Below are 144,179 nucleotides of genomic sequence, written 5' to 3'. Positions count from 1 at the left end.
ATGTTCATGTCTGGGGAGTTTGGTGGCCAGCGCAAGCGTTTAAACTCAGGAGAGTGTTCCTGGAGCCACTCTGTAGCAATTCTGGACGTGTGGGGTCTCGCATTGTCCTGGTTGAATTGTCCAAGTCCGTCGCAATGCGCAATGGAGATGTCATGAGACACGATGCTTACGTGCGAGTCACTTGTCAGAGTCGTATCTAGACGTATCAGGGGTCGCATATCACTCCAATTGCACACGCCCCAGACCATTGCAGAACCTCCACCAGCTTGAACAGAGTTACAGAGTTCCCTGCTGACATGCAGGATCCATGGATTCATGAGGTGGTCTCCGTACTCGTACGCATCCACCCGCTCGATACAATTTGAAACGAGACTCGTCCGACCAGGCAACATGTTTCCAGTCATCAGCAGTTCACTGTCGATGTTGACGGGCCCAGGCGAGGCGTGAAGTTTTTTGTCGTGCAGTCATCAAGCGTACACGAGTGGGCCTTCGGCTCCGAAAGCCCATGTCGATGATGTTTCGTTGAATGGTTCGTATGGCGGCACTTGTTCATGGTCCAGCATTGAAAACTGCAGCAATTTGCGGAAGGGTTGCACTTCTGTCCTGCTGAACGATTCTCTTCAGTCATCGTTGGTCCCGTTGTTACAGGAACTTTTTCCGGCCGCAGCGATAACGGATATTTGATGTTTCAGCGGATACCTGATATTCACGGTACAACCGTGAAATTGTCGTACGGGAAAATCATCGCTACTTCGCAGATGCTCTGTCCCATCGCTCGTGCGCCGACTATAACACCACACTCAAACTCTGTTAAATCTTGTAGCAGCAGTAACCGATCTAACAACTGCGCCAGACACTTTTCATCTTACATATGCGATCGCAGGGCCGTATTGTGCCTGTTTACATATCTCTCTACTTGAATACGCATGTCTATACCAATTTCTTTGGCGCTTCAGTGTAGAAAGAAAAAGAGACATTGCTGCTCACGCTAGGCGTCAGCTAGTATTTTATAAATACGTTTTATAATATCTTCGACGGCGTCCTGGGATGATTTTATCTGGTCCTAGCTTTTCTGGCGCAGGAAACGGTGCAAGTAGAAAGTGGCTCTGTGGTTGTGTAGTGTATATCGATGACAGTACTTAAGTTCAGGGCACAGTGTAACAAAAGGAACTGTACAAGGTGAGGTGGTTGATAGATGAGTACCGTGCGAGCATATTGCGCTATTAAAGTCAACGTTCGAAAACGCTTCTTTCGTATGCTAGCATTTCTGAAATGTGGAAGACGAAGTTGGCAGCTTGGACCACATAAGCTGGGTGAGGAGCAAAGGAGACAACGTACATTACTGTCAGTAAACATCAGTTTAATTCACTTACAGTAGGTGCTCAACTTGACGGCCAGTAATTAAAGAATTTGTGGAGATACGCCTAGCGCAAAATCTTATAAATCGCGATGGCGGTTTTCAACTTGACAAGGCGTGGGACTCGGTGATCTCTCTAATTTCCTCTGAGAGAAGACAGTTTACTCATGATGACACGTCTGGCGACATCTGACGTCTGTTTTTAGCGATGCGGGCGCGCTTTCCGACAGAAGGCGGACATGTAGTTTACACCTTTAAGCATGCACCTGCGCGCCACAGATAGAACAGTAGCTCCAGAGGGCGCGGATTTCGATAGAAGGCGCTCCTGTGACGGAGCCAATGCGCATGCGTTTTCGCGCCAATTTTTTGCGATAAAGTTGACTCCGGGAGCTTGCAGTCTCCAGTGACGGACACTCACCTGAAGATGGCTGGACGATTGCCAGCCGAAATATCGTGGCAAGTAGTCAACATGATCCGGCTGCAACCCCGAAACCTCATCGAAAATCCAATTGTGTATTAGGAGGTTAAATATTTTTGGGAATACTGCGTTACATTGTGGTTTATTTAGTACCAAAATCTGGAGTTGTGTTACGGACCTGTTTTAACATTACCTGAGCACATTACCCAAGTATTACAGACTTAATATATAAAATCAATTTGCAATTACGGAATTCTGAAAGAACTTCCAATACTACATAGTAAATGAAGACAACTAAGTGAAACATCAGTTGCCTAAATAAATGAAAAATAGACTTGTCTTTAATCAAACTGACCCACATATATCCTTGATATACCATTTTATAGTTTTAATTAAATATACAAAGTTACTCTACATCACACTGAGTGTAAATGTTGATTCACACAATTCACAAAATAAAAATGTGGGTTAATAAGCTAGCCAAAAATTCCTACAGTGTAGTGTATCGAAGTTACTAACCGTGGCGCACAACTACGATCACTTTCCACAAAAGCTCTGCCGTATGCACAGAAAAGGCACTGAGCACAGTAGGGCAGAACAAATGTGCATCAGTTGTCAAACTCGAATATGGCGGCCAATAGCGAATGACAACCAATGTTTTCGTTAGTCAACCCCTTCAATTCGACGTTCGACATGCCATTTCAGCTTTATGAAAAATTTGCAAGTTTAAATTCGATAGAGTTTGTGTATCACCAAATGATGTTTTGCCGAACCCTTGGAAAGATTCCCAGTGTATCATAGGTGACTGCAACTGCTACTTGTATTTCTACCACGAGATTTTGTGATGACTTCACAGGTGTCTCGTATACTAGGGTTTTCATGTACCTCCAGAAATGAAAATCCAATGGTGTCTGTGTTTGTTTAGCTACTGTCCCATTTCGGAGGTTCTAGCTCATCAGTACTCTTAGAATGCCCGCAGCTCTCACTCTTTCCTTTACTCCTTGCCGAGCTGGTGTGTTCCAAACTGCCTATAGCTTCCTCTGCATCTTAAAGACGCCAGCATAAAACGAAGCGTTTTCGAACATACTTTTATTAGCCAAATATGCTCATATGGCGCCCATCCAGCAACCACCACACCTTCTAACACACTTCTTGATACATCCTGAATATTTATTAAACAATTTCAACAGTTACAACTGCAGGCAAACTAATCAGCACTCAACTTACCAAAATGCAAGAACTTAACTTGTAACACAAAAATGCACGAAAAAATAATCTGTCCCTTTAAATGTCAACAACCTTACAATGACAGCGAAAAAAGTTGGAGGAGAAGTTACATACAGCTTATGTCACCTATACCAGGTGGCCCACCCACGCCTTTCTCCGTCAACGTTAATTAATCCCGGATACCACAGACGCCGAATGGTTTGCCTAAACAGAACAGTAATGGGGCTCCACATTAACAGAGAGGAGAGCTTGCTAAACGTAAAGCCAGCACTTGGTCCTACAGCTTGTCGCTAGAAAACTTGCTTGCTGTAGTAGGCAAGTGGGTTCGTTTCCTGGTCTCCAGAAAGGCGTCTGTGTAGAAAAATGATTGTCCCTGACCGAAACAATATGCACAAGGGCCGAAGCACATTAATTATCTGTTTCAAGACATATGAACGCATTACAGCTAATTTCTTAATAACGCACAATGCACCAATTCGTGCTTCACAAATGGCAGTATTACATAAATGCTATCATATCTTTGACTGCAATAAGAACAATGAATATAATGAATATCATGAATGATGTTACTTTAAACCTATGTTATAGACTGACAAATCTTTGGAATCGCATTATTCATTCAAATGCATATCCGTATTTTTGGATGTACTGATGTAAACACGTCTCGGTATTAGCATTCTGTAGATACTTTTAACAAATCTGAATTTTCCGGTTCCGTTTCGTAAACCCTGGCTTCGATATAAACTCATAAGAAAAAATCCAAGGGCGTTAAATCAGGCGATCTCGCTGACCATCGAATGCAACGATCACGACCAATCCACAGTTTGGGGTACGCGCTGTTGAGATATTCCGTAACCGGTGCTTAGGGTAGCCACGCGGTCTAGTGCGTCCTGTCACGGTTAGCGGAGCTCCCCCCCCCCCCCCCCCCCCCGTCGGAGGTTCTAGTTTTAACGGACCTCTTCCTTCCTGAAGTTCCACAGTCCATAAGTTAGATCGTATTCAAGTCCTACTCCTTTGTCCACATGGTAAATTTAGGATCTACGGAGGTTCAAATTCAGACAGAGGTCGTTAACAAATACGAACAGCGTTGGTACTTAGCTTTTACGATGATGCCTTCGTTGTTGTCTTCATAGTGTATATTGGCTTCGTTGAGTCTAGGAGTGATTCTGCTGAGAGGCTCCCGTGGTTTTCTTTATGTTAGGAAGAGACTAATTGGTTTGTATGATAACATGTGGTATTTTGCCTCTTAGAGAAAAAGAATTATTTTAGTTTATGCACATCACTACTTCATGAATCTTCTCACATTTAAAATCACTTCTACACAAATATAAAATGAAGTTTATTGTCTTTCACCAAATTTACAATCAAGCGTCTTCCGCCATATCTATATCACAACCTTCCCCAACCGACGCTAGTGATAAAAGACCCCGAACCTCGTGTTCCAAAGATCCATCTCGTACCGGCAAGACCAAAGATGACAGTCTCTTCGAGTTGTTAAACTCGAAGCCAAAGACAGTATTTACACAAAATATTATAAGTAAAGAAATTACAGAAATAAATAATTTTACGTTTCTCACAATTACCAATTTGTTTCGGGTGATTAATTTAAATACGGAGGAATCCACAGAAAAGGCTAGCTAAAGTTTTCTATATGCATCAAGGTTACGCCAAATGGTATATTCAATGTGCTTTGGAAACTGTTATATGCGACTCAATAGTCATAAGTTGTAGACGCCATTGCCACGTAAACAAGGTTAAAGTGTATAAAGATAGATATACGGAATCTGACAGTCTTCAAATCGGACATTGGAGTATCGGTTACTTACAAACTATTTACTGTATCGAGTATTACTACACTAGCTTATGGTTCAAGGTGACGTTCTGTTATAGTGTCCTCCTTCCGTCATGGGTGTGTGTTGTCCTTATCGTAAGTTAATTTAAGTTAGATTAAGTAGTGTGTAAGCTTAGGGACCGATGACCTCAGCAGTTTGGTCCCATAAGATCTTACCACAAATTTCCAAATTTATTCCATAACCCCTTTACAATAATGGGCCTGTGCAACATCATGGTGAAACCAATGGCTCATAGCTAAATGAAGTGTGATGTCTTCTAGGAGATGCCCCAGATTCAACTCATTCTGTAGGAATTGCGAATACAGCCGACCAGTTACGCTGGCAACGAAATAAACTGATCCAATGACGTGGTCTCCTATAATGCCGTACCATACGTTAACACTCCAGTGAGCTTGCATGTGATGTGGTCTCAACTAGGGAGAATTTGCAGGAATCCAGTAATATACAGTAGATTGTGTCTACTGACAGTGGCGTCATTGGCGATAAAGCATTTACCTCCCCATAAAATCTGCCTGATGAAATCTGGATTGTAGGCTAATTTATTTACGAGATGTCTGCAGAATGACATTCCATTTTGGAAATGGCTGTTGGTATAGTGCAGCTTAAAGGGATGCCATGTTAGTTCCTCCTGAATCCTTTGTACCGGAGACCTCGCTGCAGCTATTCTTTGTCCTAATTACGATGAGAAATGGGTATTACTAGGTGAAATCTAATGACTTTGTAACGTATTACTATGTTTACGACGTGTCTCAGCGAGCCATAGACGTTATCTCGCATTTCTATCTGCTTCTCTCACACAAATAATGATAAAAATTCAGATATTCAGGGTCGCCACCAGCCCAAGCCCTTCCTAACCATTTAGAAAAAAAACGGAGCTGGAAAATTATTAGTTTAATTACTTTAATAATTTAATTACAAGTACGCAAATTTCTTTAAGCAGCCAGATAAATAGCACTCCATGTCGTGCATGAAGCAACTTAATTAATTCAGGAATGGAAATCAGAGTAAAGGGGTAAGATCGACACCAAAAAATTTATCTTTCACGTAAATTATTTCTTGTAACTAAGTATTTGGTTGCACATCCTAACTACACATTACTGGTGCCTGACTCGAAATATTTAAGTAAGAATTGCGTGAGGATTAATCAGAGCACAATTTAACTACAGCAAGAAGAAACACAGAAGACGGGGTTGGGAGACAATTATACTATCATCTCCTTTGCATCAATACCATAAAAATATCTAAGTGAGATTTGCATTACGATTCTACGCATGCTCTATTCTGGACAGAGGTTTAACCAATACACAAGGCTGTGCGATAATTATTTAACATACTAACAGCGTCTGCTGCTTGCAAACGGCCGAACTAGAGCACGTGGTGCTCTAAAGTTCTTAAATATTTCACCAGTCAAACATAGCGAAGTCCTAACTCAACCTGATTCCTATCACATGAAACCCCCCTTAAGAGCTACGATCCGTACTCACCAAGCGTTCACCGAAGAGTGCCCCTTTCTCTTTCCAGATTACCTAGCTCCTCGTGCAGCGGAAGCTACCAGAGGGGTAGCCCTTCGTCACCAACCTCACACACAAAAACAGCCTTCGACACAGCCCTCGACTAAGATGGGTAGACCTCTCTGTTCAGGTATTGGAAACCTAAGTTGGTCATCCTGTGCTCTCCTTTGATCGAGAAACAACATCGTCTGCTCCCAGCAGACGATGACAAATTCAACGATTCCCACAAAACAAAACCGAAACCCCACATGAAAACACACGTATAATAATCAATAGGCCTAATTTGAGTGCTCAGTCTTTCTGGGAGAGTTCATGAATTGAGCTAAAATCAGGTAGTAAAGTGAATAAGTTGTACCTAACAGCGTCTTATGAAACGACTTCACAGAGACGTTTCAACTTCCATAATATTAGTAATAATGGCCACATTATTATTATTATTATTATTATTATTATTATTATTGTCTTTCCTGTCTCAGACGTTATGTCTGGTTAAAAATGGAAAGTGACGCGGACCTTGATCAAGCGTGACTTCCTTTTAACTGTACAGTATATGTTACATTGCATTTAGGAACTTTCAGGTAATTGAACGTGTATCAATAATTACAGATTTCTGAAGTGGTATGTATACGCTTGGCTGTAGCTGTATTGCGTTGATGTACTGGTGGATATTGTGTGGTATGACTCCTGTAGTTGATAGTATAATTGGTATGATGTCAACTTTATCCTGATGCCACATGTCTTTGACTTCCTCAGCCAGTTCGATGTATTTTTCAGTTTTTTCTCCTGTTTTCTTCTATATATTTGTTGTATTGGGTATGGATATTTCGATTAGTTGTGTTAATTTCTTCTTTTTATTGGTGAGTATGATGTCAAGTTTGTTATGTGGTGTTGTTTTATCTGTTATAATGGTTCTGTTCCAGTATAATTTGTATTCATCATTCTCCAGTACATTTTGTGGTGCATACTTGTATGTGGGAACATGTTGTTTTATTAGTTTATGTTGTATGGCAAGTTGTTGATGTACTATTTCTGCTACATTGTCATGTCTTCTGGGGTATTCTGTATTTGCTAGTATTGCACATCCGCTTGTGATGTGATCTACTATTTCTATTTGTTGTTTTCAAAGTCTGAATTGGGATCTTTAATAATATGCTTGCTGTAATACCTGGTGTTTATTGTTTGATCCTGTATTGCAATCATGAATCCTTCCGTCTCACTGTATGTATTGCCTTTTCTTAGCCATGTGTTGGATGCATCTTGATCGATGTGTGGCTGTGGTAGATGATACGGGTGCTTGCCATGTAGTGTTTTCTTTTTCCAATTTACTTTCTTCGCATCTGTTGTTGTTATATGACCTAATGGGTTGTAGAAGTGGTTATGAAATTGCAGTGTGTACCCGATGTATTTATATGAGTGATTGCTTTGTGTATTTTGCTAGTTTCTGCTCGTTCTATAAAGAATTTTCTTATATTGTCTACCTGTCCATAATGTAGGTTTTTTATGTCGATAAATCCCCTTCCTCCTTCCTTTCTGCTTAATGTGAATCTTTCTGTTGCTGAATGTATGTGATGTATTCTATATTTGTGGCATTGTGATCGTGTAAGTGTATTGAGTGCTTCTAGGTCTGTGTTACTCCATTTCACTACTCCAAATGAGTTGGTCAATATTGGTATAGCATAAGTATTTGTAGCTTTTGACTTGTTTCTTGCTGTCAATTCTGTTTTCATTTTTTTGGTAGTCTTTGTCTATATTCTTCTTTTAGTTCTTCTTTAATATTTGTATTTTCTATTCCTATTTTTTGCCTGTATCCTAGATATTTATAGGCATCTGTTTTTTCCATCGCTTCTATGCAGTCTCTGTGGTTACCCAATATGTAATCTTCTTGTTTAGTGTGTTTTCCCTTGACTATGCTATTTTTCTTACATTTGTCTGTTCCAGAAGCCATATTTATATCATCGCTGAATACTTCTGTTATCTTTAGTAATTGAGTTGTTGATTTGTTGCTGCCAGTAGTTTTAGATCATCCATGTATAGCAAATGTGTGATTTTGTGTTGGTATGTTCCAGTAATATTGTATCCATAATTTGTATTATTTAGCATTTTGGATAGTGGGTTCACAGCAAGGCAGAAGCACAAGGGACTTAATGAGTCTCCTTGGTATATTCCACGCTTAATCTGTATTGGCTGTGATGTTATATTATTTGAATTTGTTTGGATATTAAGTATGGTTTTCCAGTTTTTCATTACTATGTTTAGGAACTATATCAATTTAGGATCTACTTTGTATATTTCCAATATTTGTAGTAATCATGAGTGGGGTACACTTGTAATGCCGGAAATGCATATCCTCCTGTTTCCATCTATTGCACTCCAAATTTTTTTCCTTATTTTGTTACCTGAAGATATAACATTTCTGTGTCTTTGTATATTGTAATTGTTTTACTATTTGTATATATATGCATTTATGTCGATGTATAATTGGTTTGTTTTGTGAATATTATTTTTATTTATACGCTGGGTCTGGCCTAGGGAAAACTATGCTGTCGAACGAATACATCGATAGGTCGTGTGGAGAACCAAAGTGTTTAGGATCTTTGGTAGTGTTAACTCTGCCGCGTGGAGCGCGGGCAGGGAGGGAGTCTGGCTGGAGTAGCGAGTGGAGCAGGTGTGTTGTGTGACTCTCCCGCGAGTTGCCGCGCTTTCGGGGTTTGGCAGCATGTAATTGCGCTCGACTTGCTATGATAGTTTCTGACACGGTGTCGCAAACGCGAAGCATTAGCTGGCGCACATCAAGAGCCCGTTTCGCCTGGTGACCGTGTCGAGAAGGAAGCGCGCCAATATCCAGCTTCTGCAACAGCGACGGCCGACAATGAGTGACTATCGCCACCTCCTCGATCGACGGCTTCAAACCTTCAATCAACCAACAAGGAAGACTGGAAGCACGTAAAGTTTTAGAACTGTATGGCAGACCTCAGCTTTTAAAACCAAATCACAAAATTACAGCAACGTAGCATGAACCTTTGTTGCTCATTGTCCCAATTGCATTACCAAGCAGGGTCCCTTCCTTTTCCGAAATGGATCCGAGTGTCGTTGAAATTCAAACGCCAGCATTAAAGCAATATTATTCTATTTCACTGCTTTAATTTCAAAGTTCAGTTAAAGTACTCATAGCTGGCTACAATATTTAGATTACACAAGCACAAATGATGAGTGCGAGTTTTGTTACCATATTTTAGTTACCTGTGACTACAGCTCAGCTTGGTACGTACTAAATTTTACTACTGTTAATTGTTCAGAATCATTTAATTCAAGTTCAAAACTAAATCTCTTATTTCTAAATTGCGTAGATTCAAGTAGCTTTTGAAATGATTGTTGAGGTAGTCCAAAACTAACCGTATTTTACTGAATTTCAATGTGCTTCAGAAAGAAAGCTCACTATTAACTTCAGTCACTAAATTAACTTTCGATTTTCCGATTTTATTAATTCTTTTGCTAAATTAAGTCAGAGCGTAGCGAAATTTATTACTTCTGACAAACTTTCAGTTTTCACACTACACATGTCAACCTTCAGTTGCCACACTTCTAGTGCTAATTATATGTGTAATAACTTTTATTTTTCAGTTACTATAGTAATTGTCCTTAGGACTGGCGACCGTAATTTCCCCCAAATCTCAAATATCTAATTACCGCTAGTTAATTGTTAACGTAACGGCCGCACATTTACTTTCTTTATTAACTTTACCCCTTTTCAAAATTAATTTCCACCAGTTTCATTTGCATTTTTCCTTTCATCAAGATGTAACCCTTTCCTCCCTCTTTACCGACAAATTGACTTCGGTGACGATTGCTTTTCCCAAATTTCCATTAGGTACACGCAGTTTAATTTTTCACTGTCATTAAGGTCGATAAGTGAAGGGGAGGTTACACACTATCAAAAGCTTTTTGGTAATCAATGTATGTGTAGTGTAGTGACCTTTGTTTAGTTTTAGCTTGATATGTCACCTCTGGATCTATTGTCAGTTGCTCTTTACATCCTCGTGTTCCTTTGCAGCAGTCTTTTTGTTCTTCATTTATAATTTTGTTCTGTGTTGTATGTGTCATTAATTTCTGTGTAATGACTGAAGTTAATATTTTGTATATTATTGGTAGGCATGTTATGGGGCGATATTTTGCTGGGTTTGCTGTGTCTGCTTGATCTTTAGGTTTCAGATAAGTTATTCCATGTGTAAGTGTATCAGGGAATGTGTATGGGTCTGCAATGTAACTGTTAAATAATTTAGTTAGATGTGAATGTGTTGAGGTGAACTTCTTTAGCCAGAAATTTGCTATTTTATCTTTTCCAGGGGCTTTCCAATTGTGAGTAGAATTAATTTCTCGGGTGACTTCATGTTGCAAAATTATCACTTCGGGCATTTGTGGTATCATCTTGTATGTGTCTGTTTCTGCTTGTATCCACCATGCATGCCTGTTATGTTGTACTGGGTTTGACCTAATGTTGCTCCAGAAGTGTTCCATGTCTGTTATGTTTGGTGAGTTGTCTATTTTAATGTGTGTGTTATGTATTGTCTGGTAAAATTTCTTTTGGTTTGTGTTGAATGTTTGGTTTTGTTTCCTTCTATTTTCACTTTTTTTGTATCTTCTAAGTCGTTTGGCCAATGCTTGTAATTTCTGCTTCTTTTCATCTAATTGGTCTATCGCTTCTTGTTGTGAGATTTTACCTAACCTTTTTCGTTTTTTTTTTTCTGATATTTCATTTCTTATAAATTGTGTTAGCTGTCCGATGTCTTTTCTCAGTTTTTCTATTCTGATCTGTAGCCTGTGTTGCCATGCTGGTTTTGTGGGTTTCTTTTGTGTGTTGGTTTGTTCTGATCTCTGCCTAGTGTGTATATTTAGTGTAGTGAGTGCTCCTATATAAACCAGTAGTTGTAACTCTTCCATAATTGTATTTTCATTTATTTTGTTGTGTATGATTGTGTTGATAGTTGTTATTGTTGTTTCGACTTGTGGGTTATTTGGTGGTCTATGCAAGAATGGTCTAATGCCTGTATTTGTGTCTTTGTATTCTATATATGTTAGTTGAAATTTTTCTTCTGTATCTAACATGTGTGTCACTTCATGTTCTATTTGTGCTTGTTCTGGTGGCCGTCTTAAGATTTCGTTTTCCTCTGACTGTTTAATTGATGCGTGGTGTTCTTTGTTTGTTTGCTCTGGGATGTTTGAGTCCATTACTGCATTTTCTCCTTCTTCTGATTGCACATTATTTTGTTCCAGTATTTGTTGTACTTGTTGTTTGATGTTTCCTAATTCTGACTGGGGTATCCTGTTATTTTTTATTACTACACGGATCTGATCAGCTATTCGTTGTTCTGTTAAAAATTTTAATTCTGGGTAACTGATAATAAATTTTGTGTATAGTTGTGATCTGTATCTAGTTGTGTTGGTTCCTAGGTTTGTTGCTTGGTAATAACAGAACATGAGGTGTCGATTAACTTCATCTGACCGTCTCATCCTCTGTCTTTGTTTTGCTTCTAGGGTGGTTGCAGGAAGCATATCCTGCAAAACACCTCTATTTGGAGTTGAATCATTTTCCAGTTGGCTAGCAGTGTCGTTACCATTGTGGGCGGGCATAGGGTTCAAGCGTCGTCCCCGACCATGACGGCGCTTGTCCGAGGCTTCTTCTGTCCTGTCCTGAACCAACTAATCACGCTAAAAGGGGGTTAGCCCTATTAGTGGTTTGTTCTTTTCGTCGCCTTTTGCGACTGGCAGAACATACCGGAGGCCTATTCTTTTCCCGGGCCTCCACGGGAATTATTATTATTATTATAGGTAGAAATAATATTGCAACCTAAATTCAATAGCACGACAACTCTTTCGTTTATACTACATTCTACATGCACGGTATTTTCATTTAAGCTAAGCTTAGTGTGCGTGGGATGTGCTCCAAAATACTCAATAGCGTTCCCGGCAACATCGAGTACGTCGCGGATTGGTCTTTCTACGACACGTTGTATCTGGAAAGCTCCCTCGGTTCTTAAACGCTATCAGTACGTCTAAAAACATGTGCAGAAGGAAGACGTCGCATTGGAAAACGTTGTGAATGCAGCTTTCGGGCTTCAGCTGCGTTTCCGTGCGTCTTACAATAGATCAATATCACATCGATGTAATCTTTGCTGGAGTACTTGCAGTTGTTGCCCATTTCACTGCAATACCTGACTCGAACTACAAGCAGACGGCCACGCGACCTTATCAAGGCGGATCCAAGAGGAAAACGCACGCAGATGGCGCCACAGCTACTTGCAGGTTCGCTTGTACGTGCACTGTGCACTTCACCTTGGTCAACATTGACGAGGCAACCCTTCTTGCAGGAACATAAACTGGAAAAACAAAACCACAGTGGACGGCTTGTGTGGGTCACCTGGTATATGTGCAAAATCCTCGCCCTTTAATTAGTAAGACAATGCATCTCATGTGCATTATATGTGCCATATGCTGATTTCCGGGTAGCAACCATACTTTGTCCTACACCTATTTTTAAATGTGCTTTGTCAAGTAGAAGAGAGATTATTTTTAAACTTCATGTTTCTAATTTAGTTCTTATGTTTTTCATTGTGGTTTCTGAAGATATGGCCGTTAAGTACAAATTTTGTGATCAGATTTCGTAATGGAGTCGCAATATTTACGCTGTGAAAAGAAGTGTACGACGAAATAGTTATATCGAGCGATGGAAGAACGATAGTCCACCACAAAAAAAGAGTGAGAAGGATATAAAATGTAGACTGGCAGTGGCAAGGAAAGCGTTTCTGAAGAAGAGAAATTTGTTTAACATCGAGTATAGATTTAAGTGTCAGGAAATCGTTTCTGAAAGTATTTATACGGAGTGTAGCCATGTATGGAAGTGAAACGTGGACGATAAATAGTTTAGACAAGAAGAGAATAGAAGCTTTTGAAATGTGGTGCTATAGAAGAATGCTGAAGGTTAAATGGGTATATCACATAAACAATGAGGAGATACTGAATAGAATTGGGGAGAAGAGAAATTCGTGGCACAACTTGCCTAGAAGAAGGGGTCGGTTGGTGGGACATATTCTGAGGCATCAAGGGATCACCACCAATTTAGTGTTGGAGGGTAGTGTGGAGGGTAACAATCGATCTTTTTTTTTAGATGTCTACCTTTTTCTCCCTACTTCAGTTTCGTTATAGGTTTTTAAGTAGTTTAAAGTTCTTATTCTCTCTATTATTTAATGAGCGTTTTATCAATGTGATTGCGTATTATTGTTAACTAATTGTTATTTATGGTTTGGTTTAGCGAATCCTTTTCACTGTTTGCTCCTTTTATTTGAGTCATTTTAATTATGTTTGCGGTGGTTATGAAGTCTATATTGCTTACTGTTCTCCTTAAGTTAAAGTATACTTCTCCACCTGAAATCGCCAAAGATAATTTATCGCTCTACAGAAATCGATCGCTACAGACAAGTGCTATGCTGTGTCATATGTATGGAATGTAGCGTCCAAATTTAGTTCGTAAATTGTTTAGGTCTTCAGAGAAATATTCTCGACAAATCCCAAAACCATGTAAAACTTCAGGTTCGTTCCTTCCCCCCCCCCTCCCGGCCAAACGACTTGAGTATTTATAATCACTGATTATTTCTTTTGAAATGATGAAGGGTTATGAACTCTACACACCTGATACTCTTGTTGTGCTTTTATATGTATTTATTTTCTTCAATACCATAAGACATAGATTACTGCCTTAATGGCTCCTCCCAGTCCGACATAGAACATGTCGCTTCCAATGTCCAATATGGAATAATTATCTCTTTGCCGTAGCTTAATACAGTCTGTATATCTTTGTTATCGAGTCCGCACGGAGATGCTTAAATTCCACAGAGTATTTAACTCTCGAGCAGGTATTTTACATTTATTGTCGTATTAATAGTCCGTCGCACTTTATTTATAGGTTTTTGCATCTCAAAACGCTGCAGTAGTTAATGGAAGCTTTTTATAATGTAGAAGTACTTATTGTAAAGCGTCTAACGCCTTATTTGAAAACCACGCAGCTTTTCCTCCCGTGAAACCAGTTGAAACGCTCCACTGTTTCGTGTAATCACTATAGTTTTGATACCATTTTCTATGTTTGGTGTGTCATTTGTTTTAGTAAGTGTTACCAACTCTCTTGGTGTTTTCCTTTCGCTTGTTTTTTGTCTGCTTGTGTGTTAATGTAAATGTGTTTGTGTGTGTGTGTGTGTGTGTGTGTGTGTGTATCGAAATTTTTTCCATTCCATTTAGGCGCTACTCAAGAGAGTAATGGATATGTGATCATCTGGTGATCTATTTGTCTACTGTATAATCATTTAGTCTAAACAATGAGCGCTTAGTCATTTTCACTCACTCATTTACCGGTAGTATCTTTTTTCCCTATGTTTTTTGATAGTTTTCTTGTGAAGTTTCTAGGTGCCTTACTACCATTACATGTTCCTCTCTTGTAATTCGCTTGTGATTCATTTCTCTTAAATGTTCTGTAAAACTTGAGCAGCTCGTCCGATACTTCCAGCCTCTGAATGTTCTTTGTATAGTACCTGGTGTCAGATGTTCTGCCTGTTTGTCCTGTATACCTCCCATTACATTCGTTCTGTAGTAGATTTTATTTTGACAGGAAGATTCGGGTGTAAGGTCCCGGGGACGGCGACACCATTAGAATACTGAGCACATCTTTTTCACCTCTTTGTTTGTCGCTAGTAACAACAGCCCTTTAGTTATGACTTCATTCATTCATCCGTTTCGGACACAACACATGGCCAGAACGCTAGATGAAAGGGCTGCGTACGCAGTATCGTGTCACGTGACTTCAGTCTTAACATTGGTGCTCAGGATTGTTAAGACCGGAATAATATGACACCATACTGTGTATTAAGTCTTTTCATCTAAAGTTGTGATGATGGGCCGCGCTCGAAAAAAACACAAATAAAGTATTAACAAGTGGACTGTTGTTATTAGCGGACGAAAAAGATGAAAAAATACGTTCTGAGTATTAACACAATGACCGCAGCGCTCCTGCGTGACTTTCTGTCGCAGCTGAAAATAAAAGTCATTAGAATTTAGGTCAAGTTTAACTGAGCGAGGATATCGGCTGTTTCTTCTCCAGAGGTACCATCCAGGCTCGCAGCTTAACGGTTTAGGGATATCACAGGAGACGTTACTTTGGCTGGATGGCGTTTGAGCCACCGCCCTCTGAAAGAGCTCCATTTTCTCTTCGACTGGAATTAAATTTTAGTGTAACTCGCAAACGTGGCGATAAGAACACGTCTGACGATCTCATGAAGAACATGAAAATGGTTGCCCTTATAGAGAAGTAGTATGGATTTCATTGTGTTCAACACAATTTGCTTCAAAGACATTGCGTCTTTTTTTAAGCGACAGGGGGAAGGCGTGGTATTGCATTTCAGGTCCGGCGTCCATAGGCGGCGCTACCATTGTTAGTATTGCCCACATGATGAAGATCACGCCACAGCAAAAATCGAGTCATGGAATGCTTGTAGCTCTATTCTACTTTTCATTGCTAATGTTTGTTAGTATGTAGTGTTCATATGTTACAAAACAACTGCTACTGAACGCTTAAATTATTGAGTAAACAGATTTGACGTGGCTTTGGAACAATATCGAACCACGATCTAATCTAAGCCAACTGCCTTGCCGCAGTGGTAACACCGGTTCCCGTCAGATCATCAGAGTTAAGCGGTTAAGCGCTGTTGGCAAGTGGGGTGCACTCAGCCCCTGTGAGGCAAACTGAGGAGCTACTTGATTGAGAAGTAGCCGCTCCGGTCTCGGAAACTGTCATACGACTGGGAGAGCGGTGTGCTGACCACATGCCCTTCCATATCCGCATCCACTGACGCCTATGGTCTGAGGATGACACGGCGGCCGGTCGGTACCGTTGGGCCTTCATGGCCTGTTCTGAAGGAGTTAAGATCTAATCTAAATACCTTATTTACGGATTTTACGTGGCTATAGAGCAATATGTATCCACGAACTAACCTAATTGTTACTCTTGTAAATACATACATACGTAATGAAAGTAGTTAGTAATGTAGTTGTTAGTTTTTGTATATATTCTTTAATATCAAGATGTGTCAGTATTGCATGTTTACACTGTTTGTATTAGTACTGTGTGTCACGTATATTAGATTATAAGAAATTACAACTATTAATCTTTATAACAATGTGTCCAGAGTTTCCTCGTGTTTTATGCACAACACACATTAAATGTATTCGCACTTGCCAATAATGACAAGCATCAGCTGTAGAATGGAATGGCGACTTTGAAAATTTGTGCCGGGCCGGGCACGACTTCCATATGTTGTTAACCATGCATCTACGACCTGGACTCGTACATCCATTAATTCCCGTACGGGTCAGACGTATTTGAAAGTCGCTTGCCCGGTATCAGCAGAGAAATACCATAATGCAGTGCCTGTGTTATTCTGATCACGGTGCAAAGTTCCTTTGGACATGCATGAATGCACAATCAGAATAACACAGGCACTGCAATATGGTATGCATCCACAACTATCCTAATTACTTCAACTATTATTATGGACTTCGGCATTGCAGACCTTTTTCAGGCAACTCCAGTACTTTTCATCAGAGGTTACTGAAAATTAAAACACCACGTAACAACCCTCGTCTCTTCTACTTTCTGGGCAAGCTCTAACGTTCGGACACGGGGATTAGCGAACTTCTTCTATACCATTCATGGACTCAGAGTTCACTTGGCCCCGAATTTCACCAGTCGCAGCTTAGAGGACACCACTAGAGGTCAGTAATACGAGACATGTTTTTTAACTAAGGTCCATTTTGTTGTACAAGGTGCACTCAAGTTCTAAGGCCTCCGATTTTTTTTCTAATTAACTACTCACCCGAAATCGATGAAACTGGCGTTACTTCTCGACGTAATCGCCGTGAAGACGCACACATTTTTCACAACGCTGACGCCATGATTCCATGGCAGTGGCGAAGGCTTCTTTAGGAGTCTGTTTTGACCACTGGAAAATCGCTGAGGCAATAGCAGCACAGCTGGTGAATGTGCGGCCATGGAGAGTGTCTTTCATTGTTGGAAAAACCCAAAAGTCGCTAGGAGCCAGGTCAGGTGAGTAGGGAGCATGAGGAATCACTTCAAAGTTGTTATCACGACGAAACTGTTGCGTAACGTTAGCTCGATGTGCGAGTGCGTTGTCTTGGTGAAACAGCACACGCGCAGCCCTTCCCGGACGTTTTTGTTGCAGTGCAGGAAGGAATTTCTTCTCCAAAACATTTTCGTAGGATGCACCTGTTACCGTAGTGCCCTTTGGAACGCAATGGGTAAGGATTACGCCCTCGGTGTCCCAGAACATGGACACCATCATTTTTTCAGCACTGGCGGTTACCCGAAATTTTTTTGGTGGCGGTAAATCTGTGTGCTTCCATTGAGCTGACTGGCGCTTTGTTTCTGGATTGAAAAATGGCATCCACGTCTCATCCATTGTCACAACCGACGAAAAGAAAGTCCCATTCATGCTGTTGTTGCGCGTCAACATTGCTTGGCAACATGCGACACGGGCAGCCGTGTGGTCGTCCGTCAGCATTCGTGGCACCCACCTGGATGACACTTTTCGCATTTTCAGGTCGTCATGCAGGATTGTGTGCATAGAACCCACAGAAATGCCAACTCTGGAGGCGATCTGTTCAACAGTCATTCGGCGATCCCACAAAACAATTCTCTCCACTTTCTCGATCGTGTCCTCAGACCGGCTTGTGCGAGCCCGAGGTTGTTTCGGTTTGTTGCTACACGATGTTCTGCCTTCATTAAACTGTCGCACCCATGAACGCACTTTCGACACATCCATAACTCCATCAACACATGTCTCAACTGTCGATGAATTTCAATTGGTTTCACACCACGCAAATTCAGAAAACGAATGATTGCACGCTGTTCAAGTAAGGAAAACGTCGCCATTTTAAGTATTTAAAACAGTTCTCATTCTCGCCGCTGGCGGTAAAATTCCATCTGCCGTACGGTGCTGCCATCTCTGGGACGTATTGACAATGAACGCGGCCTCATTTTACAACAATGCGCATGTTTCTATCTCTTTCCAGTCCAGAGAAAAAAAATCGGAGGCCTTAGAACTTGAATGCACCTCGTAGACACTAGTAGTTTGCGTGCATACCGCAACGAACGCTTGCGTCGTGTACCGGCATGCCTTGGGAACAACTGTGCTCAGTTTCAGCTCTGTAGCTAACCTGTACGGTTCTGTTCTGTGCTTTCAAAATGTTTAAGACTATCAACTCGCCCGCCGCGTGTGAGGTTCGCCCAGTGATACGGTTTTTGTCAGCAAGGAACCTGTCTGCTGCGAAATTTATCGACAGATTTGCGGAGTGTACGATGACACTGTTATGAGTGAAAGGAAAGTGCGTAAGTGGGTACGAGAATTCAAAGATGGCCGTGACAATGTCCGTGATGAAGACTGCTCCGGTTGCCCTTCTTTGATTACAGACGATTTGGTGGCTTCAGTTGAAGCGAGGATTCGTGAGAACAGGCGCTTCACAATAACAGGTCCCTCAAACGAATTTCCTGACGTATCGAGATCAGTGCTTAACAACATTGTTTCTGAACACCTAAAGTTTAGGAAACTGTGCTCCTGTTGGGTCCTGAAACTCCTAGCAGAGAACCACAAAAACCAAAGATTTGAGTGTGTGATGAAGTTCTTGACTCATTATCACGATGAATGTGACGGCTTCTTGAGTTAGATCGAAACTGGAGACGAAACATGGGTTTCGCATATCACTCCCGAAACGAAGCAACAGAGCATGGAATGGAGAAACACACACACACACGCCCGTAAAAGTGAAGGCCAAACAGACTCTGTCACAGCGCAAAATCATGGCGTCGGTGCTTTAGGATGGGCATGGTGTTTTTGTTGGTCGACTTCATGCAACGAGGAACCACAATCAATGCAGAAGCATACTGTCAAACCCTGAGAAAGCTACGGAGAGCGATTCAAAATAAAAGACGCGACATGATGACAAAGGAAATTGTCCTTCATGACAATGCAAGATCTCACACTGCAGGTCAGACCCGCGATTTATTGGACAGTTTTGGCTGGGAAGTTTTAGACCACCCACCCTACAGTCATGATCTTGCGCCAAGCGATTACCATCTGCTCCTCCACCTCAAAGAACAGCTCAGTGGCAACCGTGACAATGATGACGACGACGTGAAAGCGGCACTGAACTCTTGGTTATCGAAGCAAGCGGCAGCTCTTTATGAAGAGGGTATTTTAAAATTGGTTTAGATGCATGATACGTGTTTGAACAAACTTGGCAACTATGTCAAAAAAAAGGAAGTATGTGATTTCTGAAAATAAATTTACTTATCTGAAATAACCTTTCGTTGTGTACCTACACTACTGGCCCTTAAAATTGCCACACCACGAAGATGACGTGCTACAGACGCGAAATTTAACCGACAGGAAGAAGGTGCTGTGATATGCAAAAGATTAGCTTTTCAGAGCATTCACACAAGGTTGGCGCCGGAGGCGACACCTACAACGTGCTGACATGAGGAAGGTTTCCAAATGATTTCTCATAAACAGACAGCAGTTGACCGGCGTTGCCTGGTTAAACGTGGTTGGAATCATCGTGCAAGGAGGAGAAATGCGTACCATCACGTTTCCGACTTTGATAAAGGTCGGATTGTAGCCTATCGCGATTGCGGTTTATCGTATCGCGACATTGCTGCTCGCCTTGGTCGAGATCTAATGACTGTTAACAGAATATGGAATCGGTGGGTTCAGGAGGGTAATACGGAACGCCGTGCTGGATCCCAACGGCCTCGTATCACTAGCAGTCGAGACGAGAGGCATCTTATCCGCATGGCTGTAACAGATCGTGCAGCCACGTCTCGATCCCTGAGTCAACAGATGGGGACGTTTCCAAGACAACAACCACCTGCACGAACAGTTCGATGACGTTTGCAGCAGCATGGACTATCAGCTCTGAGACCATGGCTGCGGTTACCCTTGACGCTGCATCACAGACAGGAGCGCCTGAGATGGTGTACTCAACGACGAACCTGGGTGCACGAATGGCAAAACGTCATTTTTTCGGATGAATCCAGGTTCTGTTTACAGTATCATGATGGTGGCATCCGTGTTTGGCGACATCGCGGTGAAAGCACATTGGAAGCTTGTATTCGTCATCGCCTTACTGGTGTATCACCCAGCGTGATGGTATGGGTTGCCATTGGTTACACCTCTCGGTCACCTCTTGTTCGCACTGACGGCACTTTGAACAGGGGACGTTACATTTCACATGTGTTACGACCCGTGGCTCTACCCTTCATTCGATCCCTGCGAAACCCTACATTTCATCAGGATAATTCACGACCGCATGTTGCAGGTCCTGTAGGGGCCTTTGTGGATATAGAAAATGTTCGACTGCTGCTCTGGCCAGCACATTCTCCAGATCTCTCACCAACTGAAAACGTCTGGTCGAGCAACTGGCTCGTTACAATACGCCAGCCACTACTCTTGATGAACTGTGGTATCGTGTTGAAGCTGCATGGGCAGCTGTACCTGTACCCGCCATCCAAGCTCTGTTAATTCCCAGGCGTATCAAGGCCGTTATTACGGCCAGAGGTGGTTGTTCTGGGTAGTGATTTCTCAGGATCTATGCACCCAAATTGCGTGAAAATGTAATCACATGTCAGTTCTAGTATAATGTATTTGTCCAGTGAATACCCGTTTATCATCTGCATTTCTCCTTGGTCTAGCAATTTTAAGGCCAGTAGTGTATGTTCAAACGGACATTACTTAAAAATTATGCCTCGTAGGTCTCCTTCCACTTAGGTGTGGACGTTGCCGCTGATCTGCTGATTCGTTTTCCCACCATCCCCGCACGGTTTACACGCAACTGGCGCTGCAGCAGCAGTACCACTTGACGCGAAGCCGTCCACTCCGATGCAGAGCGCAGACGTGTGACGTGCTCGAGCGGCAGACATTCCACGACAGCCGGGAATGGGTGTGGCGAGGCGTCGCTATCAGGAGTGGTGGTGGACCCGTACCCACGGCGCCTCTCCAGACGAAATCTGGCGCGGCGAAGTGGACGGAGGCGCCGCACAAAAACAACAGTCGTGCTCCACCCAGCACACACACACACACACACACACACACACACAGAAGTGGATGGAAACTCTCGACATGTAGGTCTCGTTGCTGTAGACGAGACAACTCTCTGGTAAGATAAGGACTCTCCTCCAGCGAGTTTTCTGTACGGTAAAAGCCACTCATTAAGAATTTATCCGAGGATTTCAGCAGGCGAAGCAAGACGCAGACGGACACGTCGCACCCCTAGTTAAATGATGCAAAACTTCGGAACCCTGTTGGTGCTTGGACTGACAACTCATCCTCGTCGTCATGTATACGTGCAGTAGGGGACACAATTCACGAGACCCTTCACTTTTTTCTTAATGCTGAACTGCAAAAGTTTATGCGATTTTGGCATATGATGACGTGGTTGGAGACCGTGGCTGTTATTTGAAGACAAACTTTGATGGTGTCGAGACAACAACCAGCCAAAAATTTACTTTAAGTTCTTTTATTCAAAGTTACCGTTACCAGTTTCGAGTCATTACAATTGTCGGCCGGAGTGGCCGAGCGGTTCTAGGCGCTACAGTGTGGAGCCGCGCTACCGCTACGGTCGCAGGTTCGAATCCTGCCTCGGGCATGGATGTGTGTGGTGTCCTTAGGTTAGTTAGGTTTAATTAGTTCTAAGTTCTAGGCGACTGATGACCTCAGAAGTTAAGTCCCGTAGTGCTCAGAGCCAATTGAACCATTTGAACCAATGATTGCGATTCATCGTCAGACGGGTTTCATGCTTTCATTACAACATTCGCTGCAATTTTTGCTGATTAGTTATCCTAAAATATAAATAATACATAATTATAAGCACGTCACAAAGATGAATGAGTTACAGATTTGCAGTGGGATGTGACTCACGTGAAATGTCGGTTTGGGGTACTTGCTTTCATAGTTTTCGCCCAGCAGACAACGTTTGTAGTTTTCGCTGCATTCACATCATTGCACACATAAACTTGCATAATTGAGCGCTTCAGATTTATCACTGCTCAATTATGCAAGTTTATGTGTGCAATGATGTGAATGCGGCGAAAACCACAAACGTTGCATAATTGAAAGCTTCAAATTTATCACTGCGCCGTTATGCAAGTTTATGTGTGCAATGATGGGAATGCGACGAAAACTACAAACGTTGTCTGGTGGACGAAAACTATGAAAACAAGTGCTCCAAACCGACATTTCACGTGAGTCACATCCCAATGCAAATCTGTAACTCACCCATCTTTGTCACGTGTTTATAATTACGTATTATTTATATTTCAGGATAACTAATTAGTAAAAAATGCAGCTCATGTTGTAATGAAAGCCGTGTGATGATGAATCGTAATGATTCGAAACCGGTGAAGGTAGTTTTCGAATAAAGGAACTTAAATTTGTGGCTGGTTGCTGTCTCAACATTTGTCCGCAAAGCTTTATTGTCTGTTGCACAGCGTAACCGCCAAAGAAACACAGTGCTACCAACCTACTGTTTAACAAGTAGGTTCCGTTTCTGCTAGTGAAAAACGTGTAACGAAAATCGTCAACTATGGGCGTCACAGCCAATAGTAACAACAGCATTCGTGATGCACGCTTTGACATGTCGCAGAGCTCGTAAACGGGGTCACTAACCAATTCCCAATTTTATATCTCCCGCAGTATATTGAGCTCATCGCTCTGACACATGCTTTTTTGCATCACTGCCGTCGTAATTTCGGTGATGGAGACAACAATAAGACTTAAACATGCAATTATTCTATGTGTGCAACAGCAACTTAATCTATACGTAGTTCAAATTTAAAAAAAAATTATGGTAAAAGCCTCTAAAAACTTGTAGCTGTACATCATTATTTACTGTCGCATCTTCAGGTTAAATCTAGCACAACATACATACGAATCAGAGGCCGTTAAGTGAAAAATGCCTACTATGAAGGCAACAGAAAAATACTCACTTGGCTAGATTACATTAAGCCATGAAACCAATACGACATACCAACGTCCTCTAAGACACATACCCTGGCATCAGCAAATGCAATCGATGTTAAAAGATGCATCAATGATCTTAGACAATCACGGATCATCACTGAGGGACGTAGAAATTTGGCCCTAAACATCGGGCGGATAAGCGGAAGAACACGAAACCGTGGCATCAGGGTTCGGTAAATATAGTACGGTAGCAACTTATCAGTGTTTAACTGCTGATAGTCTGGTAGTACTTAGAAAAACAGGTGTCTCAGCTACGATGAGGAAATAATAGCATCGTGTGCAGACGCTAGCCGCTAGTATGTCATAGCGGGAACTGACACGAGCAACGGGCCGTATCTGCGGCATGAGATTTAACCTGAAGATGACATTCATTATCACGAAACCGATTGTATCCTGATTCTACAATAAAGGTCGATTTGCAGCAACAAGCGGATTCTACATTTTTCAGATTTTACCACTTTTTTTTAAAAAAAAAAAAAAGACTTGACGCAGTGCCATACGGTACAAGAGAGGCTTTGTGAGCGCAGTGAGGCGAACTCTTGAAACTTCGAGACTATACGTTGCAATTAGAGTAGGGCAACGTATTACTTCCTCTTTCATACATCTCGCGAAATAATCATACCAGAACTGCGGAATGTTTCGCATCATTAGCTACGTTAGGTAGGAACATACCACCTAGTGGTAATACACGAAAATTTGTGCTGGACCAGGGTTCGAACCCAGATTTCCTAATTGTCGCGAGTAGTCGCCTTAACAACTTTGGCTGTCCGAGCGCGCTACCTGGACCGACCCAAACTTCCATTGAGTCATATTGCCTACCATACTGAAACCCTGTGGTGTGAGTCCAAGGAAAGTTGCTAGCGATGAAATTTTCGAAATTTGTGATAAGGTCTTATGGGACCAAACTGCTGAGGTCATCCGTCCCTAAGCTTATGCACTACATAATGCAGCTTCAACTAACTTACACTAAGGACAACACAAACACCCATGCCCGAGGTAGGACTCGAAACTCCGACGGGGGTAGCCGCGCGAACCGTGACAAGGCGCACCAGACCGTTCGGCTACCCCGCGCGGCTGCTGCTAGCGATGGGGTTGTACATAGTACGAGGTATCGAAGTATCCACAGAATGTATTAGCAGTTGCGAATGCGGACAACAGTCAGCTGTATAATGGAATGACGACAATGAAAATTTGTGCTGGACCGGTACTCGTACCCGGATTTCCAGCTTATCGCAAGCGGTCGCCTTACCATTAGACTTTCCCGGCACGAATAACAGCCAGAGCAAAACTTCCATAACTCATGAACCATGTGTCTACAACCCGCACTCGTACATTCGTTATGTATATTCCCATACAGGGGAGACATTTTAAATGAAAGTCGCATGCTCGGTGTTGGCAGGTAATTACAACATAGCAGAGGCTGTGTTGTTCAGAACTACAATGCTTCGTAGTGCACGGATAGCCTAATGCTAAAGCGACCTCTCGCGATAAGTGGGAAAGCCGGATTCACGATCCGACACAAATTTTCATTGTCGTCGTCCAGTATAAAGGTGGTGGTAGTCCATATTCGCAATTGCGAATACATTTCACGTATTTCATGACAGCTGCAGCCGCCGCAGCACCTGTTCCTTATGACGTGCATGCATATCCGAGGAACATTACGTAGTACTTCTGAACAACGCAGGCGCAGCTATGTCGTACAATCTTTCTGTTCTGTTCTACCTGTGTAGTCGAAGCGTTGTCAATTCAGCTTCTGTTGCTATTTTGGATATCGAAACGGATTATCTCAAGGACGCACAGTGTGTTTAGCTCTGACTTGCTGTTATTCAAGTTAAGTAAACGAAGTTCATCAAACACTACGTGTTTGTCTCTCTATTTTGCTCTCTGTCTGAGAAACCACCAGCTCCTTGGGAATCCATTGCTGACGTGATCAATCCGAGAGCACTCGTCTCACACACGAGAGAAATGTTTCAAGCTACCTCCATTATCTTCAGCACTCTTTTGGACGTTTTGCACTTGCGGCTCTGGTTTATAATGGTTAAACAACGTTCATGAGATTCAAAACTGCAAAATACAATTCGTAATTGCGAGACGTATACTAGAAATTCAAGTAAGAAAATGACAGCTGCTAAATACACTCATAGTACACCCCCCCCTCCCCCCCCGGCGTGTTGTGTAACTGCCCAGTGTGCAGTCTGTTCATCGAAGTTGTTTTGCACGGAAAATCACACTACAACATGAAACAACTGTATGCTTACCTAGGCGAGAACACAAAAGCGTCAAAAATGTGCTGCACCAGTTGCCGGTGGCCGCTGTGCAGCGAACAAACACTTGAGTGTATGCTGTTCTTATCTACACTCATGCTCATAAATTAAGGATAATTGCAGAATGTGGTGTCACACAACGTGGCACTGCACAAAACTGGTGCTAACAGCATAGGCACGTGGGGAACACACACGACACAGATCTGTACGTCCACGGTATTGCTGATAAGTTGAGGAAACCGTTCCGAAACACATGTCCTACAAAACGCCTCTGTTTTCTGCGCATGTACCCCGACATCAATATGGGACATGATCACCATGTACACGTTCACAGGCCACACAACGGGTTGGCATATATCTGGATCAGGTGGTCGAGGAGCTGCCGGGGTATAGCCTCCCATTCTTGCGCCAGTGCCTGTCGGTGCTCCTGAAGTGTCGTAGAGGTTTGAAGACGTGCAGCGATACGTCGACCGAGAGTATCCCAGACCTGCTCGATGGGTTTTGGGTCTGGAGAACAGGCAGGCCACTCGATTTGCCTGATTTCTGTTTCAAGGTACTCCTCCACTATGGCAGCTCGGTGAGGCCGTGCGTTATCATCCATCAGGAGGAAGATGAGACCCACTGCACCCCTGAAAAGGCTGACATACTGGTCCAAAATGACGTCCCGATACACCTGACATGTTACAGTTCCTCTGTCAAAGACATGCAGGGGTGTACGTGCACCAATCATAAGCCCACCCCACACCATCAAACCAAGACCTCCATACATGTCCCTTTCAAGGACATTAAGGGGTTGGTATTTGGTTGTTGGTTCACGTCAGATGAAAACCCGGCGAGAATCACTGTACAGATTACACCTGGACTCGTCTGTGAACATAACCTGGGACCACTGTTCCATTGACCATGTACTGTGTTCTTGACACCAGGCTTCACGGGCTCACCTGTGACCAGAGGTCAGTGGAATGCACCGTGCAGGTCTCCGGGCGAATAAACCATGTCTCTTCAGTCGTCTTAGACTGTGTGTCTGGAGACGACTGTTCCAGTGGCTGCGGTAAGGTCCCGAGCAAGGCTACCTGCAGTACTCCGTGGCCGTCTGCAGGCATTGATGGTGAGATATCGGTCTTCTTGTGGTGATGTACACTGTGGACGTCCCGTACTGTAGCGCCTGGACACGTTTCCTGTCTGCTGGAATCGTTGCCACAATCCTGAGATCACACTTTGTGGCACACGGAGGGCCCGTGCTACGACCAGCTGTGTTTGACCAGCCTCCAGTGGCCCTAGTACTCTAGCCCTCATAACGTCACCAATATGTGTTCTTTGAGCCATTTTCAACATACAGTCACCATCAGCACGTCTGAAAACGTCTGCACACTTACTCTCTGCCCCGTACTCTGACATGCACCAACACACCTCTGCGTATGTGGACTGCTGCCAGCGCTACCGTGAGAAGACCGCAGGTCAAATGCACCCCATGGTCATACCCCGAGGTGATTTAAACCCGAAAACCGCCCACCAGAGCTTTGTTTCACCATGTATCAGCATTATCCTTGATTTATGAGGATGAGTGTAGATGCTGCTACGAACTCTTTCGCACAAGGATTTGCTACTACTGCTGGGTTAGAAAGTGAAGCAAATTGTCTTTGAGGTTCTATCAGACTAATACCTTTAGCAAGTAGCCGAAATGCGCTTAAAAACGTAAAGGGCTGTGTGGACTCAGACTCGCGTCTTCTGGTGTATCACGTGCGACATTTACCACAACAAAACTCTGCGCGTTTCCCCTACAATTTTGAATGTGAGTAGAAATTCTCGTCTGTCACAGAGGTGACACTGGGAATTTCTCCCTTCCACCGGTGAGGAATACAGTACAGTCGGATGGAGCCGGTTCGAGGATGTGATGGTCACAGTTCGGGGGGCGTCTCGTGGGAGAGGTATCGCGTGGTGTTCGGTCCAGCCTGACAATTCCTTCGCTGTTCTTTTTGAGTAAGTGTCGCGGTTAGCATTTGCGCTGCTTTTGCTCGGAGCAGCTCACGATTTGCTTGTTTATTTCACGACGTGAGTTTCCTTTTGTAATGGACTTCTTGTACTGGGATCGTGAGTCTATCTTCTCCAGTATTATTGCATCTGCGAGCTGCCCAGACTGAAAAGTCGTTGGCTTATTGAGTAGGAATCTTCCACAGAGCACTCACGTGCCTACAGCATTTACTCAGTGCAGTCAATATAGACTAGAATTTAGTCTCATGACTGGGTAATTCCACGCTGTTTGTAATTCCACGCGCAGTAATTTCATTATCTTTGACACGGTGAACTGTCACTATAGTTTCCTTTGATCAGAGAATCATATTATTCTAGAATCAGTAAATTAAAGATTAACGAATATTATCGTTTTCTCTGTCCTGAAACCATTTGACGAGGACACCGTATTCCTTAAATGTATATCATCATACGGCTCTATTTGCCTGAATTGTGCACTCACTGTGTTGTCGTTCCAGTGTAAAACAGTTGCCATTATCTGGAATATGTTTTGATTAAGCAAGAAAGATAATTGTTTCACTCGATTTTTTTTTGGAATTTTTGGGGGTTAATTTATAAGTAACTGAACTTCACCTTCATCTGTACTGAGCAGCGTATGTGGACACCATTCCAAGTGTCGTTCTGTGGTGTTGTAAACCTACAAGGTGTCGAATAGCTGGTAGAATTAATAGTGTTTTGAGTCCGCAGCTACGGCAGACCGCTTGCACTCGCTACTGCCGAACACCAGACGGCTCACACGAACTTTGAGGCACTACACACACAAAAACCATAAAATTACAGCACTTCCGCATCCTACAGCGTTTCTATATAGTACAGATGGCCATACATAAAATGCTGCCTTTTGTTGTGTTGTCAAGTGTACATTGTTGCCACGGTAGCTTATACATCAAAAGTTATAAAGAATTTATGCCGTTTTTACCAGAATTCTTGTGGTTATAAACTCGTTGGCACGGCCATCTCAAATAACAGATTGTGTGAAACTTCCTGGCAGATTAAAACTGTGTGCCCGACCGAGACTCGAACTCGGGACCTTTGCCTTTCGCGGGCAAGCGCTCTACCATCTGAGCTACCGAAGCACGACTCACGCCCGCTACTCACAGCTTTACTTCTGCCAGTATCTCGTCTCCTACCTTCCAAACTTCACAGAAGCTCTCCTGCGAACCTTGCAGAACTAGCACTCCTGAAAGAAAGGATATAGCGGAGACATGGCTTAGCCACAGCCTGGGGGATGTTTCCAGAATGAGATTTTCACTCCGCAGCGGAGTGTGCGCTGATATGAAACTTCCTGGCAGGTCCCGAGTTCGAGTCTCGGTCGGGCACACAGTTTTAATCTGCCAGGAAGTTTCATACCAGCGCACACTACGCTGCAGAGTGAAAATCTCATTCTGGAAACAGATTGTGTGTTGTCACCTCTGCTCTTGCAGCTCTGGAATCCATTAAACGGCCAAAACGCAGTAAGTAGAATCGATTGTTTTTCCAGGTGACTCGTTGAGTAGTATTAATCTGGCGACCGTATTTTTTTCGATTCTTTCAACAGGCACAAGCAGTCGATGTAATGAATGGGCCACGGGATATTAATTGATTTTCCACGTATTGCGACAGAGGGTAGTAAGTATCTCAGAAGAAATTCAGGTGCAAATTTCTTTTCCAGACGTATGGAATTCAACGACACATTTTCGTTTAAAATCACACTAGCATGTGAGACGTCATTTTTGAACGCTACCCAATTGCTGCTATCTGTCACATGGCAATGAAACCAACTCGATATTATTGCGAAGTTTCCAAACTTGTTACTGTACCAACATTATCTGGCTCGTACGCTCAAAGTCGACACAACAAAGCAGGGGGTTCAAGAAAGGTAAAACGTCGGAAGTCAGTTGCACAAGAAAACCTTTATGAGGTTAACTTCACAACCGGTTTCAACCTTGCAAACTGTCATCTTCAGAAGTTAAACACGTTGAAATCATTGGTAAGCCAACGTCAAAGTAAGAATCGGACGGTGGTGTCCTACAAATGATGGCAAAAAAATACAAATTTAAAGAAAGTCTGTTAGAAAGAAATGTACAAATATTGAACAGCAGAAGCAAAATACATTTGTCAAAGAACTGTAAAATAGTTAAACTTGAAAGCCGCAACATACCTTTTTACTAAATCAATAAAATAGAGCGACATCACCAAAAATATGTAATATGCATGATCGGGAGCAAAAAATGACCCTTCAAATCGCAGGTCGTACATAATATACGCGACAAACGTCAACCAACATACCTGTGACATGAAAGGCATTGAACAAGCCTATACACAACGCTGTTTGCCACTATTTCTCTTCGAAGAGGAGGTGGTGCAATCCGTGCAAGATGGTAGAGCCATCCGGCTGTAGTTGACTTCAAGCAGCTTCTTAATATTCTGCATGTGTCGTTGAGGACAATGTCCACCTGTTTGGCAGGTGTTGACTTATAAAAAACAGCAAACCCTAGCCTTGGAGAATTTCAACTTGAGCATGTGGCAATCAAGATTTCTCGCAAAGAAATCATGAATTTTATTGTACTCAGGGGTGCAAACTTGGATTCAGACCACTACGTTTCTAAAATTAAGTTCAAAGTCATCCCAAACAGGAAACGCAGCATGAAACAAATTAACGGTCGGAAGTACAGTACGGAAAAGATATTAACATCAGGTGAATTCACAAAAGCAACAGAAAACATTCAGACGCAAAGCTGGGAGAATATCAAAGAAAACCTCATTACTGCAGCCGAACTGATAGCACCTAACATAGAAAGTAAAAAACATGCCTGGTGGTCGTTGGAATGTGATGCCCTCATTGAAACAAGAAAACAGGCATGGCAAAACTGGCAATCACAGAAAACAGAAGAAAGCAGAATGAATTTCATTACAATTAGAAAACTGGTAGATAAAAATATAAAAAGGATTAACAATACACATGAAAACAAAACTCTCCTCCAAATTGATGAAGAATTTGATAAAAACAACACAAGAAGCTTTACAGAACTTTCAAACAAAGGTTTTCAAGATACAAAGCACCCATCCTCCAATTTCTAGATGTAAATTGGACAATCGCTCACAATAACACGGAAAATTGCAAAATACTTGGACCCACGAATCGGGGAATACCAGGGAGGTTTTAGAACGGGTAGATCATGTTCGGAGCAAATACTAAACCTCAAAAACACCATGGCATACCAAAAGTCAAGGGCGAAGACATACGTAATCTCCTTCATTGATTTCAAAAAAGCATATGATTCGATTGATAGAGAATCTCTGTTATCAGTCCTGGAAGAAATGGGTTTGGATAAGAAAACAACTAATATTATAAAAGCGACCCTTACAAATACATTTTCGAAAGTTAAATTTATGGGCAAATTATCGGAACCCTTTGAAATAAAAACGGAAGTGCGATAGGGGGATGAGATCTCACCGTTGCTGTTCAGTTGTGCGCTTGAGAAAGTAGTCAGAGAATGGAACAAAAATATTAAGAGTAGTATAAGAATGGGTTGCAAAAAGAAGAACCTTAAAGTAAATTGCATTGCTTTTGCAGATGATATGGCCTTGTTTGCTGAAACAATGGAAGAAGCACGGGAGCAAGTCCTTGAACTAAAGATACAAGCAGCTAAAATAGGTCTTCACATCTCCTTTGAAAAAACTAAGATATTGACAAACATCAAGCATTCAGTAAATATCTCAAGGTCAAGAACTAAAGATTGAAATAGTAAAAGAATTCAAATATCTCGGAGAATGGATTATTTTGCATGCTGGGGAAAGCAAAGCAATGGAATCCAGAAAAAATAAACTTGAATTGGCCTTCCAACTAACAAAAAATACATAATGGTACAACAAAAAATTCCTTTCATGGGGGTCCAAAATTACACATTACAAGACAGAGATTAAGCCAGAAGAACTGTATGCAGCAGAAACACTAAACATGAATTTCAAAGGCCAAATGGAGAAACTTGAGCTAAAGAAAAGAAAAATTTTAAGAAAAATCATAGGACCAAAATATCAAGAGAATAAGATTACATACACCAAAAATGAAACTCCTTACAAGAAAACTGAAAAACTTTGAAATACTATACGAAAAAGGAGGATACATTTTTATGGTAATCTTCTCAGAATGAATTCCAACAGATTAACTAAACAAATCTTTGACTTTTTCTGTAACCGCAAAACGAAACTCAACTGGTTTAAAGAAACTGAGAAAGACCTAGTAGAATTAAAGATTTCAGAAAATTCACTCATTGATCGAACAGCTAAATTAATTATTGAAGATGAAAACATAAGGTTCCAATACAAATCTACACAAAACTCCAAACCCTACATCTCGGTAGAAGAGAGGAAAAGAAGATCAGAAAGAATGAAGAAATACTGGGCCCTAAGAAAAGAACAACGTGCAAGGAAATTATTCATCCAGCGTACCCCAAAGAGAAAGAAGGAAGAAACAGCACAGGAATACTCTGCAGTGGAGTAGCATAATGCCGCTGCAGAACTTCGGATGGTTTCAGCCTGACTGCCCCACTGTGATCCGGCCAGTTTCCTCAGTAGGTCGTTCCTGGCGGAGACTTTTCATCTGAAATCCATGTAGACTGTTTTGAACGTTAGAGATCTGTCAAGTGATATTCCTAGGTATTTTAGAATGTCACAGTGTTCCAATCTATCCCTGGGTCATTCTATCTTTAACCCGTGGTTGGTTTCCCTATTTCTCAGATGCAAAGCACGCACTTGTGCCTTTGATGGTTTTGGTTTAAACTGGTTTGTTCTGTAGTATTTTGACAGCTCTTCAAAGAGCACTCTTTAGGTTCATTTCTATTGAATCGAAGTTTGTGCTTTGGGTTACCAGCGTAAGATCATCAGCAGAGAAGAAACTCCTGCAGTTGGGGACTATGGGTTAGTCGTTAGTATGTATGTTGAACAAAACTGGAGTCAACACACTTCCCTGGGGAAGGACATTTTCCTGTAGCCCCCATCGGCTACACTATCCTTGGAGGCCAATGAAGAATCTCCGGTTCTGCAGAAGATTGGTGATGAGTCTGGTGAGGCTGAAATCTTTGGTTAGGTTGTAGTCATTGTTTAATAGTAACTGGTGGTTGAGGGTAATATGCTGCTGTCAACTCCATGAATACCACTCCTGTCACCTTACAGGCTTCAAAACCATCTTGTATGAACTGTGTATGTGGAAGGAGCCTCCCCAAACATTGCGACTGAGCAAAGCGATCAGCCGTATACCCTGGGCGTCAAGAAACGACGGCTGATCCTTTCCAACCAGAAACATTACAAATTAAAAATATGTAGTAGTTCGTGGCTATACTAAGGAAACATCGTCAGAAAGTAAAAAAAAAAAAAATCTATGTTACATAAAAGCCATTTGGACATATTGGATAGAAACATAAAATAAAATTTCTTCAAAATCTGTGAGCAAGCCAGCTTCGAATGTATAACTGGATACAACAAGAGTTGCACAAGAAGTAGATTACTATAAATCACTAACAGGGAAGATATGCGATCAAAAAACAATCGACGGTTGAGGTGGCCGAGCGGTTCTAGGCCCTACAGCCTGGAACCGCGTGACCGCTACGGTCGCAGGTTCGTATCCTGCCTCGGGCATGGATGTGTGTGGTGTCCTTAGGTTAGTTAGGTTTAAGTAGTTCTAAGTTCTAGGGGACTGATGACCTCAGAAGTTAAGTCCCATAGTGCCCAGAGCCATTTGAGCCAAAAAGCAATCTGTTTTTGAGTGTAAGTTGATCATTCAGCAAATCTTTAGACTTGAGAGAGGAGGGGGGACGTTTATAAATTTGAACTTTTTCGAAGATTCAATTTGCACTCTTTGCTGACTACATGCAAAATTTCGTTACCGGGTAAAAATTGCAGGCGAAAGCGTATTTTTCGATTTTAAGATGTTCTGCCAAAGTTGACCTATACAGGGTGTTACAAAAAGGTACGGCCAAACTTTCAGGAAACATTCCTCACACACAAATAAAGAAAAGATGTTATGTGGACATGTGTCCGGAAACGCTTAATCTCCATGTTAGAGCTCATTTTAGTTTCGTCAGTATGTACTGTACTTCCTCTATTCACCGCCAGTTGGCCCAATTGAAGGAATGTAATGTTGACTTCGGTGCTTGTGTTGACATGCGACTCACTGCTCTACAGTACTAGCATCAAGCACATCAGTACGTAGCATGGACAGGTTAGTGTTCATCACGAGCGTGGTTTTGCAGTCAGTGCAATGTTTACAAATGCGGAGTTGGCAGACACCCATTTGATGTATGGATTAGCACGGGGGCAATAGCGGTGGCGCGGTGCGTTTGTATCGAGACAGATTTCCAGAACGAAGGTGTCCCGACAGGAAGACGTTCGAAGCAATTGATCGGCGTCTTAGGGAGCACGGGACATTCCAGCCTATGACTCGCGACTGGGGAAGACCTAGAACGACGATGACACCTGCAATGGACGAGGCAATTCTTCGTGCAGTTGACGATAACCCTAATGTCAACGTCAGAGACGTTGCTGCTGTACAAGGTAACGTTGACCACGTCACTGTATGGAGAGTGCTACTGGAGAACCAGTTGTTTCCGTACCATGTACAGCGTGCGCAGGCACTATCAGCAGCTGATTGGCCTCCACGGGTATACTTCTGTGAATGGTTCATCCAACAATGTGTCAATCCTCATTACAGTGTAAATGTTCTCTTTACGGATGAGGCTTCATTCCAACGTGATCAAATTGTAAATTTTCACACTCAACATGTGTGGGCTGACGAGAATCCGCACGCAATTGTGCAATCACGTCATCAACACAGATTTTCTGTGAACGTTTGGGCAGGCATTGTTGGTGATGTCTTGATTGGGCCCCATGTTCTTCCACCTACGCTCAATGGAGCACGTTATCATGATTTCATACGGGATACTCTAAGTGTGCTGCTAGAACATGTGCCTTTATAAATACGACACAACATGTGGTTCATGCACGATGGGGCTCCTGCACATTTCAGTCGAAGTGTTCGTACGCTTCTCAACAACAGATTCGGTGACCGATGGATTGGTAGAGGCGGACCAATTCCATGGCCTCCACGCTATCCTGACCTCAACCCTCTTGACTTTCATTTATGGGGGCATTTGAAAGCTCTTGTCTACGCAACCCCGGTACCAAATGCATCAGCGCATCAGGGATTCCATGCGACGGGGGGTGGATGCATGTATCCTCGCTAACGGAAGACATTTTGAACATTTCCTTTAAAACAAAGTGTTTGAAGTCACGGTTGCTGTGTGTTTCCATTCCATGATTACTGTGATTTGAAGAGGAGTAATAAAATGAGCTCCAACATGGAAAGTTAGCGTTTCCGGACACATGTCCACATAACATATTTTCTTTCTTTGTGTGTGACGAATGTTTCCTGAAAGTTTGGCCGTACCTTTTTGTAACACCCTGTATAAAATAGACGGTACTAGTTTCGGAATGAGTCTCGCATCGAGACCTGCACCCCATTGTGTGTGACAATACAAAGGGTAGCCCGCCATTGGCTGACCGCGACCAGTCTCGGCAAGTGCGGGCGAGCGAACAGCCTCGCCGTGACACGCAGCCAGCACAAGTGGGACGTCGGCAGCTATTGTTCTACGGGCGACGTACATCCTTGGCATCGCAACCTGCTGCTCTGCGTCGGAAGACCAGTGTAACAGCGAACGCTTTTCCACGCAACTACGCGACCAAGGCCGTCCTTTCCGCAGTTCCGATTTGGGACAATGCCGCTGGCGACGTGATTTAAGGCGCCGGCTGCACGCATTAGCCTTTAACTCCCGCCGCCAAATTCGGACGTGTTCTCTTTCTCGGAGGCGCACTGCCGACTTTCACAAAATCTGCATCTGTTGCCGCCTCTAGATGATTTGCTTACCGCCTGTAAGTAACACTTTTCCTATTGTGACACTACTACACAGTTGTCATCACTGTAGGTTGTTCTAAAAGTCTCTCCGCAGTGACGTATGATTGTTCGCTGCGCGTGCCGTATGCGCTGTGAATATACCGAAATGAAACTCGGTGAAATACAACTTATTAATTTACTGAATATTCATTTTTACTTACAAACTTACACATTAAATTTTGAAAGTGTCCCCCTTGTTGTTGAATACACAATTCAGTTCGTCTAATCATGTTTCCAAATACAAGCTGTAATATTTCTTCTGTAACAGAAGCAGTGAAAGGTGGATATTGCCGTTTTCAATTCATCGATGGATTTTGGACGGTTTTTATAGACAGTTGCTTTCGCTGTACCCCAGAAGAAAAAAAGGTTCAAATGGCTCTGAGCACTATGGGACTTAAATTCTGAGGTCATCAGTCCCCTAGAACGTAGAGCTACTTAAACCTAACTAACCTAAGGACATCACAAACATCCATAGCCGAGGCAGGATTCGAACCTGCGACCGTAGCTGTCGCGTGGATCCAGACTGATGCGCCTAGAATTGCTCGGCCACTCCGGCCGGCCCAGAAGAAAAGTCAGGTTGTGTTAGGCCAGGTGATTGTGGAGGCCAAAGTCCCTGTGAAATTATGCGATCACCAAAAACAACAGCAAGCAGTGACATTGAAACGCGACATGTATGCGCGGTTGCACCATCTTGTTGAAAATAATCGTTCAGTATTTCACTTAACACAAGTTCTCTTATGAATGGGCACAAAATATCACTGCAGTATCGTTGTGCGTTTATTGTTTCGCTGAAAAATATGGGACCCACAATCCGACGTCTAGAAATTGCAATCCAAACTCATATTTTCACAGAATGAAGTGTTTCCTCATGAATACACAATGGATTTACAGTACTCCACATACGAGAATTTTGCGAGTTCATGTACCCGAATGAATGCAACCACGCCTCATCGGTGAAAAACGTTTCATTAAGAATATCCCTTCCATTTTGTTGAACGAAATTTTTGAACCATTGACAATAAAGCAGTCTCTTGCCATGATCAGTATTTTTCAGTCCTTGCACGACTGTAACTTTGTATGGGAAAAGTTCTAATTCTTTCCTTACAGCTGTGTGGGCCACTAAGGCACTAACATCGATTTCCTGGGCGAGCTTTCTTACTGACTTGTTCGAAATCATGGACATTTTATCGGAAATATCGAGTAGTTTATCCTCAGACAAAACGCTAGGACGACCACTTTTCGCTGCATCTGTCACTGAACCCGTACTTCGAAATATGTTAGTCAAATCTCGCACAGTATCGCGATGTGGGAGTGTTGTCTCCGGGAAAACTGAATTAAATGTTTGATGAACTGAAACTGTGTATTTACCGCCAGCTTTGAACATTTGTTCGACTAAAAACACACGTTCTTCAATGGTTAGCATTTTAACAGCGACAAAACGAAACAAACGAACAAAGGAACTAAAGTTAATCGTTCACGTCAACACGTAACGACACACACCAACGATACTACTGGCGCAGGCTGAGATAAACATAGCAGTCGAATGTTGAAAGAGTCCACTTGAACGGAAGTAACCCACGCAGGCGAACAATCATACGGCACGCGTAGCTAACAATCATACGGCACTGCGGAGAGACTTTTTGAACACGCCGTATAATAACAATGGCTAAACACCAGCAGTCACAATCAGACGATGTTGTGTTGTTGTTGTGGTCTTCAGTCCTGAGACTGGTTTGATGCAGCTCTCCACGCTACTCTATCCTGTGCAAGCTTCTTCATCTCCCAATACCTACTGCAGCCTACATCCTTCTGAATATGCTTAGTGTATTCATCTCTTGGTCTCCCTCTATGATTTTTACCCTCCACGCTGCCCTCCAATACTAAATTGGTGATCCCTCGATGTCTCAGAACATGTCCTACCAACCGATCCCTTCTTCTCGTCAAGTTGTGCCACAAGCTCCTCTTCTCCCCAATTCTATTCAATACTTCCTCATTAGTTATGTGATCTACCCATCTAATCTTCAGCATTCTTCTGTAGCACCACATTTCGAAAGCTTCTATTCTCTTCTTGTCTAAACTATTTATCGTCCACGTTCCACTTCCATACATGGCTATACTCCATACAAGTACTTTCAGAAACGACTTCCTGACATTTAAGTCTATACTCGATGTTACCAAATTTTTCTTCTTCAGAAACGCTTTCCTTGCCATCGCCAGTCTACATTTTTCATCCTCTCTACTTCGTCCATCATCAGTTATTTTGCTCCCCAAATAGCAAAACTCCTTTACTACTTTAAGTGTCTCATTTCCTAATCTAATTCCCTCAGCATCACCCGACTTAATTCGGCTACATTCCATTATCCTCGTTTTGCTTTTGTTGATGTTCATCTTATACCCTCCTTTCAAGACACTGCCCATTCCGTTCAACTGCTCTTCCAAGCCCTTTGCTGTCTCTGACAGAATTACAATGTCATCGGCGAACCTCAAAGTTTTTATTTCTTCTCCATGGATTTTAATACCTACTCCGAACTTTTCTTTGGTTTCCTTTACTGCTTGCTCAATATACAGATTGAATAGCATCGGGGATAGGCTACAATCCTGTCTCACTCCCTTCCCAATGACTCTTCCCTTTCATGTCCCTCGACTCTAATAACTGCCATCTGGTTCCTGTACAAATTGTAAATAGCATTTCGCTCCCTGTATTTTACCCCTGCCACCTTCAGAATTTGAAAGAGAGTATTCCATTCAATATTGTCAAAAGCATTCTCTAAGTCTACAAATGCTAGAAACGTAGGTTTGCCTTTCCTTAATCTTTCTTCTAAGATAAGTCGTAGGGTCAGTATTGCCTCACGTGTTCCAACATATCTACGGAATCCAAACTGATCTTCCCCGAAGTCGGCTTCTATCAGTTTTTCTATTCGTCTCTAAAGAATTCGCGTTAGTACTTTACAGCTGTGACTTATTAAACTGATAGTTCGGTAATTTTCACATCTGTCAACACTTGCTTTCTTTGGGATTGGAATTATTATATTCTTCTTGAAGTCTGAGGGTATTTCGTCTGTCTCGTACATCTTGCTGACCAGATGGTAGAGTTTTGTCAGGACTGGCTCTCCCAAGGCCGTCAGTAGTTCTAATGGAATGTTTTCTACTCCGGGGCGCCTTGTTTCGACTCAGGTCTTTCAGTGCTCTGTCAAACTCTTCACGCAGTATCATATCTCCCATTTCATCCTCATCTACATCTTCTTCCATTTCCATAATATTGTCCTCAAGTTCATCGCCCTTGTATAGACCCTCTATATACTCTTTCCACCTTTCTGCTTTCCCTTCTTTGCTTATAACTGGGTTTCCATCAAAGCTCTTGATTTTCATGCAAGTGGTTCTCCTTTCTCCAAAGGTCTCTTTAATTTTCCTGTAGGCGGTATCTATCTTACCCCCAGTGAGATAAGCCTCTACATCCTTACATTTGTCTTCTAGCCGTGCCTGCTTAACCATCTTGAACTTCCTGTCGATCTTATTTTTGAGACGTTTGTATTCCTTTTTGCCTGCTTCATTTACTGCATTTTTATATTTTCACCTTTCATCAATTAAACTCAATACTTCTTCTGTTACCCAAGAGTTTCTACTAGTCCTCGTCTTTTTACCTACTTGATCCTCTGCTGCCTTCATTATTTCATCCCTCAAAGCTGCCCACTCTTCTTCTACTGTCTTTCCTTCCCCCATTCCTGTCAATTGTTCCCTTATGCTCTCCCTGAAACTCTGGACAACCTCTAGTTCTTTCAGTTTATCCAGGTCCCATCTCCTTAAATTCCCACCTTTTTGCAATTTCTTCAGTTTTAATCTACAGTTCATAACCAATAGATTGTGGTCAGAGTCCACATCTGCCCCTGGATATGTCTTACAATTTAAAACCTGGTTCCTAAATCTCTGTCTTACTATTATATAATCTACCTAATACCTTTTAGTATCTCCAGTGTTCTTCCATGTATACAACCTTCTTTCATGATTGTTGAACCAAGTGTTACCTATGATTAAGTTATGCTCTGAACAAAATTCTACCAGGCGGCTTCCTCTTTCATTTCATAGCCCCAATCCATATTCACCTACTGTGTTTCCTTCTCTCCGTTTTCCTATATACGAATTTCAGTCACCCATGACTTAAATTTTCGTCTCCCTTCACTACCTGAATAATTTCTTTTATCTCATCATACATTTCACCAATTTCTTCGTCATCTGCAGAGATAGTTGGCATATAAACTTGTTCTACGTAGTAGGCGTGTAGGCGTGGGCTTCGTGTCTATCTTGGCCACAATATTGCGTTCACTATGCTGTTTGTAATAGCTTACCCGTACTCCTATTTTTTTATTCATTATTAAACCTACTCCTGCATTACCCCTATTTGATTTTGTATGTAAAACCCTGTATTCACCTGACCAAATGTCTCGTTCCTCCTGCCCCCGAACTTCACAAATTCCCACTATATCTAACTTCAACCTATCCATTTCCCTTTTTAAATTTTCTAACCTACCTGCCCGATTAAGGGATCCGACATTCCACACTCCGATCCGTAGAACGCCAGTTTTCTTTCTCCTGATAACGACATCCTCGTGAGTAGTCCCCGCCCGGAGATCCGAATGGGAAACTATTTTATCTGCGGAATATTTTACCCAAGAGGACACCATCATCATTTAACCATACAGTAAAGCTGCATGCCCTCGGGAAAAATTACGGCTGTAGTTTCCCCTTGCTTTCAGCCGTTCGCAGTACCAGGCAAGGCCATTTTGGTTAGTGTTACAAGGCCAGATCAGTCAATCATCCAGACTGTTGCCCCTGCAACTAGTGAAAAGGCTGCTGCCCCTCTTCAGTAACCACACGTTTGTCTGGCCTCTCAACAGATACCCCTCCGTTATGGTTGCACCTACGGTACGGCTATCTGTATCGCTGAGGCACGCAGGCCTCCCCACCAACGGCAAGGTCCATGGTTCATGAGGGGGTCTCCTCCTATTAACACAGAATGAAGTGGTTCCTCATGAATAGACAATGGATTTGCAGTACTCCAGATATTAGAATTTTGCGAGTTTATGTACCCGAATAAATGAAACCACGCCTCATCAGTGAAAAACGTTTCATTAAGAATATCCCTTCGATTTTGTTGAACGAAATTTTTGAACCTTTGACAATAATGCAGTCTCGTAGCATGATCAGTATTTTTCAGTTCTTGCACGATTCTCACTTTGTATAGAAAAAGTTCCAATTTTTTCGTTACAGCTGTGTGGGCCGATCCTACACTAACATCGATTGCCTGGGCGAGTTTTCTTACTGACTTGTTCGGACTCATGGACATTTTATCGGAAATATCGAGTAGTTTATCCTCAGACAAAACGCTAGGACGACCACTTTTCGCTGCATCTGTCACTGAACCCGTACTTCGAAATTTGTTAGTCAAATCTCGCTCAATATCGCGATGTGGGAGTGTTGTCTCCGGGAAAACTGAATTAAATGTTTGACGAACTAAAACTGTGTATTTACCGCCAGCTTTGAAAACTTGTTCGACTAAAAACACACGACCTTGAATGGTTAGCATTTTAACAGCGACGAAACGAAACAAACGTACAAAGGAACTAAACTTAATCGTTCACGTCAACACGTAACGACACGCACAAACGATACTACTGACGCTGACTGAGATAAACGAAACAGTGGAATGTCGGGAGAGTCCACTTGAAGGGAAGTAACCCAGGCAGGCGAACAACCATAAGGCACGCGCGGCTAACAATCATATGGCAGTGCGGAGAGACTTTTTGAGCACCCCATATAATAATTAATGGGTTAAACACTAGCAGTCGCAGTCAGACGATACCAAAAGCAAAAAACTCTTAGTAAACATGGGCTCTAAAACGCAAACCTTAAGAGTTATGAGCACTTCTTTATTTTCGACTCTGTGAAATAAATCTCTTCTACTGAACAAGCGCCCATAGCTCTTAAGGGTTGCACTTAAGAGTCCATGTTTACTAGACTTTTTTACTTCTTTTGGTCCATACTACCACCTCGCAAAATATAAATATAAAAGAGCTTGCATTAGAAGAGATTTGTTTCAGAGTACCGAAGATGAAGAAGTGCTCACACATAGCCCTACCACATGAATGTTACCACCGCCTATGTTCGGAACAATGTGCAGTAATCACTCACATACGGCAGATGGCAACACTTGCAGTGGAGGGTATATAAACCGTGTCGAGGGCAGGCGGAAAGCAGTTCGTACAGTGGTTGTCGTCATGATTGGGTTTCGGGCCAAGGGTGGAAGCATTTCCGAAGCGGTTAAGTTTGTAAACTGTGCGCGTGCCGTCGTGGTTGCAGTACACCGTGCAAGGCAAAATGGCATAAGGGCCACTGTGGTGCACCACGGGCCATAGATAAGAACGGCGTACGACGGCTGCGGAGATGTGTAAGTGTGAATGAAACGCCTGAGCTAGCAGGACAGAGCGATTCGGTTGTGGAAAGGGGCCAAAATGAGTTCCTGTCAGTTGCACTCAACATACAAACGTTATTTCTCCACACACAATATTACACAAGGATTCGAAACACTCAAAGTTTTAATCGAAATACCATTTACCATGAAAGATCTTAATCATGGAATGAACTCAATGAAAAACGAGAAAGCAGCGGGAGCCGACGATATATGCGTGGAACAGATCAAACAGCTCGGACCTAGTGCCAAGCAATGGATCCTGCAGCTCTTTAATCATTGCTTAAAAACGTGTAAGATCCCACAGATGTGGAGGAAATCAAAGGTAGTGGCGCTACTAAAACCTGGGAAAGACGCTGGCCATCGAAGAACTACCGCCCAATAGCACTCCTGTGCCATCTGTACAAACTGTACGAACGAATAATCCTAAACCGCATAGCAAATATCGCAGACCAAAAGCTCATTCCCCAACAGGCTGACTTCAGACCCGGGAAATCATGCACCAGTCAAATCCTAGCACTCACAGAACACATAGAGGAAGGGTTTGAAAACAAACAAATAACAGGTGTAGCATTGGTGGACTTAAGTTCTGCATAGGACACCGTCAACCACAGAAAGCTCATGGAAAAACTGTACTGTACATTTAACGATCATCAATTCACAAAAATCATTGAATCTCTGCTGCAAAACAGACAGTTCTATGTAATGCTGAACGGGAAAAAAAGCCGATGGCGTCGACAAAAGAACGGTTTTGCCCAGGGCAGTGTGCTGCCCCCCCTACTATTTAACCTATACGCCAGTGATCAACCAACACCGGAACGTACTACCCATTTCTTGTATGCCGATGATCTGGCCATTACAGCGCAAGGAAATAGCTTTTAGGAAGTAGAAGGGAAATTAGAAAGCTCGCTACACGAAATACTGAATACTGTAAAGAGAACTCCTTCAAACCAAATCCATCTAAGACACAGGTTAGCGCTTTCCACCTCCGCACAAAACAGGCAAACAGGAAGCTGAACGTCACTTGGAATGGCAACAAACTGGACCATACGGACAAACCAACATACCTTGGTGTCATGCTGGATAGATCACTGACGTACAGATATCACTGTGAAAAAACCTGCCAAAAAGTTGCTGCCAGGAACAATATTTTAAGAAAACCGGCGAATAGTAAATGGGGAGCTAGTCCGACTGTATTACGAACAACTTCTCAAGCACTTTGCTTCTCCATGGCAGAATATGCATGCCCTGTATGGTCTCGATCCACACATGCCAAAAAAGTCACTACAGTCTTTAATGAAACATGCAGGCTAACAACAGGATGCATGAAACCCACTCCACTTGGGAAAATATACAAAGCAGCTGGATTCTCATCTCCTGAACCCCGAAGAATTGCGCACGAACATACAGAAAAATTTAAACAGATTTTCGACGAGCGCCACCCGCTGCATGGTTCTTCATGTGGACGTAGCAGACTTAAATCCCGCAAGAGATTTCTCACTAGTGAATTGAACGAGCCTCCGTAGGACTACCCTGCCTCACGAGAAATACCCAGCGGCAGTACATCAAGCTGGAAGATTTGGAGAACACTGAACCGCATAAGAACAGGCGTAGCACCAGTTAAAGCAAACCTAGTCAAATGGGGCTTCAAGGACGAAGGAGACAACAAATGCGACTGTTGTGAAGTTCGGGATACGGAACACCTTCTAGTGTTCCATCTGCCCCACAAGGTGCACCCTTGACGAACTATGACTTGAGAAGAGAGAAACATTGGACTTGGCCCGACATTGGGTTGAAAGGCTTTGAAACAAATCTCCGGACACGAAAAAGTAAAGTAAAGTTAATCGACCTCCTTTGATTAACTTTAGATCGGCTGAAGGCCACACTCAAAATCCAAGACGCAAGGCCTAAATAAGAAATTGACATACAAGGTTCGTCTGGAGGTGTTACCCAAAAATATTTTCTGAATCTTCAATCTCATCGGCTGAAGGCCTTAGCAATTTAATTTTCATGGAACTTGGATGGAGGTCGCATATTAAGTAATAAGAAGAGTTTCAGTCCAAAGGCAGAAGGCCTTATCTTAAAACATTAAATGCAAAATTAGCGTGAAGACCCATACAAAGGCATCACAATCTTATGTCTTAAGGACAGACAAGAACATTAATTTAAGAGATATTAAAACTCGGCTGAAGGCCACTCATCAACACAATAATTTAACGGCTTAAGGGCTTAAAATATTTGATGTAAAATTCGGATAAAAACCTCCATATAAGGAATAACAATCTTATACCTGAACGGCAAGCGAGGAATGTGTAAAAACTCGGCTGAAGGCCACAGATCAGCCAAATAACTAAAACTCAACAGGGAAGTTAGAATAGACACGGAACGGCGCTCAGACGTTTACAAGGGTCGGCCTGGAATTGTGACACTAACGCCGGTTTAGGTGATACAGGCAGCCTGACCAACAATCTCTTAACCGGAAGGCAACCCAACCGACAGACAGCCGACAAACCAACTAACTACCTGATTTCGGTCACCAGACCAACGGCACTACAACCAAATTGTCAGCGAGGTGAAGAGACCAGTAACACTCGTCTTCAAATATTGGTGTGTTAATAAGCCAAGGCACAATAACTATTGACATACATGAACATCGCAGCGATTGTGGAACTACACGCCGTGGCGGACAGCACCAACACGGTAAGAAAACACTCACTCGCTGCTCTGTCGCAACCGACCAACTGTGTACTGGAGTATGCATACAGCATTACAGCATTTAAAACATTGCTCAGTCGAACTGACACAGGGTACACAGTGTTGCACGAAACACTGCCACAAGACACTCGAACACTCGTAAAACGAATCACTGATGAACGACTAGAACAAATCACTGGCGGACACACACACAAACCCGAAGGACGGTCGGTGACAAACACACGACGTCTGACCAGACGACCGATCAACAACCAACCAAATTCGTTGCCACTCAAACTATGTGTGTCAGCTATAGTCGGGCGAGTCTTCACTATCCGGAGCTCACTGCAGCTCCAACCCGCCTCAAACCGATATCCGTCCGAAACTGGTAGACGTGGCGATCCGGGCACACTGGCTCGGACCCAATCATGCAGAGGTAACTCTTACCCATTGGCCACGACGTCTCCGCACAAGAATGAATCGAGCCACGTCCAGAAAGATGACCCAGTGACGAGGCCCAGAAACGGTCAAAGGACCAAACACACGTCGACCAAAGAGGTGACCAACTGAGCGACCGACCGACAGTCGATACCGCTGCCATATCCGTCCATCGGACAGTTCATCCTGTGTCGCGAGCGGTCGGCGAGTACTGGCTGTCAGCGCTTCCCTAGCGCTCCGTCCCCGACTGCTGCTACGTCCTGACTGCATTACTACCGCATTCGAACTTCAACCCCTCCAGGTCCGACCTCGCACCCGACTGCCAGACACACGACGACCCGGAAATACTATCGGTCGTCCAGAGATAGTACGACAGTGCACTTATCTTTGCGCGCTGCTGCTGCCGCTCACGGGCAGTCAAGACAGCAATTCAGTGACACCAGTAATTGAAATTAAAATGACGAGGCGGCCGTCCGGCAAAAACAAGATGTTAAATAAAGATGGTACGAACATGAGCCACGCACGCCTCAGTGAATACACGTGCAACTGTTCAGCAACTTGACCTCCCAGATGAACCAAGGGGCTACCAACAGCGCTTCCTCAACGACCGTTCAACGATCGTTGCTGCGTCTGGGCCTTGGCAGTAGGCGCCTGGTTCACTCAACCATGTTGATTGCTGTTCACAAACGACGAAGGCTGGAATTTGCACGCCACTACTGCGACTGGACGTCCACTGAGTGGTGACAGATAGCCTTTTCGTAAGAGTCACGTTTTATACTCCATCGAACAGATGGCCGTTGGCCTGTTAGGCGTCAGACGTCTGAACGGAAACACACTGCGTCAATCGTCGGAAGGGTCCAGGCCAGAGGAGGGAGCGTTATGGTTTGGTGAATATTTTCGTGACATTCCCTGGCTGATGTCGTGATTCTGGAAGAAACAGTGGATCAACACAAGTATATATCTATCCTTGGGGATCATGTCCACTTCTTCTTCTTCTTCTTCTTCTTCTTCTTGCGTTATGGCCTCTGTAGGACCACAGGTAGCCCCTTCGTGGACTGCATTTTCCTCTTCTTCTCCCAGAACCTCTTCATTCTTTCTCTTCTTCTTCCCCGCTCTTCTTCCGAGATCTTCAATGTCCTTTTCCCCTGTCGGCTCCGCTGGTGACACTCTAATCTTTTCCTGTATTCTTCTCTGTCGTTGATATCCGGCATATTGGTCGGTGTATATTTGTTCCTCAAATTTTCCTTTCCTTCGCCCTGATCCCCAATTCCAACCATTCCTTCCGAAGTTCAACAACCCACTTGTTTCCTGTCTTTCGCCTTGTCCTTTCTGTTGTTTCCCACGCTCTCTTCGTCATTATGTCCATACTCATCCTAGCTACATGTCCAGCAAACCTTGCCCTTTTGGGTCTGATTTCCCCGGATATTGTTCTCATGTTCCGGTACAATTCTTCCCTAGATCTTCGCATCCACCTCTTTTTGACCTAGTATTTTTCACAGTATTTTTATGTCTTCTTTCTCTAGTTGTTATGCCCCATTTCTTCCTAGTGTCATCATCTTAGCAGTATATAATACTGCATTCCTCACCGTTGCCTTGTAGTGGCATGTCTTTGCCTCTGAGGATATATTCATTTTATTGTATATCTCCCTCGTCATGCAGAAGGCTGACCTCATTTTCTTTATCCTCTCTGTTATTCCCTCCTTCCTCCTGTTCCTTTCTGTTATAAAATCTCCCAGGTATTTAAACTTGCCCACCATTTGCACAATGCCTTCTGGTGTTTCCCAGTCTGCAGTGGTATTTAATGTCTTTGTCTTGTGATAGGCGATCCTTAATCCCACCTTTCTGGCTACCTTACTTAAGTTGTCGAGTTGTGTCTTTGCGTCTTCTTCCGTTTCACTTACTATTGCTATGTCGTCTGCAAAGGCTAGGCAGTCCACTTGAGCCCTGTTGTCCCTTTTGTCCCCCACATGGGTCTTTGGTATTCCCATTTTCTTATTTATTGCTCTCCAGTGCCTGATCTCTTCGCCCAGTGATGTACTGAACAAAATTGGTGACAATCCATCTCCCTGTTTAACACCAGTCTTGATCTCAAGTTCTTCACACAGTGCTCCTCTGAATCTCACCCTTGCTTTTGTGTCTGTCAGAATTTCTTTTATGAGCTCTTGTGTAGTTCTATCAAGTCCTCTGGTCTTCAGGATCCTAACAAGAGTCTGCCTGTCGATGGACTCATATGCCTCTGTGAAGTCCACGAAGGTTATTACTGTCTTTTTGTTTTCTAAGGCCCTATGTTCTATCAGTTGCTTCAGGATAAATGTCTGTTCTATACAACCTCTTCCCTTCCTGAATCCCGCTTGGTAGTCTGCGAGGTGCCGGGGCTAGCAGTGTATTTAACACTAAATTCTTCTCTAATCTTCATATGGAAATGATGCGCTAAGCCCCCCCCTTTTCTAACTCTTACTTTTGCTGTTGTTCATGGATTAAGAAGAAACGCGAACTGACTGTAATCGACCCTGCAAGTGGAGTAGAAAAGAGTTTTGCACCTGAAATAATTTAATTGGATAGGAATTAAGGAAAGTTTCATTAACGTAGTGAGAAATGAAAGGGTTGCTCTACCGATTAACAGAATGAAAGTTCTGTCCAAAACAACAATTTGATTTATTATGACTAAACTCAAAATAATAAACAAAACACACAAAAGATTTACAATACATCAAATTGGATACTCAAACAAAGGCTGTGAAGGTGAAGTTCTCCATAAACTAGATTGTGACATTTATGACCAAGTGGTATGTGGAGCCAATTCCTTGCAACTTAAATCTTAAGAGAAACACCCAGCCAACCCAACATTAATTGCTGCTACAGTAGTGAGAACTCCGACAATGAACATCCAAGACAGAAAAAAGTTAGAAAAGACGAACAGGCGCGCACTGCTAAGCTCTGATTATCACCTAGCAAAATTGCCTGCTTTGCCGGTGCTGCGGACATACATTACCAAGCTGTCTTCTTAACTGCAAGGACACGATCTGGCATACCGGAGGCGATGGCTGGTTGCTTCGATGTCCCGTCGTGGTGATGATAATGTCGTGAGTATAGCCCGAAACAAATTCTCCGGGTCTGGTTGTTCCAGACTAAAGACTTCCTAGCAACACCAATACGCCTCTGAGGGAGACGAAGAAGGCCCGCCATACAATCACTGACGGCACAGTGATTGATTTTAACAAGCGAAGTAACACAGTAACTCCGATACAGTCAACTTTAGCCAAAACTGCTCAAGACAGACAACATAGGCCGCTTGTGCGCAGAACGCTCAATTGCCAACTGTACTCGGAAAGTTACGTTGAAGTCGAAACTTCAGCAACTTCGTCAAACAGTTACAATCAAATAAAAGTACATTAGACAGCCAACGGTAGGCAGGCTGTCCAGAGCAGCGAGAGCTCAGTCTTGTAACCTACTCCGACCGAAAGGCGAGAGCCAACTCTCTCAAGAGCACCTGTACAAACCGAACACAGAACATTCCCGCCCCCACGACAGTGGCAGTGGTTAAACGTTCCAATCAGCAACTCGAAAACCGACAGAATATTCCACTCTATTGCTGAAGCACTACTATTCCACCAATGGAGATTCTTGGCGCCAATTTCTGCGCCGATTTTGCTACGTCACGGAGCTATGCCCTGAGCAAGCCAATCACAGTTACGATTTCGCAGAAAACGCGGGAATTTGCCCGCCAAGACTGCCTGGGAACACAAGTCCTTCCCACGCCTCGCTGGTAGGCCACCAGAAACGGTTTTCACTAAGTTTCTGCGAAGTAACGGGATCTCTAGCCCAGCCGCCCCTTCCGGCCCATCTGGGCGTGTCGCTCCCGCTCTCATGACAATGTCGGCATCTGGAAAGCATCCACTCGACTCCCTCACACCCGTTGGCTTAAACGCTCAAGATCAGCAGAACCCGCCTGTCACCGGACCACCTAGGTGACGAGAGACGCTGCATGGGAAGTCCGTGTATGAAGGAATAGCAACTTTTCACCACATGCAATTAGAGAGGAAAATCGAATTACTCAGAGTAAGATAGAAATATGAGAGGGGGCTCATGCCACCTCTCAAGTCACCAACTGTACTATCTACCTGTTCGTCTACTCTCTTGAGCAATAGTTTTGACAGCTCCTTGTATCTGACCTCTAGTAGCGATATTCCTCTGTAGTCCACTTCTACATGCAGTTTTTTTTCCTGCAACACAATGGAACCTACCACTACGACAATTCAATGTGTAACACAGTTCACAGGGCACTTGCGTCGTTCGAAGAGCACCAAGACCCTGTGAGACCACCTCAATCGGGCTGTTGGCCCCATTTATCCTCAACCAAGAACCCTAACACAGCTGGCCACGGTGCTGCAGTGAAGGTGACTCTGCAGCCCTGTTGGTACCTCCCAGAACCTCGCTGGCTCTCCTCCTGCACGTCTCGCAGTGGTCCAACCTGCCAAAAGTGGTTGTTCAGCGTTTTGACTGGTGTTCACATTAATGTGACTGGGCAGTGTAGGATTTCATAGAATTAATGAACAATGCTTTCAACTGACCAACATAAATTTAATTCTATAAGTACACTCATGCTCATAAACACAACGTGGCACTACACAAAACTGGCGCTAATAGCATAGGCACATAGGGAACACACACGAAACAGATCTGTAAGTCCACAGTATTGGTGCTAAGTTGAGAAAACCATCCCGAAGCACATGTGCTACAAAACGCCACTGTTTCCTCCGCATGCACCCCGGCATCAGTATGGGATATGATAACCATGCACACGTACACAGGCCGCACAACGGGGTTGGCATATTCTGGATCAGGTGGTCGGGCAGCTGATGGTGTATAGCCTCCCATTCTCGCGCCGGTGCCTGTCGGAGCTGCTGAAGTGTCCTAGGGGTTTGAAGACGTGCAGCGACATGTCGACCGAGAGCACCCCAGATGCGCTCGATGGGTTTTAGGTATGGAGAACAAGCAGGCCACTCAGTTCGCCTGATATCTTCTGTTTCAAGGTACTCCTCCACGATGGCATCTCGGTGGGGCCTTGCGTTATCATCCATCAGGAGGAAGGTGAGACCCACTGCACCCCTGGAAAGGCCTGACCTGATGCAGTTCCTCTGTCAAAAACATGCAGGGGTGTACGTGCACCAATCATAATCCCACCCTACACCATCAAACCACAACCTCCATACAGGTCCGTTTCAAGGACATTAAGAGGTTGTTATCTGGTTCCTGGTTCACACCAGATGAAAATCCGGCGAGAGTCACTGTTCAGACTATACCTTGACTCGTGCGTGAACATAACCTGGGACCACTGTTCCAGTGACCATTTACTGTGTCCTTGACATCAGGCTTTACGGGCTCTCCTGTGACGAGTGGTCAGTGGAATGCACCTCGCAGGTCTCCAGGCGAATAAACCACATCTGTTCAGTCGCTTGTAGATTGTGTGTCCCAGTGGGTGCGGTAGGGCCCCAAGCAAGGCTACCTGCAGTACTCTGGGCACTGATGGTGAGATTTCAGTCTCCTTGTGGTATTGTACACTTTGGACATCCCATACTGTAGCGCCTGGACACGTTTACTAACGCTGCTGGAATAGTTGCCATAACCTTGAGATCACACTTTGTGACACACAGAGGGCCTGTGCTACGACCTGCTGTATTTGACCAGCCTACAGTCGCCCTAGTATTCTACTCCTCATTGTTGTTGTTGTTGTTGTTGTTGTGGTCTCCAGTCTTGAGACTGGTTTGATGCAGCTCTCCATGCTAATCTATCCTGTGCAAGCTCCTTTATCTCCCAGTACCTACTACAACCTACATCGTTCTGAATCTGCTTAGTGTACTCATCTCTTGGTCTCCCTCTACGATTTTTATCCTCCACACTGCCCTACAATGCTAAATTTGTGATCCCTTGATGCGTCGGGACATGTCCTACCAACCGATCCCTTCTTCTAGTCAAGTTGTGCCACAAATTTCTCTTCTCCCCAATCCTATTCAATACCTCCTCATTAGTTACGTGATCTACACACCTAATCTTCAACATTCTTCTGTAGCACCACATTTCAAAAGCTTCTATTCTCTTCTTGTCCAAACTATTTATTGTCCATGTTTCACTTCCATACATGGCTACACTCCATACAAATACTTTCAGAAACGACTTCCTGACACTTAAATCTATACTCGATGTTAACAAATTTCTCTTCTTCAGAAACGCTTTCCTTGCCATTTCCAGTCTACATTTTATATCCTCTCTACTTCGACCATCATCAGTTATTTTGCTCCCCAAATAGCAAAATTCCTTTACTACTTCAAGTGTCTCATTTTCTAATCTAATTCCCTCTGCATCACCCGACTTAATTCGACTACATTCCATTATCCTCGTTTTGCTTTTGTTGATGTTCATTTTATATCCTCCTTTCAAGACACTGTCCATTCCGTTCAACTGCTCTTTCAAGTAATTTGCAGTCTCTGACAGAATTACAATGTCATCGGCGAACCTCAAAGTTTTTATTTCTTCTCCGTGGATTTTAATACCTACTCCGAATTTTTCTTTTGTTTCCTTTGCTGCTTGCTCAATATACAGATTGAATAACATCGGGGAGAGGCTACAACCCTGTCTCACTCCCTTCTCAACCACTGCTTCCCTTTCATGCCCCTCGACTCTTATAACTGCCATCTGGTTTCTGTACAAATTGTATATAGCCTTTCGCTCCCTGTATTTTACTCCTGCCACCTTTAGAATTTGAAAGAGAGTATTCCAGCCAACATTGTCAAAAGCTTTCTTTAAGTCTACAAATGCTCGAAACGTAGGTTTGCCTTTCCTTAATCTTTCTTCTAAGATAAGTCGTAAGGTCAGTGTTGCCTCACGTGTTCCAACATTTCTACGGAATCCAAACTGATCTTCCCCGAAGTCGGCTTCTACCAGTTTTTCCATTCGTCTGTAGATAATTCGCGTTAGTATTTTGCAGCTGTGACTTATTAAACTAATAGTTCGGTAATTTTCACATCGGTCAACACCTGCTTTCTTTGGGATTGGAATTATTATATTCTTCTTGATGTCTGAGGGAATTTCACCTGTCTCGTACATCTTGCTCTCCAGATGGTAGAGTTTTGTCAGGACTGGCTCTCCCAAGGCCCTCAGTAGTTCTAATGGAATGTTGTCTACTCCCGGGGCCTTGTTTCGACTCAGGTCTTTCAGTGATCTGTCAAACGCATCACGCAGTATCATATCTCCTATTTCATCTTCATCAACATCCTCTTCCATTTCCATAATACTGTCCTCTAGTACATCGCCCTTGTGTAGACCCTGTATATACTTCTTCCACCTTTCTGCTTTCCCCTCTTTGCTTAGAACTGGGTTTCCATCTGAGCGCTTGGTATTCATACAAGTGGTTCTCCTTTCTCCAAAGGTCTCTTTAATTTTCCTGTATGCTGTATCTATCTTACCCCTAGTGAGATAAGCCTCTACATCCTTACATTTGTCCTCTAGCCATGCCTGCTTAGCCATTTTGCACTTCCTGTCGATCTCATTTTTGAGAGGTTCGTATTCCTTTTTGCCTGCTTCATTTACTGCATTTTTATATTTTCTCCTTTCATCAATTAAATTCAATATATCTTCTGTTACCCAAGGATGTCTACTAGCCCTCTTCTTTTTACCTACTTGATCCTCTGCTGCCTTCACTACTTCATTCCTCAGAGCTACCCATTCGTCTTGTACTGTATTTCTTTCCCCCATTCCTGTCAATTGTTCCCTTACGCTCTCCCTGAAACTCTGGACAACCTCCGGTTCTTTCAGTTTATCCAGGTCCCATCTCCTTAAATTCCCACCTTTTTGCAGTTTCTTCAGTTTCAATCTGCAGTTCATAACCAATGGATTGTGGTCAGAGTCCACATCTGCCCCTGGATATGTCTTACAATTTAAAACCTGGTTCCTAAATCCCTGTCTTACTATTATATTATCTATCTGATACCTTTTAGTATCTCCAGTGTTCTTCCATGTATACAACCTTCTTTCATGATTGTTGAACCAAGTGTTACCTATGATTAAGTTATGCTCTGAACAAAATTCTACCAGGCGGCTTCCTCTTTCATTTCTTAGCCCCAATCCATATTCACCTACTATGATTCCTTCTCTCCCTTTTCCTACTGTTGAATTCCAGTCACCCATGACTATTAAATTTTCGTCTCCCTTCACTACCTGAATAATTTCTTTTATCTCATCATACATTTCTTCAATTTCTTCGTCATCTGCAGAGCTAGTTGGCATATAATCTTGTACAACTGTAGTAGGCATGGGCTTCGTGTCTATCCTGGCCACTATAATACGTTCACTATGCTGTTCGTAGTAGCTAACCCGCACTCCTATTTTTTTATTCATTATTAAACCTACTCCTGCATTACCTCTATTTGATTTTGTATTTATAACCCTGTATTCACCTGACCAGAAGTCTTGTTCCTCCTGCCACCGAACTTCACTAATTCCCACTATATCTAACTTTAACCTATCCATTTCCCTTTTTAAATTTTCTAACCTACCTGCCCGATTAAGGGATCTGACACTCCACGCTCCGATCCGTAGAATGCCAGTTTTCTTTCTCCTGATAACGACGTCCTCCTGAGTAGTCCCCGCCCAGAGATCTGAATAGAATCAATCCGGAATATTTTACCCAAGATGACGCCATCATCATTTAACCATACAGTAAAGCTGCATGCCCTCGGGAAAAATTACGGCTGTAGTTTCCCCTTGCTTTCAGCCGTTCGCAGTACCACAACAGCAAGGCCGTTTTGGTTAATGTTACAAGGCCAGATCAGTCAATCATCCAGACTGTTGCCCTTGCAACTACTGAAAAGGCTGCTGCCCCTCTTCAGGAACCACACGTTTGTCTGGCATCTCAACAGATACCCTTCCGTTGTGGTTGCACCTACGGTACGGCTATGTGTATCGTTGAGGCACGCAAGCCTCCCCACCAACGGGAAGGTCCATGGTTCATGGGGGGGGGGGGGCTACTACCCCTCATAACGTTATCAATATGTGTTCTTTGAGCCATTTTCAAGACACAGTCACCATTAGCACGTCTGAAAACGTCTGCTCACTTATTAGCTGCACTGTACTCTGACATGCACCAACACACCTCTGCGTATGTGGACTGCTGCCAGGGCCACTGTGCGACGACCGCATGTTAAATGCACCGCATGGCCATACCCAGAGGTGATTTAAACCCACAAACCGCCCACCAGAGCGTTGTTTCACCATGTGTCAGCATTATCCTTAATTTATGAACATGAGTGTATTTATTGCGTGAAGTCGTTCTAAACATTGCAATAACTTGCCTTTCTGTTGATTATTTGTACACTTTCCCATGACGGTTGGGTTAAATTGCTTAGGGACTGATAGCTTATCGATAATCACTTTAATTAAGCCGAATGTAGTGGGAAGTGGAAGTACTTCGATTAAGAAGATCCCACAAGCTGTCGTTCTCATCTCCAAAATTTGTTAGCTGAAAATTGTTTCGGACGATCTATTAATCTCCGATGTCAAACAAATTTTATATCAGTCAATAGCTTCAATAAGGGTGTAGCATCAATACATGTGGTTTGCATGTCATTGACTTTAAAGTGCACGTCACTGTAATGTATACATACATCTACATATATAGGTACAGTAACTGTCGGCCTTAGCTTTGTACTAACAACAACTACTTGTGTTCTAGTACATTGTTGTATTGGGCGATGGAAAAATGCTTGTCAACAGACATTCGTAATCTCTCTTATGCCATTCTCATGATGCCTACGAGAGGTACGCTATGGCGGCAGTAGAATTGTAGTGCAATCTTTCTCTAACAGCGTACCCGTAAATCTATCCAACAGTGTTGCGCGAGAAGAATGTCGATTTCCTTCCAAAGATCCACATTTAAATTTAGTTCTGGCTACACAAACCTGTAACGATGCTAGCAGAGGGCCTGTGAATTCGTCCGATCTCTCTCGCCATACCTACTTGATAAGGCCCCCAAATACTGGATCATTACTTTAGAACTGGCTGCACTAGTGTCTTAAACGCGCTTTTCAATACAGAGACACTGAACTCTAGGAGAAATATTTCGTTCTCCTTCTCTAACCCAGATCTTAGGCATTCGTCTCTTTCCGAATCGCTTCGTAGTACACTAGTGTCCAAAACTGAAGGACGAAAGTAAGTTTTGCATGACGTGTCCCTGCCAAGTACATTACCCGATAAAACTAGGACCATAGAAAGAACTGCTAAGGTACAGAGTGTTTATAAATGAATGTTGGGGTTTTAACGCATTATAATATTTATTATATCAAACTTACAGTTATAAATATAATGTCAAATGAAAGAGCAACTCAAACAGTTTTACCAAGAACCTTATAAATGTTCAATGTGAGCACCATTTGTCACACGGCACACATCAAGTCTATAGTCGAGTTCTTCCCAAACGTTGACAAATGTGTCTTCAGTGATTGTGGCAACAGCTGCTTCAATCCGGTTTCTTAATTCAGGGAGGTCTAGTGGTAGCGGAGGCACGTACACACGATCCTTGATGAAGCCCCAAAGGAAAAAATCGCATGGCGTTAGGTCGGGCGAGCGTGGAGGACATTCAAAGCAAGCCCTGTCATTGGGCCGCTTGCGGCCTGTCCAGCGCTTGGGTACAGTGAAGTTCAACCAATCGCGTACTTCGCTATGCCAGTGGGGTGGCGCACCATCTTGCTGGAAAATGAAGTTCCCTGGCTCATCTTCTTTCAACTGAGGGAAGGGCCATTTCTCTAACGTATCAAGGTAAGAAGTGCCAGTTACAGTAGGTTCACCAAAAAAGAAAGGCCCATAAACTTTCAGCCGGGATACGGCACAAAAACATTGCGCCCTGCGCATGAGCACTGGTGCCAAACACAACTGTGAGTTGCTCTTTCATTTGACATATCATTTATAACTGTAAGTTTGATGTAATAAATATTATAAAGCGTTAAAAAGATATTCATTCATAAACACCCTCTATAGTACGGAGGGTAACTGAAAGAAATATACAGTCAAACAGAAATTACACTTTTATTGAAAGACAATAATTACACTGAAGTCATTACGATTCTTGATGGTGCCTTGAATGTTACAAAAGGCGGGACATAGTAGGATGTGTGTTCACCACGTACGACAACGCATGCTCTGCGATGTTTTCGCGTGCTGTCTACGAGGCTCATAGCGAGTTCTTGTAACACGGCTATCCATAAACTTCACCAGCGCGGTCGACAATTGCTGGTTGGTCCTGGTGCGTGTGGACGTCGCGTAATACGCCTCAACAACGCGTCCCACACGCGCTCGACCGGATTTAAGTTTGGGGGAAACGGGCAGGCCAGTCTGTTCGCTGAATATCCTCTCGTTCCTAGAGCTCCTCCGCGTGAGCTTTCCGATACCGTCGCACACTGCTAGCCACAAAAACGAAGTCTGGGCCGAAAGCACCCCTGAAAAGACGCACATTCGTTTTCATTCGTATTTCTAAGGAAACATATAAATCTTTTGCACGCCATTCGATTTCACCAGAGGACTTGGAAGCCAGAATCCAGTTTTAGTTTATTCATCCGTGAGTGCAAGTGACTTATAATCTCTCTCTCACTCGTAAAATTACGATATTCAGCTTCATAAAGTTATTTTGAAGGTTGCCTTTAATTTACCTCTATGGTCAGAAACTTTTTGTTAGCAGTTTACCGGTTTCGGTCTATAATGACCACCATCAGATCTGCAGCACAAAATGGGAAAAACATAAATACACTCGCAGATTCTCTACAGCTTAAAAACAGTAAATAGACCATAATGAAAATTAAAGTTTAAAGAACACTTACAGCCACGGAACAAAACTGAGTTAGGACAGCAGTTATCGGAAACTGGTCATTGAGAACTGTATGCGTATTCTCCATAGAGTGGAAAACGCCGTGCTCTTAATTTGTTAGAGGAGCTTGAAATTTATAAAGCAAAAAAAGAAAGAACCAACAAAACTGCTTAACTGGTAGAGCGACTTCACGCCCAATGCCTACTTTGCTTTGTTTAACAATGTTTTATTTTAAGCACGTAACGCCTCTGTTATATATAGTTTGTTGATAATTTCACCTACCATTGAGTGCCTCGCACATTTACTTCGTTTTCGTACGTTTTACGCATGACTCTAGTATTTTCTTGTTCCTTCTCTGTTCATTTCACATACTGCAATAACTAGATAATGTTGGTCATGCACTGTTACGGAATTTTATCATTCTTTCCGTGCAACGGAGTGCCGCAGGATACGAGGGGCCCTATGGTAGTCGCTTTCCCCCAACCATTTCTCGCCTGTGCGGAATTCTGGCGTTAGCGCTAACAGAGGGCGCTGATTATGTGCAGCACTATGTTATCTTGTTTTCTTTCATTTGTGGCTTCTTTAGCGATTTTTTTTATGGTTTTTAATATTATTCTGTGCAGTATCAAAACTGTTCATTACTTATGTCATTATCTAGAATATTGGCACTAGAGCATATGTCAACTTCTGTCTCTTAACTCTTCCTCTTTTTAACAATCTGACTTTTGTCGTGTTCTATTTCATCGGTTTTTATTACTGTAAAGCCTTTTATACGTTATAAGCTCATTACAGACATCAACTATTGTATCCCCCTTTATTTTACGCTGTTCAATTAATCATTGAAAACTAGTGTATGCCTACATTAGTGACATCTGGTGAACTTACAACACAAAACATCTTGTGGCTACTGTACAGCACCTTGTTTTGAACAGTAGTGCTACTGACATTTGAGGGTTGGATTCCCTTACTTCCTCTTCGAGTACTCGCACTGCCTGGGCTACTCTCAGGGTGTATCTTCGACGTGGAACAGACCCAGCCGTGCCTGTCGTGTTGTTGCCCGTCTGCACGCCGTCACTGCTGCAGCCGTCCCCGCCGCCACCGTCTGGTCGCCGTCGCCCGGTGCTTGCCGCCGCCGCCGCCGCCGCCGCCGCCGCCGCCGCCTGGTCGCCGTCTCTCGGTGCTCGCCGCTTCTTCTGCCGCCGTCTCTCGGTGCTCGCCGCTTCTGCCGCCGCCGCTGCCGCCGTCTCTCGGTGTTCGCTGCTGCCTGCAATCATGGACGCCCCAACTACCACCATCATCTACACCTCCCCTTCACCTGCCTCCACTGTAACTTCATGGAGTGCTTCCTCTAGGATTAACCCGTCTCATCCATCTCCCCTACTCACAGTCTCCTCCCCATCTATCTGCTCTCCATCACTGTATCCCTACCTGTATGTCACTCCCGCTCCTACCCCTGCTACTGCACCTGCTGCTGCTCCTGCTCCTGCCCCTGCCCCTGCCCCTGCCCCTGCTCCCAACCCCCCCCCCCCCTCCCGCTCCTGTCACCCACCGAGACGACTGTCCACCTCTCCCCCCGCAACTGCCTCTGCTTCCCCTGCCCGAGTCACCGCCCGCCACGCCACAGTCGCCGCCACAGAGCGCCCTACCCTCTCATCCGGTACTACTGCCTCACAGGAGGGCCCTGCCTCTCATCACCTCCCCATCCATCCAGTCCCTCATCCCTCCTCCCAGGCAACACCCGCCAAAAAATCTTCCAAACGGCCCAGTGGCGACCTCTCCTCTACTCCCTCATCCAAAAAGCCACCGCCTGCCCCACCTCCCGCTGACCCCGCTATGGATACCACCCCACCTCCCTCCTCTCCAGCCCTCTCCCTGTATACCTTTGTCCTAGCCAACCGTGATCCGAAATTCCTGGATGCCCACACCCTCACCCTTGAAATCCGGAAGTAGATCCCCAGTGCACCCATCACCCAACTTATCCCCTGCAGAGACTCTGTTCTCATCAAGTCTCTCTCTCCGTCCTTCCATACTGATCTCCTCCGGCGCCTTCCCCACGTCACCTTTTGGCCCTGTGCATCCCTCACCCCATTCCTTACATCCTCCTCTCCTCGTCAGCCCTGACCACCTCGTCATCCACCGACCCTCACCACTGTCATCACAAAACTCGGCCCTGTGGTCACGGAGGCTGAGGTGTGGGCGGAACTGAATGCCCACCCCACCCTGGAAGTCCGCTCCACCCGCCGTATTTACAACTCCTCTGGCCCTACTTTCCTCATGCGTATATTTACGGAGTCCGCCTCCTCCATCGACCACCTCCTCACGCAAGGAGCCCTGATTTTCATCTGCCGCCACCCTTTGACCCGTCCCGTTCCCCTCCTCAATCCTACCGCTGCCAGCGTTGTCTTCTTTACAACGACCACCTCACCCAAAACTGCAAGAATCCACCCACCTGCCCCAATTGTAAAGCCTCCCACTTCCTTAAACAGTGTCCCAACCTCGCCTCCCCCCCCCCATCCTGCAACACCTGCAATGAACCTCACCCCACCTGTTCCTCCAAATGCAAAGTCTAGCCCGCTCCCACTAACCCTAAACTCACTGTCCCTGTTCGCCCCATTGACCCACCCATCCACCCTAACAATTCCCTCCGCCCTCCCCCTACAGCAGAAGACATCATCCAGTTCCTCACCATCGTCCTGCAGAACATCCACTCCTTCCAGCACCCCCACACACTCCAATAGATTTCCCTTGCCGCCCGCTCTGTTTTCCACTTAAACACCTACGCCACATACTCCCACAACCAGGCCCACTTTACCTTCACCCGCCAAGACACCCTCGTTTAAGCGCCTCTCTCCCCTTCCCGCACCCTCCCCACCTCCAACCTCCTGGCGTGTCAACAGTATCGTGTCCTCTACCTCAACATTCGCTCCCTCCCTGCAAACAAATACCTCTTCATGCATACCCTCTCCCAGCACCAGGTTGACTCCTTCATCCTTAATGAAACCTTCCTCCAACCCCACCATGTTGTCCACACCTCCCCTTATCTCCTTCACTGCCCTGACAATCCCCTTCCCCTAGCCCGAGGCGGGGTCACTATAGGCCACTTCAGGCATCTCCCTGTCTGGCCACAACCCCTCCTCAATGACCTGACTGAACACCTTCTCCTCAGCCTATTTTTTCCCTCCCTCACCGTCACCTGTGCCACTATCTATATCCACCCCGCAGCTCCTCTCCCCTTTGACTTCATTTCCCATGTTGACCGTACCTTCTCCACCTATGTGATCTCCGCTGACCTCAACATCCACAGCCGTGACCCTGCCACCCTTTGGCAGTGGCATCAGTTCCTTGCCACCCTCCATGGTAACCTTGTTCCTCTCCCACAGCACATCTGTCGTGACAGTAACTCCACCCCTGATGTTATCCTCGCTTCCCCCAATCTCCTTGGTCGCATCGCCGTTGATGTCCTCGATCCCATCGGTAGTGACCATCTCCCTGTCCTTCTCACTATCTCCTCTACTCGTTCCGCCACCCGCCCAGCTGCCCCTCCAAAGTCTGTCCATGACTACCACCATGCCAATTGGGATGCCTACCGGGAATCCATTGCCTTACAGGTCGAAAGCCACCCCCTCACCTTTCACCACCCTGATGACATCACCCATGCCTCTTCCTTCCTTCAGAAGACCATCACTGACGCTGTGGAGGCTCATGTCCCTAGCAAACTCATCCACCCTCACCGCCCTACGCTTCCTCCACAGGCCGTCCTTCTTCTGCGTGAATCCCACAGACTCTACCGCTCCTTCCTCCGCACTCGTGACCGGGATACTCTCACCCACCACTGGCAATTACAGCGACGTATCCGGAACCTCCTTACAGCAAAGAAACGCCGGGACTGGCGCCAGACATGTACACGCCTCAACTCCGCCCTCCCTGTCAACTCCTCCAAGTACTGGTCAGCCTTCCACCGCCTTACCGGTAGCCATCCCACCCCGCATTACCCCATCCTCCATGACGATCGACTCTTTCCTGACAATCTCAGTAAGGCTAACCATTTTGCTTCCCACCTGTCCGAGGTCTTCTCCATTCCTGACGATCCCCATTTTGATTACTCCCTCTTCCCCACTGTCCTTGACCGCACTGAGACCTGTGTCCCCCCGCTCGCCCCTAGCTTCCAGTACTTGGATCGGTTACCCCCCTCAGACATCAACACTCCCATCACCACACAAGACATCACACTTGTCCTCCGCTCCAAATGCAAATCCGCCCCTGGTCACCTCAAGGAATCCCCTCCATCCTTCCTTTCTGTCCTTGCTACCCTGTACAATGTCCTCCTCTCCACTGGATTTTACCCCGACCTATGAAAGACTTCCCGTGTCCTGCTGTTCCCTAAACCTAACAAACCCCCCTCTGATACCTCTTCCTATCGTCGAATCTGCCTCACCTCCGTGTTCAGTAAGGTCTTTGAGGCCATTCTCTCTAGCCGTATTCACCGCCATGTTAACCAGCACCGCCTCCTTCCTTTTACCCAATGTGGCTTCTGGCCTTCCTTCTCCGCCGAGGACCAGCTCCTTAACCTTACCAATCTTCTTTCCCTCCAAGTTAACTCCCATCGCTCCGCTATCTTTGTTTCCCTTGATCTCCAGAACGCCTATGACTGTGTCTGGCATCCCGGGCTCCTCTTCAAACTCCAGACCTACGCTCTCCCCATCAACTTCGTCCATCTTGTTGCTTTCTTCCTCTCCCATCGTCCCTCCTATGTGACTTTCCACAATTCCACCTCCCATACTTTCTACCCCCCTGCTGGTGTGCCCCAAGGTTCTGTCCTTTCCCCTCTCCTCTATCTCCTGTACACTGCTGCTATGCCCAAACCTCCCCCTCTTGTTCATCTTCTCCAGTTCGCTGATGACACTGCCTTCGTAGCCCTTTATCCTACCCTTCAACGGTCCCAACGTACCCTCAAACCCACCTTGACCAATTCACCGCTTGTTGCAACCAGTGGCTCCTCCGTGTTAATCCCTCCAAGACCCAGGCGATCATCATAGGCTGCACCACCCGCTCCTTCCGCCTCCATGATTTCTACCTCACCATTTATGGCCGTCCTATCCACCTCACTCCTACTCTCAAATACCTTGGCCTCACACTCGACCGCCACCTCACCTGGACTCCCCATCTCCTTACCATCCAAAACAAAGCTCACAACCGCCTCTGCCTCCTGAAACTCCTGTCTGGCCAGACGTGGGGTCTGCATCCTTCCACCATCCTTCACACCTACAAATCCTTGATTCGCCCCATCCTTTGTTATGACAGCGTCACTTGGATTTCCGCCCCTCCCTGGTTCTATAAAGCCCTCCAAATCCTCGAACGCCATGCGCTCTGCCTCGCCTTCCGTCCCCCACGCGGATCCTCTATGACCCCATCCCCTTCCCCCACCTTCTCCTTTTCCTTGAACACAATCGCACACTATATATTGTCCGCTGCCTTGATCCCCCTCACCCCCTGGTGTCTCCCTTCCTCTCCACCCCCAACCAGTTGCTGCGCCTTTACCATTGTGTACCACCCTCTCTCCATCTCCACACCCTCCATCTCCTTTCCCAACACAACTTCCACCGTCTACCCTTCCCAGATGATGAGCTTTGCCCTGACATCTACCCTTCCTACCAACTCTAACCCCATCTTCCTGCCTCCTCCTCAGGGCTCCCTCCTCCTGAGCGGCTTCCCCCTCCTACTCCCCCCTCCATCTCTTGTGCCTCCTTTCAGTGTCTCTGCACTCCCTCCTGCCCTGTCTTCCCTCTTCCTCTCCCACCCCACGTGTCTCCTGCCTCTTCGTGAACCCACTGATGCCCCTCCTCTCTTCATCCCGCTGCTTCCCCAGCTGCCCCATGCTCTCCCCTCCTTTTCCATCCTCTCTTACCTTTCCCTCGGCAGGTCCCACCTGGCAGTTTTATTCTTCGTCGTGTGTGCTCCAAGTGGGTTTTAAGTGTGTTGTTCCGAAGTGTTTTTAATACTGTGGCCGACCTTTAACCTGTGCATGCGCATTCAGTGTCTTCTCTGTGTTTTAAGAATCGCCAACTGTGTTTTTTAACTTATTGATGACTCTTTTAACTGTCCCCCATGAACGTCTCCATGTCCATGTATTTTTACCTCCATTTTCTCCCCTTACTCTGTTTTATGTTCCCCTTTCTTATCTCCTTATGTATGTATCATTTTATTCTTGGTTTAGTTGTCTTGTCACTCGGCTGAAGAGCGGCGGATTGTGCCGCTGACAGCCCTCCCATGCCCATATGGGGCAGGGGAATGAAATCACAATAAAGAAAAAAAAATAGTGCTACTGACTACATGAGTCGTGCATATGATGTTATTTATATATATTTGATGATGCTGGTGCTGAGTTTACATTTAACATTTGACGATGTCACTATTGCTGCAGAATATTAGGACTTTGTTTTTATAAAACAGGTATGCCTCTTCATACTTAAAGCGCACAAATGCATATAATATATGTCAGTAGTACTTTCCATTATCGTCTATTTATTGTTTTTAAGCTGTAGACAATCTACGAGTGGATTTATGTTTTTTCCCATTTTTTGCTTCAGATCTGATGATGATCATTATAGACAGAAACCGGTAATCTGTTAACAAAAAGTTTTTGGCCATATCCATAAATTAATGCAAACTTATTGTATATACAGGTCACTGCTTTATTCGTGACAATGTCGCAGCTTGTATTTTGAAGGTGGTTGTGTCGAGATATAAAGTTGCAGTGTTGATAGATCTCGTATAATATTCTCTCATGGGAGATAATTCCTGATGTAGAATCCTTCTGAACATTTTCATGCTTCTTCTGTACTTTTGGTGCTCGTGAATTCGTTGCTTCACGTATTCATTTCTGTTTATGACGTCGACCACGTGTCCCCGACCTGCTCATACGCAGCGTTTTCGCTGTTATTCTCCTTAGAATTTTCAGAGCAGTACCGGTGCGGCTACGTGCTGCAGTTGCTCCGAGACCTGCCGTGGCAGAAACGACGTCACCGGAATTCACTTTCCCCCTCCACCAGCTCACACATTACTAGTCTTCCCACATATTAGAGGTTACAACTGGCAAGGACTGTCGCCATGCAGAAGCCGAGTCAATAATACGCGATGACAGGTTGCTGTGCGGTGTGTGTAGTAAGTGTTCAAAATTAAATTCTACTGAATGACTTCAGAATAACACCTCGTTATTCTTGGCAGAAATCTGCCACATCCGAGGTACTATTGATCAAGCCAAATTTCATTTCCAAAGGTCCAAATTTAATAACTTCGAAGTAAATTTCAGGACAAACCGTGATTAGAAATTTTAATGAACGTGTAGGTTTCGAACTGGCGATTTATCTGGTAATAAATATGCAACCAGTTGCTTTTGTAGTTTTTTTGATACGATTTATTTAATCGTAAACATGTTTTCGAGCCACTCCATGCTCATTATCAGATGAAACTGTTACGAGAACAATATGCTGTGGACCAAGTGCAGTTAGATGAAGTGCAGAAATTAGTCTGTCTATCATTCGTTGGCAAAGTGTCATTTAAACTTGCAAATTTTTTCAGACCACACGACATAAAAATATCCCTCCACAATGACAATCAACTAGAAAATATAATTGTTCACAATAATACATTCACTGGAGACTGGCATAAAAATTCTGGCATATACAAATTCACATGCTCCTATTCCTGCTTCAACATAGGTGAAACAGGGAGAAATTCTGCAACCCGCCATAAAGAACATGTGGACGCCCTTCGCCTCAAAAACTTAAGTAAGTCCAGCATTGCATCACATATTGCTCATCATGAACACTCTGTTGGTGATATCGATAACAATCTTTCCGTACTACACAGTGCTGAGAAAGGAATGTAGACGGAACTCCTTGAACAATTAGAAATTCACATCGACGAACTAAAAACACCTGAAAAAATCCTAAATGGACAAACTGAATCATCACAATACTTTTTCTTCCACAATTTTCACGCCATATTGGCATCCACAACAACAAAAAATGACGATAATAAAACATATCCATCTTCCAGCATAAATTTTGTTCTCCTTCTCATGCAACAACTATGTCATTCTGTAACTGATAAAAAATTTTTAATTACATAGTAAGCACTGTACTCTAGTTGTTTACCTTTTGTATAACTTTTAACCTTTATTAAATTTATATTGCCAATATAGAAACACTCCTGCAACTAGCAAAAATTTACTTAAATGTAATATCTGTACTAGTAATATTTGTACTGTAATTCAATGTATCTCATGCCAAAGACAGTGCTGTAGTAAAGCGCCGGTCGGGGTGGCCGTGCGGTTCTAGGCGCTGCAGTCTGGAACCGAGTGCCCGATACGGTTGCAGGTTCGAATCCTGCCTCGGGCACGGATGTGTGTGATGTCCTTAGGTTAGTTAGATTTAATTAGTTCTAATTTCTAGGCGACTGATGACCTCAGGAGTTAAGTCGCATAGTGCTCAGAGCTTATTTTGGGTCCTTTCCACAATTTAAACTACCTGTCCTGTCCTGTGGGTTTAGCAGGGCGACTGAACACCATTATAAATTCTTAAAGTTAAGTACAGTCATTTGTCTTACTGCAATAAAAATTCATTAATACGAAATGCTTGAACTGTTGTCTAGTGGTCCGAGAAAGAAGGTTTCCTAAGCACCGCTTATTCGACGAGTAGGCAGGACACAACGGAAACCGCGCAATGTGTCGCTGTGGTAAGACACTGGACTCGCATTCGGAAGTGCAGCGATTCAGATCCTAGTCCGTCCATCCAAGCTGAGGTTTCCTGTGGTATCGCCGCAAATCGGTTGAGGCAAATGCTGCGATGGTTCATTGCTCCACCCGACACTGCACTCCATCAGTAATGACCTTGTCGTCGACGGGACATTAAACGCTAATCCTCCATTGTTCCTAATAAGACATACGCACTCAGCGTCCTTACTCTCAGACTGCAAGGCCGCAAGTGCTGCATTAATTCTTTCCAGTGGTTTATATTGAATCTGAAAAGTGTAGATCTTCTTTTAAGACCTACTGGTACAAATCATTCGTCGCATTTTTTACTCATACGAATTATCTTTGTCTGGGCCTTAAGAACGCCAATGAATCTCCCTTTAACTGTATATATTATTTCTTATATCCAACACAAAGCGTTGGATTTGGTTTCTTTAGTTTTACCTTGGAAGTGCTCGCGGAATAAGCTTTTAAATCGTACCACTGAAGCATGCTGTGGCCAGAATACTTGTAGATGTTTTTACCTGTTTCGGAATACAGAGTTGTTTCTCGATTAAAAGGTTGGTTTCTTCAACGCCTGTCAATTGTGACTCGCTTATTTTTTGCTCACCATTGGCCTGGCCGCATATGACCGAGGCTCCGTCATAGCCTTGGCCGAAACAATTGCTCATATCTTGTCCCTTCCATTCTATATATTCACTTAACTGATGTTTGGTCTCCTAATACGGATCCAGCTATCATCTGAATAAAGGAGGTACAGGACTCACGTATCTTCACAGTCTTTCGTTATTTTCACGTAATGAAAAACTGCAATAATTTTTTCATATTTTCTTTCCATTTTGATTTTCCTCATTTTTTCCATTTTTTCTTTCTTTCCGAAGCACCATTTATTCGGGGGCATTGCCCCTGTCGTCCTAGCCTCGTTACGCCCCCACTATTACATTACTGGGGTCACAGCAGCGGTTCAAGCCGTTACTTAGCACTCGTTTGAGACAAGGTGACGCAAATAACATGGATGTTTCGCGTTCGCAGAGTACCGATAGCAATGGCAGCCTGTCAACAAACGTCTGAGTTCCACCAGTATATGGCACCCTAAATGCAGACATTTAGTCGGTTGCATCTTTCAGTGGACGCTTAACATATTCCCACAGGTATGTATCCATACATACAGGGTGTTTCAAAAATGACCGGTATATTTGAAACGGCAATAAAAACTAAACGAGCAGCGATAGAAATACACCGTTTGTTGCAATATGCTTGGGACAACAGTACATTTTCAGGCAGACAAACTTTCGAAATTACAGTAGTTACAATTTTCAACAACAGATGGCGCTGCGATCTGGGAAACTCTATAGTACGATATTTTCCACATATCCACCATGCGTAGCAATAATATGGCGTAGTCTCTGAATGAAATTACCCGAAACCTTTGACAACGTGTCTGGCGGAATGGCTTCACATGCAGATGAGATGTACTGCTTCAGCTGTTCAATTGTTTCTGATTTCTGGCGGTACACCTGGTCTTTCAAGTGTCCCCACAGAAAGAAGTCACAGGGGTTCATGTCTGGCGAATAGGGAGGCCAATCCACGCCGCCTCCTGTATGTTTCGGATAGCCCAAAGCAATCACACGATCATCGAAATATTCATTCAGGAAATTAAAGACGTCGGCCGTGCGATGTGGCCGGGCACCATCTTGCATAAACCACGAGGTGTTCGCAGTGTCGTCTAAGGCAGTTTGTACCGCCACAAATTCCCGAAGAATGTCCAGATAGCGTGATGCAGTAATCGTTTCGGATCTGAAAAATGGGCCAATGATTCCTTTGGAAGAAATGGCGGCCCAGACCAGTACTTTTTGAGGATGCAGGGACGATGGGACTGCATCATGGGGCTTTTCAGTTCCCCATATGCGCCAGTTCTGTTTATTGACGAAGCCGTCCAGGTAAAAATAAGCTTCGTCAGTAAACCAAATGCTGCCCACATGCATATCGCCGTCATCAATCCTGTGCACTATATCGTTAGCGAATGTCTCTCGTGCAGCAATGGTAGCGGCGCTGAGGGGTTGCCGCGTTTGAATTTTGTATGGATAGAGGTGTAAACTCTGGCGCATGAGACGATACGTGGACGTTGGCGTCATTTGGACCGCAGCTGCAACACGGCGAACGGAAACCCGAGGCCGCTGTTGGATCACCTGCTGCACTAGCTGTGCGTTGCCCTCTGTGGTTGCCGTACGCGGTCGCCCTACCTTTCCAGCACGTTCATCCGTAACGTTCCCAGTCCGTTGAAATTTTTCAAACAGATCCTTTATTGTATCGCTTTTCGGTCCTTTGGTTACATTAAACCTCCGTTGAAAACTTCGTCTTGTTGCAACAACACTGTGTTCTAGGCGGTGGAATTCCAACACCAGAAAAATCCTCTGTTCTAAGGAATAAACCATGTTGTCTACAGCACACTTGCACGTTGTGAACAGCACACGCTTACAGCAGAAAGACGACGTACAGAATGGCGCACCCACAGACTGCGTTGTCTTCTATATCTTTCACATCCCTTGCAGCGCCATCTGTTGTTAAAAATTGTAACTACTGTAATTTCGAAAGTTTGTCCGCCTGAAAATGTACTATTGTCCCAAGCATATTGCAACAAACGGTGTATTTCTATCGCTGCTCGTTTAGTTTTTATTGCCGTTTCAAATATACCGGTCATTTTTGAAACACCCTGTATTATAAAAATGGATATATGTATCTGTGTGTGTGTGTGTGTGTGTGTGTGTATGTTACACATCTCCTCCTAAACCACTGACCGATTTTAACCAAACGTGGTACGCATATACCTTAGTATCAGGCAAGAATCGCTTTGCTGGTAAGAACCACCTACGTATCAAAGGAATCGGGGGAGGGCGGGGGGCGAATAAGAAGCATAGCTCACGACCCGTGAATTCCGACTTTACTAATTCGTTATTTCAGAATTAGAGCTCTTAGCGACTTGCAACGATCTTTATACACACATAAAAAAAAGTTTTGCATCACCTCGGTTCCGAGAGTTCCGAAACCTGTACAGAAAATTGTAATAGAGATCAACATAAACATAATTTCCGCCCTTTTTATTGCTCATGAAAACGACACATTGCATGTTGTACCACCATATAGCGAGACCTTCGGAGGCGGTGGTCCAGATTACTGTACACATTGGTATCTCTAATACCCAGTAGCATGACTTCTTGCATTGATGGATGCCTGTATTCGTCGTGGCATAGTATCCACAAGTTCATCAAGGCACTTTTGGTCCAGATTGTCACACTCCTCAACGGTGATTCGGCGTAGATCCCTCAGAGTGGTTGGTGGGTCACGTCTTCCATCAACAGCTCTTTTCAGTCCATCCCAGTCATATTCGATAGGGTTCATGTCTGGAGAACATGCTGGCTACTCTAGTCGAACGACGTCGTTATCCTGAATGAAGTCAATCACAAGATGTGCACAATGGGGGAGCGAATTGTCGTCCCTGAAGACGAATGCCTCACCGATATGCTGCTGATATGGTTGCACTATGGTCTGAGGGTGATATTCACGTATCGTACAGCCGTTACGGCGCCTTCCATGACCACCAGCGGCGTACGTCGGCTCCACAACAGCAGGGAACGTCCACCTTCCTGCACTCGCTGGACACTATGTCTAAGGCCTTCCGCCTGACCAGGTTGCCTCCAAACACATTTCCGACGATTGTCTGGTTGAAGGAAAATGGCCGGCCGGTGTGGCCGTGCGGTCTAGGCGCTTCAGTCTGGAACCGCTTGACCGCTCCGGTCGCAGGTTCGAATCCTGCCTCGGGCATGGATGTGTGTGATGTCCTTAGGTGAGTTAGGTTTAAGTAGTTCTAGGGGACTGATGACCACAGCAGTTAAGTCCCATAGTGCTCAGAGCCATTTGAACCATTTGAAGGAAAATGCGACACTCATCGGTGAAGAGAACGTGATGCCCAGTCCTGAGCGGTCCATTCGGCATGTTGTTGGGCCCATCTGTACCGCGTTGCATGGTGTCGTGGTTGCGAAGATGGACCTCGTCATGGACGTCGGGAGTGAAGTTGCGCATCATGCAGCCTATTGCGCATAGTTTGAGTCCCGTGGCTGCACGAAAAGCATTATTCCACATGGTGGCGTTGCTGTCAGGGTTTCTCAGAGCCATAATCCGTAGATAGCGCTCATACACTGTAGTAGTAGCCCTTGGGCGGCCTGAGCGAGGCATGTCATCGACCTTGTCTCTCTCTATCTCCTCCATGTCCGAACAACTTCGCTTTTGTCCACTCCGAGACGCTTGGTCACTTCCCTTGTTGAGAGCCCTTCTTGGCACAAAGTAACAGTGCGGACGCATCGAACCGCGGTATTGACCGTCTAGGTATGGTTGAACCACAGACAACGCGAGCTGTGTACCTCCTACCTGGTGGAATGACTGAAACCGTTCGGCTGTCGGACCCCCTCCGTGTAATAGGCGCTGCTCATGCATGGTTGTTTACATCTTTGGGCGGGTTTAGTGACACCTCTGAACAGTCAAAGGGACTGTGTCTGTGATACAATATCCACAGTCAACGTCTGTCTTCAGGAGTCCTGGGAACCGGGGTGATGCAACACTTTTTATGATGTGTGTACGTAATTTCAAACTCTTACGATTTTTTTTTTCTCGCTGTCAACCTCCACAAAATTATGAAAGGAAAAACGTTTATCGCTTACTACTTTTCTGCTGACCGTGCAGTAACAGTACCTCATGAGGTATAACATTTTAATTTATTAATTCTTTGCTACTACTGTAGTCGTGACAAATTTTACAGACAGTCTGAATGTACCAGGAAAATTATGTCATTGTACGCCACGTACTTCAGGAGATATGACGTCACAAACAATGAGATGCGTGAAGAACTGCCGCATCATGCAGGACGTTTAAATTTGTTAATTCTTTGCCTACGTCTCTGATCATAATAAATTTCGCAGACGGTATCCACATGTGCTGCTGAAGAACGATCAATATTACATCATTGCACGACCTATATTTTTCAGGAGATATGACGTCATAAACAGCGAGATTAGTGAAAACCTGCCGCGTCGTGCATGATGTTTAATTTTATTTCTTCGTTGCTACTAATTGGTACTATGCCGCTGAATGTACCTACGATATATTACACCACTGTACGGCACCCAATTCAGGAAATATGACGTCATAAACATTAGGTACAAATGAATATTAGGTACAATGCCAGACGCTGCGTGGACGCACAGCTGTATTGTGAACAACCTGAACAACTCCTGGTTTCTCCGTTAGTATCCAGTCGACATGGAGATCTTCAACACTGCAGCTACATTCACGATAATTTGATTTTTCAAACTAGTCGTCCAGATAGTTTATCAAGGATTGCCTGCGGCAATTCGTGTTAGGAAAGTATTAATTTTATAAGTCTTTTAATTACAGGAAAATCCTACACATTACACTTACTGCTACGATATTTTAGTGTAAAGTGATCGCTGTATTCGCCAGTATAGACGCCGTAGGACAAGTCTCGCGTTCGCAATGGTGTCTTGAAACACGCCTTTTCCATGCACATATCATGAGAAATAATACGTTTTTGTAAGAATATGTACCAAATATAGACGAATTTCAAACATTAAGCTCTATTTCTGTCAGAAAACGTATCTGCCTCTTCAGTAACAAAAACAGAATGGAATGCGATTTGAAATTGTTGTTTCTGCTCACGTGTAATTAAATAAAGTGATTCAACTGTCGGTTTTGTGCCAGTACAGTTCTTACCCTCTACCCCAGTATAGTGCTACCACACTTTCTTTTGTTCTCGACACCGTAGTTCAAATGGCTCTGAGCACTATGGGACTTAGCCGGCCGTAGTGGGCGTGCGGTTCTAGGCGCTACAGTCTGGAACCGAGCGACCGCTACGGTCGCAGGTTCGAATCCTGCCTCGGGCATGGATGTGTGTGATGTCCTTAGGTTAGTTAGATTTAATTAGTTCTAAGTTCTAGGCGGCTGATGACCTCAGAAGTTACGTCGCATAGTGCTCAGAGCCATTTGAGCCAACTATGGGACTTAACTGCTGTGGTCATCAGTCCCCTAGAACTTAGAACTACTTAAACCTAACTAACCTAAGGACATCACACACATCCATGCCCGAGGTAGGATTCGAACCTGCGACCGTAGTGGTCGCGCGGTTCCAGACTGTAGCGCCTAGAACCTCTCGGCCACTCCGGCCGGCGACACCGTAGTAATGAAACGGCAGATGTCGACGGAATTCGAGCTGCTTCTCGGTGAGAAATTTTGTAGTCAAGTGATACTGTACACAACAGGCCTGACACTATAGTTGTCATCGTCTAACGCTATTTCAGGCTGTCTAATTGCGGTGATAAGTAATTAGTAGCAGGATCATTTCTACATGACCACTTACACCATTGTGTACCTCCTGAACTGACACGTCAGGCATAAATCGCTCACTCTGAGAAGAGCGTCAGAGCAGTGGCTGATGGGAGTAGCTCTTTTGACAGAAGTCGAAAAACTGTGTACGACTTCGGAGTGACATTCTCTTGTTTCCAGTCGCAACCAATGTTGACTTTCAATACAGTGTGCAAAGAGCATGTTCATCGTACGTATCAGTAAACCATTTCATGTACTCAGTTAATTGTAACATTTCTGTGACGACATCTTGATTTGTTCACGAGTGTGTAGACGCACTCAACACAGCTTATTCCACTAGCTGAAGCTGATTCAATGATTTGCATATCATTACGACATAATAATTTCCGAAGTATTTTTTTTTGTTTTTTGCTTTCGGGAGTCAGGACCCCCTCATCCAAGGAGGGCTCGCTGCAACGCCCCAGTTGCCCCTTTTCGGTGTAATGATAGAATTATGGAGGAATGAGCACATAATTTAGCCAAGAGGAAGACTGACGCCATGCTGAGAACGTATAGTTCATGCACGAAACAGGTCACTTACAGATCCTCGTTCGACCACGCCTGGTGTATTGTCTGTTAGCCTCGGACCCCTATTATGTTGGATCAACGACAAAGACGGAAGTAATTCAAAGAAGATTTGCACGATTCATCGTGGGTCTCATTGGTCGTTGTGAGAGTGACAAGAAATGCTGAACCAACAGCAGTGCCTCTTCTGCTTCTCTACGACAGTGCGACCGAGGGAGTGTTAAGATTCAGGTAGGTGAAATGAGGTTCCCGAGACATGTGAAAGGATGTATATAACTAAATTATACCAGAAATGCAGATAGTAGAAAAAAAGAGTAGAAAGCTTAACCAGTAAAAAATATAATAGATGGCGGGAACAGCCAAGGGGAAATGTCAGAGTGGAGATTACCAGTACAAGCTATGTAATATGTACCACATGTAAGACGAAATCTTGTAAGACCCAAGAAGAGATGGCATGAATAAGGCTGATACACGAAGACGAGAAGGCGTGATGCCCTATCTCTGAATAGTTAATGATGGAGACGAAGGGCAGTGGAAGACGTTACAATAAAGCAGTTATTCTTCGAAGAGAGCCTTAGTCACAAAATCCGAGTATCAGCGTTACAAAGTGAGTCAGGAACCATTCGACATGGTGAGAATAATAAAAGTCGTCGGAAAAATGTTCCATGCCCCTTAAGACAGGCAACTCTCAGTGCAGATCATATAAGTTGGATGCCTATCTTAAGCTGCATAAAATATTATCCAGGCCAGTTTTATTTTGCCTATCGTGTACTTCCTAAAACAGACAGGCTGTTAGGGGTGTAGGTGCAGATATTATGATAATTGGTTCCATAATGTGGGTACTTCAGTGACTTTGTTGTTTTTTCTTTGTGTCTAATGGTCTTCGTGCAAACGTATGAAAAAATTTGCACGGTAGTAACTGCGCTGTGAAGTGGAATACATCAGCCAGTACAGACAACTTGTTTTTTGCACATCCACGCGTCCATACGTCCACACTTCAATATCTGACCTGTTGCCCACCAGCTTGTGCCAGTCATACTTGGAAGTACTAATCTACACTCATGCTCATCAATTAAGGATAATTGCAGAAAGTGGTGTCACACAACGTGGCACTACACAAAACTGGCGCTAATAGCATAGCCACATAGGGAACACACACGACACAGATCTCTAAGTCCACGGTATTGGTGATAAGTTGAAAAAACCGTCCCGAAGCACATGTGCTACAAAAGGCCACTGTTTCCTGAACATGTACCCCGACATCAATATGGGATATGATCATCATGCACATGTATACAGACTGCACAACGGATTGGCAAACTCTGGATCAGGTGGTCGAGCAGCTCCTGGGGTATAGCCTCCCATTCTTGGACCAGTGCCTGTCGGAGCTCCTGAAGTGTCCTAGGGGTTTGAAGACGTGCAGCGATACGTCGTCCGAGAGCATCCCAGACGTGCTCGATGGGATTTAGGTCTGGAGGACAGGCAGACCACTCCATTCCCCTGATATCTTGTGTCTCAAGGTACTCCTTCACGATGGCAGCTCGGTGGAGCCGTTCGTTATCATCCATCAGGAGGAAGGTGGGACCCACACCACTCCTGCCACTGGACTCGTATTCGGGAGGACGACGGTTCAATCCCGCGTCCGGCCATCCTGATTTAGGTTTTCCGTGATTTCCCTAAAATCGCTCCAGGCAAATGCTGGGATGGTTCCTTTCAAAGGGCACTGCCGACTTCCTTCCCTAATCCGATGAGACCGATGACCTCGCTGTCTGGTCTCCTTCCCCATACCAACCAACCAACCAACCACTCCTGAATAGGTGGACATACTGGTGCAAAATGACGTCCCAATACACCTAACCTGTTAGAGTTCCTCTATGCAGGGGTGTACGTACGTACACACCATCAAACCCTGACCTCCATACAGGTCCGTTTCAAGGACATTTAAGGTGTTGGTATCTGGTTCATGGATCACGCCAGATGAAAACCCGGCGAGAATCACTGTTCAGACTACACCTGGACTCGTACGTGAACATAACCTGGGACTAATGTTCCAATGACCATGTACTGTTTTCTTGACACCAGGCTTAACGGGCTCTCCTGTGACCAGGAGTCAGTGGAATGCACCTTGCAGGTCTCGGGGCGAATAAACCACGTCTGTTCAGTCGTCTGTGGACTGTGTGTTTGGAGACAACTGTTACAGTGGCTGTGGTAAGGTGCCAAGCAAGGCTACTTGCAGTACTCCGTGGCCGTCTGCAGGCACTGATGGTGAGATATGGGTCTTCTTGTGATGTTGTACACTGTGGACGTCCCGTACTGTAGCGCCTGGACACGTTCCCTGTCTGCTGGAATCGTTGCCATAATCATGAGATCACACTTCGTGGCACACAGAGGGCCCGTAATATGACCTGCTTTGTTTGATCAGCCTCCAGTCGCCCTAGTATTCTACTCCTCATAACGTCATCAGTACGTGTTCTTTGAGCCCTTTTCAACATACAGTCACCATCAGCACATCTGAAAACTTCTGCACACTTACTCGCCAGCGCCACCGTGCGACGACAGGAGGTCAAATGCACCGCATGGTCATACCACGAGACCATTTAAACCCGCAAACCGTATCAACATTATCCATAATTTATGAGCATGAATGTATCTGAAAACATACGAGGGCCATTCAAGAAGTAATGCAACCTTTTTCTTCTGAAAGCAGGTTGGTTTCACACAGGATTCCAGTTTACTACATTATTTCCACTTTTTTTTGCTACAAAACCCTGTTTTTCAATACAATCTCTGTTCAATGCGACAGCCTCACGCCACCTTACTGGGAGAGCCTGTACGCCCAAGTGATGCCGCTCTACTGGTCGACGTCACAGCCAACGTCTTGCTGCATCAGTAACTTCCCTGTCATCCATGTACCGCTCCCCGCAGAGGGCATCCTTCATTGGTCCAAACAGATGGAAGCAGGAAGGTGCAATATCCGGGCTACAGAGTGCATGAGGAAGGACAGTCCAGTGAAGTTTCGTGAGCTCTTCTCGGGAGCGCAGATTTGTGTGAGCCCTTGCGTTGTCATGAAGAAGGAGAAGTTCGTTTGCTTTTCTGTGGCGACGAGTACGCTAAAGTCTTACCACAATACACTGAAGAGCTCATCGTTGCATCATGAGGGAGGACATCAACCAGAATAACTGCTCCAGAAGGCCCGCCACCATAACTTTACCAGCTGAGAGCGCGCCTCTGAACTTTTTCTTCCGAGAAGAGGCGGTGCGGAGCCACTCCACGGATTGCTGGTTTTTCTTCCGGTTCGATGTGATAAATCCATGTTTCATAGCCTGTGACAATTTCCGACAAAACATTTGTCACGATAAGCCTCGTAATGCGAAAACAATTCTGCAATTGCTCTTTATGGTCTTCTGTTAGGCGGCAAGGAACCCAGCGGGCAGACACCTCTGAGTATCCCAGATAGTGGACGAGAGTATCAGCAGTGCTAACAGAGAGGTCTAATTGTGCAGTGAACAGTTTGACTGAGTTCCGTCGATCACCTAGAAAGAGAATAAATTAGAGTTATATATCAATCCCCTCAGCTGCTGACGGGCGTTGATATATATATACGGGGACAGGTGAAAATGTGTGCCCCGACCGGGACTCAAACCCGGGATCTCCAGCTTACATGTCTAACATTCTGCATGGTGTCTGTTTGTTCTATGTCGTGTCTCCCTACCACTTTCGCGCAACGACGCTCTGAGCGTGTTTCTTTAGGGAATTGACTAGTTTGAACCTGGCACCTGTTGCTGGTAAGGAGACGCCAGACCACACATGACATGTAGAGTTCAGAAGAATTCAGTGAGACTAGCGATGATATAACCAAATACTTAATGATTTCAGCGTCAGCTCCACTGCACTCCCTGTAAAAGAATCTTAATACTAACTAAATTTAGTGGAAGGGGTTCAAGGCTTTCCTATTTTTAGTTTGCTGGTAAAATAACGTCGAAAAAGGAGTTCAGTTTACCATTGGAAATTTTATTCTACTCACAAAACATTGTTTATAAATTGCACTATTGATAAAAGGAAATGTTTTAATACAGGATGGTAAAAACCAACTGCATTCAACAAAAATGTGAACGAATATTCCCTGAATGGGTTTCCAAGTTCTACAATGTATCGAAGGATGACCTATGCCATATCACATCTATAATCTAGGTTTAAATTAAGTTTCACAAAAGAGAAAACTATCAAAATGGTCTACAGTGACCCTCAATTATCCTTAATTACTTATCTAACTTGTCGTAAATTACAGTGGCTGATGTGGCTTCTCAATAATTATATAACAGAAAAATCATTGCGTTTCAGATTTTAACTTACGTAGCAAATGTGAATACCATGAGCTTCAATTGACGATCGACACTAGTATTACGTAAAAAGGGGATGTAACAGATGAGACTTCTGCAGTTCTCAGTGAAGCCTTATGCGCTCAAAAATGCGGCATCGTGTGCGTTCATTACCTTGTCGGTGTTCGTCAGGGGGCGGCGGCCGGCGCAGCTCCATACAGCTCGCCGTCTCGGAAGCAACTCTCTCCTAACTTCTCCTTACTACAATTTACCAAAGTTGGTTTAAAAAAGCTATCTGGCTGTGTTTTCATCTGACCAATCAGGGTCTCAATGTTAACCTTAAGCTCCGCCTACAAAAATTCTGTCTATCCAATGAGAAACATTATACTTTTCGTGGTGGGGCAATGTTTTTAAAGTTTGCAACGTAACAGAGACGCGAAAAAGTCTCACGCTAAAACATGCAGCTGGTGTGGTCCTTTTAGTGTTATCGTAAGATCTATACTGTTCTTCTGGAGGGCTCTATCTTTTAACATGGGTTGGGGGGTGGTCCTGACGTAACATAGACGCAAAAAAGTCTCACGCTAAAACTTGCGGCTGGGGTGTGGTCCTAGCGGTTAGCTGGCGACGTGGGTGTCCGTCCCTTATCATAGGGCCTTCCAGCTTAACACGGTTCTGCACTCGGCTTCTGTTCTAGTTTCTCCCCTCGGAACTGCGTCTGTCTCACGGTGGGAAGGTATGACATGCATTTAGGCATTCTTGTGTTAGTCTGTGGTATTCCATTTGCGCACTCGTTACTCGTATTACTTTGGTTAATTTAATGTCACGATTTTTTCGGAGCTATGTGACACACTACTGGATTTGCTTATTATGTCAGGGTTTTCATGGAAGGTGTTGGACTTGCCTGACACCTTACACATGGCAGATGCTCTATCCATCTGAGCCACCGGGCGCACAGAGGACAGTGCGACTGCAGGTACTATCTCGCGTACGCCTCCCACGAGACCTACATTCTCACCTTTATGCGTCCACACACCACATTCATAGTGTCCCTACCCAACACACTCATTACTCGTGGAAGACAGTCCCGTAAGAGTTCGGGTAATATGTGTGCATCCGCACAGAAAAAAGTCAGCGGACCGGAGTGGCTGAGCGGTTCTAGACGCTACAGTCTGGAACTGCGCGACCGCTACGGTCGCAGGTTCGAATCCTGCATCGGCCATGGATGTGTGTGATCTCCTTAGGTTAGTTAGGTTTAACTAGTTCTAGGGGACTGATGACCTCAGAAGTTAAGTCCCATAGTGCTCAGAGCTATCTGAACCATTTTTGAAGAAGGTCATGGCCGGTATTGCCAGAACTATATACTTATATGGATATGGTGTCTGTTCTTTTGGACATGTCCGAAAGAACAGACACCATTGATGACCTTCAGCTGCTGACGGGCGTTGATATATATCAACGGGGAGAGATGAAAATGTGTGTCCTAAACACTTACGGGGCTTGGTAAGAATGTCTTCCACAAGTAATGAGTGTGTTGGGTAGGGACACTACGAATGTAGTGTGTGGACATATAAAGGTGAGAATGTAGGTCCCAAGGGAGGCGTACGCGGCATAGTCTGTGTCTTCAGTGGCTCAGTTCGATAGAGCGTCTGCCATGTAAGCAGGAGATCCAGGGTTCGAGTCCCAGTCGGGGCACATCCGTATTAGTATATAGAAAGATAACGTCCGCACGTTCCAGTATTGCAGGAGTCAAAGTTGTGTTTGGCCAACCAGCGTACGAGAGATCGGACAGGTTTGCGCGGTCTTGTTGCGAGGGTGACAGACGCCTGCCCCAACGACTCACTGCTTTTGTTCACTGCCAAGTCTCCGTAGACATTCTGCAAGTCCCTATGAATGTCTGGGATACTCTGGTTTTGCGGCGAAAGAAACGCAGTGACAGCTCTTTGCTTGGAAAGCACCTCCTCCGTTACAGGCGCCATTTTAACGGCTACGTATAGCATCACCACCTACTGGAACTTCGTGGAGCTACAGGGGCTCAAGCGGGAATATTCCACGGTGTCCCGCAGTCAATTTTGCACTTTTTCAAATTAAATTGGCCGACAAAAAAAAAAGTATTGCATCTCTTACGGAACATCCCTCGTACGTGCACTAAGTTACATTGATACCCCACCATGTCTTTTGTGTGCTCCTAGCTTCCTCTGTCAGACAGTGTATGAGCATTTTGAAAAACCGGAAAAGTTGTCCCACGTAACGTTGTTACACTTCCTATGGCTGCTGTCGTAGAAACAGTGTCAAAGTAGCTGTGAGGTATCGCTATAGAGCGCACGAATGTGAGTGCCCACCCGCCCCTTAGCAGGCAGGATACGCTAAGTGAGAATAAAAGTAAACGGTAACGGACGTGAGCGGCTCTGCGCCTGCGCAGCGGGCACACCACTTTGCGCAACGTCGTCCGCCCTGAGCCGGGAAACGGCCGGTAGTTGCGCCATTGCTTATTGCTGGGGCGCTTTCAAGCGTTCCTTTCTGCACAGGATGGAGATGTATAGCCGCAGACTTCCCAGAAGTGCTCCGCGCGTTATCTTAAGTGCTGCTTGACCGGCAGCACTAAATCTCGCTAAGCGGGCTGTTCGCCATGTGGCAGCAGCCGCCATTTCCGGGGATCGAGCGCGCAGTTTGCGAGTACGTCCTCAACGTAACTCGACTTCATTGTTTATGCTATATTTTAAAAGGAATCTCGACATATTTTTGGTACAGGTTTCTGCTGCACAATTGATTTATTTACTCGTAAGGATTACGTATTAATGATGTTGTTGTTGTTGTGGTCTTCAGTCCTAAGACTGGTTTGATGCAGCTCTCCATGCTACTCTATCCTGTGCACGCTTCTTCATCTCCCGGTACGTACTGCAGCCTACATCCTTCTGGATCTGCTTAGTGTATCCATCTCTTGGTCTCCCTCTACGATTTTTACTCTCCACGCTGCCCTCCAATACTAAAATGGTGATCAAATGTTCAAATGTGTGTGAAATCTTATGGGACTTAACTGCTAAGGTCATCAGTCCCTAAGCTTACACACTACTTAACCTAAATTATCCTAAGGACAAACACACACGCCCATGCCCGAGGGAGGACTCGAACCTCCGCTGAGACCAGCCGCACAGCCCATGACTGCAGCGCCTTAGACCGCTCGGCTAAATTGGTGATCCCTTGATGCCTCAGAACATGTCCTACCAACCGATCCCTTCTTCTAGTCAAGTTGTGCCACAAACTCCTCCTCAATCCTATTCAGTACCTCCTCAATAGTTATGCGATCTACCCATTTAATTTTCATCATTCTTCTGTAGCACCACATTTCGAAAGCTTCTATTCTCTTCTTGTCCAAACTATTTATCGTCCATGTTTCACTTCCATACATGGCTACACTCCATATAAATATTTTCAGAAACGACTTCCTGACACTTAAATCTATACTCGATGTTAACAAATTTTTCTTCGTCAGAAACGCTTTCCTTGCCAGTCTACATTTTATATTCTCTCCACTTCGACCATCATCAGTTATTTTTCTCCCCAAATAGCAAAACTCCTTTACTACTTTAAGTCTCTCCTTTCCTAATCTAATTCCCTCAGCATCACCCGACTTAATTCGATTACATTCCATTATCCTCGTTTTGCTTTTGTTGATGGTCATCTTATACCCTCCTTTCAAGACACTGTCCATTCTGTTCAACTGCTCTTCCAAGTCCTTTGCTGTCTCTGACAGAATTACAATGTCATCGGCGAACCTCAAAGTTTTTATTTCTTCTCCATGGATTTTAGTACCTACTCCGAATTTTTCTTTTGTTTCCTTTACTGCTTGCTCAATATACAGATTGGACAACATTGGGGAGAGGCTCAAACCCTGTCTCACTCCCTTCCCAGCCACTGCTTCCCTTTCAGGTCCCTCGACTCTTATAACTGGCATCTGGTTTCTGTGCAAATTGTAAATAACCTTTCGCTCCCTGTGTTTTACCCCTGCCACCTTCAGAATTTGAAAGAGAGTATTCCTGTCAACATTGCCAAAAGCTTTCTCTAAGTCTACGCAAAGACAATGCCAAAAGCATTCATTTCTAGATTAACTACCATATCAATGTACTTTAGTTTAAATGAAGTAGGTAAAACTAAAAACTCAATCGTCATCTACATCTACATCCATAATCCGCAAGCCACCTGACGGTGTGTGGCGGAGGGTACCCTGAGTACCTCTATCGGTTCTCCCTTCTATTCCAGTCTCGTATTGTTCGTGGAAAGAAGGATTGTCTGTATGCTTCTGTGTGGGCTCTAATCGCTCTGATTTTATCCTCATGGTCTCTTCGCGAGATATACGTAGGAGGGAGCAATATACTGCTGGACTCTTCGGTGAAGCTCGTACCGAGCTACTGAGCGTCTCTCCTGCAGAGTCTTCCACTGGAGTTTATCCATCATATCCGTAACGCTTTCGCGATTACTAAATGATCCTGTAATGAAGCGTGCTGCTCTCCGTTGGATCTTCTCTATCTCTTCTATCAACCCTATCTGGTACGGATCCCAGACTGGTGAGCAGTATTCAAGCAGTGGGCGAACAAGCGTACTGTAACCTACTTCCTTTGTTTTCGGATTGCATTTCCTTAGGATTCTTACAATGAATCTCAGTCTGGGATCTGCTTTACCGACGATCAACTTTATATGATCATTCCATTTTAAATCACTCCTAATGCGTACTCCCAGATAATTTATGGAATTAACTGCTTCCAGTTGCTGACCTGCTATATTGTAGCTAAATGATAAAGGATCTTTCTTTCTATGTATTCGCAGCACATTACACTTGTCTACATTGAGATTCAGTTTCCATTCGTTGCACCACGCGTCAATTCGCTGCAGATACTCCTGCATTTCAGTACAATTTTCCATTGTTACAACCTCTCGATACACCACAGCATCATCTGCAAAAAGCCTCAGTGAACTTCCGATGTCATCCACCGTGTCATTTATGTATATTGTGAACAGCAACGGTCCCATGACACTCCCCTGTGGCACACCTGAAATCACTTTTACTTCGGAAGACTTCTCTCCATTGAGAATGACATGCTGCGTTTTGTTATCTAGGAACTCCTCAATCCAATCACACAATTGGTCTGATAGTCCATATGCTCTTACTTTGTTCATTAAACGACTGTGGGGAACTGTATCGAACGTCTTGCGGAAGTCAAGAAACACGGCATCTACCTGTGAACCCGTGTCTATGGCCCTCTGAGTCTCGTGGACGAATAGCGCGAGCTGGGTTTCACATGACCGTCTTTTTCGAAACCCATGCTGATTCCTACAGAGTAGTCCATGTTAGAAAGCAGTATTTTCGTCTTCAAAATATTCGTCAACTGAGTAAAAAGGATTGTTTACTAGTAGCTTATATAGTTTAGCTTTAAAAATAATTGCAGACAATTCTTTAAAATCTAATCTCAGTCCATTAGACATCTTAGTCCAAGGATTAGGTAAGAATTATGCGATTTTGATAATATGTGATATGACACATTTACACATGTTCTATTTCTAGCATTACAGCTATGTACGTCACTTCTCAAAACGAAACTAGAAACGTTGTTTCTGACATACAGTAGAACATTATAGATGAATAAGTTTACTGCTGTCAGATATTCCAGTGTAATGAACAGAGGTGCAAAATGTTTTGTTTTATAGGTATCAGTTATTATTCTTATTACTTTCTTCTGCAAGATCAAAATGTCGTTTACATGACTACTATTACCGCACAATACAATTCCATACTATACGATACTCTGCAAAATACGGTGAGTTACAGTTATTTGGAACATATCTTTGTAAATTTCTTATTCAAGAAATAACTATTGAAAGTCTAGCAGATACATTTTAATGTGTTGGTCCCAGGTCAATCTACTGTCTGTAAGAACACCTAAAAATTTAACAGTTTCTATTTCATGATGGTTAGGAATCTCTTTGAAATTAAAGTTAAGAACCTGTGGTTTACTTTCATTTAGTAGGAAACCGTCTGCTCTAAACCGTAATGAACAATGAGCAAGGGTATTTTCGGTTAATGTTTTCAATAGTCTTAGATCTGAGCTTTTATTTAGAACGACTGCTTTTCTCGACGTTTTGCCATTATCAAGTGTACCTATGCAGATGGTACAGTAGGTTTAATCTTGTTCCTTACGTCTATGTTAGTTACAATCTTAGCTGGTATGAAGTGGTCCACGTTGCATCTTGGACTGGAAGAATCGGTTATCTTTCTATTAAGTTGTGTTCGAGCTATTTCCATATACTTTTACTTCCGTGATATCGGTAAAAATATATTTCGCAGCTTTTTGGCAGCTCTTCAGCGAAATATTATTTGCATTGTGAACATATAGCATCACTGGAGCCAGAGCTGTCAAAAATCTGACAAAAATAATTTTACCACGATCACGCAAAGAAAACTATATGTAGACATAGTAACTCTCAACATTACACCTATTGTACCATCTGCACAGGTACACTTGATAATGGCAAATTGCCGAAACGAGCTCGTCAGTAGCGGGACAACAAGGACACCACCCCACTCTCCATTGTTGTCAGACGTATTCAAGATTGCAGCGATGACGTCATCCAAGATGGCGGGCTATAGGCTTGGCAACAGCACACAACATCACTCAACATGGCGGCCATGATGTCAACTGATGACACGAGTACCATTATCCAATATGGCGGCTTTTGGTGGGAAAGTGCCACACCCCCCTGATGGGAACTTCAAATTCCATCAGGACAATGCAACACACAATGGCTACCTCCACTAACCTAAGAAAATGACGGGAAAATAGGTCACTTGGGCTACCTCCGCTAACTTAAGTCATCTGATCCCCACCTCTTCTAGGATTTGGAAGGAAAAGGACTCGGCCTGTGCTGGATAGGATGGACGTAAGTATTTATTTGGCATTTAATCAATTAGAGGCAGTACCACGGTCAAGTGTGTTCACCAACGGGCCCGGTGTCCAACTGACCTAGTACACAGTACTGCCACCAGAGGGCACTGTCATCCCTTCCGACATAGTCCAAGATGGCGGTCTGGAAGGGGGGGGGGATGGCAGGAACCAATAGGAACCTTTAATCCAGTCACTTCTGTGACATAATCCAAGATGGCGGTCTGGAGGGGGAGAAATGATGCAAAAATGACTCCATCTGAGCTGGGCTGCTGGAAAGAGGAAGGAGTGTACTTTATTTATTTTTGGAACAATTTATTTAGGGATGGATTACACATAGTTTATTTATTACACTGATACAAAACACACAGTCTGACATGCTCGGGGTTGCAATGTGTTGTACTGTATGATAGTGTAGTGTTAATTTCCCACATAATTTCATGCACTCAAAGTACTAAGTCGGCTTAGACTACTCATTCACTTCAGTCATTCTCATTCCATCTAAGTCTACTACTTATTCATGTAACCCAACTACCTTACTTTCCCATTATGCATTTTTTTTTTTCGTTACAGTGGCACTAACGCTGGTGTACGACGTGAATGTCGATGAGTGCCGACGTCACCAGTCTGCTTGCTGTCCTATGTCCCAAAACAACCACTGCGAAATTCTCTTTTTGCTAAAACTGACACAATTTTTTTCAGGTTGGTGTACAAATTTTCCACTCCAGCTCCTGAAACAAAGATAAAAAAAGCAGAAGGTATTATCAAGATTTGACTGCAAAGCTACATTTCTTCTGTTCTTCTCTTTCTCGCAAACTGATGGTGTGCCCCGCTCACTCTGCAAAAACATACCAAAGTGACTCGCACGTTCTGTGCTCAAGCCATGTAGTATAAAGCATCGCCCAAGATCTACCACTCAGACGCTCGTGAACTACTCGCGAAATCCCACACAAATATCATCGCACAATAGCGCAGAAAACCACATTCAAAAACCACAAGCAAATAACCACAGTGAACAACAATCGCATAAGACGCGGTAGCTCATCTGTGTAACCACACTCGAATAAAATATCCCATTCGCGAGGAACATCACGCCAAAGACGACATCCGTAGACAAAAAGCACTCCACAAATACGTCGCACCACTGGCGATGACGAAAACCTGCCCACAGTGAAGACACATTGCACTGGGCAATGGTCACAAGCCAAGACGAAACAAACAAGATAGTCAACACGCCTCTCGCATGGACAATACATCCTGCAAATTATCTCCAAGGGTCTCGCAAACTAATCTCAACGACGCCCCTCTCACACACTAGACTAGGAATTATATACCAGAACGTACCAGGGCGTTTACTGTGATGCACACACAATAAACAGAAGAAATATGATTGTAGCTGAACTCTAAGATGTTACGAGAAGAATTCCGTTCCCGATACTCGTGCAATTATTTCGGACTCGAACATATAAAATTCTATCGTCGTTATGACACCTGATTCTGTCGTTCCATGCAAACTGAAAAACTGCTATGAGAACATATTAACTCGCGCTAAACAGGACTAAAATAAACAACGAAGTTTCCGTCGTGAAATCAGCACATTTCTACTCTCAACAATTGTAATTTAATCAGCTCTGGGATGACCAACTGTACATCTACATACTTGATACATGTTACGAAGACATACTTGTACAGTGAAATTCTAACAATGCCAGCCCTTACGACTAACAGTAATGGGAGAAGTTCCTATGCTAATTACCATGGTGGATCACAAAATGATCTAAAGAAATGACTGTTATCTTTAAAATTATTGTAACTAAACAAACTTATGCTACAATGCTTATGTTCAGCTGTCACCGACCATTAAACTATCTGTGGCTTGTTCAGAATCAGAAATTGCCATCGTATGTCCCTTCTATTTTCTTCTCTTCTCCTTCCTCCTGCTGTAAATGCTGCTATCGTGACATCCAGCTTTATTCAATGAAGGGTTTAATGTGCGATGTGTGCTCAAACGCATTCTCGTGTGCGAAACGGCGTATCCGAAACGGTCCATTACACACGTAGAAGAACTTGTGGCACTGTCTCTTCTGTTTGTTTGAGAGCCTAAACGATCTGACGAGAACCTTCTGTCCAATGCGAAATTCCTGGACCCCAGCCTTCTATCTTATCGCTCCTTCGTTCTCCTTCCAGCTTCCCGAATCCATTCCAGCGCCATCCCGATTATCTCTCAGTGCTGAATCTGCTTCCGCAGGGGAAATTCCACTAGCTCCCGCACTTTCTCCGGTGGGTCTCTTTTCTTCAACACAGTTATCGGTGCCAAGAGAGTTGAACCATGTGGAACTCCATTCACAACATTTTGTCAACCCTGCAACATCACGTCCCATGTGCTGTGCTGTCGATGACAGTAGATACTACACAAATTCCCCAGGTCCTCCAGCCATTGTTCGGCGGGGGTCGAACTCGGGTGATGTCCCGATATGTAAATGGGTGTCATTCTATATCCCTCCAGAGTGTCCTTCCATCGTTTTGACCTGAACTGAGCCCAGTTATCTATAATAATTTTGTCCACCCTTCCTACTTGGCCTAGGAAGTCTTTCGTTAACGCTTTGCAGTGACTGCTACGGCTCGTCATCATGGAGTAAATGTAGCAAACTTCGATGCTAATTCAACGACTACTAACATGTATCGGAAACCAAGCCGAGTGACCGGGAGCTGTCCCATTAAGTGCGCGGCCGCCCTGTGTAGCAGTTTGTTTGGAACGATTGGATGGAGAGGTGCCTTCATTGTCTGGCTGTCAGGTATTGCCTTCTAACAGGCCTTGCATATTGATAGAACCCCACTCTTATGCGTCTTTCCATTTGTTTAAAATGACACAGGTCCTTCAATTTAAGGAAGCATTACGTGGTCCGAAGTGACAATAACTTAAGTGTGTGCACCAGATTAACTTATTAACTAACTCATCTAGTATACAAAGACTCCATATAGTGTTGGTTGCGTTTCGTCGGTGGAATACGAACCCCTTCCTTACAAGGTAGAATATTCGTAAATCGACTTCCTGGCGGTTCTTCCAACGTTCTTTCAGTTGCTTCAATTCCGGATTTCTATCCTACTCTCTTCCTATATCTCTAATGATGCAGTCATGAAGTTCTCGAAGGCTACTCTGATAGAATAGACTAAAGTGACTATCCTCCACATCTTCTCCTTTTGCATCTGGTCTCCCAATCTGCGAACGTGACAGTGCGTCCGCAATTACATTTGGTTTTCCTGGGACATGTGTGATGCTGAAGTCAAATTGCTGGAGGAATAAAACCCACTGTGTCAGCTTATCGTGTCCTAATTTTGCCGACAGCAAAAATTCCAACGTTCTGTGGTCTGTAAAGACATGGGTCTTGCGTCCAAGCAGGAAATATTTGAGTTTTTTGAAAGCCCACGCGATAGCCAGTGCCTCCAACTCAGTTACTGAGTAATTTTATTCGCACTTTATAGGGACCCGGCTCCCAAATGCTATGGTCTTTTTTACTAATGTCTCCTCTTCCATGCACTGGACTCGCATTCGGGAGGACGACGGTTCAATCCCGCGTCCGGCAATCCTGATTTAGGTTTTCCGTGATTTCCCTAAATCGCTCCAGGTAAATGCCGGGATGGTTGCTGTGAAAGGACACAGCCGATTTCCTTCCCCGTCCTTCCTTAATCCGATGAGACTGATGACCTCGCTGTCTGGTCTCCTTCCTCACACAACCAACCAACCATCTCCTCTTCCATTGAAAGGGTCCTGTAGCCAGCTTTCATTAGTCCGGTAGCCCATTTTCACTAGTATTTCTCTTTCCTTCCTTGTTTCTCTTTTCCCATAATTATCATAGTGGTGTGATTGAATGAATGTGGTTGTGTGTCACGTTGCTAGACGGTGGCGTAGTCTGCTGCAGAAAGTCTGCGATAGTCGTACAGACTCAGAAGCAATTGCACAGAATAGCCAACTCTCGTAGTGGTCAAGTAGGCAAAGAGGTTTTTGCTACTTGTGAGAAATCCACCTGCGTTAGGTTGGTGGCGGAAATGGCATCTTTGGATTTTCCGAGCCACGCGGAGCGTGGAAGAGGCTGGAGAAGCGGGTGGCATCGGCCGCCGGTACGGGAAGCGTCCACAGCTGTGCTCCAGTCGACCGTGTGGCGCGCTGTTACTTGGCGAGGGGAGAGCTGTTAGCTTTTGGTCTCGCTTTTCAACTCTGAAAGATTGCTTTGCCTTGTCGCAGCAAGGAATGCAAAACTTTGGCAGATTTTTCTTTTAGCAAATTTCTGTAGCAGACTTGGATCCGCCGGAAGAGCGCCACACAAAGGTGTCGATAAGAAGTGAGCACTCGCTTCTGTATGAATGTCTGTTTGCCTTCAGCTGTGCCTGCATAAGCTTTCACCTTTCTAAATAATTAGAGCCTTGCCTTCTCGTAAATTTTTCTTACTTTCCGTGTCTTTCGTCCGTTGGGAGCCAACCACGTGGTAGAACATTATAGTTGTTGGGCTACCGGCATCACTAACTGTCCGATCGCATGTTTGTTTTAGAAAATGTTAACATGATTGTATGATGTGATATTGTTGGATTTTGGCACTATACCTAGAAATTGTGTCTCCACAAACCACGTGTTATAAGGAATCGTGTACATGCCTCACATCCTTATCTTAGGAATAAATGATTTTATCTACAATTTTCTCTTGTGTTCCGAGATTACGTTTTTGCACCTAAGCCACTCAGCTCGTAGCTTTCCCGTTAGCACATCCAATGCGTTTCCTTATGCACAGGTCCAGTGATTAATCTCCCCTTGTATTTTATAACAAATGCTTTAGATTAAGTGTTATTTTCAGGTGTGTTCTGGGAGCTGATCTTATGCAGTGTTCATGCATTTTCTATTTTATTTTAAATGTTTGATTGTCGTGAACAGTGCACGGGCAATACTATTAATTACATTGTATCCGTTATGAGTGACATCACAACGTAAGCATTTTTGCGACTTTTTGGTCTGTGATCAAATTAATTTATTTTCCGACTCGATCAAACCTTCGATTAGTTGTATGGTTAGAGTCGGTGGCGACCCTAATCTTCTCACGTTAACTTCCCAAGCAATAAGTATTTACATTCCCAATAATAACGTGATAACCAGTAGAAACAGGTTAGTTACACCATGATTTGCTGAAATATTACTAAGCCAAGACCTGTTTTCGCTGCATCAGTCCAAATGCAAAAATCCGTGTCAGGGTGAGCTAGGATAGGTGCCTCCACAAGGGCCTGTTTAAGCGAATTGAATTCATGATCCGCTGCCTCGTCTCATATCCACGGTGTCTTCTTTCCTGTTAAGGCACAAAGTCTTGGTGCGTCATTCTCCTTTGCTCTAATGAACTTCTTACAAAAATTTACGATGCCCAGGAACTTTCTGAGGTCCTTCCTAGTCTGTGGTCTCGGGAATTGGGCTATAGCTTCGAGTTTTTACGGATTAGGTGCAATCCCTTCTGCAGAAATCCCGTGCCCAAGAAAATCCACCTTCCTCGTTCCGAAATAAGATTTTACCAAATTAATTGTGACACCCCCGTGTGGAGTTTGCTGGTCTCCCATCGGGCGCCTCCCCAGGTGGCGGATAGGGGAATGCTCACCAATATGGTGGGTACCAGGGAAATAAAATACCCGGGGTGGACCAAAACTAGCAACTGCTGCCTTGTAGTATGATATTGGCTTATCAAAGGCTAAAGGAAGAAAACCTTGAGTAAAAATTACCTGGTCCTCCAGGTTGGGGGTTGTGCAGTGGACCAGCTCCTCACTCACATAAAAACATAAAAATGCTAAAAAACCTAATAATATGCCTCGGAAAAATTGGAACTTTGGACGACGAACTGGCAATGAGAAACGGAAAATTATGTTTGGATGCTGGAATGTGCAAGGTATTTCCACTAAAATAAATTTACTCCCCGCAGAACTTGACATGTTCAACATGGATGTTGTCGTACTCTCTGAAACAAAGAAAAAAGGCCAAGGAGAAGAAGAACTGGATAATTATGTACATATCTGGAGTGGGGTATCATAAGCAGTAAGAGCCAAAGCAGGAGTCTCCATTATGATAAAAAAATCATGGAAAGAAAGAATCACAAATTGGACATTCATCAATCAACGTATAATAACTGTTGAAATGACATTATTTGCTGGGGAAGTTGTGATTATTGGCGTATATGCACCCACGAACGACACAAAAGATAAGGAGAAAGATACATTTTGGGACACCCTCAGGGAGACTATTGAAAAAATCCCAAGAAGAAAGGAACTGATTATCATGGGAGATCTGAATGGAAGGGTAGGAATTAGAGAATCTTGTAGAATAGTAGGAAAACATGGAGAGGACGAATATAATGACAATGGAGAACGATTGATTGCAATTTGTGAACAATTTGATCTAAAAATTACCAACACATTTTTCAAACATAAGGACATTCATAAACATACTTGGCAACAGAACACCAAAGAACTTCGTTCTATAATAGATTATATTATCATTAGGCAAACAAGTAGTTTCAAGGCAGTAGACGTCAGATCTTATAGAGGAGCCCAGTGTGGATCAGACCACTATCTAGTTAAAATGAAGTCTTTCTGGCCATGGAAGAATGCAAGGAGTGATACAAGTAACATAAATAAAACGAACCAGACTGAGAAAGATGAAAATTTACCTTTTAATATTGACAGCCTACAAGACGAAAGTATCAGAACACTCTTTGCGGCCAGGATGGAAAGGAAACTGGTTGAATCATTTGAAGGAAGTACAGAGGAAATATATGACTATATAAAAGCTAATGTGAAAATCATAGCAACAGAGGTGTTGGGTAAAAAAGATAGCAACCACAACCGTGCAGCAGAGTGGTGGTCAGAGGAACTAGAGGTCCTCGTTAGAGAAAAACGAAATGCGTTCCTTCAGTGGTTGAATGATAAATCAGACGAAACAAGGTCAATATACAAGGAAAAGAAGAATGAAGTGATGAAAAAAATAAGGATGGCAAAAAATGAAGCATGGGAAAGAACATGTGCCAAGGTGAATAGCAAATTAGGATTTGGGAGAGCAAAAGAAGCATGGTCAGTATTGAAAGGGCTTCGACAGGATACAAAAAGCAAAACTAATCTCCAACTGATAACACAAAAGGAATGGGAAGAGTATTTCCAAAAATTATTAAATGAGGACAGAGAAGAATATCTAGAAGAAGGAACAGGGGAAGATAAGGGACATGAAGATGATGAGATCCATATTTTAGAAAGTGAAGTACTTCAGGCGTTGAGAACAGGAAAGAATGGTAAATCACCGGGACCGGGCAATATCAATCTGGAGTGTCTGAAATATGGTGGTGACAAAATTGTGAAACTGATAACACACCTCTTCAACAAAATGATACATGGAGATTCAATACCCAACGAAATGAAGCTAGGTTACATTAACACAATATTTAAGAAAGGGGATCGCAAAATTTGTTCAAACTATCGAGGAATTTGTGTTACAAACACATTAATGAGAATTTTTGCGAAAGTAATTAAAAACAAACTGGAAAAAAATTTTAGAACCCAAGAAGAACAATGTGGATTCACGGCTGGGAGATCATGTGTAGACCATATTTTCACATTACGACAGATTTTGGAGAAACATAGGGAAAAATCAAAAAGTAGGATTAATTTTCATAGATCTAGGAAAAGCGTATGATACTGTTCCAAGAAAATTACTTTGGAGAGCACTACATATGGCAAACATAAACCCTTCCTTGATTAAAATAATACAACAGATGTATAAAGATAACATTTGCCAAGTGAAAGTTGGTAATAAACTTTCACAGAAATTTAGAACAAGCAAAGGCCTTTTACAGGGCTGTCCCATGTCACCATCATTATTTAAAATCTATATAGATATTAGCCTTAGAACATGGTCTCGTAAATGTAATAGTATGGGATTAGAAATAAGAGATGGAGTTTACCTACATCATTTATTATTTGCTGACGATCAAGTAGTCGTAGCACAAGATGGGGAGGATGCTAACTATATGTGCAATCAACTAGCAGTAGCATACAAAACTTGGGGTTTGAAGATTAATTACCAAAAAACAGAATACTTGACTAATGATTCAGATGAGCTATACATTGAAGGAAAGAAAATCAAAAAGATAAACACTTTCTGTTATTTGGGATCCATTTTAGAAATCGAGGGAAAATCAGAGTCAGAAATCAATAAAAGAATTAGTAGCGGACGGAGGGTCATTGGGATGCTTAACTCAGTCTTATGGAGCAGGAATGTAATGAGCAGAACTAAAAAATTAATATACAAATCCATATTAGAGAGTGTGGTTCTGTATGGAACAGAGACCTGGACAATTAACATGAAGCACATTAAAAAATTACAAGCTCTAGAGATGGACTTTTGGAGAAGATCGGCAAGAATCTCCAGGAAAGAAAAGATAAGGAACACCGAAGTAATAAGGAGAATGGAAATAAAAGAAAGAATATATGTCGTAATGGATAGGAAGAAATTACAATGGTACGGGCATGTACGACGAATGGAGGAAGCCAGAATACCAAAATTGATACTGGAGTGGGAATCGGAGGGGAGAAGAAGAAGAGGACGACCTGTGACCACCTGGTTCCAAAATGTACAGCACACAATGAGGAGAATGGGCGCAGAGGAAGAGGACACGCAAGATCGAAACACCTGGAGAAATATTTTGAGAGTATTGTTTAAGAACGTTTATTGTTTGTATTGTAATTTCCAAGTAAATTATTATGTTGGAGATAAGCCTCTGTAATGAGGAAAAGCTCAAAAATAAAAAAAAATTGTGACACCATGTTGCGTTAGTTTTCTTAGTAGTTCGCCAAGGACCTTGTTGTGATCGTCCGAAGTGGGCTTTGTGATGAGGATATCATCAACATAGGACGTGATGTCGTTCTTCAGACTTTCCGACAAAATTCCGTTCAGCCTCCTAATGAATGCTGCGGACGATATACTGAGACCAAAGGGCTATCGCCGGAACTGATAGCAGTGTCCTTCAACTAGGAATGCCGTATATTGACGACGCGAGGGGTGTAATTCAACGATAGGAAGTTTTATTCTAGTTTTGGCGAATACTATCCCTTTTTTAAAACATAATTTATTACAGGATGTTAGATTTACAGTAAAACTCTGGCCATAGTATGCATGAAAGCTAGTAGAATTTATACTTATCTGAAAAATGGGAAATACGGAACAGATAACTGTTCTTCAGCTTTTTTTCCCGTGTGGATAGGCCATGAAAACTAAAACAAGAGTTTTTAAAGTTGTTGGTAGCTGTAGAATGTCGAAGTACAGGGTGACAATTATTGAATTATATGAAATACAATCGTCATAACTTCTGGACGGTCTGCGTTAGGACGTTCGAACTGCACGTTTGGTCTCGAGACATAATGGGAATTATGTATGGTTTGGTTTAGCGACGAAGGATACTTTCATTTGGATGGGTTCATCAATAGGCAAAACTGGCGCATTTAAGGGACTGAGAACCAGCATTTCGCTATCGAGTAGTCTCTTCACCCTCAGCCGATGACTGTTTGGTGTCCAGTCACAGAATAATCGGTGCGACATTCCTTGATGGCACTGTGACTACCGAGTGATACTTGAAGGTTTTGGAAGATGATTTCAATCCCATTACCCAAAGTGACCCTGATTTCTACAAGATGTAACTCATGCAAGGCGGAGCTCAACCCCATCGAAGCAGGAGAGTGTTGATATCCTGGAGCAGCACATTGGGGACTGCATTCTGACTCTGGGTTACCCAGAGGTCACTGGCATGGGCCACGATTAGCTGCCATATTCTCTGGATCTGAACACGTGCAACGCTTTTTTGTGGGGCTATATTAAAGACAAGGTGTACACCAATAACCCCAAAACCACTGCTGAGTTGAAAACTGCCTTCAGGAGGTCACTGACTTTATTTATGTTCCGATACTACAGCGGGTCATGCAGAATTTCGCTATTCGTCTACGTGCCATATCATTGCCAGTGATGGCAGACATACCGAGCATTGCCGGCCGGGGTGGCCGAGCGGTTCTAGGTGCTACAGTCGCACGTTCGAATCCTGCCTCGGGCATGGATGTGTGTGATGTCCTTGGGTTAGTTAAGTTTAAGTACTTCCAAGTTGTAGGGGCTGATGACCTTAGAAGTTAAGTCCCGTAGTGCTCAGAGCCATTTGAACCATATTGAACATTTCATAACCTAAATCCGAATATCTTTAGCGGCGTTTACATGTTGAATAAAGTTTGTAACTGATTTACCTCTTCATTAATTGTCACCCTGTACGTTAAACTGGCTTCTAATTATTACCATTGAATGCAATCGTTGTTTTGATTGCCGTGGCACTGCAATACAGGAGGAACAGTGCGGCAGGTGCGTGCTTGGTAGTTACCCAACTGCTAAGTGAAGGGCGCCGGTGTCATTTCCCGCCTGGGACCGTGGGAGGCAGAGCGGAGGAGCCATCAAGCTGTGTAACGGGCGGTCGGGTCACTTTGAAGTCTCAGTCCTTTCGTAACAGCCTGCGTTTCTCGAGCAGTAGAATACTTCTGCGTCCGGCGGCCTACGCCAGCCTTGGAAAAAGACAGCTCCCACAGTTGCGAGAATGTTTATTTTTTTGCTAAGATCGCCTGCCTCCCTCTCACGCCTTACTCAATTCAAGGCCAGATCGCATGGAGAGTGCGGCACTCATGCTGTTTGCAGCCGGATGTGAATTCCTGAACCACTAACTCCTCGCGTCTTCCGCATTCCTCTCAGACCAACACGACTCATGCCGCATAGATTTCTAATTTTTGCTCTCCATCTCTTTCACATACCTGACGTCTCTAAAGAAAAACCGCGCAACAGCGGACGGGTATTCTCCCTGGCGTTAATTGTACACGAGCACGAGAAAAATGCGTTCGGCTGTGTTCGGTTCACATTCGCTTGTGTTCGCTCATCTTCCGCTGCTTGTCTGCCCTTCCGCGAACTATCAAAGGAAATTCTCGTTCTCTCCGCTTCGGTGCTAACAGTAAGGATGATATCGTGTGTTGTCTTGTCTAATTTTGTCATTCACAAGAGTTGCACGATAGAGTGGTCCGAAAAGAATGTAATGGTACTGTTGGAAGAATGTAAATACACTACGTGACCAAAAGAACCCGGACACCCCCCAAAACATACGTTCTTCATAATAGGTGCATTGTGCTGCCACCTATTGCCAGGTACTCCATATCAGCGACCTCAGTAGTTGCGGGGCGCTCCGCGGAACTCACCGACTTCGAACGTGGTCACGTGATTGGGTGTCACTTTTGTAATACGTCTTTAAGCAATATTTCCACACCCCTAAAAATCCGTAGGTCCACTGTTTCCGATGTGATAGAGAAGTGGAAACGTGAAGGGACACGTACAGCACAAAAGTGTACAGGCCGATCTCGTCTGTTGACTGCAAGTATATACCTATTACCTTAAATTCAATCTGTCTGTCTTATGGCTGGCGTCCCCCAGGGTTCTGTCCTCTCCCCTCTCCTTTATCTCTTGTATACAGCTGATATGCCCAAGCTACCCCCACCAGTTCACCTTCTCCAATATGCTGATGACACCGCCTTCCCGGCTCTCTATCCTACCCTTCAACGGTCTCAACGTACCCTCCAAACCCACCTTAACCAGTTCACCACTTGGTGTAACCAGTGGCTCCTCCGTCTGAACCCCTCCAAAACCCAGGCAATCATCATAGGCCGTACCACTCGCTCCTTTCGCCTCCAAGATTTCTACCTCACCCTTTATGGTCGTCCTATCCAACTCACCCCCACCCTGAAATACCTCGGCCTCACCCTTGACCGACACCTCACCTGGACCCCTCATCTCCTGACCATCCAGCAGAAAGCCCATTCCCGCCTCCGCCTGCTGAAACTCCTGTCCGGCCGGACATGGGGATTGCATCCTTCTACCATCCTCCACACCTACAAATCCCTCATCCGTCCTATCCTCTGTTATGCCAGCGTCGCCTGGATCTCCGCCCCCACCCGCTTTTACAAGGCTCTCCAAATCCTTGAACGCCATGCGCTCCGCCTTGCCTTCCGTATCCGCCTTCCTTCCCCCACACGGCTCCTGTATGAACTGATCCCCTTCCCCCACCTCCTCTTGTTCCTCCAACATCTCCGCATCCTTTACATTGTTCGCAGGGTTGATCCCCCCCACCCTCTGGTTTCCTCCTTCCTCTCCACCCCTCGCCCGTTGCCGCGCCTCTATCGCTGTATCCCTCCCTCTCTCCACCTCCACACCCTCCATCTCCTTCATCAGGGCAATTTCCAACGCCTCCCCCTCCCGGATGACGAACTTCGCCGTGACATATACCCTTCCTTCCGACTATAACCCGGCCTTCTTCCCCCCCCCCCCCCTCCCCAGGGCCCCCTTCTCCTCTTTCCTCCTCCTCCCAGAGCGGATTTTCCTCCATCCCCCCCTCCCCTGAGACCCTGCACCCCATACTTGCCTGTCTCCTTCCCACATCCCTCCCTACCTGGCCCTCTTCCGAGCGCCCCCCATTCCCCTCCCCCATCTCTTCCCCACCCTCCTTTCTTCAGGTCTCCCTCATCTCCTTGAACCTGGCAGATCCTCTGTATTGATCATCATCAGTGTGCCACGTCAGTGTTGTGTTTCGTGCTGTTTCTCGTGTGCGTCCGGAGGTGTGATTTTAATTGTGTACTGCCTTGAGGTTCGCTGTCAGTGTTACGTTGTGTGCTATGCCATCCATCAACACCTTTATGCTCCAGTAATACTGTGCCTTGTGTTCTTTTAATCGTCGCAGAGTGTGGCTTTTTGTGTGTGCTACTTTTAAACAGTTTTTTATCTCCGTTTTACAGTCACCCCGTTTTTTTGTATATTGCCTTCCATGATGTTCTCCCTTTTTTATATCTATGTTCGCCTTCTTCTCTCCTTTGCTGTTTTTAAATGTCTTCTATTGTTTTGTTCTATGTCTTTCGGCTGAAGAGCAGCGCATATGCTGCTGCCAGCCCGCCCCGATGGGGAATTGAAATACAATAAAGAAAAAAAAAAAAAAAAAAGTCTGTCTTATAGTAACTTTGTCACTGGTGATATATGTAATAAAATCCACTATACGTGGTGCGATCAAGACTGAATTTTAAGAAGAAAAATTTTAAGAAGCTTTTTGTTTAACTCGGACCGGCGGCTATGCAAATCCAACATCTGTCTTACTGTAGCTATGTTAAAGTACCGTGTATTAAGCAATGTTCGAACAACGAACCGGAGCTGACGCCCATGGAAATGGTGCTAATCAATTAATTCCTTTTGGAAAAGACTTTAGTTGGACTGAAATTAATGCTCAGCTAATGACACTATTTGTATGAGCACCGTGCGGATTTGACGTGCAAAAATGCTCATCCTCATTCGAATTTGACGTGCAAAAACAGTCAGCCTTAAATAATTAATGGTTCAAATTTGGCCCACCTGTGTATCGGATACTGGTCTAAGATGAGTTCTAACCATTTGAAAAAAATCTTGATTCCTTTGGATTTTACGTGCAAAAAAAAAAAAAAAAAGGAAAGAAAGGAAAAAAGAAAAGAAACGTTTTTTGGGAGATTTCTGAAAATCATCACTCCTGTACTTTAAACTAGTACGAACTAAGAATCAGTTCAAACTTTGCACGAAAGTAGATAGATGGATACAGTTAAAAATTTTCAACCCAATAAACTTTATCCGCTGCTGAGACACGGTGGTTTAAAGTCGACCTAAATGCAACACACAAAATTCGTTCTTGCGTGAACTGAAACAGTTTAAATGAATTAAATACATAAAAAATGCTTTCTCAAGATTAAATTGAAAACTCACTTTCAAAAGTCACCTTCATTCGAATTTTGCGTGTGAGAAACTGTTTTATTTTATTTTCTTTTATTCTCTTTGTGAGGTTTCTTATGCGCACCATTTCTACGTCACAGACTTGTGCATATCTGTTCAAATTTTGTAAGAAGGTAAACAAATACACGCAATTAATGGTCGTCATGATGTTTTTTGAAAGCCTTAGCCGTTGCCACGATATAAGCAACATGGTTCTAAAGACAACAAAAAAACCTATACCGAATCAGTAGTGGCCGAGACAACAGAAATCTACTTCGTTTGCCAAGCTACGGCAGTCTAATGTCAGAATTATGGTAAAGTAAAAGTTGGAAACCAGAGTGAAAGATCCTCCTATAGTAGCACAAAAAAGACGAACATGATCTGGACATAGGGATTTAACAGAAGGGAACTACCTTGTCGACTTCTTGACTGACACGTTGTGTCTCACTGCACAATGTTACAAAAGCCATGTGGGATGACATGATGTATGTGTCATGTTATAAAACATGAAATCATGGATCACGGTACTTTACGTGACACGACGCGTTATATTACGTGACATGGGTACTAATACTAGCAAGTAGAAAAGCACGAATGTGTAGAGATGATTTGATTTAAATGTCTTTGAAGCTGCCAGCTAAGTCGAAACACTAGTTCCCTTCTTTTACATCCCTAAATCTGCCAGGACATTTTTTTGTGCTACAATAGGAGCATATTTCAGTCTGTAAACATAATATTCGAAGATTATGGATAACCTGTTTAGAAGTCAGTTGAACAGATAGCAATGGACATAATAAGAGGAATCAAAGAAAGGTATGGTCCTATTTAATCACAGTTGAGAAGAATTGTATTCTTTTTCAACCAGCTGAAGTGTGTGTGTGTGGGTTTTATTTTGTCAAGTTTCGCAATGGATTGATCCAAGAAGTACCTTTTGGCTCCTCCAAGAAACAATTTCTATCTCACACTACTACAGAAGTCAGACAGATGCTCCTTATGTACCAACAAGAACTGCTTGAAAAACATTCAGCAACAAATATCTTCTGGAGTCGTCTGCTGTAAGGAAAAGACACAAAAATATTCTATATTTTTACGTAACTAGTGGAATACTTGGGTACTGGAGTATTGCTAGTTAGTGTAAGAAAAACATTAAACGATCAAAAATATTATTTATTGCAAAAAATTCTGAGAAATCAAGTGAAACTTTTTCTTATAAAATGATAAATTTCCGGTCTCTTTTTGGAACAGTAAATTGCCTCTTATGGATAGGAATGCTACTATTTTACAAAGTATGGAAAGGTTCTTTTCTCCCTTTTCTTTAAGAATGTTATTTACTTGGCAGAGTGGTCAAGAGCCGCGCCTACACGACTTGAATAGCTTTTCTAGATACGGTCAAGGCTGTCGCGTAAGAAATGTAATGGAGTGTACTGTTATGGAGGACAGATAGGGCTCACATACGCTCTAGCACACAATACCATGAGCTGCGATGACTGCTGCCTGTGTCGCTCACTGCTGACAAATAACACAACTATCTCTTTGTATCTGGATTGACCTTCACCTATCAAACTCTCCCTACACCTTGATGAAGTCGAGGACTCCTATCCGCCCCTAGTCTAACTACAACCATGGTACACAGGTCAGATAACCAGTCCACCGTGATGCTACTCAATAATCGCTCGTAGGTGTTTAACTAGTATTCTGTCCGTGTTCACACCGCACAATAAGTGTGGCGGCCAACACAGCGAACAACGCTTAATCGCGAGTGACTCAATATAGAGTGTCACTCCGATTCGCTAATGACAGAGGTGCTGTCCCGGTGAAGTACTGAGGAGAGACTTTGTTCCTCGCTCTTTGTGTACATGTACGAGCACACTCGCTCTTGTTACATGTTCCTGTCCAAGAGCGACAACGGAACGGCTCCTTTTCTGGAAAAATTGCAAGGGTATATCATTTGCTGTCTTCCCTCACTCCTCTGGCTCTTTGCATTAAAAATATTCTGCCAATCAGCGTTGCTCTTTTACACAGAATAATGAAGTTTCGTTTAAGTCGACCAATGCGGAAATATGTAGCATCTCCATTATGGATGTACTGTCCTCCTGTGAGAACTCCGTAATTATGCAGTCGGTCCGTCAAAGAATGCGTCTTCTGGGCGCTCCCACACAATGTAGCGGAATTTGCTTTTAAGTTGAACACAGGGATCGTTGTCCCTTCGCTCTGGCAAAAGCTGTCCTATCTCTGGGTATTCGCTCTGGCCAAAGTAGGTGTGTGTTGTTGACTCACCCCTCTGAAGGGACGGGCCTCCCAGCGGGCTGATTGCTTCTTTAGAACGAAAATTCCTGTGGCCATCATGTTGTGTACGCCAGCCAACCTCAGTGCGCACTTGCGATTTACTTATTAGATTTGCATATCGCTTACACGAATTCATACAAAATTGACTCTACCTTATCGAGTTTGGGTTCGAATGAAGCGTCTTGATGTGCAGAATACGATTGTGAGGACGGAATATGTAAGAAATGAAGGTCAGGAGACCACGCCACCTTACAGAAGAACACTTTTTGCCAATGTTTGTAAAGCTGCTTGCTATCGCTGCACAGTAATTAGTTTGCATCTAAAGCCACAAATGGCTGCATGTTTCAGGTGTCAGTACCATCACCGTTTATTGATAAGCGCGTGATATACGCGATGAGTACAAAGTACCATATCTTGTGTTGTCTACACCTACTACCTAAATAAATTTGTCCTATATAGAACACAACGTGTAGATGAGTTGGACAAAACCAGGGAAGGGAATATGCATAGTCGAAGTAGCAACACCACTTCTGCATTTTCGTAATTGGCGACGAGTTCAGCAGAGCACTTCTGCAGTGGTGTTAGTGCAGCTTACGCATGTAGGTTTATGACACCACATATATGGGCGTCTACCGAAATCTTTCCAGGAGAAGGAGAAGTTCAAAACTTGCCGGGTTTTGTACAGCTGATTCGGTGAGTTTGGAAAAGGTAGTGCGCCAACAACTAAATTTTTGTAAGATAAGTTATTGCATCTCAAAACACTGATACAGTAGTTATCTGCTTAGTATTTTTAAGGTAGATTACTTGGTGCGTAAATGGCAAACATGTTTTAATAGTAAGTGCAAAGTACATCTTTTTACGTTATTGTACGAATGTGTATGACATCTTTTTGATTAAACGACCTGAAATTGTATTCCTACATAAATAAACCCAGGGCATACAAACAGCTGTGAAATAAAGCTGGCAAATATTCAAAGAAATAATATATTCATATTCCTGTAATGTTAGACTGAAACTGAAAATTAAAAATCTGAAATAGAAGAATAGTCAGAATGATTGAAGAAATCCTTTTGGACATTAACACCCATCAAACTGGATAAACAGGGAAAAACGATTAAAATAATTTATTCAAATTAAATACTGTTTCTAGCACATTGAATGGCATCTATAACACTTTACATATTTTCATGTTAATCGATTTATTGCAAAATTTTCGTTATTTCTACCTTTTAGTGTCAACTGGTTCAAATGGCTGTAAGCACAATGGGACTTGACATCTGAGGTCATCAGTCCCCTAGACTTAGAGCTACTTAAACCTAACTAACCCAAGGACATCACACACATCCATGCGCAAGACAGGATTCGAACCTGCGACTGCAGCAGCAGCACGATTCTGGACTGAAGCACCTAGAGCCGGCCAGCCACTGCTGCCGGCAGTGTCAAGTGGCATAATTTAAGCTTAAGTAAATGAGTTCTGAAAACTACATTTTTATTGGTTCATTATGGAAAGGTTCTGCCCAAGGCCGGTATATTACTACACTCATGCTCATAAATTAACGATTATTGCAGAATGTGGTGCCACACAACGTGGCACTTCACAAAACTGGCGCTAATAGCGTAGGCACATTGGGAACACACACGACACAGATCTGTAAGTCCACGGTATTGGTGATAAGTTGAAAAAACCGCCCCGAAACACATGTGCTACAAAACGCCACTGTTTCCTGCACATGTACCCCGACATTAATATGGGATATGATCACCATGTACACGTACACAGGCCGCACAATGGTTTGGCATATTCTGGATCAAGTGGTCGAGCAGCTGCTGGGGTATATCATCCCATTCTTGCACCAGTGCCTGTCGGAGCTCCTGAAGTGCCGTAGGGGTTTGATGATGTGCAGCGATACGTCGACCGAGAACATTCCAGATGTGCTCGATGGGGTTTAGGTCTGGAGGACAGGCAGGCCACTCCATTCGCCTAATATCTTGTGTTTCAAGGTACTCCTCCATGATGGCAGCTCAGTGGGGCCGTGCGTTATCATCCATCAGGAGGAAGATGGGACCTACAGAACCCCTGAAAAGGCGTACAAACTGGTGCAAAATGACGTCCCGATACACCTGACCTGTTACAGTTCCTCTGTCAAAGACATGCAGGGGTGTACGTGTAATCCCACCCCACACCATCAAACCACGACCTCCATACAGGTCCCTTTCAAGGTGCCAGATGAAAACCCGGCGAGAATCACTGTCCAGACTATACATGAACTCGTCCATGAACATAACCTGGGACTACTGTTCCAATGACCATGTACTGTGTTCTTGACATCAGGCTTTACGGGCTCTCCTGTGACCAGGGGTCAGTGGAATGCATCATGCAGGTCTCCGGTCGAATAAACCATGTCTGTTCAGTGGTCTGTAGGCTGTATGTCTGGAGACAACTGTTCCAGTGGCTGCTGTAAGGTCCCGAGCAAGGCTACCTGCAGTACTCCGTGGCCGTCTGCAGGCATTGATGGTGAGATATCGGTCTTCTTGTAGTGTTGTACACTATGGACGTCCCGTACTGTAGCACCTGGACACGTTTCCTGTCTGCTGGAATCGTTGCCATAATCTTGGGATCACACTTTGTGGCACACGGAGGGCCCGTGCTACGACCAGCTGTATTTGACCAGCCTCCAGTGGCCCTAGTACTCTATCCCTCATAACGTCATCAGTAGGTGTTCTTTGAGCCATTTTCAACACACAGTCACGATTAGCATGTCTGAAAACGTCTGCACCGTTCTCTGACATGCACCAACACACCTCTGCATATGTGGACTGCTGCCAGCGCCGCCGTGCGACGACTGCATGTCAAATGCACCGTATGGTCATACCCCGAGGTGATTTAAACCCGCAAACCGCCCGCCAGAGTGTTGTTTCATCATGTATCAGCATTATCCTTAATTTATGAGCATGAGTGTAGATGAATGTGACAAATCTGCTGAAAACATCCTCGTTTAGGCTGGCAGAATCAGTTTTTAGCAACCTAGGACCACACCAAGCTAATCCTCGTCTCTCTACTGTCACGTCATTGTGTAGTATGCTAACTGTAATGCAGAATTCTTATTTCTGTGATTGCATTTGGCGCTGTGTTCCACTCATTGACTTTGAGACAGTCTGAATCCAAGATATGTTCTTTTTTCGATTGATGAGTTTCGGGTTAAGTATGGATGTGTACACCTACAATACGACGTGGCTTTGTTTTTCCAAGTATACTATGATAGCACTGCCGTGTAAAACTGAATGCAGATTCAGAAAGCCATCATGGGTTTTCTTTTTCCACAGACAATGGTAAACTACAGTTACGATTCCGTTGTGCGAAGGGGAAGGGGCGCCATTCTGGCAACTGGAGACTGATGACTGGAACGTAAACTGCTGTTGTGTTCATGAGTTGGGAATCGGCGATGGCATCCGTGAACCATTGTTACGACTCCTTTGTGCTGCTCGGTAAGGAAGCAACATAAAAAAGATTTAAGACATTATTTCAGCACGGTTCTGTAAAGGTTCGCACGTGTCTCGACTGCCTAAAGGGCAGCCACACCAAGGAACTGGCATAATGTCCGGTGAGCAGAGTGACTGCTACGAAAACCCAACCCAAGACTTATATTTATAGGTAAGGTGTTGCTGAGGTTATAGTCGACTGTGTCAAATCTACAATTTAGTCGAGTCGCATATGTTGATTGTTAGAAATTCAGACTGTTCTGTAATACGAGGGGCGCCTTTTTCTAGGCCAATTTCGGTTGAAAAAATGAGGTTTGTCGTGGGACATCGTTGAATACTCCCGCCTTAACGCCTATAGTTTCATGAAATCCTGACAGATGGTGGCGCCGTACGTAGCCTTCAAAATGGCGTCTGTAACGAAGGTGCATTCCAAGCAGGTAGCTTCTTTTGGCGGAAAGCCAGAGCATTGCAGATATTCATAGTATAGGGAAGCAGCCTACTCACGCCATATAGAATTCATATGCTTTCCATTGTGTGCCAGCCTAGTCCGCTCTAACTAGATATGACGTCACGAATGTTGCACAATGCCTTAAAAGTAAAGTAAATAATCTGAAAAGTTAATAGCAAGTCAGGACTGATGCTAAAATGATAATGTGTTAAGTTTCAGTTTAGTAACTTTTAACAGTTTTCAAAATTTGGATGTTTTAAGTGAAAATCATTGGCGCAACACGAACGAGCTATAAACTACAAAATTAATATTCGGATTCCTTCCTCATTGTAATTTAATGGAAACAGCATGCTGGATCTCACAAAGTAATATTTTGATTGAAATTCATGATTTTCTGTTTTTGTGTCCTAAGAATATGGAAGCGAGATAGATTTAAGTAAGGGATTAGATAAAGCTAGGATGTTTAAAGTAGAATGGAGATACGCTATAATAACAAAGATGTTGACTGGAATACTCTCTTTCAAATTCTGAAGGTGGCAGGGGTAAAATACAGGGAGCGAAAGGCTATTTACAATTTGTACAGAAACCAGATTGCAGTTATAAGAGTCAAGGGGCACGAAAGGGAAGCAGTGGTTGGGAAGGGAGTGAGACAGGGTTGCAGCCTCTCCCCAATGTTATTCAATCTGTATATTGAGCAAGCAGTGAAGAAAACAAAAGAAAAATTCGGAGTAGGTGTTAAAATCCACGGAGAAGAAATAAAAACTTTGAGGTTCGCCGATGACATTGTAATTCTGTCAGAGACAGCAAAGGACTTGGAAGAGCAGTTGAACGGAATGGATAGTGTCTTGAAGGGAGGATATAAGATGAACATCAACAAAAGCAGAACGAGGATAATGGAATGTAATCGAATTTAGTCGGGTGACGCTGAGGGAATTAGATTAGGAAAGGAGACCAAGTAGTAAAGAAGTTTTGCTATTTGGGGAGCAAAATAACTCATGATGATCGTAGTAGAGAGGATATAAAATGTAAACTGGTAATGGCAAGGAAAGCCTTTCTGAAGAAGAGAAATTTGTTAACATCGAGTATACGAGTGTCAGGAAGTTGACTTCTCAAAGTATTTGTATGGAGTGTAGCCATGTATGGGAGTGAAACATGGACGAAAATAGTCTGGACAAGAAGAGAATAGAAGCTTTCGTAATGTAGTGCTACAGAAGAATGCTGAAGATTAGATGGGTAGATCACGTAACTAATGAGGAGGTATTGAATAGGATTGGGGAGAAGAGAAGTTTGTGGCACAACTTGACTAGAAGAAGGGATCGGTTGGTAGGGCATGTTCTGAGGCATCAAGGGATCACCAATTTAGTATTGGAGGGCAGCGTGGAGGGTAAAAATCTTAGAGGTAGACCAAGGGATGAATACACCAAGCAGATTCAGAAGGATGTAGGTTGCAGTAGGTACTGGGAGATGAAGAAGCTTGCACAGGATAGAGTAGCATGGAGAGCTGCATCAAACCAGTCTCAGGACTGAAGACCACAACAACAACAACAACAACAACAAAGATGTGAGAAGTTTCGAAAAGGTAGCTATAAAACTGTAGCTGTAGCGTATCTCCATAGGGCAACTTCAGAGTTCATATATTGCACGCAGTGCAACTAAAATAATTATCTCACCAAAAGTATTTAACCTAGCCACATCGGAATTTTATTACAGATGCTTACCTGTGTGCTGATTGCACAATTATAGTTAGAGCTAAAGTGAGAGCTTCATTGGCCTTCAGCGAATGAAGCAATTAATTATTTAGTAAACTGAAGTGGTGCTTTACTAGCGCAGCGGGTGGTCAGGAAGGGAAATTTTGTCGGCTGGGCTTTCGGCGGTTCGCACCGCGGCTATATAAATTAGAGCATAGATTCGTCTCAGCACGCACTCCGTGTCGGAAGCCACGTCGCGTCTGTGCAGTTGCAATGAACAGCCTTGGATGCCGCATTATGTAACTCGGTATGAGTTCGCGTTGTGGTAAAGTGTTAATTGCAGAACGACTCCAGTAATTTATTCTTAGTTTGCGTATGTCGTATTATCACGTGTCGTCGCAGTACAGACCTTCTATCATTACTAGCGTGGCATTTGATGAGTATTAACATCAAATTTTGGCGAGCATTCACTTTGAACATTTGCATCGATAACGATTATTGAACAGTTTCGTTATCTAGGGATAATAGGATCCACGCAATAGACTCTGAACAGCTCTGATAGTACAAGAGTTGATAAGGTAAACATTTGTCTGGAACTTTAAGGTTTATCGTTTTCAGAATATAGTGAAAATTGTTATACAGGGCTATTACAAATGATTGAAGCGATTTCATAAATTCACTGTAGCTCCATTCATTGACATATGGTCACGACACACTACATATACGTAGAAAAACTCATAAAGTTTTGTTCGGCTGAAGCCGCACTTCAGGTTTGTGCCGCCAGAGCGTTCGAGAGCGCAGTGAGACAAAATGGCGACAGGAGCCGAGAAAGCGTATGTCGTGCTTGAAATGCACTCACATCAGTCCGTCATAACAGTGCAACGACACTTCAGGACGAAGTTCAACAAAGATCCACCAACTGCTAACTCCATTCGGCGATGGTTTGCGCAGTTTAAAGCTTCTGGATGCCTCTGTAAGGGGAAATCAACGGGTCGGCCTGCATGAGCGAAGAAACGGTTGAACGCGTGCGGGCAAGTTTCACGCGTAGCCCGCGGAAGTCGACGAATAAAGCAAGCAGGGAGCTAAACGTACCACAGCCGACGGTTTGGAAAATATTAAGGAAAAGGCTAAAGCAGAAGCCTTACCGTTTACAATTGCTACAAGCCCTGACACCCGATGACATAGTCAAACGCTTTGAATTTTCGGCGCGGTTGCAACAGCTCATGGAAGAGGATGCGTTCAGTGCGAAACTTGTTTTCAGTGATGAAGCAACATTTTTTCTTAATGGTGCAGTGAACAGACACAATGTGTGAATCTGGGCGGTAGAGAATCCTCACGCATTCGTGCAGCAAATTCGCAATTCACCAAAAGTTAACGAGTTTTGTGCAATCTCACGGTTTAAAGTTTACGGCCCCTTTTTCTTCTGCGAAAAAAACGTTACAGGACACGTGTATCTGGACATGCTGGAAAATTGGCTCGTGCCACAACTGGAGACCGACAGCGCCGACTTCATCTTTCAACAGGATGGTGCTCCACCGCACTTCCATCATGATGTTCGGCATTTCTTAAACAGGAGATTGGAAAACCGATGGATCGGTCGTGGTGGAGACCATGATCAGCAATTCATGTCATGGCCTCCACGCTCTCCGCCCTTAACCCCATGCGATTTCTTTCTGTGGGGTTATGTGAAAGATTCAGTGTTTAAACCTCCTCTACCAAGAAACGTGCCAGAACTGCGAGCTCGCATCAACGATGCTTTCGAACTCGTTGATGGGGACATGCTGCGCCGAGTGTGGGAGGAACTTGATTATCGGCTTGATGTCTGCCGAATCACTAAAGGGGCACATATCGAACATTTGTGAATGCTTAAAAAAACTTTTTGAGTTTTTGTATGTGTGTGCAAAGCATTGTGAAAATATCTCAAATAATAAAGTTATTGTAGAGCTGTGAAATCGCTTCAATCATTTGTAATAACCCTGTAGTAAACTGAATTTTCTATGCATCCCAGACATCATGCTAAATCCTCAGTGTAATGAACTTCAATGATGAATAACTTCAGTTCTCCATCAGTGTAGGCACAGTGACCTTTAATTACAGGCATCACGTTTTTGCTAATCACTTTCTCGTGGCCAACATTGTAGTTAGAGGGCCTATGTGGAGAACGGCAACAATACAAAAGAAATATAATTTTACCACCCACTACCCCACAATAGGTGCTTGCAGAGCGTCTGCGGATACCTGGCAGTGAACAAAAGCACGGTGATCCAAGCAACTGCTTCCGACCTCCTCGTGTCGACTGGCCGCACACGGCTGTGACTCCTGCAGTGTCGGAACGTGCGGACACCCTCATTCGAGGTGATAGGCGGATCACAATCAAACACCTCGCTGCTCAACTGGACATCTCTATTGACAGTGGTGACGCACTCGTCCACCAGTCGGGGTACTCAGAGGTGTGTGCCCGCTGGATTCCTCGCAGCTAACAGAACATCGTAAAGACCAACGAAGGAGTATCTGTGCGGAGCTGCTTTTGTGGTACCAGGTTCGTCACTTCGAACCGGAAACAAAACGGCAATCCATGGAGTGGTGCCAAACTACTTCCTTTCTGAAGAAAAAGTTGAAAGCCGCACCGCCGGTCGGTAAAGTCATGGCGACGGTCTTCTGAGACTGAGTAGGGATTATTCTGTTTGATGTCCTCTCGTGTGCAACAGTCAACGCTGTGGTACCGTGCGGGCATATAGGTTTCTCGCAGTAAGGCGTCATAAAGATGTCACAATGAACGGAGATTATGTTGAAAAATAGGGATCCCTCTCAGTATTGGAAAGGGAAAACCCTCGAATTAATGATCAGTTGCAACAAGAACTGACCAGAGATGGCTCATGTAAATGGCCTCATACAAAGCGCAAGCCAATCTCTGACTACCAGAGGTGCAACCCTGAAACGACGGCAAAAAAGGTACTTTCCATATTAATGTCATACAATTGCATACCCCCAGAAAATATAGTCAGTGTAATACCATCTGGACAACATTATTATATTAATGCTTGCTCAGATAATTGTCCTAAAAGGACAAATTATCTCGGCGGGACAGTGACGCCGCCATCGCGACCTTGGGACCCCGGGGGACAGATTTTTTTTATAAATTGCTGACCCTCATGAATCGAAACATGACTGCGTCACGTCGTTTCATGATTCGAGGGTCAGTTGCTTCATTTGCTGAAGGCCAATGAAGCTCTCACTTTAGCAACTTATAAAAAAAATCTGTCCCCCGGGGTCCCAAGGCCGCGATGGCGGCGTCACTGTCCCGCCGAGATAATTTGTCCTTTTATGACAATTATCTGAGCAAGCACCCACGCCAGCAAAAGGTTGCCCGACACGTGTTGATAACAGGATTTGTTTTAACCGGCTGTACCCGAATTTTAGTATATAAGGAGGATGATTTGGAGCACAGCACATCATGTCCTCTGAACCGACTGCGAGAACTTCTATTGTCGCTAACGAGCTGCCGGAAATAGTAAGTACACTTCTATTACAATGGAAACTTTGTACAAACTTGCACGAATTGCTGTTTGTGGAAGACTCCAAAATGCCTTAGATGTTTGTCAATTGGAGTTACCACAAACTATACGGGAAGATATTCTATTGGAATTTCGTGTTTCAAAATTTAATTTCATGTTAAATTCGTATAGGTTGCCAGAATGTTATATATTTAATAAAAGTGAGAATGTTCCCATGATTTGTGAAATCGAAAATGATGCAGTAGAAGCTTGTGCAAAAATAAGAGCGGGAATTCCAGTTCCATGGGAAACACTTGGTTTGATTACAATGTCTTCTTTTGACATTAGTACATTCTGGCAAAGTAGATTCAAAATTAAAGTATTTTTTTACGAAGTTACTTACAAGCATTTTGTATATACTATTTGTGAGAACTGTTTATACAAATTATCCGATTCATAGCAAAACGCGCTACTGCAACCACTTCTTATTGGAATAAAAATTAATATGGTAACCAAGACACCATCATTTTTATATGGTGTAACTTGTCCGCCACATATTAAACAATATAGTCATTGGTGCATGTTTTGTGCAAATAGTCCATTGTTCAGAAGTGTACGTTGTGGTGGCTCATTAAGCAGTGTATCGGATTCAGAGGAAGACGATGCTGATTTGGCTGATATGTTGCTTGCAGACCTCTGATGGAGACATCTTCCAAACGATCTCCACCCTGGTTCAAGCACACGTGACGAGTCCAACGCTGAAAATCTTCATCTGGATCACTACGAGATTACACTGCCAGTTGGGAGCCACCGATGGACCCTTAGGGACATACATAGAGTGGGGAATGATATGTTGCACATGAATTCTGAATAAAACCAACCAGTTTTAAGAAAAAAAAAAGTGTTGCATTACTCATTGAAGGCTCCCCGTAGTTACTCCTATGGGTGCAACCGGCAATATTAAACCTACAGTTTAGTGGAGTCGTAGACAGTGATTGTTAGAAATTCAGAGAATTCTGTACTAAGTAAAAAAGGGCTGTACCCAGATTGCGCGAGTTGGTAAATGCCGTCTCTTGCCGAGCCCGCCCCCTCCCCAAGGAATGATCTTTCAGGTTTCGCGCTCTGTCGCTGACGACGTAACTGGAGACAGAGTATGATCTCGGACTGAGTAAGGATTGGGAAGGAAATTAGGAGTTTAGTAATCAATTGAACTTTCCTTGCCATTCATCGTACATGAATTAAGGGTTACCACTGTAAAATATTTAGTAACCTTGTAAGGTGGCTGTAATTTCGCACCTTACAAGCACCCATCCACATACTTTTCCGTGACCTACAAACACAATTAGGTATCATTTGATAGGTTGTACATCGTATATATGAATACATAAAGGAGACTGACATTGTCACGTACGCCATGTAAATAATTGCTAACGTTTATTGCATGAAAGGTCACGGAGTGTCTTTATTATCACACTAGTAGAGGTTGGAACGACAGTAGAAATGAAACGGCAGACGGAACTCCAGCCCTGGGTGGAAGACCCACACACGTGTGTTGGTCCTGCTTAAATACAGGGAGTAGCAAGATTGATGTTGTGACGCCTGAGCGCTGGGGCACAATAGGGTCGCGACCGGCCAGTGTTGTAGCCGAACCAAAAGGATTATACTTCAGACTTGGACGCAGCTGGGAGGAACGGGGAAGAGTCACATCGAAAACCACGCAGGCTGGGTTATTTCCAAGAATTTTTACTCAGAAGCGTATCATTGTACGAATATAGGTTATTCCTCGCAAACTTTCCGCGCTGGACGATAAAAGACTAAAATATGGTTGGTCTGCGTTCGGAAGAATCTGTAGAGAGGGAGAATATTCCGTGGTCTGGGGAATATGATTCGTTTTCGGAATTACGATGGTGGGGAGCCGAGCCTTGCTGGGAGGCCAGCGGTAGAGAGATGTGGTCCTCCATTGTCAGCGCCCGTGTGTGACGGTCGACCGATATAAGCTTTGTTGGTATGGACAGACTTGCTGTCTTTGTTCTCAGGAGAGTTTATAGTTAGAACAGTTAGGCACTGTACTGTTGTGAACCTATACGATTCTGGACTTCACCTCCGGGTTGGAAGTCGTCGTTGAGTACGCAGTGTTCAGTAATTGAGAGCACTTCTTCTGCCTATACTTATCTTGAGATGTTATCTGAACGCTGTCCTTGTGGCTAGGAGTTCGCGTTTCTCGTCTGTAGAACACAGAGAGGAGAAGACAGTGTTAGAGTAAATTAGTCAGAGGACCGCCTTCCGCCGTCCTAGTGTTTGAAAAACTTTATTTGTGGCTGGAGTTCTTCCATCGTCGCAGACGAGTACGAGAACCATCACTTCGACGCACCGGACGCAGTACATACGGTGATATCGCAAATTGCTTCGGCTTATTAGGGCTATAAAAGCTAAACAGTTGTGACCACGTTAGTTTATTTCCACTGAGGCTCCACACCACTGTAGATCATCTTTGAAAGTAGTGTCTTCCAGTGTTTGGTACGTAGATGATGTCAGTCATTTCTCGTTATTCATATTAGACCGCGCAGTCATTTCGCGTTATTGATATTAGACCGCGCAATCATAATAAGGGGCAGAGATGTGAAATGTAAACTTTGTAATACAAAGTTTTTTTTTAAATCTACAATAAATATATAAGCAGGAACAACGTTTATCATTTAGTAGGATTAGTTGCCTTCATCATTCATTTATGTTTAGAATGTAATTTATAGAATTAAGAGATCCTAAGATCTACTTCAGGGGGTAGTCAGACAGGGCCAAATCTTCATTTTAGCGTTTATTATTCTCCGTTGCGCACATTCATTTTACATCCGCCTGGAGTAGCTTCTTGGAAGCTATTTCAAGTAATAATCAAACATCTCGTTCTTTTCGCAGAATGTTAGTGTGTGGGAAAAAAAACTATGGAGTGCTGAGGATATTTTCACATAAACGGTGAAATACGTCTGTAATTTTCTATGGTAACCTTTTACCTCTGTTATATTTTAAACTATGGCAAGTGGTTCATCAGGCCTTTACATTAGACATCAGAATATTCATAATCGACATCGAATGGTCCCTAACACACTATGGTTCAGACTTAATGAGACATCAGTTTTAAATGATGCGAATTGAACTCATCGCCGAGGCACTGGAGTAATTGTTGGTTACAAAGGAAAGGATATTTTTCTCTCGCAGTCATCGAAGCTATACACGGAAAGCTTGCCAAAAATGGCTCTGAGCACTATGGGACAACTGCTGAGGTCATCAGTCCCCTAGAACTTAGAACTAGTTAAACATCCATGCCCGAGGCAGAACTCGAACCTGCGACCGTAGCGGTCACGCGGTTCCAGACTGAAGCGCCTAGAACCGCTGGGCCACACCGGCCGGCGCGAAAGCTTGCCATTCTATTATTTAATGCTCACTGTGATAACACAATGGTGAAGAGTGTGCACGGAGCACTGCTTGGAAGAAAGCCTGGAGTCCCTCAAAACTCTTACAAATTCCGAAAGAGCACTGTTATGCCTAAATTGTCCCAAGGTATCGGTACCCATTCTGTCAAATATCCCAAGCTCCATGCACTGCATCATGACAGTCTGCTGAAAAGTAATGCCTCCGAATTTTTTATTATGTTCTCAATATCGTTTGACGTATTACATATCACGAATATTACTCGATAGACTTCCCCACTTCACTGATGCAAGTTGCAATCGTCTGGCAGTAGTGCGCTCGGAATTGTAGCGTGTTACGTGGCTGTCTGTAACGCACCGTAGTTATGTCGGCGCGTGAGAGATGCTCTGAGAAATGAAAGCACCAATTCGAAACGTTCCCCGGCAAATGGAGCACCTTCTCCTTCAGCATGACATGTCAGACCATACACGAGTACTCCCACGTCTTGGGTTCTCTGTCATCGATCATCCTCCATGCAGTCTCGACTTGGCCCCATCCGATTTTCATCGTTTCCAAAACTTAATGAGAACTTTCGAGGATTTCATTTTGATAGTGATGAATGTAAATAACGTTTGTTTTATTTAAAAAGCTTTAAGAGTTTCCACAAAAAGCATTTGGAGGCATCACTGGCATCATTTTTCAGCATGCCTTCGTACACTGGTTGCTGACACCAACACGGGAACTCATAGCTGTGAACAACAGAATACCCAACAATAGCATTTTCGCACACAAGATTGATCAATTTGACAGAAGTTGCAATGAGGAATCTTCAGCAATAATCAACTACAAGGGAGTTACCCACTTATAATTAACTACTTTGATGCCTAAAAGTCACTTAACTAAATGTTCCTAAGCACGCCAAAATGCCGTCAAGAATGGAAAAAATAAGTAGACGGAAGTAAAAGGAACTAATAACGATAAATCACAGCTAATACATTCTGATGCCTTCTTCCAAGACCAGACAGCACTTTCCGAGTCCAGCCAGGAATATTTGAAAACCACCCCCGCTAGCGAAACGGCTCTTCTGCTTAAAAAAGGTGGAGAAGATTTTCGTTGAGTTCGAAATGTCCAAACACCTCTGTCTCTACAGACTCAGGTTTCCATTCTTATCACGGCCTGTTCCCTTCTCTGTAATTTCTAAACGACGCTAGCTAGAGGACCGCTCCTCAGTTTAAAAAGTGGAGGGGAGAGGTTTATTGAGTTCACAATATCCAGGCAACTCTCTCGCTCTGAGCCTAGGTTTATCAACCCTGTCAGGGCCCATTCACTTCCCCGTCTCTTTCTACGTTTCTTTTTTTCCCCCAAACACCCATGCATCATACAAAGCCAGACACTCATGGAATACAGGATAACGGAAAATAGTATGCACTAGGATAACGGAAATAAAACAAATAGCTTGGTCCATCTTTTCTCCCGAGGTTTAGTGTAGTCTCGCCACGGTAAAAACTAGCATGACGGACTCGATAAAGACACAACTAATATGAGACGCAAGTGAAAAAATACATCAAGTTACACGAAATGAATCCATGGAAGTATTTAATTTTATTTTACACCTCTAGTTCCTTAGGACCAAATTGAAGAGGAAATTTCCCTGGTAATGGAACGTTTCAGAACATGAAATAGCAACAGAGAAGTAATAATGGATAAAATAAAATGTTTAGGAAGCCTAAAGAGACGACAAGTTTATATTAACGCAATCAACAAAGAACACAGAAATCAGCTTTATTTTTCTAGGAACTTCTCGAAAGAATAGGGTGACCCATGGGCAAACTCTTGAGATTAGATTTTAAAGCGCGTGGATTATTGCTAAGATATTTGAATTTTTGTGGTAGCTTATTGAAAATGGGTGCTGCAGAATATTGCACACCTTTCTGAACAAGAGTCAAGAAAGTGCGATCCAAATACAGGTTGGATTTCTGCGTAGTATTATCTGAGAGAAAGCTGCTTATTCTCGGAAATAAATTGACACTGTTAACTAGAACCGATATTAAAGACTATATATATTGAGGGCCACTGTCAGAATACCCAGACTATAAACAGAAGTCGACAAGAGGTTCGCGAAGTTACACCACTCATTGTCCTAACCGTCCGTTTCTGAGCCAAAAATACCCTCTGAGACTGGGAAAAGTGACCATACAAAATAATAACATACGTCATAAGCGAATGAAAATAAGCCAAAGTAGACTACTTTTCGTGTCGAAAGATCAGCTACTACAGATACTGTTCTAATAGCGAAAATGGCAGCACTAAGTCTTTGAACACGATCCTGAACATGGGCTTTCTACGACAGTTTACTATCCATCTAAACATTTAGAAATTTGAGCTGCTCAGTCTCACAAATCAATCACATGCCCATTTTGCGTAATTAGAGCATCAGGTTTTGTTGAATTGTGTGTTAGAAACTGTAAAAACTGAGTCTTAACATGATTTAACGTTACTTTGTTTCCTACAGTCCATGAACTTATGTCTTAAACTGCATTATTTGAAACAGTGCCAACATTGCACAGAACAACCTACCAAGCTAGTGTCATCAGCCAACAGAAATATAAGTATGAAGGCATATCATTCATACAAATAAGGAACGGGAATGGCCCCAGCACTGATCCGTGGGGCACCCCACCCCCTCCCATTTTATCATGCTCCATTCGTACTCCACATCATAGCCACTCTCAATGCTCTGAAAAATGACTTTTTGCTGCTTTTGCTGTCTGTTGTTAAAGTAAGAGGTCAACCAACTGTGAGCTACTCCACGTATTCCATAATGATCCAACTTCTGGAGCAATATTTTGTGATCAACACAATCAAACACCTTAGTTAAAAAAAATATACCTAGCGTTCGAAACCTTTTGTTTAATATATCAATACCTCACAGAGAAAGAAGAACGTAACATTTTCAGTTGTTAAAGCACTTCTAAAACCAAAGTGTACACTTGCAGCAAATTATGTGAAATGAACTTATCAATTTTTCTTACATATACAGTCTTTCCAATAACTTTAGTTAACGTTGATAGCGTAGAAATACTCTTTCTCCCTTTTATAGAGCGGCTTTACTACTGCGTACTTAAATATTTCAGAAAACTGACTTTTCCTAAAGGAAAAATTATAAATATGGCTAAGTAAATGGCTCACATGTGCAGAACAGTACTTAATTATTCTGCCTGATGTACCATCATATCTGTGAGAGTCCTTAGTCTTCAGTGATTGAAAATAATTCAACTTTCCCCCTTGTCAGTATCACGAGGAGTATTTCAGATATCAGCCTATTCTATTTGCGTACCACATACTCTTTGCCCTGCTAATAACATTTTCAAGCATTTTACAGTATTTTAAGCAGGGATGCCTATCAGCTGACTTCAATCTAAAGAAGGTGCGGCTCTGATATGAACTACTACAAGAATTTTCCGGTGAGTTATTTCAATACGACGTATACAGTGTTGCGCTCATAACAAACCACTGTCGCCGCATACCATTCCTATTTTCCATGCCGCACCTCAGAGTATAAGATTTTGGCTTTAACTTAAAAATACTGTTTCTTGTTGCCCAGTCCACTGGTGATGACGTGTCTACATTGCAGGGACAGTAGGTTCATCTTTCAACGCGGGGCATCTCTACAGGAGATGCATTCTTGTGGAGAGAGCTTCTTCAAGGAGAAAGAATCATTAGCAATGCGTCCTCTTACACGTAGTCAGACGTGGGTTTTTTCATTTATGCCTTGAATGTCCAAATGAAGCGTTCAGCGACCCTGTTTGGCTCTGAATGAAAAGACACGATGTGAATGTCCTGTATCCCATGGGCCTTGCAGAAAGACTCAGATTCTTGGCTGGTAATCTGGGTGTCATTACGCGGAGCGGTGGCTGTAGGAAGACCCTCCAGAGCGAAAATCTGTTTCAGAGCCCGGATCATTTGGGGCACCCTGGCATTATTCATTCTGAGGATGTACGGTAGCTAGTGTATGCGTCCACAAGAATTAGCAAACTCGTTCCCAGAAAAGGTCTGGCATAATCGAGATGGAGCCGACTCCTGGGCTCTGTTGCCTTAGGCCAAGAAAAAGAAGTGTACAGTAGTACTATCAACATTGTTGTCTGTAACTCGGCTGTGGTCATCCAATAATGGATCTTGAAGTTCAGCAGCTGAAAAAAAACTTGTCACGTTATGTTGGCAGCAAGCTCTCAAACACAGAGGAACCGATGTTTATAAAAGGACTTTCATAGTGGCGACACACCTTTAATCGCAAGGGTTAACAAGACAGTAAATGCCACCAAAAACCTAGGAATAGCTCCGCCCCACAAAAAGCTGACAAATCGACGTCTGTGACACTAGGGGTGGAGCCTGCAACTGACTGTTTGTAGATCTAGCATTCACAAAAAAACGATGTTTGATTTGAACAGTCTGATCTGATCAATGCTATGCCACGAAATTTGGACAGCAGTGGAGGACCAATAAAAGCACACGTAGCACTGTTTATAATAGTTTTAGAGGAGCCCATTTCAACTTGCAATTGAATTTCGTTTCCGTTGAGCTCAACAATACCGTAAACATTATTTTCTAAATCTCGCACCATATATTCAGCGTCATTGATCGAAGTAGATTGCCTGACATTGCGGCGTTGCTTCTGTAAACAAACCTCTGCCTTATGATCCTGTTTAAGACAGCATGAGCACTTCATGTGTATGTAAAAGCACGACTGTCCTTAGCAATGAGCACAAGATTTAACTTTAGGAGGCTGATGTCCAACGGACTTGCATTTGTCCTCGTTTTGTGGGGCGGAGCCATTCCTAGACTTTTACTGTCTTCTTAACCCTTGCTTCTAAACATACGTCACCAGTATGGAAGTCGTCTTAGAAACCTTTGGTCCTTTTTGTTTGAGAGCTTTCTCTGTTTTCTGAATCTCTTCCAGCATGAGAATATTCACGCGAATAAAATAATTACGCAGTCCTGCGTCCGGAGCATTAACGATAAGCTTGCCTCTACCGCTGTTAGGCATAAGAAAGATTACAGTCCTGATCTTGGTACTTTAATTTACAATCCCAAGTAAGATATTGCAACACAGTAAATCAATCTTTAAATGACCATGTTTCTTATATGTCCTATAAAATTTAGTGTGCCGCTGCCACTAGATGCTTACCTTCAAAATATTCAGTTAATGTCTCCTTTACTACAACATATTCCAGCAGACGTGGGTCCTTATCCAGAAACAGTTGCTGCACCAAGCCGTAATTATGAGCACCAGCACTGGATACTGCAAATGCAAGTTAAGTTACGTCCCTTACAGTCATGTGTGCAGTAACGTATCGTTCCGGCCTGGCTACTAGTATGTAACTGGCCCACTGTTCCTTTGCTGGTCAAATGGGTGGTATGCAGGTGGCGCCCACCTGACGTCTCCTTACAGCTGATTTTCCTCCAACCGTTGTAAGCATTTTTACCTAGGTAACATGAATGGTTCAGTATCTGTAATGAAAGATCAACATGTTACGCCATTTGGAATGAATTATAGGGATATTAATGTTTTGAGGCAAATTTGACAACGATATAAGTACTACCGAAAGGTCCGGCAAGCAAATGTCCAACAAGAAAATAGCAGAAGTTGCAAAGTTCGGAATCGAACGATCTCGAGGTTTAGTATGATCATAGCCTGAAGGCAACACTGTGAATCAGCAGAGCGTAGAAAATATTCTGTACCAAACAGCCACGGAACTTGAAATAAGTTGTCGGAGTGATCTACTCGACTTTCACAGCCGTATCACGTCTATAATGGCTGCCTGTGCATGTCCTTCCCAGTTCCAAGTACCTTATCCAGAAACAGTTGCTGCACCAAGCCGTAATTATGAGCACCAGCACTGGATACTGCAAATGCAAGTTAAGTTACGTCCCCTACAGTCATGTGTGCAGTAACGTATCGTTCCGGCCTGGCTACTAGTATGTAACTGGCCCACTGTTCCTTTGCTGGTCAAATGGGTGGTATGCAGGTGGCGCCCACCTGACGTCTCCTTACAGCTGATTTTCCTCCAACCGTTGTAAGCATTTTTACCTAGGTAACATGAATGGTTCAGTATCTGTAATGAAAGATCAACATGTTACGCCATTTGGAATGAATTATAGGGATATTAATGTTTTGAGGCAAATTTGACAACGATATAAGTACTACCGAAAGGTCCGGCAAGCAAATGTCCAACAAGAAAATAGCAGAAGTTGCAAAGTTCGGAATCGAACGATCTCGAGGTTTAGTATGATCATAGCCTGAAGGCAACACTGTGAATCAGCAGAGCGTAGAAAATATTCTGTACCAAACAGCCACGGAACTTGAAATAAGTTGTCGGAGTGATCTACTCGACTTTCACAGCCGTATCACGTCTATAATGGCTGCCTGTGCATGCCCTTCCCAGTTCCAAGTACCTGGTTGATGGGGTGTTGCATTGGTCTGATAACCCGTATGATTGCGCCACAGATGTATGGGTAGTCGTGTTTTATCCTCTCGCAACTATCGACTGTTCGATTGATGTGTAGTGATTTGATATCCAACCGACTTTGCCATTGTTCGTAGGCAGACAGCTCTGTCGTGACCGGGTTCTGGAATATCGCTACTCAAACTGATTAGTACAATGTAGCTTGAAACGCGTATGTATTCAGTACCAGCGATGGCTAGGCATGACAGAATCTCTGACCAGAGAGTTATTTATCGTGTCTAGTCTGCGCTTGACTGCGCGAGAGTTCAGTTGCGGGTTGTACTCAGTCGGAGTTGTGTGTGAGGAGTCGGCGGGCGTCGACATGGGTCTCTGGTCAAGGTTCGGGACGAGGTATATTGTTAAATAAGGTAATGAAGCAGCATTGCGCACATCTGATAATGTAATATATGTTAATTGTAATTAATTTGTTCAAGAAATGCCCCAATAATAATTTTGTTTTCAAAGCAACCGTTTTTAAGAAAAGAATCATTCCAATTGAAACAATATTTCCTATGCTTTTCCTCCCAGAATCAATTTATCAGATTAATTATTGCACAGGGCCTAAGGTCAGCGATGCTGCCCTATTATTGTGGGTTTAATGATTAATGTTCATTTCTCAATTTTTGTGTCGAGTTTACATTGGGCCATTATTTTTCAATATTTTTGTAGCGAAGGTATAGTCGCTTTTATTTCAGTTTAACAATGTTTTGTGGGAGCTCAACAACATTTGGCTCTATTTCGATTAACATTCAATTATAGTCATTTACATTATTTGCGGAAAAATTATTGTCATTTATAGCATTTGTGGGGAGATTACAGTTGGCTCTATTCACATTAACGTTTATATTGTCTTGTGGAAATCTGCTGGGAGGTTACGTTTAGCACAATGTCCATTTACATTTAATTATTGTCATTTCAAAATCCTACGGGGAGGTTACAAGCTGAACCGATATTCGTTGCAAAATATATATATCAACCACAGCATCCAGTTCGGGTTAGACACAAATGATTCTCCCCAGGTGCAGAATTACGTTTCATTGCAAAACAGCAATTATCAAAAGTAAACACTCATCCAGAGATTAAGTCCATTACAATCATCTCTGCGCTAAGTGCTGTGCTGGTACCTGTCGTCGTAAGCTGTTTACTGTACGTAGATAATTCCAGACTGGCGGCAGCTTTCTTCAGACTGATGCTAAGCGTAAGACTCCGAATGAATTGAAGATGAGCTCTGGCTCCTTCTGATGGCGAGCCTTTGATGAACTTCACGAACTCCTGGCGAATTCTGCCGCTGATTCGCTGTGCCGCTTTATAAAGCTGTGTGGATTACTACCCACAATCAACACGATTTTCTATGTTGCTGGCGCTAACGCACACTCGCTCGTTGGTTGCCCAAGCGTGTGGTGTCACCATCTATCCCTGTTGGTGCACTTGACGAGGCGCAGCGAACAATTGCCCAAGTGCTCACCCGTCTACGCCTCGCCTAGATGCAGACTACGCTGACATGTCATTCTGATGGAAGGGTGGGCTACTTAGCAGGGGCAGTGGTGGAGCTACACTCTAGAAAAACACCTCCATAATAAACTTCCAAACACTCAATATTAACAATTACTCTGTTTCAGAATTGCTTTTGTTGCTATTGCGAGACTGTATTTTATATATCCTCTCTATTTCTGCCAACAGCAGTTGTCTTACTGCTCAAATAGGAAGACTCATGTCCTATTAATTCTAACTAAAAAGCTTCCACCCTTATCCTTTAAAGATCGGAAGTCTCTTGTAAAAAACAGTTTCAATATCTGACTGCTTTGCAAATTAGTTAGCGTGTGAAGTATTTGAAGATAAGGATGTAAAGCCTTTGGAGGTGAAGATACAAAAACCTGAGCTGGCCGGAGTGGCCGAGCGGTTCTAGGCGCTACAGTCTGGAACCGCGCGACCGCTACGGTCGCAGGTTCGAATCTTGCCTTGAACATGGATGTGTGTGATGTCCTTAGGTTAGTTATGTTTAAGTAGTTCTAAGTTCTAGGGGACTGATGACCTCAGAATCTAAGTCCCATAGTGCTCAGAGCCCTTTGAACCATAAAAACTTAACGTATACTACTATATAAGACAAGTTGTTGTTTAACGTTCCTGTCAAAAATCTCTGAAAGTGCTTGACCGATTTACTTCAAATTTTTAATGATGCTGTAATGATGATTCGTGCGGACATAGGCTACACATTTTTAAAGTATATATAATATATTGTTGTATATGTATTACATAAAGGGGAAGGATGTTACCAAAAATCTCGAAAAGTTTTTGATCGATTTACTTCAGTTATTACACGATATTTTAATGAACATTCAGACAGCCATAGGCTACATATCTTTTTAATATACAGGGTGTCCCAGCTATCTTGTCCACCCAAAATATCTCTGGAACAATAACAGCTATTTGAAAACGAGTTTCACCGGTGTCAATGTAGGGCTGGGGCCCATGAATGTACATATTTGGAAACATTCTAAATCGAAAGCATATGTGTTTTTTAACACAAACTTATGTTTTTTTTAAATGGACCTCCTATATTTTTTCTTCAGCAATCCATAGCATGACAAAGCACATACACAATGGCGTTGATTGCATCGCAATATTCCCATTACACCCCGAGATATTGAGACGCGAAGTTGACGCTTGAAACACCTGACATGCGCTGCTAGCGCACGTCCTGAGTCTCAGGCGTGAACCCCATGCTGCCCGTAATCGCGATGTGATTGACATGTGTAATCACATCTTCATACTTATCAAGAGGATGGCAGCAGACCGTATTATTCGTTTCGGACCATCCCGATTACGGGCAGCATGGGGTTTACGCCTGAGCCTCAGGACGTGCGCTAGCAGCGCGTGTCGGGTGTTTCAAGCGTCAACTTCGCGTCTCAATATCTCGGGGTGTAATGGGAATATTGCGATGCAATCAACGCCATTGTGTATGTGCTTTGTCATGATATGGATTGCTGAAGAAAAAATACAGGAGGTCCATTTAAAAAAAAAACATAAGTTTGTGTTAAAAACACATATGCTTTCGTTTTAGAATGTTTCCAAATATGTACATTCACGGGCCTCAGTCCTACATTGATACCAGTGAAAGTCGTTTTCCAATAGCTGTTATTGTTCCAGAGATATTTTGGGTGGACAAGATAGCTGGGACACCCTGAATATAATGTACAAATCTTTATTATACATAAAAATTGGGAAATATTGTTTCCAAAATCTCGAAGAGTCCGTGACTGACATACGTCAAATTTTTACACGATACTCTAATGAACAATCGAATAGACGTTGGCTATATACTTTTTATATACCTGGTGTATGTGAAATGAATGTAGAATACGAGAGGGCTGGTAGAGCGGGTCATAACAAGCATGTTTCACATAGCAACCCACGTCCGCATCCATTAGGGGTACGGCGCTAGGCGTCGTTGAACAGTGTCGCGCGCCGCACACCACAACATGTCATTCGTGCTGTCATGGTAGCAGGTCTGCAGGACAACGTTTGCAGTGTACAAGGGCTGCACTTTTTTTTCTTCAACAATTCTTTATTGAACATAACGAGAATTACACAAACGAAAGACTGGTGTTTCATCTACACACCCTATTTTTCCACGTAATCTCCATCTTGTTCTATGGACTTCCTCCAGTGCGAAACAAGGGAGTGTATACCCTGTCAGTACCAATAAGCGCTCTGGTGGCGGAACCAGTGCTTCACAGTGTGAACTTCCTTTACTGATTGAGAAATGCAGCGCCATCTGCCGAGTCGTAATACGTCTGTCCTCGCGAATGACAACATTAGCTCGCTGCATGTCAGGTGTGACAGCCGTGAAGGGGTCTTCCCGACCGCTGGAAACCGTGGAGTTCCACGGAACCGTCTTCTGATGATCTCATCCTCCGTGCCCAGCGACTAACTGTACTTCTGTCGACAGCAGATGCTTCATAGACTTTGCACGAGCGTTTGTTAATATTGCCCACAGTTTCTTTCTCTGCAGTAAGAAATTAAATGACGGCACGTTGCTTGTAATGTGCGTCACCTACAGACGCCATTTAGAAACTGTCCTGCAGCTATGCTATCTATCGGATGTGACGGAAACTTGGCGCGCTCATTTAGGAGACTTCAGATAATGCATATGTAACGTTTCGCATTAGTAGCATTGTTTTCGGCTGAGAAAAAAAAAATGCGGTGCATTACTTTCTGGACAAACCTTGTATTTGTGGCAACAAGGCAAATGAGAAGTCGGGGTGAAGTTTTATAAACTTTATTTGAAAACAATTACAAAAGTGCTCGAAATTACGGCCTACTGCTTGAATGCAAGCCATACAAGGATACGGGAGTGACAGTCGCACTCTTTCAAACATACTTGGAAAAGTTGAAATTGTATCGGAGGCTGCCGAAATGCGCACTAACACTCTTCGTCACTCTCAGTGGTTTTTTCTTTCACAAAAGATTTCAGGTGGCCGCAGAAGAAAAAGTCAGCGGCCGTCAAGTCGGGGAAACGTGCAGACCATGCCATCGGCCCACCGCGCCTCATCCGGTTAGCACCAAAAGTTTCATACAAATGCATTCGCACTGCATGTGCGAAGCGCGCACGTGCACCATAGTGTTGGTACCACATTCGCTATCGCACGTTGCATGGAACATGTTCCAACAACTCTGGCAGAGTCCCTCGTAAAAAGATTAAGTATCTGTGTGCTTTCAGTCGACGAGGGAACCTGTACGGACCGACCAGATAATCGCCTATCAAGCCGGCGGAAATGTTGACAGGGAAGCGATCTTTGTGAGCACGAACGAAGGCGGCATGCGGATTTTCCACTGCCCACTGGTGCTGATTGTGGCTGTTCAACATACCTCCTCGTGGAAATATACCTCATCTGAAAAAAATACGCGGCTCGGAAAGTCCGGTTGAATGACACACCTATCAAAACCCACTGGCAGAATTCAGTTCGACATGGAAAATCGTCTGGATGAAGGGAGTGAACCTTCTGAAGGTGGTAGGGGTGCAGGTCATGTTCATGTCACATACCCCGAATTGTGGAATGGGCTACACCCATTCCCCGTGCAACACGCCGCGAGCTTGTCGAGGGTGTGTTTTCCAGCAGTGCTGATGCCACCTCATCAAGCCCTGTTGTACGCACTGTGTTTTGACGATCTCGTCCGTCAGGTCTTCGCACCGGTAACACAAAATGAATACCCAGGGTTTCGAAGTAGGCCTTAAATGTTGATGTGTCAGTGGAAAAAGTACCTCAAGTTAACCTGTATCTCGTAGCGACCTGTGGATGGCAGTAAATGTGCGTGGAACTAGCATTGGATGATTCGGAAGCTGCCGAACGTACAAACGTTGGGCAGCGTGAACCTTTCCATCGGCCTCCTCGTAAGCACAATGCATGTCCAGGGCGGACATGATGAAGAACAGCGCTCCATTTTCTGTCCGCTCCACACAGTAACAAACACAATGGTGCCCCCGCTTGATGACAAACTGCCGTAGGGCGAACCAGACTCCGCAGTGTGCACAGTTGCTACTCTCTGTGCAACACCTATGAAACAGGCATTTGCACAGCCAAAGGCAACGCCTTCACGTCCCACCAACAGGCAGAAAACCATTAGTGTTGTCCCGCCTGGAAATCCGCAACTATGTCGGCTACACCATTTGCAACCCGACGTTTTTATTTTAGCTTGATGTCACAAATACATTGAAACCGATGCCCTGTAGAGCTGCTACGAAGACGGCTCGTATGGCATGTTGTGTGTCTACCCTGTTGGCAACACGCCTGGCGCTGTACGGTAAGGGATGTGAACATGGGTTGCTACGTGAAATATACTGTATACAGGGTATTTCAAAAAGGACTTTAAAACATTGAAAATTCATATAAATTAATTCATAGTACCTACAGAGGTGACTGTAACAACAAATTGTAGGGAAATACATGAAGCTTTGTCTCAGGTAGCCGGCCGGAGTGGTCGAGCGGTTCTAGGCGCTACAGTCTGGAACAGCGCGACCGCTACTGTCGCAGGTTCGAATCCTCCCTCGGGCATGGGTGTGTGTGATGTCCTTAGGTTAGTTAGGTTTAAGTAGTTCTAAGTTCTAGGCGACTGATGACCTCAGAAGTTAAGTCCCATAGCGCTCAGAGCCATTTTTTTGTCTCAGGTAGTTCGCTAGTGCCGAATCGCACCGTAAGGCAGTTGCGTTAAAGATGGCTGCCTTCACTGGACCCGACCGTGTTAGCTGCGTGTTTTGTAGGCGACAACAGTTCAGTGTAATTTGTGTACCAATTACGCTAAAAGAGCCTCCTAGTAGGCCTACAATTTATGGGTGGCATAAATGTTTTATAGAAACAGGGTGCTCGGTAAAACATGGGAAATCCTCAGATCGTCCAAGCACGTCTGAAGACGTCGTTGAGCGAGAGAGACAACGTGTTGTCAACAACTCTACGAAATCGACATAGCGTGCATATCGCGAACTGCAAATCTCACATACGACTGTTTGGCGTGTCTTGAGAAACCGTTTGCATTTGGGAGCGTAGAGATTGACGATCGTACAAGCAATAAAAGACACCGATAAAATTACTCGCAAGAACTTCTGTGCAGATATGTTAAATCGATTATATGACGATGAACATTCCTTGGACAAAATCGTCTTTTCTGACGGGTCGATTTTTGTCTTAAGTGGCAACGTTAACACACAAAAGTGTATGATTTGGGGCAGTGAAAATCCACATTCAACATTGCAACATGTTCGTGATAGCCATAAACTGAACGTTTTTTTGTGCATTTAGCAAGAACAAAGTGTACGGCCCCTTTTTTCCGTGAGAGAACCATCCACGGGATAGTGTACCTGGATATGTTACAACAATTTTTGGTACGACAGATCAATGACGATAATCAAGAACGAAATATTTACTTCATGCAATATGGACACCACCCCACTACCTGGCTGATGTCCGGGATTTTCTCAGTGACCTCTTTCCAGGTCAATGGATTGTCCGTGTTGCAGCAATTTCATGGCCCCACGTTCCCCAGACCTGACACCACACGATTCTTTTTTATGGGGATTCATCAAGGATATCGTGTTTGTACCTCCTGTGCTAGCTTCTCTAACTGAACTTAGAGCAAGAATTTACGCCGTCACTGAGCAAGTTACACCTGCAATGTTACAGCGAGTTTGGGAAGAAATTTACTTCCAATGGGATGTGTGCAGGATAATCAACGGAAGCCACATAGATCATCTTTAGTTTAAGGTGAAAAAACTGATGTGTTTCCCTAAACCGAGCTCTATATGTTCTTTCAATAAATTTATATGAATTTTCAAAGTTGTAAAGTTCTTTTTGAAACACCCTGTTTATACCAGTTGGTCACGCAAGTCATTCTTTGTTGTTTTATGTTTCCCGCATACGTTAGTGCAAGAAGGGTTGCCTTGCTGCCCAAAGGGGAAGTGCACGTACAAGCGAACCTCCACCGAGCTGTGCCGCCACCTGCGTGCATTCTCCCCCTGGTTCCGTTGTGATAAGGTCGCGAGGCCGTTTATTTGTAGTTCGAGTCAAGTCTTACGTTCAAACAGGTAACAAATGCGTTTACTCCAGCGAAGACTACACGGATATGGTACTGATTTATAGGGAGAGGCTCCGCAATGGAGCTGATTTCAAAAATGGCTCTGAGCACTATGGGACTTAACATCTGAGGTCATCAGTCCCCTAAAACTTAGAACTACGTAAACCTAACTAACCTAAGGACATCACACACAGCCATGCCCGAGGCAGGATTCAAACCTGCGACCGTAGCGGTGGCGCGGTTCCAGACTAAAGCTCCTAGAACTGCTCGGCCACATCGGCCGGCTGAGCTAATTCCCGAAGGCTTTATTCACAACGTTTTCCAACGCGACGTCTACCTCCTGTGCATATTTTGAGACATACAGAGATGCGTTTAAGAACCGACGGAGCTTTTCAGCTACAACGTGTCTGGAATGACCAATCTGCGACGCTCCCGATGTTTTCCGCAGCGTTTTTGAGCATTTTGCGGCACATCCCACGCAAAGTAAGCATAGCTTAAATCAAAATAACGCGTACATAAAATGCAGGATAAACGAAAGCGTTATAGTGGTATTGCATTTAGGTTGCGATATTATTTGTACTTATAATAATAATAATAATAATAATAATAATGTCATTATTATTATCAATATTATTAAAGTCATTAAATCTCGCCCAGTAATGCCTATTTCTCATCGTAATTAGGACAAAGAAATGAAAACGGCATCCCTTTAAGCTGCAGCTACACCAACAGCTATATGGTAACCGTTCCCAAAATCGGGTGTCGTTGTGCATGCGTCTCGTAAATACAGTAGCCGTAAATCCGGATTTCATCAGGCAGATTTTATGGGGAGATGAATGCTATTTCGCCAATGACGCCACTGTCAGTATACACAACCTACGTTAGCGGGCTCCTGTAAATCCTCACTGCTTGCGTCCACATCAGATGCAAGCGCATAGGGATGTTAACGTATGGTGCGGTATTCTAGGTAATCACATCATTTGACCAGTTTATTTGGCTCCCAGACTAACTGCTCAGCTGTATTTGCAATTCCTATAGAATGAGCTGAACCTTTGATATCTCCTAGAAGACATCTCACTTCAGTTAGCTGTGAGGCACTGCTTTCAGCACGGGATTAACTAACGCCAACGCAGGATGGCGTGCATGGGCCACCTGCTATATGAAGGTGAAACGTTGCAATTCTAGACCATTTTACTTCAGATTGTTACACGATACCCTAACAATCATTCAGACTGTATAGACTATGTATTTTTTAATTCAACAATGTACTGTTTTTTTTTATTAAAACCAGCTAGAAAATGCTGTGCTGTGAAAATGTGGGGTTTCATTTTGTATGTCGCAGTCAGTTTCAACAACTAGACGATAGATGTCGTGTAAACCATCAGACAAGTTGTACACAAAAATTGTATACACAACAATATGATGTTTTGTTTTCTTCCTCGCTGTTGGTTTTACAGAAAACAGGAAAACTGGATTTATGGCTTATCATCTTATGGTTAAAATACTACTATAGAACCTGATTTGTCCAAAACTTTATAATCCTGCCTATTTACAAATTATAACTACAAGAAATGCTGTCATGAAATAAACAGGTTTACCCATTCATTTCAAGCGGCTTCAATTCTCAGTCCAGGTTCCATTTGCTGTAACAGTGAACAAGACTGAAGGTCAGAGAACTAAGAGGCCAGAGAGGCGGGGCGATGATACGGAGAGCGAGAGGAGGGAGGAGGGAATGGACAGGCAGAGGGCAGAGGACAAAGGTTGCATCAGGAGGGGATGGACAAGGAGAGAGGGGAGGAGAAGATGGACATAGTGAATGGGCGGAAGGAATTTACGATGTATATCCAATCCCCCACACATATTCAGTAGTTGCAAAGCATTGCCGGGTTCGCTTGTTATTTACACAACCGATAGTGAGAACTTTTTATATTTTTCTGAAAATCTACTACACTAAGTATTGTAGAGGGACATTCCATAAATATTGCACATGTTGGTATTGCTGTGAATTGTTTGATCCAACAACAATGAGATGTAGTTGGGAGCTTGAGGAAGATGCACGTATTTTTGTTTTTTTCGCTGTGTACCCTAACATAAAATCGACGAAAGGTAAAAATGGACCCTGAGGAGTCTCGGGTACTGTGACTGTTGAAGACCAGAGGTCGTACATCAGGATCGAAACTTTAAGCTACAAAAACACGAAAGAAATCCGCAATGCTTTAAGTGAAGTTTGGGGTGAGTCTACAATGGACCATAGTACAGTTTCGCGTTGGGTTAATCATTTTGTGGTGGTCATATGAGCATAGACGATAATCGAAATCCAGGAAGACCAAAAACAACATCAACATCAACAGATGAACGAAGTGTGAAACTTGTGGCAGATGCTCTTGAAGAAGATCGCAGTGTGACTTGTGAGAAACATTCTGAAGCCACGGGAATTCCCCGACATTAGTATCCCATATTCTGACATGATTTGAAAAACAGAAAATTTTCTGCGAGACGGGTCCCAGACTATTTGGCAGCTGAAGAAAAGCAGGAACGCCTGTTCATTGCAATCCTGCTGAAACAACAATTCGAGTGTGTAGGTCAAGGATTCTTGCGTCAGATTGTTGCTATTGATGAAACGTGGGTTTTAGACTTTGAAACGTAGTTGAAATCACAATTCAACGACTGGAGGGCTTCAGATTCTCAACATCCAAATAAAATTTCGACGCGCTCAATCAAAGCTCAAGGAAATGATTTTTGTTTATGATCATCAAGGAACTATCATGACAGATAGATTCCTATGTGGAACAAGTATCACAGCAGTGTATTATGGTAACTTCATGCAAAACCTGCGCGGATAATGCGCAAAGCCCGCCCTCAGTTGCTCGAGACTGGGCCACTCCCTCTACACGACAATGCTCGCCGCGTATCGACAATGATGTAGCCCAAAAACTGCGCGAATACGGATGGGAAGTGTTAAGGCATCCTTCCTACAGCCCGGACATGAGTCCACCAAACTTCGACTTGTTCCCTAAGTTGAAAAAAGCTGTACGTGGACGTCGTTATTTTTCTCTGAAAGAGCTTTTTACCACAGTTACCCGAGCCATTCGACAGACGAACAGAAGTGGTGTCCTAGCTGGAATAGTAGAGCTTCCGAGGCGCCGGAATTCAGTCATAGAGAAGCCGGGAGACTATTGAACTGTAAAGATATATTGGAAAAACTAAACACGTAATTAGGAAAAAATAGTGTGCATTATTTATGAAATAAATATATATAATGTTGTTGGTATGTTCAAGTATATACAAGTAGATAAATAAAAAAATAGGTAGTGAATAGGGCTAGTAATAAAAAAAATTGATAAATTAAAACGTCAAGCTTTATGCATAAAGAACGAACACTTACGAGCAGTAAGCGATAAACTATTTTTCTTTCAATATTTTGTGGGGCTGTAAGCGAGAAAAACTATGAATAACCTTTGAAATTATGTTTAAAGTTTGTTGAAAATCACTAAGTGCTCTCATTATCAAACACTGGATTAGTATAGTCCGGGTAATTTGTGCTCCGTGTTAAGTAAAAGCTGAACTATGTGGCATAGAGTAAGATAACTCTTCAGGTGTAGGCAGCAGTATGTTTAGATACCGTATGCAAAATGTGCTGCGAATAGAGTTGGTAATAAAGAAGCAATAAATTAAAACGTCATACCTGATGCTGAAGTTCTTCTACATGAACAGCAAAAATGTAGTAAGTGATAAACTTTTTTCCAGTCATTATTTTGTGTGGGCATCAGCGAGAAAAGGTTTCAAACCACATTTAAATTATATGTAAAGTCTGTCGGAAGTCTATAATCGCTCTCATTCTCCTGTTCTGGATTAATATAGCCTGGGTAATTTCCGAACCATGAGTGAAGCTGCTTCAAGACAAAGTCGCATACCGTTTGAAAATTTAATAGTCCACGGAGTAATGTAGGTATAGATGCAAAACTTGACACGCACGCTTGAAATGACATGGGATTTTACTGAAACCAAAAAGGTACGCAAAACGACCTATAGATGTCCCTTCATATGATAGAAAATCATTAATTAGCATAATAACCACATATTTTTAGGAAAGACGATGTTTTTTTCGTAATGATGCTCAACATGTGCGTCGTCATTCATCAACATAGTTGCAGTCGAGGTACAATGTTGTGAACAGCACTGTACGTACATCATATCAGTAGGTATGGTGAGAAATTTCCGTTGTATGTTGTCTTTTAGCATTCCAAATGCAGTAGATTTGCAACTTCAGGTAACCCCACAACCAAGAATCTCTCGGGACCTGGGAGACAGGAGGAGGGGGGAGGGGGAGGGACCGGGGGGGGGGGGGGAGCATGACGGACGTGGTGGCTTAGCACGAGATCCTTTAAATGTACAGCAGTATGGGGTGGGGCGCCATCCTGCATAAGAGTTATACCTTCCAGCAGGTGTTTATCAGACCATGTATGGATGACCTGACGCCCTCTCTCATAACAACTCATTTTTTACACGATTCTCATGCGGTGTCACTGACGTGTTACGAGCGAGGTGGCGCAGTGGTTAGCACACTGGCCTAGCATTCGGGAGCATGACGGTTCAAACCCGCGTCCGACCATACTCATTTAGGTTTTCCGTGATTTCCCTAAGTTGCTTCCGGAAAATGGTGGGATGCTCATTTTGAAAGGGCGCGACCGATTTACTTCCGCATCCTTCCCTAATACGATGGGACCGATGACCTCGCTGTTTGGTCCCCTCCCCCAAATCAACCAACCAATCAGATGTGTTGCTGTCCAGCATGGTCTATGAGCCAGTTTTTTCATTCGTTTTTGGTTGCAATAAAGCCCCATGTCATTTTAGACATGTATGCCAATTTTTTACTTCTATATCTACATTATTCAGTGAATTAGTTCATTTTCAGAAGTTAGGCAACCTTTGGGTCACCCTGTACAAAGTTTCTAATCTCAGTACTTGCCTTACTGTGATAAACTTTTAATGTAATGTTATACCTCGCAATGCGTAGATTACGACAGTATTTTAAATTTTTAAATTGAGTCAATAATTATATGTAATACTGAAGATCCAATTTTTGGTCGGTCCTGGGAGTCAGGAAGTGAACCTGCAGCTGGGGACCAGGTGACCACTTAGCTGCTTAATAATACAGGTGAGCCAGGACGCTGGGAGAAACGCAGCTTTTTATTGATAGCATTAATTTTTCCAGCAATTGGTGTGTGTTTACAGTGTCGGCTACCGCGTGGTTCACGGATCACAGTGTTCAGGCGGTGACTCTTCGCAGAAGGGGTAGGGCAGCGAGCAGGGCGCGTTGGCGCACACCCTGGCGCGCCCTTCCAGCACCCACTGGCAGTTGCACGGGCTCCTTCTGGCGCCGGAGGCAGCTTCTGCAAACATACGGCTACAGCTACACACGATGTCTCGCTCGTAGACTTATAATTTCTGTTCCATAAACACAACAGATAGTGATATACATTTAATAACTGGAGTCTAATATATGTTTTCCGTCGAAACTAATAGCATAATGATCGAATCATAACAGGTTTGCAGAAAAATAAAAATCATATTAGTATGAATATTAACAGCAAAGCTTGGTAACTTACGTCGTCACAATTATTGAACTACACGAAAATAACGTATATTAATTGCAAACTACGGCGTGCACAAACTTCACTAAAGATATTCGGATTTAGGTTATGACTCGATTCTCATGCGTCGGAGGTTCGAGTCCTCCCTCAGGCATGGATATCGAAGTAGATGACAGAGGGATAGCAAAACATTTAAAATCGCTCAAAAGAGGAAAGGCCGCTGGAGCCGATGGGATACCAGTTCGATTTTACACAAGAGTACGCGAAGGAAATTGCCCCCTTCTTGCAGCGGTGTACCGTAGGCCTCTAGAAGAGCGTAGCGTCCCAAAAGATTGGAAAAGGGCACAGGTCATCCCCGTTTTCAAGAAGGGACGTCGAACAGATGTGCAAAACTATAGACCTATATCTCTAAAGTAGATTAGTTGTAGAATTTTGGAACACGTATTATGTTCGAGTATAATGACTTTTCTGGAGGCTAGAAATCTACTCTGTAGGAATCAGCACGGATTTCGAAAAAGACGATCGTGTGAAACTCAGCTCGCGCTATTCGTCCACGAGACTCAGAGGGCCATAGACACGGGTTCCCAGGTAGATGCCGTGTTTCTTGACTTCCGGAAGGCGTTCGATACAGTTCCCCACAGTCGTTTAATGAACAAAGTAAGAGCATATGGACTATCAGACCAATTGTGTGATTGGATTGAAGAGTTCCTAGATAACGGAACGCAGCATGTCATTCTCAATGGAGAGAGGTCTTCCGAAGTAAGAGTGATTTCAGGTGTGCCGCAGGGGAGTGTCGTAGGACCGTTGCTATTCACAATATACATAAATGACCTTGTGGATAACATCGGAAGTTCATTGAGGCTTTTTGCGGATGATGCTGTGGTATATCGAGAGGAAAATTGTACTGAAATGCAGGAGGATCTGCAGCGAATTGACGCATGGTACAGGGAATAGCAATTGAATCTCAATGTAGACAAGTGTAATGTGCTGCGAATACATAGAATGAAAGATCCCATATCATTTATCTACAATATAGGAGGTCAGCAACTGGAAGCAGTTAATTCCATAAATTATCTGGGAGTACGCATTAGCAGTGATTTAAAATAGAATGATCATATAAAGTCGGTAAAGCAGATACCAGACTGAGATTCATTGGAAGAATCCTAAGGAAATGCAATCCGAAAACAAAGGAGGTAGGTTACAGTACACTTGTTCGCCCACTGCTTGAATAGTGCTCAGCAGTGTGGGATCCGTACCAGATAGGGTTGATAGAAGAGATAGAGAAGATCCAACGGAGAGCAGCACGCTTCATTACAGGATCATTTAGTAATCGCGAAAGCGTTACGGGGATGATGGTACTGGCTTTTATTGAAGTTTCGAGATCTTCACCGAGGAGTCAAGCAGTATATTGCTCCCCGCTACTTATATCTCGCGAAGAGACCATGAGGATAAAATCAGAGAGATTAGAGCCCACACAGAGGCACACCGACAATCTTTCTTTCAACGAACAATACGAGACTGGAATAGAAGGGAGAACCGATAGAGGTACTCAAGGGACCCTCCGCCTCACACCGTCAGATGGCTTGCGGAGTATGGATGTGGATGTAGATGTAGACACATTCGAATATATCTGCCACATTGGTGATGATGTGGCGCAGACGAATGGCGAAATTCTGCATGACCCGATGAAGCGTCGGAACATCGATGCTGTCGAGGATCTCCTGAATGGCTGTTTTCAGCTCAGCAATGGTTTTGGGGTTATTACTTGTACACCTTGTCTTTAATAAAGCCCCTCAAAATGGAACCGCATGTACTCAGATCCGGAGAACATTGAGGCCAATGGAGGCCCATACCAGTGGTCTCTGGGTACCCCAGAGCTAAAATGCGATCTCCAAAGCGCTCCGTCACGACATCAAACACTCTGCTGCTTCTATGGGGTCGAGTTCCGTCTTGCATGAAACACATCTTGTCGAAATCAGGGTCACCCTGGATACTGGGGATGAAATCATCTTCCAAAACCTTCACTTACCGTTCGGTAGTCACCGTGCCATCAAGGATTATCGCCCCAGTTATTCCGTGACTGGACAACGCACACCACAGTCACCTGTTGAAGGTGCAGAGACGTCTCGATCGCGAAATGCAGATTCTCTGTCCCCCCAAGAGCTTCAATTTTGCTTATTGACGAACCCGTCCAAATGAAAATCGGCTTCGTCGCCAAAAAAAAAAAAAAAAAAAAAAAAAAAATCATATTCACACACTAATTCCCATCATAACTCGCGGCCAACCGCGCAGTTTGAACGCTTTAATGCAAACCGTTCAGAAGTTATGACGATTTTATTTCATTTAGTTCAATAATTGTCACCCTTTAGACGGAGATATACACTGCCAGTCGGTTTCACCAGTTCAGTATTATGTCATATACATTAAGAAATACATGAACATATGCAGACTGAAGCGACGAATGAAAATCTCTACCGAGGCTGGGATTCGAACTTCACATTCACTCCTCAGCCCCCTTTGTATTCCTCCTAAACTCAAACAGCATTGCAGAGGCTGTCCAACTGTACTGGAATAGCAACTCAGCATCGAACGAAAGGGACAATCCTGCCTGAAACCTATGCACAGGTGCTTAAGTCAACTGAAACTACATGGTTGCAGGGACCTTGTCCTTGGTACAAATTTTAATTCATCGCTTCAGTCCGCATACACACATCATAGATGCTTGAGACTTGAAAACGACCATGCAAGCATATACACTACTGGCCACTAAAATTGCTACACCAAGAAGAAATGCAGATCATAAACGGGTATTCATTGGACAAATATATTATTCTACAACTGACATGTGATTACATTTTCACACACTTTGGGTGCATAGATCCTGAGAAATCAGTACCCAGAACAACCACCTCTGGCCGTAATAACGGCCTTGATACGCCTGGGCATTGAGTCAAACAGAACTTGGATGGCGTGTACAGGTACAGCTGCCCATGCAGCTTCAACACGATACCACAGTTCATCACGAGTGGTGACTGGCGTATTGTGACGAGCCAATTGCTCGGCCACCATTGACCAGACGTTTTCAGTTGGGGAGAGATCTGGAGAATGTGCTGGCCAGGGCAACAGTCGAATATTTTCTGTATCCAGAAAGGCCCGTACAAGACCTGCAACATGCGGTCGTGCATTATCCTGCTGAAATGTAGGGTTTCGCATTGATCGAATGAGGGGTAGAGCCACGGTTCGTAACAATCTGAAATGTAACGTCCACTGTTCAAAGTGCCGTCAATGCGAACAAGAGGTGACCGAGACGTGTAACCAATGGCACCCCATACCATCACGCCAGGTGATACGCCAGTATGGCGATGACGAATACACCCTTCCAATGTGCGTTCACCGCGATGTCGCCAAACACCGAAAGACCATCATGATGCTGTAAACAGAACCTGGATTCAACCGAAAAATGACGTTTTGCCATTCGTGCACCCAGGTTCGTCGTTGAATACACCGTCGCAGGCTCTTCTGTCTGTGATGCAACGTCAAGGGTAACCGCATCCATGGTCTCTGAGCTGATAGTCCATGCTGCTGCATACGTCGTCGAACTGTTCGTGCAGATGGTTGTTGTCTTGCAAACGTCCCCATCTGTTGACTCAGGGATCGAGACGTGGCTGCACGATCCGTTACAGCCATGCGGATAAGATGTCTGTCATCTCGACTGCTAGTGATACGAGGCCGTTGGGATCCAGGACGGCGTTCCGTATTACGCTCCTGAACCCACCGATTCCATATTCTGCTAACAGTCATTGGATCTCGACCAACGCGAGCAGCAATGTCGCGATACGATAAACCGCAATCGTGATAGGCTACAATCCGACCTTTATCAAAGTCGGAAACGTGATGGTACGCATTTCTCCTCCTTACACGAGGCATCACAACAACGTTTAACCAGGCAACGCCGGTCAACTGCTGTTTGTGTACGAGAAATCGGTTGGAAACTTTCCTCATGTCAGCACGTTTTAAGTGTCTCCACCGGCGCCAACCTTGTGTGAATGCTCTGAAAAGCTGATCATTTGCATATCACAGCATCTTCTTCCTGTCGGCTAAATTTCGCGTCTGTAGCACGTCATCTTCGTGGTGTAGCAATTTTAATGATCAGTAGTGTAGATTCATTTCATTAAGAAGCCTCTCGTTCCCCGCTCGCTGACTGCGAATTGGACGCAAAAGGCGACGCAGTCACATGCAGTCTGCAGCCAAACAGGTCCAATCGCATTACGCCACCAACCGACAAGCAGGTCGCAGTTCCAGTCAGCAGCAAAGTTTGAGCCGACTTCCATCGAAACCAGCGCCGCAGATCACCGGGCGATAGCAGGAATTATTTAGTGAGAATTATGCTTAGCTAAGCTTGAGCTGTTAAATGGAATGAGCAGTCTGATGAATACAGAAGATGGACTGAGACTAAATCCAAGAGAGACGAAAGTAACGGCAAGTAACAGGAATGAGAACAGCGAGAAACTTAACATCAGAATTGGGGATTAGGAAGTAGGCTAACAGAGAGGGGTCCTCAGCGGTAGAACTGACTTTTTGAAACAGTCTTTATGGTGATATAGGTTAAGATGCATGGAATCCCGCACTGCAGTGTTCATCTTAGTGGGACCCCGTTTGCGAGTAATCGACGAAAAAAATTTCGGCATTTTCCCTTATGATCTATAGTTTTAAAATTGGTGTTTATGTACGAAGTGGTTGTATAGCGTAATGGTTAAGATGCTGACCACACATGTAAAACGTTATCGGTCCGAATCTCCTCAGGCACACGGAAGTTTTTTCAATGCTAAAACTTTATCGGAATGACTTTCATCAGTATTTTTATTCAATTACTTGGTTTACACGCAGTTTCTTTTCATTTGCATTCCTTTGTCAGATCATTCTAATCAACGTTGTAACTTCTTCAGTTGCTCTTACTCTTTTTTCCTATCGTTCTTTCTCCAACTGGAATTTTTGTGCAAGTGAATGAAATTAATTTTATTTACCTTTCATAATGTTTAAACATTTGAAAATGCCGATCTCTCCGTTAAAAAACTAGAGATGAAATAATCAGTTTATATTGACTGCACAATGGTTCAAGACTGTATTTTTCAATACAAAACGCACATCGTTTTGGGTGGCAATCATTATACACACATTAAAAACATATATTGTTATTTAACTACGGACAGAATAAAGTGGATGAGATTTGAATGAAAGTAAGGATTATAAAATGTCAGTTGACAAAATGGCAGGAATTAAATCGAAGTTAATACATAACAGTAATCAAAATCACACGAATAAGGATTCCAAATCGAAAAAGACTGGTAGAACGAAAAATAAGAGCAAATTATATATTTCATAGAAATGAATAGAAAGGATTACATTTAAAGCGATTAACTGAATAAAAATAATGATCAAAGCCATTACGATAAATATTTAAAAATAGAAAATAATTCAATGAACCTGACGAGATTCGAGCCAACAAACTTCTGTATGGGAGGTTGGTACAATAACTATTAGACTATGCAACAAGTCTGCAAACTTTTACCAATTTCAAAGTTAAAGAGCATCACTCGAAATTCCGAAATATTCTTTAATCGATTACTCGCAAACATGGGCTCACCAGCGTGAATGGTTGGAGGGTATGAATACTTGGGCCTTAAACTATATCACCGAATAGACTAACTCAAAACATCGATCGAAGCGCTGGGGGCCTCTCTTTGTAAGTTAAGGGATTTTCTACCTCCATAAAATAAACCATGACAGGCGAAGCAAGTAGGACATAAAAAGCAGACTAGCACTGGGAAAAAGGCACTCCTGGCCAAGAGAAGTCTACTAGTATCAAACATAGGTCTTCATGTGGGGAAGAAATTTCTGTGAATGTACGTTTGGAGCACAGCATTGTGTGATAGTGAAACATGGACTGTGGGAATACCGTAACAGAAGAGAATCAAAGCGTTTGAGGTGTGGTGTTACAGAAGAATGACGAGAAGAAGGAACAGAATGATAGGACAATTGTTAAGACATCACGGAAAAACTTCCAGGGGCTAAAGGGAGCTATAGAGGGTAAAAGCTGTAGTGAAAGGCAGAGACTTGAATACATCCAGCAAATAATGGAGGACGTAGGTACTCTGAGATGAAAAGGTTGGCACAGGAGAGGAATTTGAGGCGGGCTGCATCAAACGAGTCAGAAGGTTGGTGACTCAGAAAAAAAAAGGTTTACACTAAAAAGAACTTGCAAAAACTTTCCTGCAATATACTTCGAGGCAGTGGTTATTTTTTTTCTTCCTAATTTGATTACATGTGTTTGTACCTGTTTGTCACTTCCATTGTGACGTGTAAGTGAAACTAACGGCTCGGTTAAACCGATAGAAACTGGCTCCTTTCATGATTCGTGGTATGAAATAACATCGTTAGAAGTTACTTTGTTTACCTTATTCCTAATAGAGAGCGTGGCCGTTTGTTCTAGAAAATTGTTGACGCACCTGACAATAGAGGTAGGTTACAAGCCTCGTCTGTGTTTTACCCTTACGTTAATTGAGTCTTAGGACACAAGTTATAAACCATCTCTGTGCTCTATGGCATTTTCATGTAAACATACGAAGAAGCATTAAAAGCAGAACAAAAACCAACCCAGAGCGTCATTTCATATTTACCTCCTCAGCCTTTTGTACTTCGTCCAACCACAGAGACCTGAAAAATGTCAGCTTTACCACGTCACTATCTCTAGCCCCAGCACGAAGCCGATCACGCGCGAGAGATGGGGACCTCAGATCCTACGTCCCCTCTTATCTAACCGTTAGCTTCGAATTAAGTCGGTTACGACCCACGTCGAGCTACACCAGTAGCAATTCAATGTAGTTTCCCTGTCTAATTCGTCATTTCTGCAGTGTGGAAAATACAGCAATTGGAATGGAAATGAAGTCCCATGCTTCTTGACAGAGCGTAGGGGAACGATGCGGGATTCCCGTGCTGCTGTATTAGGCAAGGTTCTAATGGAGGTGGTTTGCCGTTGCCTTCCTCCAACTGTAATGGGGATGAATGATGATGAAGACGAAAGAACAACGCCCAGTCATCTCGCGGCAGGTGAAAATCCCTGACGCCGCCAGGAATCGAACCCGGGACTGCGTGACCGGGAAGCGAGAACGCTACCGCGAGACCACGAGCGGAGGGCACGTATGGAATAGGGAAGGAAAAGATCGTTGAACAGCGGAAATGAGGTAACATAGGTGTTTTCTGCACGCGAATTCTGTTGTCAGGGTGTCACTAAGACCTCACAGTTAAACTGGTTCAAATGGTTCAAATGGCTCTGAGCACTATGGGACTTAACTTCTAAGGTCATCAGTCCCCTAGAACTTAGAACTACTTAAACCTACTTAACCTAAGGACATCACACACATCCATGCCCGAGGCAGGATTCGAACCTGCGACCGTAGCGGTCGCGCTGTTCCAGACTGTAGCGCCTTTAACCGCTTGGCCACAACGGCCGGCTAAACTGGAAGGCTTGCGGATATTCACTCAGGTTTAGGGTAGCGTCGTAACGTGTTCTGGGAGCTTGGACCCAATAATAGGGTACCTCAATATCTGCTTGTCATAGCAGGCGAATTTTCTATCGAATGCCAAATACTTGCGGTCAGGAGAACCGAAAGAGTTACCCGATCGAGGTCCCAGGATAGTGACTTCAAAGTTTTGCATAGAAGGGTAACAGATATACGCCCTCGCTGTAAAACTCTTATTAAGAACTGTGAACACCCATTAGATGGTTTTACAGTAAGGGTTGAGAAGCAGGTGATGCTCCAAGGGCGCTGAAAATGTTATGGGAGATGAAAAGAGAGAATTATATAGGAATGGAATGTGGCGGTGGCGGTACCTTGGTCTATTGGCTGTTCGTGAGAAAACGGGGTCGGTACGGGAGCAGCGTGAATATGTGTAGCCTTTTGCAGATTTCTAACTGGCATAACGGTAAGACAAAGAATTATTCTATCTGTGCTACCCCAGTATGACGGGGCGGAAACACTGAGGCAGTCTGGCTTCGGACAGATATAGCTATCTCTTAAATACATTTCCGTGTTGGAACATCGTTCATAAGAGAGGCAGAAAAATGATTACATTTTGATAAACGAATTCGAAATGCAGTGAATGAGACAGAATAAATATTATTTGGCAAAATGCTTCAAATGGCTCTGAGCACTATGGGACTTAACATCTGAGGTCATCAGTCCCCTAGAACTTAGAACTACTTAAACCTAACTAACCTAAGGACATCGCACACATCCACGTCCGAGGCAGGATTCGAACCTGCGACCGTAGTGGTCGCGCGGTTCCAAACTGAAATGCCAATAATATGAGGTGTAGACAGAGCCACACGCCAGCAGGAAAACTTGGTAGGATTCGAGAAAGAATATGAGGAGGGAAATAACACGTACGTTGCATTTTTCTTACTCGAAGAACGCTCAATTAACACACAGAAACCACTAAGCTCTTCTCCGACTCTTGAGCGAGGGCACTGAGAATATGAACAGTACAGCCCCAATGGCGTCTGCGCGATCCTTGACGCAGGAGAAAAAAAAAAGAAAACGAAGGACATAACGTCTAAGGAACGTCGTATTAACTGCAGGGGTCCATCATTGTCCTGGTAAAGTTTCAAGAGTAGACTTCCCAGCACAACCGCAGTCGAGTGAGGCGATGCACAATTCAGCTGAAAGAAGATGAACTTCTGAACGTCTATAACCAGCTGGAAGGTCAGTAGGAGGGCAGTAGCGACTGTGGGGCAAATTTGACCTTTGGCCATCGGTTGACTACGCATGGGGTCAGGGACAAACACAATTTCATAAGTTAACGGTACCTTCGCTGGGCAGAGCTGAAGCCGGTGGGCATCTTGCTTTTCTAGTTCCTCTTCTGGCCGCCCAGAGATGTTGCAACGGTTATTCCTTCTTCGTATCTCCACTTGGTGCCAAACTCATGAAAGTTCGATCTCTGCCACCTTCCTATTACCTCCGCTCCCTCTCCCCTCCCCTTCCCTGAGCCATTCTCTTTCCCCTCCCTTCCCCTCTGTTACCGCTCCTCTTCCCTCCCCTGCCCTCTTCTAAGTCACACCTTTCTCCTGGCCATAGGCCAATCACAGAGCTTGTAAACAAACAAACACATATTTTGATCTCCTAATCTCAGCCCAGTATTTTACCACAGAATTACACTTTCCAACTCCTTCCCCAGGCTTGCCACTTTATTGGAAACAGGCAAATCAGAGAGCTTCTAAGCCAAAAGCTTTTACTATCCTCCAGTCACAGCTTAGTATTCTACCTCCATTAAAACAAACCATCAAATCAATAAACAACCCAAAGTCGTTGTAAACGATAATTGATTGAAACCCTCTGCTGCCAACGGGTGTTGTTGATATACCTCGACGAGGACAGGTGAAAATGTGTTCCGCACGGGACTCGAACCCGGGATCTCCTGCTTACATGGCAGACGCTCTATCCATCTGAGCCACCGAGGACACAGATGAAAGCGCGACTGCAGGGACTTAACCCCATGCACGCTTCCCGTGAGACCCACATTCCCAACTGTTCGCAATCTACATATGTAATGTACCTAATAGATATTTGTCCATCCACTCATTACTCGCGACCACTAAGGTGACTATTCCCATAAGAGTTCGGGCAACCTGCGCCCATTCACACAGATGAAGATCAATGGCTGGGTAGCCTTTAACTATATATATGGTGATAGTAACTGTTCACGAAAGATCACATACCATTGATGACGGTGCAGCTTCTCTAGAATAAATCGTCAGCTTAGTGTGCGCGAGTAATGAGTGGATGGGCAAATATCTATTAGGTACATTACACATGCAGATTGTGGAAAGTTGGGAATGTGGGCCTCACTGGATGCGTGCAAGGGATAAGTCCCTGCAGTCGCGCTATTCATTTGTATCCTTCGTGCCTCAGATGGATAGAGCGTCTCCCATGTAAGCAGGAGATCCTGGCTTCGAGTCCCGGTCGGGGCACACATTTTCAGCTGTCGCCAACGAGGTATATCAACATCACCTGTCGGCAGCTGAGGGTTTCAATTAATTACTATTTATTCTAGAGAATCTGCACGGTCATAAATGGTATCTATTCTTTCGAGAATAGTTACTATATTCATATACAAAATCGTCGTCTTGTTAGCAGTTGCACTGCTTCAGCAGAAAATATTCCATTGAGTGCTAGTGCTGCAGAAAAAGAATTACAGGGCATTACATATATGGCACAGCAGAAGGATTATTGAACTAAGACCGCCGACGATATGTTAAAAATAAATAAAAAAGAATTAAGGGAAAACAGAATAGTGCCCTTCTCAGGCTAGACTGTGAGGCGACTAAGGAAAACTACTGTAGAATCCCTTACAGCCGTCTCATATCCAGTGACCTAGGGAGATGTTGAGGTCTGGAGTTGTTACTCCTGCCTTTTTTGTACCTAAAACTAACGGACAACGTTTACTCCATCATAAAGAGAGTGTAGCTTGCCTGATAATAAAGGTGATATTTAGGGTTTTAAATGCCCGCATTGTGAATGTTGATACATCAGGCAGGCAGCAGGAAGTTTTCAAACTAGTTTCAGAGAATATGGTGCCACCTGTAATCTTAACTCAGTTTTAGTGCAGCATTTGGCACACAACATGCACAGCTAACGTCAAGATGACTTAGAAATCTTGCGTATACAACAAAAGGACAGGCCCGGAACATTCTGGAAGTGTCGGAAATCATGAAGTTCAAGCTGCAACATCCAGACAGTAGCCTCAACGAACAAACTGAACTTAAACATGAAGTATGTCAGCAACTACATATTTACAATCTCTACAGCCGTTTCCACTATATGAGGTCGTTGGATTTCGCCATCTCTACATAAGTCATTTGTATAGCATCTCGTCCCCTGATGTTGGGTGTTACGTGTTGTCCCAACTGGCTGGCGTCAAATTTTTTTCAGAACTAGGTTCAATTTTTCTTTTAATGAGTTTGTACATAATGATATGTAGCTCTGCAGCTGTGTACGTATATAATATTTGTTGGTGTTTACTTGTTATGATGACTCTTCCGTTACTGGAGATTCTGTACACCACGATTATGTAGGCTACCTTTCATGCTGTGTTGGATTGTTGCCTTCCATAGCCTTGTATTCTTAATATGATATACTCTGTATAATTGACAGACGTTGCACTATTATGGTTAATTTGCCGTACGTCGGGTTGATCTCTTTTATATTTTATGCTATGGTTATATTATTATTGACAAACTCATATACATTGTTATTTCTTGAAAATGCTTTATACACTGCATGTTTTGCTTTGATTATTTTTTCTGCACCAGGCCTATCTCAGTTAATACCATTCACACAGTGCTGTTAGTACCAGGTGGCATTTCGGAGAAAACGTGGGGGTGGGGCCATTTATTTATTTATTTAGCGTATAGCATTACATATGAACAGCGACTAGCAATTGTGGATTACATAGTTTTACAAAATTTTACAAAAATATATTAATTTCATAATTTATAGTTTAAAAAATAAGTCTATAACTTAATGTCTAATTTGTCTATCCATTCAAGGGCTGCATCTCTCACTTCAAAGAAATCATCCAAGTTCCCATGGTAGGCTCTTCTACTACACCTTGTTAAAATGTGACGGATCGTCTGGTGTTCATTTCCACAGTCACACTGAGAAGATGAAGC

The sequence above is a fragment of the Schistocerca piceifrons genome, chromosome 1 (assembly GCF_021461385.2).
Source record: "Schistocerca piceifrons isolate TAMUIC-IGC-003096 chromosome 1, iqSchPice1.1, whole genome shotgun sequence".
Lineage (NCBI taxonomy): Eukaryota > Metazoa > Arthropoda > Insecta > Orthoptera > Acrididae > Schistocerca > Schistocerca piceifrons.
Note: the sequence above shows the minus strand (reverse complement) of the source record.